Genomic DNA, 144,179 nt, shown 5'->3' on the forward strand with positions numbered 1-144,179 from the left:
GAGGAAACCTATGATCACTGAAAAGCCTCTGGCTCGTTCAAGTGCACTGTGGTGGTCCATGGAAAATGCAATGTACTGACCTGCCCTTCAGAACATTGTATCAATAAAGAGTAATGCAGTGGCAGGCAACAGGCTGCGTAATGCCACTGAGGTCTCAACAAGTTGCCTGAAAGGTTGCAGTCGCAAAGAAATTCAGCGCTACAGTGACCTTGATGGCTACTAGCATTGGACGACCACTGGAGAGCCTGAGTCTCCTCCGGCACTGTGTCTCAGACATTTGAAGGTAACTCATTCTCTGCCTTTATACTCGATTGTGACACCAGAAGTTGCTGCAGTATCCTGCCTTCAGCAGCTCCTTGCTCTGGCACAGGTCTGTCATACTCATGCATCCCACCCCTGACCATCTGGCCTTCTCCCTCTCCTCCTCACTGGAAGGTATGTCTCCAACGGAGACCGCTACCCCTATGTTCTTACAACCAAGTAGGCTGAGGTGCAGATGTGGCGTGAGCTACACTTTTTTGTTCAGGCTCATTCAAGCCTTAAAACAGCAAAGATATACCCTGGAATCACAGCTTCCAACAGCGAATGCTAACAGCACACTCACAGCAGCTGGAACTGCTGAGGTCAAACAGAGGACCCAGCCGCTGACTTCTCACCTGCCCTTACAATCATTCAGTGCAAAAAGCGAGATCCCCCTAACCTGGCCTGCTACACACTCACTCACTCTCTCTCTCTCTCTCTAAACGTTTTATTGCTCCCTACACGCATTTTTCCAGTCAATTGCACCTCTATTTAGCTTAACCGTCCAATTTCAATCAATTTGAACAAGGTGGGCGGGCTCCCGATTTCTAGGGCGGGCCCCCGAGCGTATTATTGTGATCTAGCGTTATAGTGTCGGGAGCGCAACGCGGTGTCATTGTGCCTAATAATACGTCAGCGCTGGCACGGTACAGACCATTTTTTTTATTGCTTATTATTCAGCCCGTTATCTCAATTAAATCCCTCTTTTTAAAAAAAAATGTAGAAAGATAATGTGCATCGCAATATTGATTTTTGCCAGGATGATGTATTAAGAGTTATGGGACTAAGACAGATAAATGGCGTTAAGCTGACACAAACCATGATCTAATTGAATGGTGAAACAGACTCAAGAGGCTCAATGTCCCATGCATGTTCCCGCTCCTATGAAGGGAGAAGATTGCTCCCATTTTGTGGGAGAAGCATCCCAGAGTAACATTTAATTGTTGTCGCAATGATTATATGTGCCTGCTTTGTAATGGCATTTTAAAAACATTTCTTTGTGAATTATGTCACTGCATTCTGTGTTTACAGAAGAAAAATACTGGTTTAAAAACTAATGATAAGCCTATTAGAACCATAGTAAATATACATTTAGAATCTAAATAATATTTTCTAATTGTTTATGACTATAATGGACATCATACGTTTAAAAATTTGGTCAATGTGCTCCAAATTTTTTAAAGTACAGCACTTTGCTGAAAATTACTTTTTAAAAATTCTATCTAAGAAAACAAATTCCATTTAAGAATCCTATATATATTTATTTATTAGGTACCATTCTATCAGTAACATTTGCAGGAGTATAATCTTTTTAATATTTGTCTTTTTATGGGGTAAATATACTGCTTTGTAATATAAAACTCTATGCAAGACAGCAAGTGACTGAATAACACTCTGTCATTAACATTCTGCTCAAATGCTTTAAGCATCTGCCTAACACATAAATTCACAGTAGTGCTATCACAAAGAGAAACCTAATGGTATCTCATCAGCGCTGTCATGCATCACAGATCTACAAATAATGATCTGCACTACAGTGTTATATAAGGTAACAAACAACAAGGTGAAAGTTAAGGGGTAGCCTCTTTACGGGGTAGACCCTGACCTTCGAGCTAGTTAAAACTTTCACAAATACAAAGAATTACATTACTGTATGGACACTTAATATATGTATCTGCAGGCCACCTGTACTACTGGGACCAGCTAGATAAAGCACAATGGTCTTTTCCAGTCCTGTATGTTCCCATGTAGCCTAAAAAAGCATACACTGTTGCTCTGTTAAATAAAAGCAAAATACTGTGGATGCTGGAAATCTGAAATAAAAACAGAAAATGCTGAAAAAGCACAGCAGCAACTGTGGAGAGAGAAACAGAGTTAATGTTTCGTGTCCGTATGACTTTTCTTCACTTATTCTGCAATATACTTTGACAAAGTGTGTACATTGTGATAGAATTCAATAATAACTAAATAAAGTTATTTCTAAAAATAGGTTACAACAAGAACCTAAGCATGGAGTAAATCTATTTAAGGCCTTGATGACACAGCTTCTGGTGTCATCTAAGGATACCTCAATTCTGTTACAGTCATCCTGCGATGTTATCATTCAATGATAATACTCAGAAGCATTTACTTCCACTTTGTGTATGTCCCGCTGGATGTATTAGCCACACTGTTGTGTGAGAGAGAAAAGGTGTCTCATTAAAATTTAAGGGAAAGGTGTCTCATTAAAATTTCCGGAAGGGTCCCCTAGAGCTTTGTAAGGAAACTTATCCTCTCCGCAGTTGCTGTCAGACCTGCTGAGCTTTTCCAGCTATTTTCGTTTTTGTTTCAGATTTCCAGCATCTGCAGTATTTTGCTTTTATCTTAGTGTTTAATTGACTGCCACTTCTCTTCCAGGAATGCCTACCTTGAAGAAGTACTGCTCTTCTCTCCGACAGGATTTCCATTTGTCTCTTTTGCCCTGTTCACCTTCATTGCTTTCCATTTCTCTCTTGGTGTTTGACAAGGTGTTTACAAAAACTCGCTTTCACAGCCATATTTCCTTCCTCCGTGACTGTTTCCATCTCTGACTTACCAATATCACCACCATCAACACCCCTTTCTCCTTTTGTCTATGACATCTTTGGCAATCTCTTCATTGCCTCCACCTACCACTGGCCCTCTATCCAGCTCTACTGTCCCACCCCCCTCTACCAGCTTTTATTTCACCTCATTTCTCTATTTCCTTAGTTCTGATGAAGAGTCATATGGACTCGAAACATCAACTGTGTTCCTCTCTGCAAATGCTGTCAGACCTGCGGAGTTTTTCCAGCTATTTTGGTTTTTGTTTCAGATTTCCAGCATCTGCAGTATTTTGCTTTTATCCTGTAAACTGTCTGAGGATGCCCATACAACATGGAGATCAGCTGCTAAACTGAGCTTTGGCAAGTAAATAGTTAATAATTAAAGAGGTTCTCTGGATTATTACATGACTCATGAGCAAATTGGCATCGGGTAAATCAGATTAGAGAGTTAAATGCATAGCTCAAAGGTTGGTGTGGGAAAGATAGGTTTCAATTCATGGGACACTGGCACCAGGACTGGGGAAGGTGGGAGCTGTACTGTTGGGACAGTCTTCAACTGAAACTTGCTGGGACCAGTGTTTTGGCGAGTCATGGCGGGATTCAAACCCAGGTCCTGAGAGTATGACCCTTGGTCTCTGGATTGCTAGACCAACAATACCAGTATGCCACTGCCTTCCCCTGTTACAGACAGTCCTTTTGTTTTTCTGCATAGTATTTTCTTTATTAATTCATGGAATGGGGGCGATGCTGGCTAGGCCAGCATTTATTGCCAATCCCTAACTGCCCTTGAGAATTGGGTGGCTGGGTAAGCCATTTCAGAGGCCATTGCAGTGGAGGGGGTGCAGAGGAGATTCACCAGGTTGTTGCCTGGAATGAAACATTTAAGTTATGAAGAGAGGTTGAATAGACTTGGGTTGTTTTTGTTGGAGCAGAGAAGACTGAGGGGCGACCTGATTGAGGTGAATCAGATTATGAGGGGCATGCACAGGGTGGATAGGGAGCAGCTGTTCCCCTTGGTTGAAGAGTCAGTCACAAGGGAACATAAGTTCAAGGTGAGGGGCAGGAGGTTTAGGGGGGATGTGAGGAGAAACCTTTTTACCCAGAGGGTGGTGACAGCCTGGAATGCGCTGCCTGGGAGAGTGGTGTTGGCGGGTTATCTCACATCCTTTAAAAAGTACCTAGATGAGCACTTGGCACGTCATAACATTCAAGGCTATGGGCCAAGTGCTGGTCATTGGGATTAGGCAGGTAAGTCAGGTGTTACTCACGTGTCGGTGCAGACTCGATGGGCCGAAGGGCCTCTTCTGCACCATGTGATTCTATGATATAACTAGGGCGGTAGAGAGGGCTTTAAACTAAATAGTGGGGGCAAGGGATCATGTTTGGGAAGATGTGATAAATTAAATAGCGAAGACAAGGCAAAACAGCAAGTTAGTAATAAGGGAAAGAATGATCAGAGTGTGGCAGGAAGGGACAAAGTGTACAAACCTAAAAGTGCACCAGCAGATAAGGCTAGAGGTTACAAAAAAAGTAAAAAGACAGAACTAAAGGCTCTGTATCTGAATGCTTGTAGCATTCGTAACAAAACAGATGAATTGACAGCACAAATAGAAATAAATATGTATGATATGATAGCCATTGCAAAGACTGGGACCTGATTATTCAAGGGTACATGACATTCAGGAAGGACAGGAGGCATTGGTATAATAGAGAGACGACCTTAGTTGTGGAGATCAAGACATAGAATCAGTTTGGGTAGAGAGGAGAAATACTAAAGGTAAGAAGTCATTTGTGGCAGTGGTTTATAGGCCCCTTAACAGTAACCACACTGTAGGATGTGGTATACAGGGGGAAATAATGGGGGCTTGTGAGAAAGGCACAGCAATAATCATGAGTGATTTTAATCCACATATAAATTGGACAAATCAAATTGACAAAGGTAGCCTGGATGATGAGCTCATAGAGTGTTTCCAGGACAGTTTCTTAAAGCAGCATATTTTAGCACCAACCAGAGAGTAGGCTACAGTAGGTCTGGTAATATGTATTGAGACAGGATTAATTAATGTCCTCACAGTGAAGGCACCTCTAGATAGCAATGATCATAATATGATGGAATTTCACATTCAGTTTGAGGGAAAGAGCAATGGATCTAAGACTAGTGTTTTAAACTTAAATAAGGACAATAATGAGGGCATGAAATATAAACTGGCTAAAGTGAACTTGGAAATTAGTTAAGGAATAGGTCAGTGGAGATGCAGGAGCAGAGATTTAAGGAGATATTTCAGACTGCTCGGAAAAGATACAGTCCAGTGAGAAAGAAAAACTCTAGGGGAAGGACACACCATCGTGACTAACTGTAGAAGTTAAAGATAATATCAAATTGAAAGAACAAGTGTATAATTCCGTAAAGATGAGTGGCAGTTAAGAAGATTGGGCAGAATATAAAGAACAGCAAAAAATGACTGAAAGGTTAATAAGGAGGGAGAAATTAAAATATGAGAGAAAGCTAGCTAGAAATATAAAAATAGACAGTAGGGGTTTCCACAGGTATTTAAAAAGGAAAAGAGTAAGTAAATTGAGAATGGGGAATTAATGATGGAAAATAAGAAATTAGCTGATGAATTGAACAGATATTTTGTCTGTCTTCACAATTGAGGATACAAGTAACATTTCAGAAATAATTATGAATCAGGAGGTGAAAGGGAGGGAGGAACTTAAAACAATTACAATCACTAGGGAAAGGGGACTGAGAAAATCATTAGGACTAAAAGCTGACAAGTCCCCAGGTCCTGATGGACTTCATCCTAGGGTCTTAAAAAATGGCTGCTAAGAAAGTTGGTTTAATTTTACAAAATTCCCTAGATTCTGGAAAGGTCCCATCAGATTGGAAAACCCACTGTCGTAAAAACAGGTCACAATTCTCCCAACGGTGTTTCCGCAGTGGGTTGGTTATCCCGCCAACTAGTGGCACGAATGCCATTTGCATTCATTAGCATGTCATGAATGCTCATTAAAACAGCTGCTTGCTGTAATCCCACCATGCCTTCTAATCTTCCTGGCAGGAAATTACATCAGCGTCAAACTCGTTTGAAAAGGGGTGGCATGCACAAGTCGGACCTCATTTCACTGGTAACTTCGAGGTGAGTGGAACATACCTGCCATAGCACTGCGCTGGTCTTGTTGCGATGAACGCCACTCTGCTGGGGCTGTAGGGTTGGCCTGCTCCTTCTCTTTGCTTTCGTTGCCCCGAGGAACACCCCTGTGCTGTGGCACTCATGCAGGCCTCCACTTCCGGGAACTAGGACTTCAACTGAGGTTGTGTTATGAGGCGAGGGTCGGGCTGAAGAACATGATGGGGGCAACTAGGAGGGACAGCTGTGGAATGACAGTCGAGGGAAGGGCAAACACGAGGGGAGCAATAAGGAGGGAAGGCTGTGGAATGGCAGTGAGAGGGAAAGGCAAACAGGATGGGGGCAACGGGGAGGGAAGGCTGGGGAATGACAGTGAGAGGGAAGGCCGAACACGAAGGGGGCCTTTCTGGGGTTGCCCTCTAACCTCTTGTTGCTGCCGGAGTGAACAGGTGTCTGCTTAGAAAGAAAGAAGCAAGATCTCCTTGCAATGAAAGCTACTTAAAGCCAATGGCTTCGTTAGCACTTTCAAAGGGCTACTGAGAACTCAGTGGCTTCACATCACAATTGCTGCATCTCAAGAGTAACACATAGGAATGTATAATTTGGGAATGCAGGCAATAGTGAAGGAGACACAGCTGTATCAAATATGTCATTCCATCAATGAAGGCCTGTCATGTGTTTACCAGATGTGACACTCCTAACTGTCCAAAGGGCATCCACTCATTGACCACGAGGAACTGATTGGTCATTAATATGCCACATCAGAGATTGGAGTACAGAGCTAGGTTGGGTCAATCAACTCACTCAAACTTTAGCATCCCATGCAGGGTTTAAGATGTTACATCTGCGATGCCATCTTGGTCAGCCTCGATGTCTGTGCTAGTGTCTCAGGGACAAGATGGCATCAGCCAGCATGTAAGTAGGGCAGGAAAAGCGATGAACCCTTACAGTCTCCAAACGTATCATCTTCTGAGCTTCGCTTTCTTGCCCCTTGAATCATTAATGTCTTCAATGTTTCCTTTCAAAGAGAAGGCAAAAGCAGATATGGATCCAGGGCTCAATGCTGCCTGTGTCAGGGTCCTAATGTAACGGAGGAGGCGAAGGAGAGAGAGAATAGATTCCACACGCAGCTCCAGCAGGAGAGACATGGTCAAGAGAAGCCACAGCGTGAACAGGAGGGTCAGGGAGAGAGACCAGGATAATGGGGGTGATTCGCCAGACCTAGGGTTTATCGTCCAAGAGTTTCCTATTTACAAATGAGTGAGAGACATTGCTGTGCACATCTGCGAGATCGTGTCCTGCGATCTGGTACATCACATATGCCACATCCTACGTGAAGGCGTGGGTGAGATGCGTGTGTGGTGAGCCCTCCCCAGAAGGGCCAGAGGAAGGAGCGTGAGCAACATGACAGATGGGATGGTAGTGATGTGAACGTCTTGGTGAGAGAATGAGTGTTGATATGTGTCCCCCGCTAATGGTTGCGTGAAACCCCTGAAGGGAGTAGCCATTTGAGTGCATGATGCCATGATGAGAGTTTGATATTGGAGGGTGTTGATGGATGACTTACCCTGGCAGAGCGGATGAGATCATTCATCCTCTTCCTGCACTGGGTGACACTTTGGGCGTGGGTGTCAGCCATGCTGACCTGCTCCACTACGGTGTCCCAGGGCTGAGAGGTGAGGCCGCGCTGCTTCCTGCAGCCATCCATGGGGTAGAGCATGTGCCGTTGTTCCTGCAGCCCTCTGGCCAAGGCCTGGTGGGTGGAGCAGGGTGCAGACTTCATCCTGAGGCTCTCGGCCTTTCTGTTAGGGGTTGCAGACTTTTCTGGTGGGCTGGGGAGATTGAGATTGCGTGTTGGGCTGGCATTTAAATATGGCACCTGGATCTTCAAATCCACCAGTTGACAGCGGGCGGAAGAATCAGCTCCTGACCCGCCAGGTGATTCGGAGTGAAACGTGCCTCTGCATAATTAACAAGGCTCCAAGCTCAGAATCAGGCAGCGGGTTGGGCGCTGCCAAAACTGTCCACCACCGCACTTAGTTTCATTTTGGGAGAGTTCTGTGCAGTGAATGTGACCTCTCTATTCAAGAAAGGAAGGATACTGGAATCAGGAAACTAGAGGCTAATTAGCTTAACATCTGAAATAGGGAAATTGCTGGAATCTATTATTAAGGAGGTTATAGTGGGGCACCAAGAAAATCTCAGTGCAATCAAGCAGAATCAACATGATTTTTTTGAAAGGGAAGTCATGTTTGACTAACTTATTGGCTTTCTTTGAGGAAGTAACAAGCAACTTACAAGGCATTTGACAAGGTGTCACATCAAAGGTTACTATGCAAAATGAGAGCTTGTGGTGTAGGGCATAAGTTACTAGCATGGATAGAGGATTGGTTAGCTAACAGGAAGCAGAGAATAGGGATGAATGGGTCTTTTTTGGGCTGGCAAGATGCAACTATTTACAATTTATATCAATGAACGAAGGGACCAAATATATGCTTGCTAAATTTGCTGATGACACAAAGATAGGTGGGAAAGTAAGTTGTGAAGAGGAAATAAGGAAGCTGCAAAGGGACATGGACAGGTTGAGTGAGTGGGCAAATATTTGGCAGATGGAGTGTAATGTGGGAAAATGTGAACTGGTCCACATTGGCAGGAAGAATAGAAAAACAGCATGGAAAGAATTTTCCGGTTGGCGAGCAGGGGCGGTGATGTCAGGCGTGTGTCCCGATGTCACCGCGTGTCATTTAGATTTTCAGTTCAGCGGGCGTACAGCTGAGTCGGCTGCACCCCCATCAAACTCTCAAAGGCTGATTAAGGCCTGTTAAAAACTAATTAAAACAGTTAAATGAGCTGCCCCTAAGGTTGGCCGGTGGGTGAATAGGCCAGGTGGCCTTTTGCATTTTTCATGAAACCTCATCCACAGGCAAGATGAGGTTTTATGAAGTGTTTTAAAATTCAATAAAAATTATTAAAAAGATTCTTTGACATGACCCAGCTCATGTGACACTGTCACATGAGGGGACATGTTTTAAAAGTTTTTTTTTCCTTTATTAAAATTTTAAAACCGTAAACTGATCTCCCTGAGGCACATGCGCGAAAGAGTGCAGGCCCCGACTCAGGGATTCTCCTCCCCCGACTGCACAGGGAGTGCTCAGTGCTTCCGGGCAAGCGTCACGCTGAGTGGCCCTTAATTACCCCACCCATCTAAAACAGGGGCGCGGACCTGATCGGGGGTGCCGATCGGGTTCATGCTCACTCCCGCCCTCCACCACACAACGATGGGGGTAACATTTAGCCCCATATTTTTTAAATGGGGAGAGATTACAGAACTCTGAGATAGAGGGATCTGGGTGCCCTGGTACATGAATTAGAAAAAGCTGGTATGCAGAATGACTAGGAAGGCAAATGAAATGTTGTTTATTGCAAGGGGAATGGAATACAAAAGTAGGGATGTGTTTGCTACAGTTGTATAGGGCATTGGTGCAACCACATCTAGTGTACTGTGCACAGTTTTGGTCTCCTTATTTAAGAAAAGATATAAATACATTAGAAGTAGTTCACAGAAAGTTCACTCGACTGATACCTAGGGTGGCGGGGTTATCTTGCGAGGAAAGATTGTACAGGCTGAGCCTGTATCCATTGGAGTTTAGAAGACTGACAGATGATCTTATTGAAACATATAAGATCCTGAGGGGACTTGACAGGGTGGATGCTGAAAGGATTGTCCCCTTGTGGTACAGAGTAGAACGAGGGAACATGGTTTAAAAATAAAGAGCCACCCACATAAGATGGAGCTGAGAAGAATTTTTTTCTCTCAGAGAGTTGTGAATCTTTGGAACTCTCTTTCCCAAAGAGCGGAGGAGGCAGGGTCAATTGTATTTTTTAAGACAGAGGTAGATAGATTCTTGACTAACAAATGAGTCAAAGGTTATCGGGAGCAGGCGGGATGTGGAGTTGAGATCTTGATCAGATTGGCCATGATCTTATTGAATGGCGGAGCAGACTCAAAGGGCTGATTGGCCTGCACCAGCTCCTAATTCATATGTTTGTATGTAATACAGGCTTTTTCGCAATTAAGTAGTAAAGTCAATATGCTTGGGATAGGTCTAGGGAAGAAGCTCTTATTTAGTCAGAGATAGGTCACAACCTTTCATATTTGGGAGGTTAGGAGATGGGGGTTGTAACAATGGAGCCAACCTGTTTATTTTCATACTTCAGTCCTGACTTGGCAACGATTGATGGAAAAATGGGCAAGCCAGACTGACACATGGGTCACTCATAAGCAGAGTGTTTCTTTGCCTTTACTAGGAGTAATACGAACATAAGAAATAGGAACAGGAGTAGACCATTCATCTTCTTGAGCCTGCGCCACCGTTCAATAAGATCATGGCTAATCTTCTTATGTTTTGATTTCCACATTCCCATTTCCCCCCCATAACCTTCGATTCCCTTGCCTAACAAGAACCTAACTACCTCTGCCCTAAAAATATTCAATGACCCCACCTCCACCACCTCCTGAAGTCTCCTAGGCTGTTTTTTAATCAGAAGAATACTTTTATTTCTTCTATAATCTTCAATAAGAACTTTTATCTAATAGGTGAAAGAGATATTATTACCACCAGGGCATAATAAGGACAGATTATCAGAGGTTAGATGCTAAATTGTTGTTACACCAACTGGTAACAGATAGGGCCAAGTGTTACGTATTTAAAAACAAAAAAACTGCGGATGCTGGAAATCCAAAACAAAAACAGAATTACCTGGAAAAACTCAGCAGGTCTGGCAGCATCGGCGGAGAAGAAAAGAGTTGACGTTTCGAATCCTCATGACCCTTCGACAGAACTTGAGTTCGAGTCCAGGAAAGAGCTGAAATATAAGCTGGTTTAAGGTGTGTGTGTGGGGGGCGGAGAGATAGAGAGACAGAGAGGTGGAGGGGGTTGGTGTGGTTGTAGCGACAAACAAGCAGTGATAGAAGCAGATCATCAAAAGATGTCAACAACAATAGTACAATAGAACACATAGGTGTTAAAGTTAAAGTTGGTGATATTATCTAAACGAATGTGCTAATTAAGAATGGATGGTAGGGCACTCAAGGTATAGCTCTAGTGGTTTTTTTTTTTTATATTTTATATAATGGAAATAGGTGGGAAAAGGAAAATCTTTATAATTTATTGGGAAAAAAAAAAAGAAGGGGGTAACAGAAAGGGGGTGGGGATGGGGGAGGGGACTCACGACCTAAAGTTGTTGAATTCAATATTCAGTCCGGAAGGACTGTTACGTATTTAATTGTGACTAGTCTGAGATTGAGAAAGGTGAGAGGCAAGCCAGCTCAAATATTGTCACTTGTGCATAAGGTGGTTTCAGTCAGAACCGAAGAACCTTGTAAGAAATATATCCTTGTTCTAAAGGAATTCAGCAAATCAGCACACCAGCAGCTAATGCCTGTATTGAGGAAAGGATAGAGATTGATGTTCATAATGTTGAGGTCATGTATGTTCTGAGTGTTATTAATCACACACTTAGGCTTGAGATAGGTTAAAAACAAAAAAACTGCGGATGCTGGAAATCCAAAACAAAAACAGAATTACCTGGAAAAACTCAGCAGGTCTGGCAGCAGGTTGTCTGTTACATTGTCAACAGTCTAAGGAATTACTTTTAAAGTAATCTCCTAAATAGATTGTGGTTACCACTATAGTTAATGCTCAGCGCAAGTTAATGCTCATTTAATGATTTTGTTAACAACTTGCATTTAAATAGTGTCTTTAGTGTAATAAAACGCCCCAAGATACTTCATAGAAATTGTAATCATTCAAATTTTGATGACAGTGTCAAAGAGGAGCAACTAGAACAGGTGACCCAAAGCTTGTTTAAGTGGGGGTGGGACAAGTAAAGCTGGATAGAGGGCCAGTGATAGGTGGAGATAACCAAAAGGTGTCACAGACAAAAGGACAAAGAAGTGTTGAAGGTGGTGATATTATCTAAGGAATGTGCTAATTAAGGATAGAAAGCAGGACAAACAAGGTACAGATAGCCCTAATGGGGATGGGGTGAAGGAATCAAAAAAGGCTAAAAGGTAGAGATAAAACAATGGATGGAAATACATTTAAAAACAATGGAAATAGGTGGGAAAAGAAAAATCTATATAAATTATTGGAAAAAAAGGGGGGGTAATCGGAAAGGGGGTGGGGATGGAGGAGAGAGTTCATGATCTAAAATTGTTGAACTCAATATTCGGTCTGGAAGACTGTAAAGTGCCTGGTTGGAAGATGAGATGCTGTTCCTCCAGTTTGCGTTGAGCTTCACTGGAATAATGCAGCAAACCAAGGACGGAAATGTGGGCATGAGAGCAGGGTGGAGTGTTGAAATGGCAAGCAACAGGGAGGTCTGGGTAATGCTTGCGGACAAATTGAAGATATTCTGCAAAGCGGTCACCCAGTCTGCGTTTGGTGTCTCCAATGTAGAGGAAACCGCATTGGGAGCAACGAATGCAGTATACTAAATTGAGGGAAGTGCATATTTGACCAAAAGTTTGGTTCAATCGGTAAGTTTTAAGCAGTCTTAACAAAAGCAAATTGCATTTTATAAGTAACTCTGTCAAGTATTGATTAGCTTCTAAATGGCTATGTCATTTTGATTACATTCAGCAATGTCTATTAAACATTTGTGTATCTGAGTTTAAGTTGTAATTTGGACCAATAAATTGTGTTTAGTGCATGACTAGTAGTCTGTCTTTCGGCTTGATGATTTGGCAAGAAACTCAGCTACTCGAGGTTTATTTCAATCGAAACCGGTTCACATGAGACGGTTCAGAAACTCATTCTGTACTGATGCTGGGAGGTGAAGCCCCAGACCCAAACCCCAATCAATTGTCTGGTTCCTTAGCGTATAGTTGTCAGGATACTGAAACCCAGATTGCTTCCAACAGCCTTTTCTTTCCGATTTTCTTTTCACCTCTCCTGAAAAGAAGAGAGAACAAGAAGAAATAACTTGCATTTGTATCAATCTTTTAGTACCAACCCCCCCCTCCCCACCCCCAGGATGTCTTATTTACAACCAATGAAGTATCCTCATTGCTGCATTATTGGGTAAGGTACTGACTCAGACAGGTGCATTTCTGGATATATTGACCACCTCTAGAATTCCATCCAACTGGGTGTTCTTCATTTGCGAATCTGAACAGATTTCCCAAATTTCATTTTTGTGTTGGAGCTAACAGCCTTAGTACACTAATGCACAGTCATTTTGTGTTTTACTAGTGAGAGAGCATTTGCTGATTTTGTCCAGGTTCCTATAATTCCTTTGGGGTGTAATCTAGTGTTTCGTGACCTGGGCATTCACAGACCCTTCCCAGAGGGACCACAAAGCAGTCGAGCTATACCCATGTGAACGGTGGCTGAAGGTGGGCTTGGTGTGCAATGGAAGGTGGGAGCTGAGTTTGGCTGCTACATGTGCCACACAGAGTGGCCTGGCTATCTCACCTCAGAGCAAGGCACCCGAGGGCTGAGAGCAACAGGAAGATTGCTTTTCACAGTTACCAAGGCTGGAGTTGGGCACCAGGTGAGCTCAGTCTAGTTTAAGAGAAGGAAGTTCTTTTCTACTTAAGCTCAAAGACAGAGCACAAATACATGTTTGCCCAGGTATTGTATAGTGTTATAATTTAGATGGGACATCATTGATCACTAATTCATTTAAAAAGGGTCCCTCAAAGAAAAAGGTTTGGGAACCACTGATCTAGTTTAATGGATGTTAATTTTTGAGCCTGTTGTTAAGCTTCTTTGGTTTGTTAAGCTCTCATCTAAACAAAATGTAGATCCAGCCCACACTACACTAATGACACTAAATTTAAAGGTGATATTAAGGCACCAGAAAGAGTCAGCACAGATTAAAGTTGTATAGATCTTTGGTCAAACCACACGTTCAGTACTGTTTCCAGTTTTGAATTCTGAAACACAAGGAAAATTGTTCAGAGCAGATCCACGAAGGAAATCATAGAATGGTAATAGCACAGAAGGAGGCCTTTCGGCCCTTCATGTCTGTATCAGCTCTCTGCGAGTTCCACTCCCCTGCCCTTTCCCCACAGCCTTGCAAATTTTTTCTCTTCACATAATTATCCAATTCCCATTTGAAAGCCATGATTGAATCTGCCTCCAACACATTGGGCTGTGACTAGTTACCTCAGCTGGGGCAGGGTGCACTATCATTGACTTGCTACCCCCAGGCATCCTTGTGGAGTGGGGGGGGGGGGGGGGGGGGGGGGGGGTTGGTGGGGGGGGAGGAGGAGAATCAGCCAGGGTCCCCTCCTGTTGGCTAGCCAATGATGCCATACTGCAAAGTGCACATTTGTGGACTTGATAAGGCTTGATTGTGATGCCTTCATTTTAAACAGCTTGTAATACCACCTAAGGCTGCACAAGACAAATAGTCAGTCGGACAATGATACTGCAGTGCTGCCATTGCCTGAACGATACCTAAGAACATCAATTAATGCCTGCAAGAGGAAAAGGAGAAAATGCACTGTCTTGTTTGAAAGATAGGAAGAACACCTGTGTGTTATTTTTGTTGCAATAACAGGCAGAACATGTGACAATGTTTTGCCCACATAACAACATGTTTGTACACTGACACGTTGCACCAAAGTCTTTGTGCAAAGACAATGGGCTGGACTTCACGGAGGGGCTGTATTGCTCACTCCAAACCCCAGCACACCCCCCACCCCCCAACTCCACAAGGATGCCTGGGAGTAGCAAGTCAATGATAGTGCACCCTGCCCCAGCTGAGGTAACTAGTCACAGCCCAATGTGTTGGAGGCAGATTCAATCATGGCTTTCATGGCTGACGCACCTGGAAGAAGCCATAGGGCGATAAGGCACGAACGGTGGGCTAATCACGGAGAGAGTGAGACTTCTGCCCCTCAGTGGGAGGAAGCCCTGCCCTCGAGAGCTGCCGGCCAACCTGACTGGCTGGCAGTGCTACTAGCATCTCCATCAGCACCAGAACTCAGTAGTGGGCACTGCTGGGGCCTCCAAGGAGGCCCACTGATGAAGCGGACATGGATCCCGGAGAGAGGTAAATCGGGATATTGGATGGGGAGGGTTCAGAGATTCCAGGGAGGGGACCAAGGTGTCTGGGGAGTGGGTTATCATCATGGGGGTGTCCCCGATGCACACAGGGCATCTACCACCTCCCCCCCCCCACCAAAGGATGTAACCTTTCATTCAGGATCATATACACTTCAGTCAAGGCACCCCCCAAAAGATGTAACCCTTCCTTCTTGCCTGTTAAGCAGGTTCCTTTAAAAAATGGTCTCATCACTTCCATCCACATGCCCATGCCAAATGTTTTAGTGTGGATAGCGTATTATTCTGGCCAATTGGCTGAGGGTAACAATTGATGGTTAGCTGTTTATCTAAAAATGGTGGGCGCACGAACGATTTCAGCTCCCGCCTACACCTATCATACAAACATGAACATATAAAATAGGAGCAGAAGTAGGCCATTCGGCCCTCAAGCCTGCTTCGCCATTTGATCATGGCTGATCTGTTTGCGTTTTGAATTCCTCATTCCCATCTACCCCCGATGACCTTTGATTCCCTTGCCTAACAAGAACCTATCTACCTCTGCTTTAAAAATATTCAAAGACCCTGGCTCCACTGCCTTCTGAGGCAGGGAGTTCCATAGTCGCACAACTCTCAGAGAAAAAATTTCTCCTCACCTCTGTCCTAAAAGGGCGACCCCTAATTTTAAAACAGTGTCCCCTACTTCTGGACTCAACCACAAGAGGAAACGTCCTTTCCACATCCACCTTGTCAAGATCATTCAGGATCTTATATACTTCAATCAAATCACCCCTCACTCTTCTAAACTCCAATGGAAACATGCCCAGTCTGCCCAACCTACCCTCATAAGACAACCCACTCATTCCAGGTATCAATCTAGTAAACTTCCTCTGAACCACCTCCAATGCATTTACATCCTTCCTTAAATAAGGAGACCAAAACTGCACACAATCGTGTTATGGAGGACTGCTTGGGGGTGGGCAGGAAGTGGTGCGCTGCCCATCATCCCTTTAATATAATCGTTTCTCAACTGGTGCATCCATTTCTTTGAGCATATTAATTCCTGCAAACTCATCCCAGTCATCTTGGTCAGAAATTGTTGAAATTCATATTGTAGTAATGCAAGTCCCTTCTGACACCAAGCTGTTTGATGTTAGCAGTATAATATATTTTATAGTATATACTACACAATGCAAGTAGGCCATAATTACTGAGCATTTCCAGAACACACACTGGGGAGTTTTACCTGTGTTCCAGCCAACATTTATCCCTCAATCAATTTCCTAAAGCACATTATCTGCTTACTTAATCTTTTGCTGTTGTTGTTGTTGTTTTGTGGGAACTTACCTGTGCACAAATTGGCTGCTGCATTTCTTACTTTATAACAGTGACTACACTTCATATGTGCTTAGTTCATTGTAAAGTGTTTTGAGATGTCCTGAGGTCATGAAAAGTGCTGGATAAATGCAAGTCTTTTCTTTTCTCTTTAGGACTATGCCTGTTTTGCCCTCATTCATCCAGGGATTCAGTAATGTGTTTTCACAGATGGGAGGGAGTGCATCACATATGGCGGATGTTCTTAATCTGTCCTTTTAATGTGTTACAAGTGGAGATTGTATGTGCTGTTTCACAGAAGGCTTCCCAGTTATCATTTTTAGAAATTTCTTTCTCAGGCTCTTTTCGCTACATTTGTATTTTCTGAATATGCTAGTTAAGATTGCATGTCTGCAGGAGAACATTTTCCCAAAGCCTGCTCTAATAATGTAACATATAGGCTCCACCAATGGCTCAGCAAGTTTACAAATGACAGACTAGAAAGGCCCCAGTTATGTCAGCTGATCTCAGCAGGGGTAACAGGAGAGGCAATTGGCCTCAGCTTCTTTGGGTTAGGGAGAGGGGAAGATCAGCCACAACTCTTGTTCCTAATTGTAGTTACCCTCCTGGTTGCTTCCTGTTGGAATTATGTATGCATGGACGAGAAGTCAAAACAGATGGACCTCAGTCATAATGACCCCATCATCGAACAGCCTGCTGAACTTTAATGTCAAAGTTCATAGGTGAAGAGAGGTGACTGTTAAAAAGTATTGAGGCTTCCTATGGAATCAGGATTCAACACATTCAGAAGGGGGAGTGAAGCTAAAAGTAAAATAATTTTAATAATAATCTAAAAAAGTTTTTTTTTAAATTAATATAATTTAAAAAGAAACCACTGTTCAATTTAAAGTTGCTCCTCCTGAATTTTTACAATTTTTTGCCTGGGTTTCAAGATAAGATAACAATTTTTGATAAGTGTGTACATACAACGCAGTGTCAGTCAGTGGATACTTTTCTTATTCCCCTATTCAATAAATTGGAATAAATCCAATTTTAATTAGTACAGTGAATGACATCCGAACTTAGTGAAAAGGTCATTAAACTGGGCAACCCTTTAAAAGTTATTTATTGCCCATTTCTAATTGCCCTTAAGAAGATGATGGGGAACCACTGTCTTGAATACAACTGTGTGACTTGTTAGGTTATTGCAGAGGACAGTTAAGAGTCAACCACAGTTGCTGTCGGGATGACAGGTTTCCTCCCCTATAGGACAATAGCGAACAGATAGGTTTTTATGAAAATCCTGTAGTGTCGTGGTCGCCACTACTAATAATAACTTTTTATGAAAGATTTTCTTAATTCATTCCACTTAAATTCCCCTAGAAATCTAATTGCAATTTGAAAAAAAATTCCAAACAAGCGCAATTGCAGCAAAACATAAAGGGGAGGGGCTAGTATAATGGCAGGCGATGCATTTGGGAAGAGAAACTTGCAACCCAAATTGAACCACCTCTTTGGTTGTATACTTGTTTTGTGCGTGTCTCTGGGTGCCTATACCTGGGAAATTCAAGGCCACATTATGACTTCAATACACCTAGAGCATTGTAGAACTCTTTCTCTGAGAAATGAATTTTCGGCTGATGTTACAGTCACAATACAGTGGCCTTGAGATTTTTATGGATATTGAAACACTTTGTTACGCATTTTCCATTTCAACTAGTTCATGCATGATCAGGTGAGCTCACAGCATGCTTAAAGGCAGTAAAAAATCTCCCATTGCTATGCTATAATAGTGTGCCAATCTCAGAACAGTGGCTCGACCTGCACCTGTGACAAGTTTTTCTCGTTCACACCAGCTAGCCACGCTGTGACTTAACATAGGGTCAGGTTTGGAGCAGTTGATGCCATGTCTTTGATAGGAACTGCATTGAAATTTTCCAAACCCATTTTCACATAGGACCTTGCAGCCAATACACAAAGGAGATTTTCATCTAATTTGGGATGGATTTGAACTGGCACTTGAAAGGCCCATATCTAAACCACATACAATTAGATTCACATATGCCAGACTACCTGGAAATATTTTGTAATGCTTTAGTGCCTATCATATGGATGTATAATTTCAGGCCCTTTCTTTACGTTATCATTTTTTTTTATCAATGCCCTTATGGCATCCACCACAGAATGATGTACGAATGAAATAATTATTCTATGATTTTTATGCCATAAACTCCAAGCAGTTATTAGGATGGTAACAATGCAAGGGTTCTGCTGACCTCCATAAACATCACAAACTTTGCTCCTATGATCGACGATATCATCAGGCTAAATTGCCTTGTTATTCATTGCCATATATCTGTTAATCTATTTATAATCATTTGCTTATTCTTAAGTATTTGTTGTTTCATATAAAAAATTTTAAAAATCAAGGAAATTTTCTCCCCATATGGCTTAAATGGGTTTACAATTATTTCGGATGACATGAAAAGACCTGTCATGTTATCAGGTTGTACCCACTAGATTACAAAGGTATCAATTACAATATTAACCCTTTCATGTGCACAAGAAATAAAACAAAACAAAGTCTTGCACTTATACAATACTTTTCATGACCCCAGGCTATCCTTATGTGCTTTACAGCCGATTAAGTAATTTTGTAATGTTTGTCACTGTTGTATTGTAGGAAACACAGTGGCCGATTTGCACACAGCAAGCTCCCACAAACAGCAACATAATGACAAGATTTTTTGTGATAAGTGACGTTGGTTGAAGTATAAATATTCACCAGGACACTAAGGAGAACTCCCCTGTTCTTCGAATAGTGCTCTGGTGTCATTTATGGTCATCTGAGATGGCTGATGGATGTGGGGGGTGAGATAGGGAGTGGCAGAAGAATCCATGTAGCATATTGTGATATTCAACCATGATGTGCCAAGTGACTGTGAAATGCACAGTGGCTGTCCGATAACTCAAGTGAACTACAGGACAGCCACCTAACCCACTCAGAATCCACACACATTATACTAAATTTAAAATACACAATTGTTCCTATTTCAAATCCATCACATCATGGCAAAAGAACCAGCATCAAATATTTTGCATTTCAGTCATACACTAGAATTGAAAGCCTCTACAAAACCGTTGTAGGATTTCTTTTCTCAATCAGCTGAGTATCCTTATCCAGTGAACAACTGACAGCACAGATCAAGAGGTCACACAGGTTTGATCCCAGGTGTTAACTGTTCTCAGGGGTGGGGACGGATGATGGTGGAGTTAGTATATTAGTCTTCAGCATCCCTGAGCTAGAGAGTCAAAACTAAGCCACTATCTGGTGGCTGTTCTGGTAAGTAGACATGAATGGACATCAGAGGTGGATAGGATCAGGTTTGACAGGTTTAGCTTCACATGGGAGAATGGGCAGAACATGAGTCAATGGGCAGTTAGCAGAATGACTGGCATGCTTGTTACAAAACAGATCTACTCAGACTGGCAAAAGGTGGTAAATGATGTTTTCATCAGAGACTGGGAGATGGGTGCTAAGATCGGTGGTGGGTCACTATTATTCTCCATTGACATTAACAATTTGGAGTCGGGACTAGGAAATACAATTCCAAAATTTGAGATGGCACCAAATTGTGAATGTAGCTAATACAGAGGAGCACTGTGACAACATTGGGGAAAAACATAAACAAACCTTCAGAATTAGTTCGTCATTGGCAAAGGAAGTGTGAGGTGGTACGTTTTTGTAGGAATAAATTAGGAGGCCGCATACTCCTTGGGAAATAAGTCTTTAAATGGGAAGGAGGAACAGAGAGAGATACACAAATCATTAAAAGATGTGACACAGATTAATATGACCAGTTAAAGAAAAAACAAACAAATGACTGGGGTTCATTTCTAGAAGGACAGAACTGGAATGCAGAAAAGTTCTGTTAAATTTGTACAGAACTTTGATTAGACCACACATGGAGTATTATGTAAAGGTCTGGTCTCCATATTATAAAAAGGAGGAGGCGCAAAAAAAATTACTAGAATGATAACAGAACTAGGAACAGCAGTGAGCAGCAGTAGGCCATTCAGCCTGTTGAGCCTGCTCCACTATTCCATAAGATCATGGCTGATATCTACCTCAATGCCATTTTCCTGCACTATCCACATATCCCTTGATGTCATGAGTATCCAGAAATCTATCGATTTAAGTCTTGAGCTTCTACAGCCCTCTGGAATGCAGAATTCTAAAGGTTCACCACACTCTTGAGTGAAGAAATTTCTCCCCATCTCAGTCTTAAATGGCCTGCCCCTTATTCTGAGACTGTGTCCCCTGGTTCTAGACTCACCAGCCAGGGGAAACATCCCATCCACATCTAACCTGTCATGGTTTGTAAGAATTCTGTAAGTTTCAATGAGATCACCTCTCATTCTTTGAAACTCTAGAGAATACAGGCCCAGTTTCCTCAATCTCTCCTCATAAGAAAAGCCCACCATCCCAGGAATTAGTCTGGTGAACCTGTTTTGCACTGCCTCTATGGCAAGTATATCCTTCCTTAGATAAGCAGATCGAAACTGTACACAATACTCCAGGTGAGATCTCACCAAGGCTCTATCCAATTGCACAAGACATCCTTACTCTTGTACTCAAATCTCCTTGAGATGAAGGACAACATACCATTTGCCTTCCTAATTGCTAGCTTTCAGTGAGTCATGAACAAGAATACCTAGATCCCTTTGGGCATCAACATTTCCCAACCTCTCATCATTTAAAAAATACTTGGCCTTCCTGTTTTTTTCTACCAAAGTGGATAACTTCACATTTGTTCACATTATATTCCATCTGCCATGTTGTTGTCCATTCACTCAGCCTGTCCAAGTCCCCTTGAAGTCTCCTGGCACCCTCCTCACAACTTACATTCCCACCTTGTTTTACGTCATCAACAAATTTGGAAATATTACATTTGGTCCCCGTATCCAAATCACATATATAGATTGTGAACAGCTGTGGCCCAAGCACTGATCCTTACGGTACCCCACTAGTAACAGCCTGCCATCCTGAGAATGAGCCATTTATTCGTACTCTCTGTTTTCTGTCCATTATCCAATTCTCAGTCCAAACCAGTTTCTCACCCCCAATCCCATGCATTCTAATTTTGTTTACTACCTCTTGTGTGGGACCTCCTCAAAAGCCTTCTGAAAATCCAAATACACCACATCCACTGGTTCCCCTTAATCCAAGCTACAAGTAATATCCTCAAAAAACTCCAACAGATTTCCCTTTCATACATCCATGTTGACTCTGTCCAATCATGTCATTATTTCCTTAGTGCCTTGTTATTGCATCCTTAGTAATAGATTCTAACATTTTCCCTACCAATGATGTCAAGCTAACAGGCCTGTGGTTCTCCGTTTTCTCTATCCTTCCCTTCTTAAATACTGGGGTTACATTTGCAACCCCACTATTGAGAGTTTCGGGTCAGGGTTCTTTTCTCTAGAAAAGAGAAGACCAAGGAGTGACATAAGAGGTCATTAAATTTATGAAAGGGTTTGTCAGGGTTGACATAGAGAAGCTGTTTCTACTTCTGGGTGAGACCACAATAAAGAACCATAGACAAAAGATATTCACTATTAAATTCAATAGGGAATTCAGGAGAAACTTCTTCACCCACAGAATGGTTAGAACTTGCTACCATAAGGAGTAGTTGGTGGGTATCCATAGCATTGACATGTTTAAGAAAAAGTCAGGGAGAAAAGAACAATATGTCGATTGGAGGCTGATGAGGAAGGATGGCCATGTGAAGCATAAACACCTGCACAGAACTACTGGACCCAATGATTTGTTTCTGTCCTGTGAAACCATGTGCTGTATGTAAAAAGGCTGTCAAGATACACTGTCTATGCTCACAGAAGAGGGTGATTCTCCTCAGTGTCCTGTTCAACATTTATCCTCAACCGGCACAACAGTGAGCACGGTCCAAAAGTCCCTCATTGACTGTGAGGTGTTCTGGCACACCCTGAAATTGTGAAAGGCATTACTGAAATATAGGTACTGAGTCTGAAAGAAGAGTCGAAACGTTAACTCGATTTCCCTCTCCACAGATGCTGCCGGACCTTCTGAGCCTTTCCAGCACTTTGTTTTTATTTCAGATTTCCAGCATCTGCGGTATTTCACACTTTTATTAAATTGAAATATAAGCCTCTTCCTCACAAAAAACAAATAATGACCGTTTGAATGAGGCAGCAGAAGATGTTTGGTGTGTGTATGTACTCCAATGCCTTTAAGTCAGAATAGGTGAAAGGGGGCGGTGGAACAGTTGTGGGAATCGTGAATCTATTCCCCCCACCCGCCCTTCTTGCCTCTCAATATAAGTTGTTTTCTGGAAGGATAATGAAAGTTACAACACTGGCGAGTTGAATTTTATTACCTCACATTCAAGGGGAGACTGCGATTCAGCTGTTAAGTTCCACAAGGCGCCGCTCGTTGCAGCCAGGTCCAACAACTGGCATTAACAAAACGATCACACCGTCCCCTCTCTGCAGAGCGCTTAAAACTACAGGAGCGGTGCTGTTCACACGTCCACCCTCATCAGCTGATACACGGTTGTCACCAAGTATGTGTTTTGGCCCCCTCGCTGAGCGGCGCTTCCTTTCGTTCAGTCGAATGCCAGGCAACACAATAATTGAAGTTAGAGATGGGAAGGAAGAGGGTCAGTTTAACAATATATATATATATATAAATAAAAATAAGTAAAATCACGCTGCGCCTCAGCACCTTGCTCCCTGTTGTTGTTGCTGCTGCTACTGCTGGGATGTCAGTTTCTCCCTCCCTCTCTCTCTCTCTGTCTGTATGTGTGTGTGTGTGTGTGTGTTATAACACTGGAGAGTAAAATTTTCGTGAGCAGTCCCCCCCCCCCCCCTTTCTTGATCTCATTGCATTGTGGGATGAAATAGGATGTGGGAATACTCAGGCAAGGGGAAAATGCACAGATGGCGAGCACCGGCTGCTCTCAGCCAATGAAGGTGGCAAGCAGCTCAGCCATTGCGGAGGGACGGGGCGGTATTTCAGCAAGGCAGCGAGGGGAGGGGCGTCACACAACAGCGGATCGCATCGGGGGAAAAAGCGGTTAACGGGAGGGGAAAAAAGGAGACAGAGAAGAGAGAGAGAGAGAGAGCTAGGATAAAAATAACAAGAGCTTCGCTGGAGCGATTGGCAGATTAGCATCGGGAAAGGTGAGATCCTGTCCCGCAAGGCAGGCATATCTTGTGTGGTAATCCTTCTTTAATCGTTGGTGCTTTTTAAAAAAAAAAGAAATTTTCATTCTATTTAGCAACATCGTGATTTTGGGTTACCTTAAAATGACCTAAGCTCTTTTTTGTTTTGAAAGGAGCTGCGTTTCCCAGGTGTAGTTGCTAATGCACGTATTTACAGCAGCTTCGATTCGGGGGGGGGGGGGGGGGGGGGTTAAAAAACAATAAATTGCATGTTATGTGCTGGAAGTCCCTTGAATATTTTAATTATAAGAAACATGTTTTACTTTTTTTTTTACATTGGGTGAACCTCCGGTGCTTGATTTTTTTTTTTCCGGGTGGGGATGAAATGGTGAATTAGTATAAATTCAGAGGTTGATTCATTGGTACAAAACTGGTGTGGTGGTTTCGTCAATTTGAAATGGATAATTTAGGTAGGACGTGACAGCGGATTGTTTCAAGTTTTTTTTTGGGCAAAACAAAGAGGGGGGGATGATTCAGGCTCTATGCAGAGATAAGAGGGCTCCACCTTCAAATCCAATAGCCTAATCTCTAAAGAATTCTGTCTCCGTTTAATCGAACCCCGTGCACCTTTTGTTATTTATAGAGATAATGGTGACCCTACTCGAGAGGAGCCAAGGATTATTGCAAGTAATCCTGAAATGCAATGCAGTACCTCCTTTTTTTAAAAACCAGAAACAAGTCTTCTCTTTTGTCCCTTTTTTATATCCAAAGTGATTATTTCTCTTTCTTTCTCCCCTTCCTTTGTGTGTGCATCCCCTTTCTCATCTCAAACATATAAAAAATCTGCATTGAGGCACGACTGACTACATTTTACGATCTCGTGCAATAACCTTGTCCGTTAAGCTTGAAGCGCCAGGCTTTTTAGAAGTCCCGGAACTTAAAACGTTTTCTCGCATGCCATTGTTGGCTTTTCTCTCTCTCTCTCTCTCTCTCTGCAAATGGAGGTTCACTCGTCTCCTCTAGCGTGAATGATGATGAGAGGGCGCTGTTAACTCCCCGATGAATGAGCTGCATCCGTGCCGAGTGCTTTGCCTTCGCTTTAAAAGCGGGAAGTTTGGAATGAATGTGTGCGCCTGGGTGTCACCTACACCCAGGGTTAATATGGAAGTCCAGCAATGATCAAATCTTTGTCGCTCCTAGATGTTTGTCTAGCTAGGTGTGTTAAAGGTTCACAGCCCGCAGTTCAATATTGTGCATGATCTGTATCTTTTTATATGGAAGCACGGTGTCCTTTTTTTCTCTCTCCCCTGCCCCCCCCCCCCCCCCCTGGCAGGCAGGCACGATGTCCGACAGAAAGGCTGTGATCAAAAATGCTGACATGTCCGAAGATATGCAGCAAGATGCAGTAGACTGTGCAACACAAGCGATGGAAAAATACAACATCGAAAAGGACATTGCTGCATTCATCAAAAAGGTACCTTGCTGTTCACTCTTACTTTATTTCTACAGGACAGTTTTTGATGGGTATGGTCGTCAAAGGTTCAGGATTGCTAAAACTAGAAATGTGCAGGACTACCAGTGTCCAGTTCCTCATCAGACATTCAATTGTCCCATTGTATAAAGCACCAGGTGTTAACATAATACTTTTTTAAATAAGAAACAAATTATTGGAGCATGTTTTTTATTCAACAAGTGCGTCCTGGAAGACCTTAAAAGGAAACATGATTTTGAATATCAAAAACAAAGATCAGACCAACTCCTGTTAACGCCACTACCGCAGTGTAGAAGAACCTTGCCTGGCTAATTTGGACTTCTCCAAATATTGTTTTTGTAACTATAATAGTCTTTGCCTGACTAGCCAGGGAGGGTAATAGTCTTGAGGTCTAAAGTTAGTTTTGGCACTCAAGTGACCTGATTGCAAACTATGGTAATGCTGTTGTAATTTAGTGCCCACTTACTACTTGAGGAATGTGGAGCGCACACTCTTGGTTTTGGTTTATAACTTTTTTTTATAGTTTAAAAAAAATCACCTTTTTAAGTATGTGTTGTGTGATGCTTGGAGCAAAAACATGTCCAAATGTATTTACATGCCTGGAATGATTGGGAAGGGAGGAGACTCTCTTCATGATAATGGCTGCACATTCTCTGCTCTTTTTTGTATCTCAGTGAAAACCATTCTTCATGTCACCCAAGGTTTTTTGTTAATTTCTCTCTGCTTCAACCCGCCCACCCCCAATTAGACCAAATAAGTATACCAAAGGCTGAGACTTGCTCACTCTCTCATGAAAATTCTATGCACTTTTATTCTAGCTGCTCCCCCCCCCAATTAAATCTGGAATATTGTGGACATTGCCTCTGCTAATTATTCGATAAGTGTCTGCGTGCCTTCATACCATTGACTGTAAGCTTTTACTGCAGCCATTACATCACTGTACCACTGGATTGAGCTATATTGGTAGCCTGCATGTGTGGGGTGGTGGAGGAGGAGGAGCAAATTGGTATAACGATTAATGTGATTGAGAGATCTTGTCATTTTTTTTCTCTTCTCTTGACAGGAGTTTGACAAGAAATACAATCCAACATGGCACTGCATTGTTGGCAGAAACTTCGGTAGTTACGTCACACATGAGACAAAACATTTCATCTATTTTTACCTGGGTCAGGTTGCAATTCTTCTATTCAAGTCTGGCTAAACAAAAACAGAAGGGGTTAAAAATGAACTAATGCACTGACGGCTGGAGCCACAGTCCCTTTAATGGCTAAACAGCTGCATGGACTTTATCTTGTGTATATGTAGCAGTAAACTTGCTTTAGTTGCCCAAAAAGGCTTTTTTTTCTTTTTGTATTGCACTGAAATGGATAAATGCTTAACAGTGGCCTTTAAAAGAATAAACTGGAATGGTTCTACTTGAAGACTGGATCACTGAACTTCTCTACAGAAGCAGTTATTTTTGTTGTTCAGAAACCCAATCCTTTTTTTTCCACATCAGTTCTCCCCTCTTGGAAGAGAGGGCATTTGTACTGCAGATGTTGGATGTAAAATACTTATTGGCTTTCCTTAAGCTATTTCTTTTAATAGCAAAATTGCTATTGCTGTCAGTTCCATCAACAACTTTCCCTTTTTTGTTAAAAGAAATTGGATCTGATTCACCACTGTTCTGATGAGGCTAAGTAAGACTTTATTTACACCAAAATCCGCTACATAGAAACATGAAAAGGCTGGCATTCCAGAATGTCATGAAGATGGTTTGATTGCACCTTAAGCAGGGCAAAGCAAATTGTTTTCCCCCTGTATTGTAATCTGCCAAGAGTGGGGAAACCTACAATACTTGTAATTCTGTGCGAGGTCATTATCAAACTAGCAACAGCTGAAGTTGCTCTAACTTGCTGTAAATGTACAGATGCTAAAGGCAGTTTGTATACTACACTAAGCAGTTTTTCTGTTTGCATGTTGTTCACCAAGGTGTCTGTGATGTATTTTGTCTTTCTCAAAAACCCTTCTCCTTGATACAGCTCATTTAAAATTATAAGCTGATCCTCTTTTTAATATAAGCAAACTATATACTTTATTAGAGGTGCTTATATTGATTTCTAGTCTTCCGTCTTCCCAAATTTATGTCTAAAACAAACTTCAACTGCTGATAACTTTTTTTTAACCCCCTCCCCATCCTGATATTTGTGTATGTACATAGACTACATAGCTTGTGATTAAAGCATGGAAAAGCTTCACTCCTGATTCATATGTCAATGAGCTAATTGTTAATGTAATTGCCAATAAATGGAAAGTGTCAGACCTCTGTCAGTTATGGGAGTTGTCTTGATGTCTCTTTTTTCACTGTGGCTATCTTGACTGTGCAATCAAGGTTTGTTAGGACAATGCACTCTTTAAAAAGCCTAATTGCTGTTTTGCAAAACACTTGTACAAGGGAGAGTGCAATTCTTTGGGATGACAATTGTGTAATTGGGTGACATTGTATGAATAAGCTCTCGTCAGACTGCTGAATTCTATGCGATAAGCAACCGAGTGTGCATCTGTATTAAATTAACTTCAACCTAATGTTGAATATATACACAATTATGATTGTGTATATGCAACATTTGATAAACTAATGCTTGATATATACGCTCCTATGACCATTAAAGCTACTTATTGATTGAGTTCAGATTTCATAGCTTTTTTTGTATTAACCTATATGATTTGTTGATATCTGGCTTGAGCCATTATCAAGGCTCCTCACTTAGATGAGGGAAAGCAGCAGATGTAGGACTGCCCCCTGTGGAACTCTCCTAGTTGCTGCTCCCTGATGCATAGGTGTTTGTTTTTATAATAATTTTTCTCATTTCAACTTGCCAATATGAACTGTTATCTATAAAAGTAGTCATTTGGAGTCTTATAAATATGCCCAGAAAAGCAAGCAGAGCACAAATTCCTCCATAGCGTTAGGACAAAGTAACAGTGAACACTATTCCCTCAACCTAAGCACTAACTCAAAACCTTCACAATAGGGAAGGAGGGGGGAAAAAAAAACAAGAAGCAAGCAAGTGGCCTTGGTAGATTTTTTTTTTTTTGTTACTAGCTCAAACTGACTGGTGCAGCACTGATTATGAAACTGGAATGACTTCCTGCCCCCTCAAAATCTGAACAGGCCATTCAAGGCTATTCCAAGTAATGATCTGAAGTTAGAATTGGAGGTACAATGTTGAGATTCAGGAGAAGGTGCTTGACTAATGTAATTTAACATGTATGATATGGGTTTGTTAGTTCCTATTTATGAAAATTAAGGTCTAAATTATAACCAGTCAACAAATTAATCTTTGTTGCACTTTTCCTTATAATGATGCTTCTGCAAATACCTACAACACTAGCTGAGCACAATAACCTAAGTGGTTGGTGGATTGTTTGAGGAAAAATAAAAATGGAGCTAGGCTGTTTAGGAGGTGAAATCAGGAAGCACTTGTACCACAGAATTTAAGAATTAGGAGCTGGAGTAGGCCATTTGGCCCTTCAAACCTGCAAGATCTTGGCTAACCTCAACTCTATCTTCTGGCATTATCATCATATTTAATTCCTTTACCCAAGCACCAGCATTGTAGAAAGCTGGAATTATCACCCCCAAAAGGCTGAAGTTGCTGGGACAAATGGATGTTTTTCAGGATAGCTTGTTTTTTCTGGGTGGTAGGTAAGGCTATCTAGCAATATCTATACATGCAGAAAGTATTCTTCCATGTTGAGGAAATCAAGGTAACAAAAAAGTACACGGTGGGGATTAAGATGTTCGCCAAGTGTGGTTCAGTGGCATCACTGCTGGTCAAATCTTGGAGAGGATTCCATTTACATGTGCTGATGAAATAAAGGAGAGTAATATATCCAGCATGAGGCCATGGTCTGGTCCACTTTGTACACTGGAGAAAGTCCAGATCTTATAATCCAAAACTGACCCCTCAGGCATGGTGGATGATCACATAAACTGTATACCACTGCAAATTTTATCATGGCCTAGCACATCCCTGATTCTGTTTCTCTCCAAGACAGGAGATCAAGCTTGGTTCAGTGTAGAAGGGCATATCAACCAGCACCAGATATAATGAGAATGATCTAACAGTCTTGTAAAGAGCTATTTGCCCACTAACCACTAAAAGTAGCAGTTATATTGATCCTACAGCCTAATAGAGAGTAAAAATCTTTGGCCTAATATCTACTGAGAATGCCAGTGGGGACTCAGGCATGAAGCAGTATACCCATGGAAATTCAAAGCCTCAACCAATGTGGAACCTAAAGTGAGAGTGCAAAAGACGAGGCTGAAGTGATCACAACTGTCTTTAACCAGGTATGATCCCTTTTGGCTCGCCCCAAGGACCCACGTCATAAATGCCAATATGCAGCATGTTGGGGAGGTGATGGCATAGTGGTGTCACTAGACTGGTGATGCAGAGACTCAGGGTAATGCTCTGGGGACCCAGGTTCAAATTCCACAATGGTGGAATTTGAATTCAATAAAAATCTGGAATTAAAAGTCTAATGATGACCATGAAACCATTGTTGTAAAGACCCATCTGGTTCACTATTGTCTTTTAGAGAAGGAAATCTGCTGTCCTCACCTGGTCTGGCCTCTATGTGAATTTAGATGCGCAATAATGTGGTTGACTCTTAAACGTCCTCTGAAATGGCTGAGCAAGCAAATCAGTTGTATCAAACCAAAAAGCCAATAAAAAGGAATGAAACTGGATAGAAAAGACAACGGCCAACCTAGCTCTGTTGATGCTGCAAAGTCCTCCTTACTAACATCTGAGTGCTTGTGCCAAAATTGGGAGAGCTATCTTACAGAATAGTCAAGCAACAGCCTGACATAGTCATACTCACAGAATCATGCCTTACCAATAAAGTCCCAGACACCAGCATCACCAAGCTTGGGTATGTCCTATCCCACTGGCAGGACAGACCAAGCAGAGGTAGGGCACAGTGTTATACAGTCGGGAGGGACTTGGGCCCCCATAAAGTCTCATGGCATCAGGTCAAACATGGGCAAAGAAACTTTCTGACCACATACCACCCCCACACCTCCCCTCCCCCCAGCCGATGAATCAGTGCTCCTCCATGTTGAACACCACTTGGAGGAAGCACTGAGAGTGTCAAGGGTGCAGAATGTACTCTGGGTGGGGGACCTCAATGTCCATCACCAAGAGTGGCTTGGGAGCACCACTACTGACTGAGCTGACCGAGTTCTAAAGGACATAGCTGCTAGACTGGGCCTGCGGCAGGTGGTGTGGGAACCAACAAGAGGGAAAAACATACTTGACCCTCATCCTCACCAACCTGCCTGCTGCATTTGCTTCTGTCCATGACAGTATTGGCAGGAGTGACCACCGTATACTCCTTGTGGAGAAGAAGTCCTGTCTTCACCATGAGGATACCCTCCATCATGTTTTGTGGCACTACCACTGTGCTAAATGGGATAGATTTTGAACAGAGCTAGCAACTCAAGATTGGGCATCGATGGGGCATTGTGGGCCATCAGCAGCAGAATTGTCCTCAAATACAATCTGTAACCTCATGGCCCAGCATATCCCCCATTCTATCATTACCAGCCAACTCCCATGTAACATTAGGAAGCGATTGTGTGCAGCAGACACCACAAAGATTATAGCAACATCCTGCTTTCAATGTTGACAATCTGTTCAGAACTAGCCACTCTAGCTAAACTGTTCTGGTACAGCTATGACACTGGCATTTTAATGGCAATGTGATGAAATTGCCCAGCTATATCCTATACACAAAATCCAAAATCAACCTAACCTAGTCAATTACTGCTCTTTCAACCTCCTCCCAATGATCAGTGAAGTAGGGAAAGGAGTCATCAATAGCCTGGCTTACCAATGGCGAAATCAGGTTCCACAAGAACTGCTCAATCTCGACTTCATCGCAGCCTTGAGCCACATCTGGACATGAGCTGAATGCCAGTAGAGAGGTGAGAGTCGCTACCCTTCACATCAAGGCAAGATTCAACCAAACATGGCACCAAGCAGCCGGAGAAAAATAGGCTAAAATGTTGATCGAGTCCTCCAACGGCTGGAATCAGACCTGTCAAAAAACAGGATGATGGCCTTGATTGTCAGATGCCAGTTATTGCTGCCTCAGACCAACACTGCAGGCTTTCCTCAGGAAAATGTCCTCTACCCAGCTATAAGGTTAGGAGAGGTGCTACTTGCTGACAATTCCACAGTGTTCAGCTGCATTCACAACTCCTCCAATAACGAAGCAACCCCTGTGAGACTACAGCACGACCAAGATAATGCGTTAAGCAAAATAATTCCCTGCTATTTACCCATGACCTTCAACGACACCACCATTGCTGAGTCCTCCACTATCAACATCCCAGGGATTGCCAGAGGCTGGGTACACTCAATAATTGATTCACCTTCTGACATCTGCAAGGCTCAAAATACCCTCCTGGATGGGTGCAAAATACCCTCCTGGTTAAGATGCACAACACCATTCAGTTCATTTGATTGTGCTCCTGTCACCATCATCAATATCCATCTCTCTCATCACTTGGTGTACTGTGGCTATAGTTCTTTAGATTGGCAAGATACACTGCTCTAACACAACAAGTTCCTTTGACAGCATCTCCCTACCCTGCAGCCTCAACCTATTGAGAAGGACAGGGGCAGCAATGTCATGGGAACATTCATAAGCTCTGAGTTTCCCTTCAAGTCACTTGCTATCCGAAAATGGCAACATATCACTCTCCTGAAATTTTCTACCTAACGCCATTTTGGGAGCATCATCACCAAAAGGATTCCAGTAGTTTGAGAAGAAGGCCCCGTGTGCAACCTCACCCCCACCCCCCAGCTTCTTAGCATAACTTAGGATGAGCATTAAATGCAACCTCGCCATTGTCATTCAGATACCAAGAAAAATAAAATTGGATATTATTCAGGAACTGCCTGATACTTTAGTGCATAACTGTAGCTAGTTTAGTGTATAACTAGTGCATAACTATACCACCAATAGAGACCAGGTAGGGCAAAAGCAAAATACTTGAGTCACTGAAAATCTGAAATCAAAACAGAAAATGCTGGCAATGTTCAGCAGGCCCATCTGTGGAGCATCTGTGGAGAGAGTAACAGAATTAACATTTCAGGTTGATGACCTTTGGTCAGAACCAGACCAGATTATGTTCTAGGTTCAATCATCATTCTTTGGTGAGGTATCTGTTCTCAGCTGGAGTGGAAACAGGAGTGCTAATTGCTAATTGGCTTCAGCATCCCTGAGTTGTGGAGTGGGGAGAGAAAAAAACAAGCAGTCAGGCTTTCTCATAGCCATTCAATGATCCTTGTTGAAAAACGTGGGACAATGAAGAAGGAGAAGTTTGAACTCATTCGAACTCATTTAATTTACTACTTAGTTCACCAATGTCTTTTAAAGAATGAAATTTGCTGTCCTGACCCATTCTGGCCTATATGTGACACCAGACCCACAACAATGTGATTGTCTCAGAGGGCAGTTAAGAGACAATCTAGCAAGCCACTCAGTTGTATAGAGGTGGGTAATAACAGCTGGATTTCCCAGTAACACACGCATCCTGTAAATGAATTAAAAAAAGCAAATGGCTCATGCCAGTGGAACCATACCCCAGCGAGATTAAAGATGTTTAGATCAGGACAGTTGAAGAGGGAAGAAAATTGTGCTTTTCTATGCTAATTTTTTCCATTAATATTTTTCCCTTTTTGCAGGTATTGGTGCACTGATGGGCTGAAGTGCACTGGGAGCAGATTACCCTATAACTCAAATTTCTGTTCTTCAAAATGTGAGCACTGATAATGAGTGCCAGTGGCAATCAGCAGGATGGTCAACCATGAAAGCATCACAGCCAAAGCAGATTCTGTTCTAATTCAATGTCCACAACTATATACTTCCAAGAATGGATTCTTGGATAACAATAAGGAGCAAAAACTCTAGCCAGTTGTTCACAACCAGGTGTGATCAGCTGTAGCATAGACCAGGGATCAATATTGGACTGTACGACTCAATTGCTCAGTGGATAACCTTGCTGAGCCACTGGTGAGCCAGTCTGGATACTATTTCACATAAAATGATATTATTAATAATACTATTTTGCACAAGATGACACTGTAAAATCTGTAGAGCCTCTTCGAATGATCAAGGTCTCCGGTACTGGAACCACATTAGGCTATTTGAACTCAACAACTTTCATATGTTGCCAGCGGCATACACCAATATGGTGATGTGAAATGTCTTTGTTTCTGTGCTCCACACCTCACAGGTACAGGTATCTAACCTACACCTGGAGTCAACGCAAATGTAAATGCATAGCAGGCCACAGATGTCCATTAATACAGAAAAATGAATGGAATCATGTAATCCCAATACACTGATAAAAATCCTGGAATCCCAAGCAATAAAATGGAATCTGACTCATTCAAGTGCCATAAATCAATGGTCTTGATTATAAATTCATGTCGACATATTAAAATTGTACTATTCTGGGGTAAAACAATAACTTTACTCAAGTGCTGACAAAACCCTTTGCTCCCTCAATTGTCTCATTTCAATGCTCCTTTCTGAAGGAGGAGACACATTCTGGAGACAGTTCCATAGTTGCCAGCAGCAGTCCATTCTCACCACACAAAATAAGAGCTCATGGTCTAGCAAGTTACATATTAGCATGGATAGAGGGTTGGTTAGCTAACAGGAAGCAGAGTAGGGATAAATGGGTCATTTTTGGGTTGGCAAGCTCTTTTTATTGGAGTGTCTTAGGGATCAGTACTTAACTACTTACAATCTATATCAATGACTTCGATGAAGGGACTGAATATATATTTGCTAAATTGCGTGATGACACAAAGCTAAGTAGGAAAGTGGGTTGCCAAGAGGACATAAAGAGTTGACAAAGGGATTGAGATAGGTTATGTGAAAGAGCACAAATTTGGCAAGTGGAGTATAATGTGGGAAAATGTGAACTTGTCCACCTTGGCAGGAAGAATAGAAAAGCAGTATACTATTTGAATGGGGAGAAACTGCAGAACTCTACAGTACTGAGGGATCTGGGTATTCTGGTACATGAGTCACAGAAAGTTACTATTCAGCAAGTGATGAGGAAGGTGAATAGAATGTTGGCATTTAATGCAATGGGAATTGAGTATAAAAGTAAGGAAGTGTTGCTATAGCATTACAAGGCCTTAGTTAGATCGCATTTGGAGTGCTTTGTACAGTTTTGGCCTCCTGACATAAGAAGGGGTATCATTCCATTAGAAACAGTTCAAAGAAGATTAATTTGACTGATTCATGGGATGAAGGGGTTATCTTATAAGGAAAGTTTGAGCATGTTGGTCCTATACCTGTTGAAGTTTAGAAGAATGAGAGGTGATCTTATTGGAACATATCAGATCTTGAGGGGACTTGACAGGGCAGATGCTGAGAAGATGTTTCCCCTTGTGGGGAAGTCTAGAACTAGGGGACATGGTTTAAAATTAGGGGGTTTCTCATTTAAGACTGAGATGAGAAGAATTTTTTTCTCCCAGAGGGTCATTAGTCTATGAAATTCTCTTCCCCAGAGAGCAGTGGAGGCAAGGTCATTGAATATATTCAAGGTTGAGCTAAATACAAGAAAGTCAAGGGTTATAAGGGGCAGACAGGAAAGTGGCGTTGAGGCCACAGTCAGATCAGCCATGATCTTATCGAATGGTGGAACAGGCTTGAGGGGCTGAATGGCTGACTCCTGCTCATAATTCTTATGTTGTGTTCTTAAGTCAAAATGGTTATTCTGCATGAGAACATACTCAGTGAATGTTACTTAACTATGTGGGATGTCACAGCTAAACTCAATTCTGTTCTTATCCATTGCCCATATATAAAGGGATACTTGTTGGCATTCAGGAGTGGCACCACATTCCCTCTCCCTACAGGGGGTAAAGGGAGATACTGAGTAAACTGAAGTTTACGCATTAATATCCTAGATTAGGAAAATTACTTTGATGCCTGAATGGAAGTTTTGCCAAGATAATTGGTAAAAATATACCTGTTTTAATTTACAAAAACATTCCATTGGGATGTGGGTGATTCTGGAAGGCCCTTCTAATTGAACTGATAGAGTCCTGTTTTATTCATTCATGGGATGTGGATGTCACTGGCGAGGTGAGCATTTATTGCCCACCCCTGATTGCCCTTGAGAACCACTGTAGTCCATGTGGTGTAGGTACTCCCACAATTAGGTGGTGAGTTTCAGGACCTTAACTCAGCAATAATGAAGGAATGGTGAAATATTTCCATATCAGGATATGTAGCTTGGAGGGGAATTTGCAGGTAAAGGTGTTTCCCTGGGCTTGCTGCTCTTGTTCTTCTAGGTGGCAGAGGTTACTGGTTTGGGAGATGCTGTCAAAGAAGTCTTGTTGAGTTGGTACAGGGTATTTTGTATATGGTATACACTACTGCTATGTGGTGGAGGCAGTGAATGTTTAAGGTGGTGCATGAGGTGTCAATCAAGTGAGCTGCTTTGTCCTGGTTGGTGTTTTTTGAATGTTGATGGAGCTGCACTCATCCAGGCAAGAGGAGAGTATTCCATCACATTCCTGACTTGTACCTTGTAGATGGTGGACAGGCTTTAGGAATAAGGATGTGAGTTACTTGCCACAGAATTCCCAGCATCTGACTGGCTGTAGTAGCCAGTGTTATGGATGTTCCAGTTAACTTTCTGGGCAATGGTGTCCCTCAAGATATTGACGGTGGGGGATTCAACAATAGTAATGCTGTTGCATGTCCAGAGGAGGTGGTTAGACTTTCTCTTGTTAGAGATGGTCATTGTCTAGCACTTGTGTGGCATGAATGTTATTTGCCGGTTATTAGTACGAGCCTGAATGCTGTCCAGGTCTTGCTGCATGTGGGCAGGGACTGCTTTATGATCTGAGAAGCTGAAAATGAAACTGAACAATGTGTAAACATGAGCAAATAATGAAGGGAAGGCCATTGATGAAATGACTGAAGATAGTAGTACCTAGGACATTGTCCTATGGAACTCCTGTAGTAATTTCAAGGACAGAGATGAACAGCCTCCAACAATCACAGTCTAGCCAGTGGAAAGTTTTCACCTGATTCCTACTGATCCTTTAACTCCTTCATTCACACTCAGTCAAATGCTGTATTGATGTTGAGGGCAGTAATTCTCACCTCACTACCGGAATTCAGTTCTTTTGTCCCAAGGCTGTAATTGGTTTGGAGCCAAGTGGTCTTGATATAGCCCAAACTGAGTTTTGGTGAGCAGTTTATTGGCAAGTAAAATGATGCTTGATAACACTATAGATTACACCTTCCATCACTTTGCTGACAATTGAAAGTAGACTCATGAGGTGGTAATGAACCATTTTAGATCTTTCCTACTATTTTGTGGACATGATGTACCTGGAAAATTTTCCACTTTTTCAGGTAGATGGTTGTGTACCTGTAGGACAACTTGGCTAGGGGTGCAGCTAGTGCTGGAGCACAAGTCTTCAGCACTGCATCCAGGATATTGTTGGGGCCCATAGCCTTTGCTGCACCCAGTGTGCTGTGCTGTTTCTTAATGTCACATAGTTTGAACTGATCTGGCTGGAGATGGGCATTTGTGATGGAGGAGCCCTTAGGAGGAGGCTGAGATGGATCATCCACTTGGCACTTCTGGCTAAAGGTGGTCGCAAATGTTTCAGCCTTAACTTTTGCACTCACATGATGGCCCCACCATTATTAAGCGTGGGGATGTGCATGGAGGCTCCTCCTCCCATTAGTTCATTAATTGTCCAGCACTGTTAATGACCGGATGTGGCAGGACAGAGCTTTGATCTACTCCATTGTTGTGGGATTGCTTAGCTCTGTCTATATTTTGACTGTTTAGCATGTTTGTCGTCGAGAGTTGTAGCTTCACCACTTTGGTAGCTCATGTTTTGGTACACCTGGTGCTGCTCTTGGCGTGATCTCCTTTTTTTTATTTGTTCACGGGATGTTGGCTAAGTCAGCATTTATTCCCCATCCCTGATTGTCGTTGAGAAGGTGGTGGTGAGCTGCCTTATTGAACCACTGCAGTTCATGTGATGTAGGTACACCCACAGTGCTGTTAAGGAGGCAGTTCCACGATTTTGACCCAGCGACAATGAAGGAATGGTGATATATTTCCAAGTCAGGACAGTGAATGGCTTAGAGAGGAACTTCCAGGAGGCGGTGTTCTCATGTGTCTGCTGCCCTTGTCCTTCTAGATGGAAGGTGCTGTCTAAGGAGGTTTGATGAGTTCCTGCAGTGCATCTTGTGGATGGTACACATTGCTGCCATTGCATGTTGGTGTGGAGGGAGTGAATGTTTGTGGATGGGGGGGCCAATCAAGTGGGCTGCAAAGTTCTGAATGGTGTCAAGTTTCTTGAGTGTTGTTAGAGTTGCATCCAGGCAAGTGCAGAGTATTCCATCACATTCCTGACTTGTGCCTTGTAGATGGCGGACAGGCTTTGGGGAGTCAGGAGGTGAGATATTCACCGCAGGATTCCTAGCCTCTAACCTGCTCTTGTAGCCACAGTACTTATATGGCTAGTCCAGTTCAGTTTCTGGTTAATGGTAATCCCCAGGATGTTGATAGTGGGGGATTCAGCGATGGTAATGCCATTGAATGTCAAGGGATGATGGTTGGATTCTCTCTTGTTGGAAATGGTCATTGCTTGGCACTTGTGTGACATGCATGTTGTTTGCCACTTATCAGCCCAAGCCTGAACATTGCCCAGGTCTTGCTGCATTTGGACATGCTCTGCTTCAGTATTTGAGGAGTCGCGAATGGTGCTGAATATTGTGCAATCATCAGTGCACATCCCCACTTCTGACCTTACATGGAAGGAAGGTCATTGATAAAGCAGCTGAAGATGGTTGGGCCTAGGACACCACCCTGAGGAACTCCTGCAGTGATGTCATGGAGCTGAGATGATCAACCTCCAACAACCACAATCATCTTTCCATCTCCAACCAGGGGAGAGTTATCCCCCTGATTCCTATTGACTCCAGTTTTGCTTCCTTGATGCCACACTTGATCAAATGCTGTCTTGAAGGGCAGTCATTCTCACCTCATCTCTGAAGTTCAGCTCTTTTGTCCATGTTTGAACTAAGGCTGTAATGAGGTCAGGAGCTGAGTGGCCCTGACAGAACAAAAACTGAGCTTCATTGAGCAGGTTATTGCTAAGCAAGTGCCGCTTGATAGCACTGTTAATGTCCCCTCCCATCACGTTACTGATGATTGAGAGTAGACTGAGGGGGGCGGTAATTGGCTGGGTTAGATTTATCCTGAATTTTGTCTACAGGATTTCCTGGGCAATTTTCCACATTGCTGGGTAGATGTCAGTTTTGTAGCTGTACTGGAACAGCTTGGCTAGGTGCGCTGCAAGATCTGGAGCACATGTCTTCAGTACTACAGCTGGAATGTTGTCAGGGCCCATAGCCTTTGCAGTATCCAGTGCCTTCAGCAGTTTCTTGATATCGCGTGGAGCGAATTGAATTGAATGAAGACTGTTATCTGTGTATCCTACCATATTCATTGAAATAGAATTGTTCCAATGGCTTGATGGTAATGTTAGAGTTAGGTATATGCTAGACCATGAAGATAACAGATTCTGGAGGAACACAATCCCGTTGCTGCTGATGACCCACAGCACCTCATGAATGTCCAGTTTTGAACCAATGGTGTCCTTGTGCGGATGGTGTTCCCATGATGGCATTACGTTGGTAATTCCAGGATTTTGTCCCAGCAATGATGAAGGAATGACAGCATGTCTCCAAGTTAGGATGATGAAACCTCATATACTAGTACCATTAATGAGAGATAGGCTGACAAAAAGGGAACAAGCTCAAATTTCTGATGATTTGAAACAACCAAAAATGCTGGAAATACCCAGCTGATCCATCGGCCTTTTTCAAGGTGAGAGACATGTTAACATTTCGGGTATACATCTTTGCCAGAATTGAAAACTGAAAAGTAAGGACGCTCCTTAGAAGACAATATGAATTTGCAATGTGGATGAAGGCAGTATAGCCAAATCCGTGAAAACCATGCACTTTCCAATGCTGAGCAGGGCCAATTATTCAAAATCAGGCCTTTCCAGTGTACTATCAATGGCTTGACGATGCATCAATTTATTAATATGAATCACTTGCCAAGCACCTAGGCACACCCTATCTCAAGTGCTACAGAGTAACAGTCAGAGCCTAGGCAGCATTAACTAAATCTACCAGGCCTGGTACAGTGTAACAGTGAGCGAGCACAATACACAGTAACACCACTATCTCCACCTGGAGTACCCAGCTACCCCATAAAGCTTACTCGCTATCTTTATGTATCATATGCAAATAGTGTACACTATGAATGTAATTTTGTAACCAGAATATCAGTTGGAATTATACAAGACAATATATATTTGTGGACCTAAAACTTGAATGAGTTAAAAAGAAAGTTTTTCACATTCAACTGAAGACAGTGTTGATTATAAATTAATAACCTTTCTCACTGGCTTCCAACCAGAGAGAGAGAAAAAAAAAACAGCCTGTCCCTATTTACATTCAAAAACCCCTCACTATCTTAAAAAAAAAAGCTTAAAAGCAAAGAACTGCGGATGCTGGAAATCCCAAACAAAAACAGAACAGGACAGGAATACCTGGAAAAACTCAGCAGGTCTGGCAGCATCGGTGGACCAATGCTGCCAGACCTGCTGAGTTTTTTTCCAGGTATTCCTGTACCCATGCTGCCAGACCTGCTGAGTTTTTTTCCAGGTATTCCTGTACCCATGCTGCCAGACCTGCTGAGTTTTTTTTTCCAGGTATTCCTGTACCCATGCTGCCAGACCTGCTGAGTTTTTTTTTCCAGGTATTCCTGTACCCATGCTGCCAGACCTGCTGAGTTTTTTTTCCAGGTATTCCTGTACCCATGCTGCCAGACCTGCTGAGTTTTTTTCCAGGTATACCTGTTCTGTTTTTGTTTTTTTTTTAAAAAAAAAGCTTCCTTTAAATCCTCTTTGAAATTGCTCCCAATGTTTCAAATCTTATTTCCTCCATCAGACAGTCTCAAGTGGGTACTCCGTCCTCCCAGGGAGGATTTATCTTCAAGCATTGAATCCCCCAACAACATCCCCTCTCCCCTCTTGAGAAGAATACAACAGGAGAGGAGTGAGACCTGAGCGAGCCAATTGTTGCTGTAGATGCGCCCTTTAACCCGGAGGGAGTTTTGGGTTGTGTGGAGTGTTACCATAGAGAGAGCGGGGGGGGGTGGGGTGAAGGAAGTGAGTCAATGGGAAGAGCCATGGCTGCTGAGGAAGGGCAGAGGGAGAGAGGGGCAGCCTGCTCCCCCCCGGACCGCGACTTCCACCGCTTCTACAGCAAACTCTTCACCATCAGGGCGTCGGACGACGAGAATTTTAAAACCGAGATCAACCTGGTGTTCGATCAGCTCATCTCGGAGAATTACCTCGACGGTTCCAGCATAAGCCGCGAGGTAGGGAGGGAGCCAGGCATTGGGGTTGCTGCTGTTGCTGCCTGTCCCACCTTGGTCTACAAGTGGCTGGCCACTCGCCCACCCCCCACCCAGTCACCAGATAGAGTAGGTCAAACCCACCACCGCTGTCATTCACTCCCCCCCCCCCCCCCCCCCCCCCCGTTCTCCTGACACTGTTATAATCAATTGTTAAAATGTGGCTTCCATTATACATAGACGGTAACAAACATTGCCCACAAGCAAAAGGCATCTCTCTCTGTCTGGGCTGGTGTATTTAAAGGGAGGGGGGTGGGGGGCGGTCCACAGCCTTGTGGTCCTCCCCAACCTCAAGACAAGTTGAAGGTGGGCTTTCTTGCCCAGCTGATGGTCCAGACCTGATTGAATTTGACGTGGAGTGGCTACATTTCAGAAGTTACTTCACTGGTTGTGATGCCTTTCAGGTCATCCTGAGGCACTGTACAGATGCAATTATTTCTTAGACAGTGAGTGTTGTCGGAATATTTGGATGTTGAGAGCATCAACACTCTGCAAGCGCAGACATATCGAAACAAGGTCTGCTGTGTGATGATTCGGGGTGGGATCCTTGGTAAATATTTCCTTCTCTTCCTCCCTACAGCCAGGTTAAGAGTCCATACTGTCAAGCTGAATGCGGTATAACCTAGAGATTGACCCTTGGGGCTGCCTTGATTATGTAATTCAGCACTGTAGTATGCAGCACATTTACCGATTGCCAGTTTTTTGTTTGTTCATTTGGAAAAGCATATAGAGCTACAGTGAAGCTTCTGTCCCTGTGTCAAAAAATGCCAATTTGCTCAGTGGATAAGTGATAAGTGGATAACTTGCTTGCTGGATAAATGGAATGAATAATGATAACTAAGGCAAGCTATTGGAGAGTAGCCAGCAGCCAAGGAGTTGTACCTTAGCATCTTTTAAGGGATATAGGTAGTGAATTATGCATCCTCATTTTGAATCCTAGAGCTGGTCAGATGGATCAAATTTACCTTTTTTTAGTCCTGCATGGATATAGGTTGCCGTATTTGCCTCCAAAATGATTTAATTTTAAAAATTCATTTATGGGATGTGGGCGTCACTGGCTAGGCCAGCATTTATTGTCTATTTCTAATTGCTCTTGAGAAGATGGTGGTGAGCTGCCTTCTTGAACCGCTGCAGTCCCTGTGGTGTAGGTATACCCACAGTGCTGTTAGTGAGGAAGTTCCAGAATTTTGACCCAGCGACAGTGAAGGATCGGCGATATATTTCCAAGTCAAGATGGTGAGTGGCTTGGAGGGGAACTTCCAGGTGGCAGTGTTCCCATATATCTCCTGCCCTTGAACTTCTAGATGGTAGCAGTAGTGGGTTTGGAAAGTGTTGCCTATTACATGGAACTGTGTGATAGCTTCAGCCAATTGTATAGTGCTTTTAACATAGGAAAATGTCTCGCAGCACTGTAACTCGTTGGGTGTGAAGAGATTTAGGTGTTTAGAATATGAAAAGCCACAATATAAATGCAAGCTAGTTCATTAATTCTATGTTTCTTCAGGACAGATGGGGAGAAAATAGTGGTGAGTCACTGTGACACACATGATGTGCAGCTGCTTTATTCTCCTCATTCATTGACTTCCTTCAAAATTAGTGCTGTATTAATGAAGTCTTTCAAAGGGGTTGTACAATTTTTGGTTAGAAATGAGACTGAAGGTTATAGGTATATCAGTGAGTTAACAGATGATCACTAAGAAGCAAATACTTCAGGACTGTGATCATTTGGAGCAAATCTTGAAGTCTTCATTCTGTTTAGCCACTGCCCTCAAAAATGTTATTTGGAAGCTATGACAGTGCAGTTTGCAGGAAATAGTTTTGACAGCCCCAATGGGCTTGCCCTGTTTTGCATTTAGTGTTCTTAACTGCAAAAAAGGTGGTGCCCATTCAAATATGTTTCTAATTTCAACCTTCAAAGGAGGTTCTGATTATAAATATTCCAATGTTTTCATTGCTTTTTTGAAAGGGAATTTCTTCGATCTAGCACAATGGGAAAACCATTGCAGGAAATATCCAATAGTTTCTAACACTTCGAGGCTATATTTACGCAATGGTTGTACAATGCCTTTGGGTAAGCTGTGTGAAATGGGACTGTTGTGCTTGTGTGCGTCAGTCTACTGGAGAACTTGCAACAAAATATGACTGGGAAAGAATAACTGATCTTTGTCTGACTGGGTTGCTTTATGTTTTCCACACTTTCTTCAGTCAACTGTGTACTTCTGTTAGTCTCCCACTTTTTTTTATTTTGATACTTCCTCCTGTGTTGTAGTGTAGATTCTTTGAGTTAATGCTGTAGTCCCTTGAAATGAGGAGGGTGCTTGCCATGGAGTGCAAGCCTGTGGCAAAAATCTGCATATGGAGTCCTTTAATATGGGAGGCTGTTATATTGCAGCTGCCACACAGTCCTGGCTGGCCAGGAGGCTCTCATGCTTTTACCACTAGTCATGGGCACATTGGGAGGATTTGCAAGATTTGGCCAGGTCACAAACACACTTTGTGTGGCCATCAAGTCCTGGCGTGGGACTTGAACCTGGAGCTTCTAGCTTAGAGGCAGGGACACTACTCACTGCGCCACAAGACCTCCTTATGTTAATGTTTACTGCTCCAGGAACTATTGTCACAATCACCTGAGTTAGCTAGTAATTGGTTATTTAAAAGTGACTGCTCTCCATCCACCCTCCAACCAAAATGTGACCAAGATAATCATTGAAAATCATCGTGACAAATTGCAAAAATACAGAATCTCGAATCAGCATTGCTTTTTATTTTTAAAAAGAAAGACTACAATTTGTTGAGTGTCATAGATTTGCAGGAGTTATACGAAGAAGCTTAAAATGGTGACAAGGGAGAAAATTAAATTAAATTCTCAAAGATCCAAAGGCTCTGAGGTACCTTTTATATAAAAAAAATCATAAAGAAGACAGCTGAACATTTCAAATACTTCCTGAGGGAAAGAGGGAGCTTATCACTGTTGTCTTGCCTGCTTGGTAAGTTCGTGATATTGTTATTTTCTGCATAATCTCCCCATGCGACATAAATTACTGGGAAATACTGTGCATGTGTACCCAGATCAGTACCCTAAAAATATAATGTTGGGATGCAGACTTCACTGCCAAGGCTAGCGTTTATTGCCTGCCCCTGACGGCCCTGGTAAGTTTAACATATCTGGGTGGTTTTCTGTGTCACTACAGAGAGGTCAGTTAAGAATCAGTCAAACTGATCAAGTCACATTTTTTTTTTTGCAAAAATATACTTTATTCATAAAATATCTGAAAGAACATTACAAAGCATTTCAAAATGGCCATCACAAAAAGTGCAATAATATTCAAGTTTTCCACATAGATCGTGTTGCACCCTGAGGTGCTGCAATACAATCAAACAAACATTACAGACGTTTCAAAATGGTCATACAGACAGTCAGACAGTGCAGTGGTACTTAAGTTGTCTACATAGATCATGTCACACACTGAGGTGTTTCAATACAATTGTGATACATGTAATATTCACTGCATACATTCAATGTGAGTCAGACAGCCCAAGGAGCCTGTACAATTCCCAGCCCCTCGGTGCACTGTGGCAGAAAGGTCTTAGACAGCGACCTTTCCCCATTGTGCCTTTGCGGCTGCTGCCCCAAGCTTTAGTGCGTCCCTCAGCACGTAGTCCTGGACCTTGGAATGTGCCAGCCTGCAACACTCGGTCAGGGAAAACTCTTTGCACTGGAAGACCAACAAATTTTGGGCAGATCAAAGAGCGTCTTTCACCGAGTTGATGATCCTCCAGCTGCAGTTGATGTTTGTCTCAGTGTATGTCCCTGGGAACAGCCCGTAGAGCACAGAGTCCTATGTCACAGAACTACTCAGGATGAAGGCCAGGTGAGGCTGATTGGTTTCCATCCCTAGCAGACATGAGTGAGCCAGTTGGGTTTTTACAACAACACCACAAAATTTATGGTCACTTTTTACCGACGCCTAATTTTCGTTTTTAGATTTTTCAGAATGAATTCAATTCTTGAACTTCCTTTCTCTGGACTATTAGTCCAAGCCTCACGCTTGCTAGTCCAGTAACATAACTACAACAACAACTTCCCCAAATACTGGAAATACCTAACGCTGATGTAGGGTGTCGCTTGTGAGTATACGACAACTTCACTTGACCTGCATATACCTTTCTCTAGCAATCACAGCAGTTTTCCTCCATGTACAATCTCAAGACATAAATTGCTGCTTCTGCCTGCAGGTGAGATTTTATCATCTAGCCCATAATCATCTCAAAGAAAGTGCCAGCACACAGTGGCAAGGGTGGGGGTGGTGTTAGTGGTGGAGGGGTTGCAGAAATAGTCTCTGACACTTCTCATTGGGAAGGAATAGCCAAATTCTGGTGCTGAGCATCAGGGAGACTCACTGCTTGTCACTGGGTCCATCACAGGCCCTTCTTAACATATATGAGGGTCTGCAGCAATTAACTGCTTGCAGATATTGTCCCCTCCCCTTCCCTTCATTCATCACCATCTGGAATCTTGCAGAGGAGTGTTTGTTTTGCATAATCTGGCCAATGGCAGCGTTGATGCCAGCACACAGCCCAGGAACACCCAGAAACACACTGACACTGTTAGACTGCATAATATTGGAATGGGCACAACTAACAGGGCTAGTTGGCGTTCCAGTCAATTGGAACACTGGTGAAAACTGACAACCCGGTTCCACGATATCCTTCTTGATCTTCCTTCAACCCGACCATTGGACCATCACCCATTCCATCTTGTGATGGAGGTGGTTCCGGTCCACAACATCACCTTGTGAAACATCCCTTAAATGTATAGATTCTACCAGAGTTTGGCAGCTGTTTTTTTTTAAAATTGCATTCACAACATATGGGTGCCACCGGTTAGGCCAACGTTTATTTCCCGTCCCTTATTGTCTTTGCGAAGGTGGTGTTGAGCTACCCTCTTGAACCACCGCAGTCTGTGTGATGAAGTTATCCCAGCAGTGCTGTTAGGATAGAAGCTCCAAAGTCTTGACCTAGCGATGATGAAGGAACAGAAGTACACTTCCATATCAGGATGGTGAGTGACTTGGAGGGAAACTTGCCGGTGGTGGTGTTCCCATGCATCTGCTGCCCTTGTTCTTCTAGGTGGTAGAGTTCACAGGTTCCAGAGGTGATGTTGAAGAAGCCCTGGCAAGTTGCTGCAGTGCACCTTGTTGATGGTCCACACTATGGACACAGCGGCCTGGTGGTGGGGGGAGTGAATGTTTAAGGTGGTGGGTGAGATGTCATGCGGGTTGCTTTGTTCTGGATGATATTGAACCTCTTGTGTGTTGTGGGAGCTGCACTCATCCAGGCAAGTGGAGATTATTCCATCACACTCCTGACCTGTACCTTGATGATGGTGGATAGGCTTTGGGGAGTCAGGAGGTGTGTTACCAGCCACAGAATTTCCAGCCTCTGACCTGATCTTGTAGCCACGGTATTTATGGAGCTGGTCCAGTTAAGCTACTGGCCAGTGGTGACTCCCAGGATGTTGGTGGTGTGTGATGGTAATGCCATGTAATGTCAAAGGGAAGTAGTTAGATTCTCTCTTGTTGGAGATAGTATGACCTCCATCCTGGTCCACTTGTGAACTATAACTCTAATAGAGCATGATAATATAACCATTTGGAATTGGCTATATGGCTAATTGCCTATACCCCAGAATAATTGGTTCAAGTGATACTTATAGCCACTCAGATTTACTTCCATGGTTAATCCCTAATGTCTGTTTTGAATGCATGTAGACATTGCCAAGGAGCCACTACTTCTGTATGGTAATAAATCAGCTTTAAAGTTAGGTTACCATTAGGTAGAATATCATTACTCTGTCATTCTTTCTGTAAGAACTCTGTATTAATTTGTACTGTCCTCATAGATTACCTAGCATGATAGAAGGCCTTATTTAAATTTCACTGAGTCAGTGCGGTGCTGTGTCTTATGTAGTTTATCATATTGTCCCATACTTGCTGGTTTATACAATTAATTCAGCTTACAGGTGCAAAAGCAGGATATCATTTTGTGGAGAATACCATCTGGTATTTGGATAACAATAGTGTGGTAAATTTGCAGCTTTGCAAATGTATTTTTCAAAAAAACTTAAACTATATTATCTAGTAGCTCCTGCACGTCAGCCTCAGCTAATTATAGCCGATTGAGGAATGATCTGCAAACTTGATGTTGCTTTTTTTACTTTCTCTAATTTTGTCCCTCCCCCTTGTCCTCCTGAAGGTGCTTCTGTGCCTTGAGATGTGGACAATTGAGTTTTTAAGGATCTCAGATAATTTTCAACATTAGCAAAATAAGCATTAGAATTGAAGTCACTAATCCAACCCCCCATCCCTTCCCCTTTGCGTCACCTGTGCTATCCCTCTATTCTATCCCTTTAACTCCTACTGTGCTTTAGCTTTAGCTAAAGGCGATATCTTTAAGCCAGAGTACTGATAAACAGATGGTGGCAAGCTGGGTGATTGCTCAGAGGGAGGCCTTGAATTCAGCATATGATTCAAGGCTTCTTATTGTTTGCTCCAGTGCACTACAGTACTGAGATTTTTACCATGCAGTCAGTCTGATATGATTGTAGGTATTGTTATAAATGTCTGAGAAATTATAAAGAAAAATAATTTTAGCTTGTTCTTGCTTGTCTTCCTTTTACACCCTTCAAGATTACATTTGGACTGCAACCAATACACAATTATATGATTTGACCATCAGTGACCTCTGGTATATGACCTCACATAATTGAGGGATAAACACTACTATAGTGCAGGTAAAACTATCTACCTTGGGTTTTCCTTTCATTTGAACCTGTCCTTTAATGCTTGCTGGAATGGCCCAATGTTTTTGGAGAAGGTGTTTAATTTTCACAGTATTTGTGTGCATTTTAAAAATTTTTCCCTTTTATTTCTAACATCTGGAGTTCTCCTCATATGACACATCTCCCCCATGGAGAGGGCGGGCTGGAGACCCATTTGCAGGTCCCAGCCAAGACCTCTGTATATCCAGTGGTCTCTACTCAGCATCTTCCCCATTATCATGTTGTTGCCATCAAGAGCTACTGGGCGTAGATTCTCAGACATAAACCTGAGCCTCATCACTTGGCAATGTTGTGTTGCTGCTTCAGTTCACTGCCAGCTTCCTAATATTAGTCTTTTATGTCCTGATATCTTACACTTTAGCTTAGCATTCATTTTTTGATCTCGCTTTTTTAAAACACCTTGGTAGATTTTTCTACCTTAAAGACCAAATAAATGCAGGCAGTCGTCATTACTGTTAAACTTTGTTTCGCTGTAATGGGAAGATGATGATCTCCCATCGCTGCAAATTTTTGATAACTCCAATCCGGTATTATCTGTACCTGACCCGCAGCCTTTATGTTATCAATTCCACCTCACAAGACATCCAAACACTGGAGGACTCATTGGAGCGTTAGGGTCCAATCCAGTATTCTAGTCCAAGGGTGTGAATTTGCTCTGGTGGAAAGTGGGGGTGCACTGCAGGAAGCAGGCTTGCATCCTGCCCTGCTTAGCTTTAACTTTCACCTCTTCAGAAGCTTACACTTATGGGCCTTTTAAAAATTCTTTCATGGGATGTGGGTGTTGCTGACGAGCACTTGTTGCCCATTCCTTATTTCCCTTGAACTGTGTTGCTTGTTAGCCCCTTTCAGAGGGCAGTTGAGAGGCAATCACATTGTTGTGGGTCTGGACCCACGTGTAGGCCAGACCAGGTAAGGATGGCAGATTTCTTTCCCAAATGACTTTAGAGATGGGTTTTTTTATGATAATTGATAGTTTTTTGGTCACCATTACTGGGACTGGTTTTCAGTTCCAGATTTATTCATTAATTGCATTCCACCAGCTGCCATGGTGGGATTTGAACACATGTCCCCAGCGCATTTAGCTTGGGCCACTGGATTACGAGTCCAGTGACACCACGACTATACCATCATCTTCCCTTCCTATCTCTTCTAACACTCAAACTGAAACCTTTCATTTCAGAGATGTTACTGCGTTATGGAGCCTGGTGATTAGATTCTAATAACAATACTTGCATTTATGTAGTGCCTTTCATGTCAAAATATCTCAAAGAACTTTGTACAACAATTATGTTTAGGCAAAGATGGAAACCACAACTGAACCACCTGGCAGACTGCAATGAGATGAATGACCACTCAACTTGGTTTTTGTGATGATCACCAGTGCTGCTCTTTAGGACTAATTCTGCTTCCCTCTGGTGTCAGACTGGGGGCCCTGATTCGAGACTCAGGTTGCACTTGCATTTTATCTGCAGCTTTAATGTGAAGCAAAGCCATGACCAGATACTTGCTCCATGGGGAATGACCTACTGAGTTGGCACAACACGTTGGTGCTCTTGTATCTTACTCATTTATTCCTTGTACCCAAAAAAAAGCAGGAGGTACATTATTAATAAGTTGAGAATTGTGGAAAATCCATTGTCAACACTGTAGGATATCGGTTTTAAAACTGGACTCTGGGATCTCTGAGGATTTCACAGGGTCACCAGATTTGGGATTGAATACATTGCAAGTGGGAAGCATTGCGTCTTGCAAGTTCCACATTCTATAGTTTTTTTTCTGTACTTCCTAACCTATTAGTGATTTCTGTTGCTGCTTGCTGATTATACATGTGAAAAAAGCATTTTCTGCACCATAAATGCTATTTCTCCTTGGAACAAGGTTTGCGGGCTCTCTCCCGCATAGTAAATTAGGCTTAAGTTGAAATTAAAATAGTTGTCAGGGGTCCTTTTTTCTCTAGTTTTCCAAAGAAAATGTTTCATGCATATTCCATGTACTTATCATCATGACAAAAATATCTGTGACATTCTAGTTTTCATTAATATACAGTGCTTGGATCCAGTGCTACTTAATTCATAACTGCCTCGTTATTAAACTCATGTGCATAGAAGTCAAGGCAACATGGTACAGGTAGAGTACCCCAAATCTGGCTACCCGAAAACTGGCAGTGTCCGAAAACTGGACATCCCTTTCCTGCGCTCCGGCGGACCTTGACCCCACCCCACCCAGCTTGGAAAAGTTCGGGGAGTTGCCGAATACTGATTGGCTCCGCGCACCTGACGTTTCCTGTGCTTTAGCAAACCTTGACCACACCCAACATAGTGCAGATGTGGCAGAGATAGTTGAATTCACCTAGGAAGACCAAAAGACTTGCAGAATCCAATCAGGTAGAATATTTAGCTATGTTTTGTACTTGGGATCAGGACCTATTCTTGCTACAGCGCAGGGTACCTGCATTGAGTTTTGATGCCATTAAAACCATCCAAATAGATGCTCACAGGATTAAATTCAAACATTGCACTTGATTTCCCAAAAGCCTTTAAGTTTCATGGGCACTGGATGCCTTCTTGCAGCTGGCCCATGTCAGTTCAAAGAGTTATTAAAGAGGACTGTACAATCTTGTGTGAATAAAAAAGCAAATAGTTTTCTGTTTTCAGTCGCAGCTGCAGGGTATTTTTAATATAATTTCAGTTTGATTAATCTTTTCTAATTTTAAACAGGGCGCTGATGTAGAGAAATGGGGGAGGCATGAAAGAGTTATTAAATCCAATGCGTGAAAAATGAATTAATATCAGCAGCGACATGCCCATTAACCTAAAGTGCTTTGCAATCATATAAGTTAGTTTTCCAACCCCCTGTTCACTGAATTAAGGCTTTCTGATTTGAATTTAAGGCATTCCATTTATTTTTCCAAAATCCAGCATGGACTGTTACAGGATTTGAGGTATTCTACCTGTATTAGAGTTAAGCTGAGCAGAGGTCAACACTTTATTTATAAGAGCAGGATTATTACTAGGACTATTCATCCATATGTTAGTGACAATAACATAGTGAAGCAAACCTCCATCCCAACATAAACACACTGAGACACTGAACTCAGGGCAATTAGAAGGCCAATGCTGGGAACATGGATGTTTTCACTGGGATTTCAGTAAAGTGGAGCGGTGTGCAAATGAAATCTTTATGCTACTCCTTTCAATTGTGGAAAAAAATATGGCCGTACAGTTTCTGTGAATACCTTTATGCAGTGACGTGCTGCAGGCTTGGTGATCCCACTTCTATATTTAACTGGGTTTTGAGAGACTGATGCCAGACCTTCATTTGTGAGTCACTGTCCTTCCTTATTTGATCCCAGTGTCTCACTGTAGGCTGGTCAGAGGTGGTCAATTTGGAAAATGTAAATCTAATCTTGTACACATATGCTGCCTAATTATTGTCTAATACATAGGGGCATGTATTGTACAGAGTCCTTGAACATATACTGTCCAGTGCCACTGTTCTGCTGTAGGAGGATGCTGATTTAGAAAATGAAAAGTCAACCTTCTGTGCACATTTGGAAACCAGATCTCTGTTCTTCAAATCGACCTCTAATTGCCCTATACTGAACCATCGGAAGCACTTACTGGGATATCCCTCTTCTGTTGTAGCGGAAAGTAAATATTTCTTGCATTTTAAAAAAAAACCCTGACCTGGAGAGGGAACATGCACTTTCATGATGATGCAAACCTCCATCCCAACATAAGCACACCGGGTCATTGGATGAGTTCAGGGCAATTAGAAGGCTGGTGGGTGGGTGTATGTGGGTATCCATTGGCAGACCTGGAGACTCCGCAGAAGGTGGGTTGTCACTGCTGCTAAATGGAAACCAGTAAGTTTTACATTCCAAATGTCATTGCTCTACAAGAGCTGCATGTCAAAGGAGGTGATTAAGAGGATACCTTTGGAAGTATTTAAGATAGTACCTGATATGGAAGAGTAAAAAAACCAGAAAACTGCCATTTAAATTATGACCTAGGGACATAGGTGCAAGCTGCTGAAAGGCAAATAATGTGAATCATCTCAATATGCTATCGACAAAGTATAATCTGAAGGTGCAAGGAGCCCTTTACTGCAGGACTGATGCACAGGCCTGTTTAATCAGGCCTTATCTCTATTGCAGTAGGTTTCTGAATCTGTATCAATGCAACTTATAAATGAGCCATCGACTGTGAGAATGAATGAATTGAAAGTTCCATTAGCTGAACGATGAGCTTTGAGAATTCTCAGTGATCTCATCTTTCTCTTGTCTCCTTTCCAATTACAGCATGTGTGTTCCTTGCTCGTCCAAGCCTGTCGGCTTGTCCAGTTGAACCAGGAGCACCTCGTAAGCAAAATGTGTCAACTAATTCACCATCTGCTCAACCGCCTACAGGTATCGACGTAACTAAAACCAGTCACTGCTATTTCCAACATACTGTAATCCTAACGCCCCTTTTTTGTATTTAACTGTTTAATAACCCCCTGCCAACCACCCCCTTCTCAGTTACTGATAGTCAGATATATTGTTAAACTGACTGAAGACAAACAAAAAAAAACCTGGTCGTTTCGGTAGAGACCTAGTAAATGTCAATATTATTCAGTTCATAGGAGTGAATGGAATGGGTATTTATCCAAGAGTATAAAGTGATATTGAACCAAGGCGGCTGGATGGAGTTGGGATCCGGATCTTGTTGAATGGCAGAACAAGCTCGAGGGACTGAATGACCTACTCCTTTTCCTATGATAGGAAATGGAGATAGAGGGCTACCATGATGGGTTAATTGGTAAATAAATAGCACAGTGGAACTGAGCCAACCTGACACGCAAAGTCAAAGATTCAATCCCACTATGTTGAATTAGCTAGTTTCTACCACAGTGACAGTTGAAGTTATGATTAGAGCCTGGATTCAGCGGAAAGGGGGAAAGAAATCTGGCTCCTGTAAACCATGTTGGAAAGTGTGCGTGAATGTCAGGTAGGACATAATGGGGCTTTGCTGCAGTGCTGTTTGCCTGCCGCACCCCCCCTGGAGAAAGGGTTTATAAAGGAAACTGGGAAAAAACTACCGCAGTTGGACAAATCTGTCTCACCATTCGATTGGATCATAGCTGACCTTTATTTCAATGCCACCTACCTGCCTTGCTTTTATATCCATTAATATCCAGTTATGCTGCAGAAAGCCATTTGGGGAAGGATTTACACATTTTAAAAGCACTTATTTATAGAATTACACATTACAAGCACGCATCGCTTAACCTAACAACCATGGTTTCACTCTATTTATAGGGGCGCAAGCGAATCTCTAGTTAATACTACCACTTGCATACAATTGAATACAATTATTATATAATTAAAGCAAAAATACTGCAGATGCTTGACATCAGAAATAAAAGCAAGAAGTGCTGGAAATACTCAGCCGGCCAGGCAGCATCTGTGGAGAGAGAAACAGAGTTAAGTTTTGAGTTGAATATGACTGAAGTTCTGAAGAAGAGTTATATTTGACTCAAAGCGTTAACTCTGTTTCTCTCTCCACAGATGCTGCCAGACCTGCTGTGTATTTCCGGCACTTTCTGTTTTTATACTATATAATTAACAAACCCATGCCTAACAAAAATCTGTCAGTCTCAATTTTGAAATTTTCAATTGACCCCTGGCCTCAGCATCACTTTGGGGGAATAAAGTTCCAGATTTCCACCACCCCTTGTGTGAAAAAATGCTTTCTGACATCACTCTTGAATGATCAAACACTAATTTTAAGGTTATGTCTCTTTGTTCTGGATCCCCCAAACATAGGGAATACTTCCTCTCTATTAAATCATCTTAAATGCCTTAATTAGATTACCCCTTAATTTTCTATGCTCAAGGAAATATTAGCCTAGTCTGTATAACTGTCTTCCTAATTTAACCCCTTTAACTACATTATTATTCTGCTGAATCTGTGCAGTACTGCCAGTAGATCCTTCCTGAGGTGTGGTGCCCAGAATTGAACACAATACTTCAAATGAAGTCTATCCAGAACTTTATACAACTGTAGCGCAGTATCCATGTCTTTGTATTCTAGCCCCTTGAGATAAAGGCTAATATTCCATTAGCCTATTTAATCACATTCTGTACCTGCCCAATAGCCTTTAGTGCTTTCTCTACATTGGTCCCTAAATCTCTCTGCTCCTCCACAGTTCCTAGTTGCTTACGATTTAGAAAATACTCTGATCTACTTTTCTTAGATCCAAAGTGGATAACCTCTCACTTCCCCTCACTGAGCTCCATCTGTCACAGTTTTATCCACTCAATTAATCTGTCAATTAATCTTTCTGCTTCATCTACACCATTTACTGTGCCCTCTAAGTTAGTGTCGTTAGCAAACTTAGATGTACGGTTCTCTATTCCTTTATTTAAGTCACTGATAAAAACGGTGACAAGCTGAGGCTCCAGTGTAGAGCTCAGGGCAACAGAAATTACACTCTGCTCATTGGATACGTACTCATTATCCCTTCTCTCAGTTTCCTACTTCCTAAACAATTCCCTACCCATGACAAAAGGCTGCCTCCAAAGCCATGTGCTTTCATTTTTGCAAACATTGCTTGTTTGGAGTCTTATCGAATGTCTTCTGGAAATCAATATAAATAACGTCCAAGGCCACTCCCTTAGCTGCCATGCTGATAACCTTATCAAAAAATTCAACTAAGTCAGTTAGATATGACTACAAACCAATGCTGGCTTTCTCTGAAGCGTTCATATTTGTCCATGCGATAATGGTAATTAGAGAACATCAGTTCAGGGTCTTCACCAAAGGGGAGAAGCCAGAAGAATTATTTTTTTCTTTAATTGGCTGTTAAGGTATGCAATGTCCTAATAGAAACAGTGGTGGAAGAATACTCCTTAATACCTTTTAAAAGGTAAGTGGAGAAGTATTTCAGATTTTTCTCTTTCAAGGTACAGAGCGGGGATTAAGTGATTAGTTCTTCTAGAGAGCCGCCGTGCATGCGATGGGTGGCTAGCCAATCTGTTTTCGGAGCAATTGTCTGAGGGAGGAATGTTGGCCAAGACACTTGGAGAACTCATTAGTTTTGCTGTGCCCCAAGGTGACAGTGGATGAGCAGAGTTTGGATCATCTTCTCTCCTACTGCATCCGAGCACTGCAACAGTGCAACTCCTGGACTCATGTTGAAATACTGCAGGCGGTGGCTGCTCTTGTCTACGGTAATGGACCACGGTGCCAGAAGGTACGTTTGGGTCTTTTATTTTTTGTTTAAGGGAAACACCATGTTGCAGACCTCCTCTGCTGGCTTAGACGGTGTGGAGCAGAGCCATGCAGACTAGGCGAATAGCAGGTTTGATTCCTGATCTGTGTCAAGTGAGTCAAAGAGTGGCAATGATCTTGAACAGTGAGTTGTTAGGATCTGGTTGCCCTGCCTAAAAGGAAGGAGGAAGTAGATGATGTAGTAATATTCAAAAGGCAGTTGGATATGTAATTAAAAAGGATAAAAATTGCAGAGTTATGAGCGGCGCAGGGTGGGAGTGGGGTGCCGGCTTGACTAATCAGATAACTCTTTCAAAGAGCTGGCACTGGCAGGTTGGGCCCAATGGCCACCTTCTGTGTTGTACGATTCTTTGAACGTATTTAGGAGAAGAGGAGTGGGGAGAAATTTGACAAAATATTTTTTAAAAACTTGGATGCTGAGATTTTGGCTTTCCTGGTCATGTTAATAATGAATGTTGCTGAACTCCTGTTCAGCCAGCTTTTTGTGTTATCATGGAAATGGAAAATGCTAAAAATCTGCAATAAAGCCAGAAAATGCTGGAAATACAGCAGATCTGTCAGCATCTGGAAAAAAAGGTCAGATTAATGTTTTGTGAAGAGACCATTTAATTGAAATGGGCCTAATCGTAGATGCCCAGAGATCTCATGACCTGGTCATGCAGCTTGAAGTGAGGTTGGGTGAAACCTCCGTCCACTGCTAAATTTCAATGGGTGACATTGTTCCAAGTCCTGGGGGGCTGTTGTTATTTAGCTAAAAAGGGCAGGTTCCTGGGTCTCTAGCCCTGTGAAGGCAGCAGAAGTTCAGAGCAACATGCTGGTACTCTGAGATGGACATTAGGACTGGGTCAATAAGATTTCTTTCGCATTTTTCCCCTGAAGACACAGGACAGTTGAGAAATGGTGTAATACGGGAGCCTTCAGCAGGCATTCTGCAGCTGGGCCTTATCAAAAGGTGATCCTGGTAGCACTCACAGAGAAGTGCAGCAGTTCTCCTGGACACTCTCCCAAAACTGCTGCCAGCGCATGGGAGGGGGGGACAGGGGAAGAAATTCTCTTGCCCCAAATTTGGATTTTCTGTACAAACTAAATGGAGTGGGAACTCATTGGAACTGGATACCTCAAATTCTGCCACAAGTCTTGGCAGAGTTGCTTGCCTCACACCCCTCAGGGGTCATCCTTTGTACCTGGGTGTCTGACTAAAACGGCAACCTGACCTTTCTCCTTGCAAACACTGACAGGCGTTTCCTGCATTTCCGGTTTTATGCCTCCATTTACTCTGGTTTGATGTACTTTTTTCCCCTGACTTTTAATATGGTGCTGAGAGGTACGCAGATCTGTAACTTGATTCAGTTAAGGGTGCTGACAGATTCGTGATGTGGTTTCTATTTCGTATTTTCTTCCAGTTCCTTCCAGACCTGCTGGGGAAAAAAGGAATCTTACTGCAGCTTAGTGCACCGACACAGCCAGATGTGGACCTGCGGAGGGCTGCTGTGTACTGCATGGCCAATCTCTGTCTTGGGTAGGCTTTCAAATCTTAAGTAATTTGGCGCAGGTTAATTTGTAATCTGGCAAATATTGAACCCTTAAATCACCCGTTTTCATCGCTGGCCTGTGCTATTTTAGGCAGCAGAAGATTAAAGGGATGGAGGGACAGGATTTAAAGGAGCTCTTCTCCTAAGACACCAAGACATCTCCCTGGATGGCTGACAGGAGATGAATTTGTAGCTGAATGAAACAGTCTGTTTACCACAGAGATACACTGTTCTGTCCTACCAAAGTGCAACTTCCCATCTAGTGGTCAAGCTGGAGAATTGTTTGATCGCAAAATTATGACTGGTTTTGTAGTTTTTTTGGCATGCTGGTGCAGTTTTGTATTTTTCATTTAATTATTAATTCACATCGTCTGGGCGTCTTATTACCAATCCCCATTTGCCCTTGAGACAGTGGTGTCACCTTCTTGAATCGCTGCAGCTCATGTGGTGAAGATACTCCTACAGTGCTGTTAGGGAGGGAGCTCCAGGATTTTCACCCGGTGGCGATGAAGGAATAACGATATATTTCCAAGCCGGGATGGTGTGTGACTTGGAGGGAAATTTGGAGAAGTGGTGGTATTCCTATGCGCTTGCTGCTCTTGTTCTTCAAGGTGGTAGAGGTCACGGGTTCTGGAGGTGCTGTTGAAGAAGCCTTGGCGAGTTGCTGTAGTGCATCTTGTAGATGGTGCACACTGCTGCCACGTTGAGCTATTGGTGGAAGTAGGTTTCACCAATATGCTTTGTGTTGACAGGATTAGAAGATCCACTCATTGCAATCAATTCTGATCATCATTCCTTAAAAGTTCAGTTCAATGTTATATATGTAGTGGGATGAAGACCAGGCAGAGCACAGTCTTGCCCTATATTCCAACCCCACAGACCCTCAATCCCCTGCCACCATCACCACCTGATACACAATAGAAATACCCTTCAAGGCTGAAGAACCTTGGGCCTGGCTGTCCATGGCAGTTGGCCATAGTAAATTTGGCAGATTTATCTCTGCTGTCAATGCCAGCTACATGGGAACATAGGAAATAAGAGCGGGAGTAGGCCATTCAGCCCCTTGAGCCTGCTCCGCGATTCAACTGAAGCATGACTAATCTTCCACCTCAATGCCATTTTCCTGCACCATCCTCATGCCCCTTATTGTATTTAATAAGAAGAAATCTATCACTCTCTGTCTTGAACATACTCAGTGACTGAGCTTCCACAGCCCTCTGGGGTAGAGAATTGCAAAGATTCACCACCCTCTGAATGGAAAAAATTTCTCCTCATCTCAGTCCTAAATGGTCTTACCTTTACTCTGAGACAGTGTCCCCTTGTTCTAGACCCCCAAGCCAGGGGAAACATCCTTCCTCCATCTACTCTGTCGAGTTCTGCAAGAACTTTGCATGTTTTAATGAGATCACCCCTCATTCTCCTGAACTCTAGAGAATACAGGGTCAGTCTCCTCAATTTCTCCTCATAGGACAATCTTGCCATTCCAGGAATCAACCAGGTGAACCTTCGTTGCTCTCCCTCTATGGCACATAGACCTCGCGCCTAAGTTTTCAGCAGTATGAGCATAATATAGAAGTACTTTAAATCATTCTGCTACTTTAGGAAGGGAGGGATAAACTCACACCTTGCAGACTGAAGTAGGTTTATTATAAACTGAGAATGTATATCCGTGATACATGCCAGCTGTTAATACACATATTGCACTAATAATCTTTATAAAATGCTTCCATTTCTTGCTGATAGTATACCTGGACAGCCTTACCTGGAGGAACAGTATAAAACTGTGTCTCTGCAGACCTTTCTAGTTGTGATGAGGAATCCAAAGTCTCCTGAAGTCGATGATGTTACGGTTTGTAAGGTAAATAGCCAGTATGTTTCCAAGGGCACTGTTACACGTTTATTTTTAATCACAATGCAGTTGGCTCCTGCCACTAAATAACTAATTCCTGGGAAATGTATTTAAACAGCCAGGGTAACCTGCCCTTTGACCTTTCCTTCCTTTCTGGTAGGGATGTGCCTGGTCTCCGCTTAGCATGACAGCAAGCTTGTGGCCATGAAGTCCTGCTTCAGAGACTTGAACACAAAATTGAAGCTGACACCCCCAGTGCAGCACCGAGGAAATGTTGCACTGTTGGAGGTGCTGTCTTTCTGATGAAACATAAACAGAGTCCTTGATTGTGCGCTTGGATTAAAGTAAAAGATTTCATGGCATGATTCAAATAGCAAAAGAGTTCTTCCTTCCTAACATTTATCCCTCAACCAACAAGTAAAGCAGATGATCTGGTCACGTATTTTATTACTGTTTGTGGGATTTTGCTGTGTGCAGCTGGCCTGCTGCATTTCCTACATTACAACAATAAGTAGACTTCAAAAGTACTTTAGTAGTTGTAAAGTGCTTTCAGATGTCCTGAGGGTGTGAAAGGCACTATGTTTATATGTGCAAGTCTTTCTTTTATCCTTATGCCAGAGATCATGAGCTCTCCGTGTGGAAACTAACAGGCATGAGCCAGCAATGAGTGTGAAAGTTCATGTCTGTGCTTTCAAGACATTCACAATTTAGTGGCAAGAAACAGAGCTCGTGGTGCCCAGATTATGATTCATAATCAGGGACAGCCTGCTTTATAACATGGGTGTTGCTAACTGTGAATTGTATTCTGCATCTATCAGTCTCAGGCAAGTAGCACAGCATAAAGGGTTCAGCTTCTTGTTATAATTTTGAAAAATATATAAAAATAATTACATTATTTGTTAACCCAGCTTTCTTAGCACCCTCTCAGTGCCAGACCCTGTCCACAGACCACGGAGACAGACCAGGTAGCTGTCTGCTGGGAGGTGGCTGGATCTTTGTTCCAGTGGGGACTTTACCTGACCTCTGCTCATTGCTTCTCCATGATAGCTTTGTTAAGACTGAGCTCACCGCGTGACAATGCAGTGTCTCAGATTTGCTGTCTCAGCAGGAAGCATGTTTCTAAGTTAACTCCCTTGATTTGTATTCACTTCTACTCAAAATCAGGTCACAATGTTTCTGTTCCTATAGATTGAGAGAAGTGCCCGTGATGTGATGAAAAGCCTCGAGTCTACAATAATGTTCCAAAGTGTATCATGTGGATGCTGATATCCACAAGGACTCAAACGACAGAATTTGTTATTAAACAAAGTTATGCTGTATGGGCTGACAGAAAAAGTAACTTTTTCGAGGAGTGAGCAAGACCTTACAAGGCATAAAGTCCAGACTGGGTTAAGTTGTTCCCCTGCCAATTGAATTGCAAACTGTCAATGCCTTCTGGAGAGGAGCAGAGAAAGGCCAGAGCAGAGTTGATGATGGTTTTAGTAAACCCAATATGCTTCACAAACTTTGATCTGAATTTCCTGTGTATGATAAGGAAATTGAAAGAGGTAAAAATGGAGTCTCTAGTTCACGCCATTTTGACCTTCTTAAAAGAGTAGTGGTTATCAAAGGTTGTGTGAGTCTGATCCTCTCCTTGTCCAATGACCACACTATGTGCATTTTCCAAAAGGGGCCATTGAGGAGCGATCAGGAGCTGAAAACATGGTTTCTTTGTGGTTGCCTCTCCCTAGTCTGTGCTTATATTGACCGGTGCGACACCATATAATGCATCCATCCCTTGAGCCACTGAAGAGACCCTGAAAGGATTTCTACTGCGATGTTTTAAGCAGGAAAATTTTGTGAATTTGCCTCACGTTTTCTGCCTTGGGTCTCTGACATTTCCCGGAGATTGGTGGCTTGGTAATTTTTGCTCTGATTTTTCACTCCCCTCAGTGGAGTGGCCTATCACAATACCAGAGCTAAGATTTGGAATGTAGCACTGTTGGAACTGACTATATGTTTCTCGGTGCCCTGACACTTTGTGTGTTGGTGGTCCAATTCACCATACCACTGTACTCCACCTCTCATATCTAAGCGAAGATTCTGAACCCTACATATTCTTTGCTGGACGTATGATTTGGTTATAATTCTTGTTTCAGTTGTTGCAAAATGCATTGAAGGGCATCCATTCCATTCTGAATGCAGGGAGAATTAATCTGACGCAAACCGATCAACTGGGGACTCTCCTGGCAGTTTTAAAGGTAAATGGATGTAAATTAACAACAATATAACATTGTTTTCATGGTTTAACAACTACTTTGTTAGCAGAGAAGATAAATCTAGAGGAGAAGCATTGCCAACCAGCACTTATCCACGTACCATGTCCATTGTTTAATTACATGATTTAAACCCTGTATCCATGGTGGAGCTGACATATTGGAGTGATCCAGGGTAAGGTGGATCCCTGCAGTCTGTCTGCTTGGAAGCGTTGGAGGGTGCAGTCTGCTGGGAGACTGTGAAAACTGAGCGATCCACCTTACCTTGAAACTCTGTTGAACGTTAGCAAAATGAATTTTAGCTTGATGTGCACTCTGCAGTTAATCTCCCAGTCAAGTGTCTTATTTTTCTTGTGTTTATTTCTTCCCAGACATACATGTTCTATGGTTTTCCAGGTGTGAACATTGAAGTTCCTGCTGTCCTTTACCCAGCCCCTCTGCCCCAGTATGAAGGTAGCTCACCCACGAAGGAGCCAACAGGAGGTGCTACAAACTCTTCAAAGCAAGTGGGGGTAATAACATATTCTCAGTAATATGGTTAAGAGTGAAAGATGTTGCAACTTTTGAGATATCTTTGTTTATCTAAGTAAGTGGCATCTGCTACATTGAAGCTCTATGTTGTAAAGCAACAACACATCAAGAGTGATCATTTTAGCTGCAGGTAATGGTGTATAATGGACGATGTTGAATTTGTTGCCTATTATAAACGCATGCCAATTTTCACTTCCTTGTCCTTCAACGGAGAGGAGAACTGGTTGCCATGTGTAATGGGTAGTTAAAATGATCTGACTCCTTTTACACCATCACTGAGAGTTAAGGTTACAGCCAAAGGGTTCAGATGATGTCCTAATTCACAAGGGTGAAGCCTGAAACATGAAAAAAAATCAAACGGTTCATAACTTTAGCGCTGATTATCAGATCTCACTGTGTGCAAAACGGCTGCTGCTGTGTGCCTACATAATCAGGCACGACACTTTAAAGTTGTGCATTGTATGTGAAGCACACTGAGGCTTTTCTGAGAAACATGATAAAGCGCTACATAAATATCAGTGTTTCTTTACTCTTGAATGGCATTTCCTGGACCCCGAGTGTATTGTGTGGAATCTGTGGTGGAAGGACGTTTTAAGGGTGTCGTGGTGCCCCTAAATGGAGAGCAGCATCTGGCAACTCAAGCCTGCATTTTCAACCAATGCCATGTCTGGTTTTACTTTGTTGGGGAGCAGCTTCCCCTATGCCAGTGCCAGTTTCGCTAAATTGAAAGGCCACAGGTGGCTGCAAAGGACACGGTCGGGAGAATCATCAAGAACTAGAAGGGTGAGATCAAATGGACCCAAGAACATTCTATATCCAAACCCGCCTTTTGGGGTGAAGCAAGTGACCTGAGCCCATGGGGCAGAATTTTACGCCCTGTGGGTGGGCGCACGGCTGACCCGATCGGGCATAAAGGAGCGCGAGATGACTGCGGGCGAGCATTCTGACGTCATTGCGCACTCGCACGATGTTTCACTCGACGGGCGCGCGCAGGAGTCGGAAACGCGCCCGCCCACAATTAAGCGGACAATCAAGCCCATTAACGGCGCAATTGTCTCTGATTTTCCATGGCCCGTCCTACCTTATGGTTGGCGGACGGGTGAATCGGCCAGGCGGCCTTTACGTTTTTCGTCAAACCTCATCCGAGGCCGGGATGAGATCTCCGTTAGGAAGCAAAATAAAAAGGAATATCCGTGGACAGCATTTTTATTATGATGCCTCGACATTTTTCTGCAGCTTTTTACTTTACTGCTTTATTTCATTATTTGCAGGCCTGCAGCTCCCTGAGGCAGCTGCCTGCCTTCAGAGAGCTCTCGTGCGGCGTTCACCCATACCTGCAGTGGTGTCGCTGCCCGCCTTCTCACCCCCCCCCCCCCCCCCCGGCAGCGCTAATTGGCCAGCCAGCATGAAATCGCTGTCAGGGTTCCGTTTCCTGGCCCACCGATTGCACGCGCCCGAGTACCTAAAAATTCAAGAGTACCAGTGCTATCTAATTTGTAGTGTTGTATTCTAACAGGGAGTTATCCTCAGTTTCCTTGCAGGTGGAATTAAATTGGGCCCCTTTACTTATACCATCCATCAGTTTTCATTGTGCAAACGACTGGAAGGATTTTAAGCTGTCAGTTTCGATTTTCTCCCTCAATTGTTTGATTTCTTGATGGGTGAGGGATAACTGAACCGACAGCCCCTGCATCTACTATTTAGGATGTCTGTTGGAAGATGTATGAAGCGAAAATTGATTAAATTAGAACAGCATGTTTAAACTTACGCAAAAGAATCAAGACAGAGTTGTAGCTGAAGTTGTCAGCGAGTAATTCTGCCACAGACGTGATCATAGAGGCCCCACAGTGACACATTGGGCAAATGCACCAGCTAATGCTCAACTGAGCGCTACAGAGCAGGTTGATCCCAGGTGTGTGTTGAATGAGCTGATATTGACCCAAAGCTGTTGATAAGGGCACGAGAATGACTTTGAAAGACCTGGGCAAGAGCGAGGAGGGAAATCAGCATGGGTTCTCACTCAGGATGTGGTTCAACAACAACAGCAACAAACAGAACAACTACTTATATTTATATAACTTCTTAACGTGATGAAACATCCTAAGGTGCTTCACAGGAGCGCTATGAAACAAAATATGACACCGAGCCACAGAAGGAGATATATTAGGGCAGATGACCAAAAGCTTAATTAGACGTAGATATTAAGGAGGTCTCAAAGGAGGAAAGCAAGGTGGGAGGTATAGGGAGGTTAGGGCATGGGGAATTGAAAGCCTGGTCACCAATGGTGGAGCGATTACCATCAGGGATTTTATAAATTTCATAGTTGAACAGGCCCCTGATGTCTCATAAATGAAGAATGGTCTCTCAGAGGATTGGTTGTGTCCAGGAAACCATTTTCCAACCGCCAAGAAAGACAAATAAGGCAAAAAACACAGCTGTATTTTACAGTCCGGCTGAAAGATAGTTTTCTGATTGGGAAATATGTTTTAAGGGAGGGAGGTTGGTCAGGGTGAATCAAGTGTTGCTTTTTTCAAAAGTATACATTTTTAATTTTCTGTTCTTAAAAAAAGCATAAAAAAAAGAAATCTCGATCCAAAAACAAGAAGGAACAATCAGAGGACCAACATGAGGACTGGAGAGAGACAGCACAGCCAGAACCACTCCATGGAGTGGAGAGTGGGGGGCAGAGAGAAGGTGACTCAACTTTCAGCCTTCTCCAGGAACCAAAGAACTATTCTGACAAGACAGTTTCTTCTCTCGATGGTAAAGATTCTTCACATTCCTTCTGTCCTAGCTGGAAAAAAATAAATAGTTCTGACTCTGAGTATTCAGACACTGAGGGAGGAATCCAGAGCAAACTGAGGTGAGTTTTTCATTCATATATTTGGCATTGATTTAAAATCTAAAACTCGGAGAGACGGTAGCGTAGTGATATTGTCACTGGTCTAGTAACTCAGAGACCCAGGCTAATGCTCTGGGGACACGGGTTCAAATCCCACCACAGCAGCTAGTGGAATAAATCTGGAATTGAAAGCTACTCTTAGTAATGGTGGTCATTTTTTTGTTGTTAAAAACCCATCTGGTTCACTCATGCCCTTTAGGGAAGGAAATCTGCCTTCCTTACCTGGCCTGACCTACTTGTGACTCCAGACCCACAGCAATGTGGTTGACTCTTAACTGCCCTGTGAAATGACCTAGCAAGTCACTCAGTTCAAGGGCAATTAGGGACGGACAACAAATGCCGGCTTTGCCAGCCATGCCCGTATCCCAAGAAAGAATAGAGGGAAATCTAAAATGTTCTTGTGCTGAACGCCCTTTGTTTTCAACATGCAAATAAGTCTGATGCTGCTGTATAAAAGATCTGTAAGGTTTCTGGGACTAAACATTAGGAAGAATTAGAAGTGTACAAAGTGCTATCATGTGCAGTCTATGGCAACTTTGTAATATTGCGTATTTAGCATAAAAATGCTCTGCAGTGTTCTGCCCAATTAGAGACAGGCAGTGGCCTTGCCCTGAAGCCTTGATTACTGAGTAGTGGTTGCTGAATTTGTTGTGCTACTTTAAGCTAATGGTTAAGACCAATGGGACCATTTTTCAGCTTTGCCTTCCTGACGAGGAGCCATGCCAGTCGAAACAATTTACTGCATTGTATGTCTGAATGCCCAGCCCGTGCTCAATCGAAGTAGAGAGGAGGTAGTGTAGGGGGAAATTACAGAAGGGAGGAGGAAATAAAAAGTATATTACGACAATTTTCCTTTCTGATTATAGATCACTTCAAGCGAAAGTCCGTCAGGGCGCCTTGGCCTGCTTCCTTTCAACTATAAAATCAATAGAGAAGAAAGTTCTGTATGGCTACTGGTCATCTTTCATTGCAGATGCGCCTGGCATTGGAAGTCCACAAGCTGTGTCTTTAATGACCATTGCTTTGAAAGATCCATCACCAAAGGTAAGGGATCTGCATGTCCTTCTGTTGGAGCAATATCATATGTTTTGGAATTATTTTTTATTTTCTGCTTTGCCTTTAAATCCTGTTGTTTGAATCAATCTCAAGTTAGATTCCAAGGTCTAAAGAACAATGAGGGAGTAATCCACCTTGCTGTGTTGGCCTGTGGGTCAAGCCAGGGATCGCTGGATAACAATCAAGATTGGCAACTTTGACTGATTTTCTCATCTAGTGAAGGGCATGCCATTACTGCCACTGAGGTCAATTAATTCAAGACAAACCAACAATCGACCCTGGTACCTTGCTGATCTCCCTGATTCATGCAGACCATTCATCTACAATGTCAGATTTCCAGTTTGTGTCCCCTGAACCCTTGTAATCAGGCCCTCACAAAGTCCTATTTGCACGTGCTGTTTTCTTTTACTTTCTTACTTGCTAGTTTGTCCTCTTTGAATGTTGTGTATTTGGAAATTTGAGACCAGTTAATTTAGCACTGCTACCGTTGGACAAATCCTGAATCGGAATATCAAAGCCTGTTCATATCAATAATGTCATATAGATCTATATTGATGGAAATGCCGATTCAAGACACCATCCTGACTTGGAAATATATCGCCATTCCTTTCACAGCCGCTGGGTCAAAATCCTGGAACTCTCTTCCTAACAGCACTGTGGGTGTACCTGCACCACATGGACTGCAGCAATTCAAGAAGGCGGCTCACCACCACCTTCTCAAGGGCCATTATGGATGAGCAACAAATCCTGGCCTTGCCAGCGATTCTCACATCCCATGAAAGACAAAAATGAAAATTAAATGTTATATGTGGGCCCCGGGGTACATGTTACAATTCTATGTGGCCAGCAGGTAAAAGCTTGGGACACCGCAGAACCATGTATGAGCTACTGCAGTGCTGTTTTTGTGTGTGTCAGGTCCGTGCTGGTGCACTCCAAGTCTTATCAGCCATCTTGGAAGGATCTAAACAGTTCCTATCTGTCGCAGAGGACACCAACGATCATCGGAGAGCTTTCACTCCTTTCTCCGCAACCTTGGCTTCCAGCATCCGGGAGCTTCATAGATGCCTGCTGATTGCCCTAGTGGCAGAATCCTCCCCACAGACACTTACACAGATCATCAAGGTAAATCAGATCTATTCCCACTATAATCAGGAGCTCTTAGTCGTTAGTTATCTTGACTTCACAAATCCCCAAATTACTGGAGATGTCAACTTTAACTTAAAGTGTTGAGTTGAGGCCCTTATCATTCAGTTTAATGATCTCCATTTTTTTTTCTCTATTTTTGAATCAGTGCCTTGCTAACCTGGTAACCAATGTGCCATACAATCGCCTCAAACCAGGACTCCTTACCCGTGTTTGGAACCAGATTAAACCATACAACCGTCGCAAAGGTTTGTGTATCCATTTATTTATTTGCTTGCTAGTAGACCTGTGGTGTTGCTTGAGGGCCAAGAAGAAGTGGCATTGAGGCAAGTAGGAATGATGGGCTGAAGCAGGAAAGGAAGAAAGAACTGTTGATTATATAGCACTTTTCACAAGCTCAGGATGTCAAAAAGTGCTTTACAGCCACCGAAATACTTCTGAAGTTCAGTCACTTTTGTAATGTAGGAGAGGCAGACAGGAGCTGCGCAGGTTGAGAAGGAGAGGTAGAAAATGAAAAAACGAACGGATCGGGTGCAGATCAGATGTGGAATGAAGAGGACCTTTAGCTTATGTCTGTGTTTTTCTATGTTCCCTGGGTGTAAGTGGGAATTCTTATGATGGCTGGAAGGGAATTCAGAAGTTTTTTTTTATCCTCTGGTACTTGGTTGTTTTACCTGGTTGTTTAGTAGAAACAGCGAGACAATCAGAAAACTGGGACATGAACCAGCCATTTCGGACACAGGAAAATGGGATTACATAAACAGGCAAAAGAAATAAATGTAGACCCCCTCTTCCAGCGCATCACCACAAATTATCATATGTATTTCTTGCTGGCTTTTTGGATTTTATCCTTGTTATCCTTCTCGCTATCTTAATATTTTTCACAATTCCCTCCTGGTTGAGATAACGGGCAGGTGATTTACTCCCAGTCCTCGACCAATCCTACTCTCTAACCGACTGCTGGAATTTGACAGCATCTTTGAGTCAGTTTCCATTTTTAATCTCCCTGTCTATCCTTCGTAAGGTTTGCATTCTGAGTTTGAAAAGGGCACTAAGTTGGCATTCGCATATGCAAGGGACCTGTTTCAGGAAGGGGCATTGGATGTCTCAGGTTCTGCCTTTACAAGTATGGCAGAGGCAGGGCTTTGCACTTTTAACACATAATGAGCACGTCTTCCACCACATCGGATACCTAGGTACTCATTTTGCACTTGGAAAAAAACTCTTGAATGTTGCCAGCTTTGAAGGATGAGAGGTGATCTCATTGAAGCTTACAAAATGCTTACAGGGCGTGACAGGGTAGATGTGGATGGGATGGTTCCCCTGTCTGGTTAGTCTAGAACCAGGGGACACGGTCTCAGAATAAAGGGCAGGCCATGAGAGGAGGAGGAATTTCTTCACTCAGAGGGTGGTGAATCTTTAGAGTTCTCTACCCCAGAGGGCTGTGGAAGCTCAATCATTGAGCACGTTCAAAACAGAAACCGATAGATTTCTAGATACTAATGGCATCAAGGGAAACGGGGATATTGGAGAAAAATGGCATAGAGGTGGATGATCAGCCATGATCTGTTTGAATGGCGGAGCAGGCTTGACGGGTCGAATGGCCTACTCCTGCTCCTGTGTTCCTATGCCTTTGAATTTCTAGGCTCCTGACTCTTGCCATGGTATGATTCTGTGGCCACGAGGTGACCTATCTGACCATTTTTCATGTGAATCTAGGCACTTAGGGTGAGCAGTTAATTTGATTGCGGGGAGCTTCGCAGATACATTTCTCACTTTCCTGAACGTTTTCCATCTCGAGTCTCGGGATAGTGATTAGAATGTGAACCCCGGCGGATTTTTGTTTTCATCTTAGGTCCTCCCTAATTGAGGTGTACAAACAGCAAATGAACTGGACCCAGTATAAACCAGCCAGGATTTCTGCCAGTGCCCCCTTATCTAATGACTCCTACTGGGACACAGTCAGGCTTGGCTGAGAAATATCCCTTGTCAAAAGGCAAAATATCCAGGCTCTCACAATGTCAATGGCCTTTTATATGAGGTATTAGAGATTTGATCTGAAACCTGCGGAAGGGTGTTCTTTTACTTGCTGAACTATGATAGGACTGGCACTGCACAAGGTACCATTCATATCCCAGGCAAATTTAGTTTTACAGTCAGCCATAAACCTTGATTCTGCCTCTAACTTTAGAAAAGCTGATTGATGGTGAGTATTTTAAATTTCAAGAACTATTGTGCTTTTGTTTTTAAACTTCAGATGTCAATGTGCGTGTATGCAGCCTGACTCTGCTTGGGGCCATCATTTCGGTCCAGGCTCCTCTCCCTGAGGTACAGCTGCTCTTGCAGCAGCCCAGCTCCACAGGTCACTCGAACAGCGGCTCAGGGACACCACACCGTCTCAGTGACTCAGAGTCCTGGCGAAAGCCCCAACCATCAGGAAACCGGGATGGAGAAAAGGAGAACTGGGAGAGTCCACAGTTCGAGCTCGGCTGGCTGATTCAGTTGTGTATTTCCATCGTTACCTTACCAAAGCAGGAGCCGTATTCAGACAGTGACACCAACACAGGGGCAGCAAATAGCTTGTATGAGCCCTCTCCTGTGCGAGTAGAAGCACTACAGGTGAGGCCTTACCTCTCGGTTTGTTGTTTAGAGAACTGGCTTTTATTTTTTATTCTAAGCTCTTTATAATGTATTTAGCCTTTGGTGGCATTCTCCCATTGTCCCTTGCTATATTATCTCTGGGTCATTGACTTTCTGAGGAAGGGGCAGACTGAAGATCTGCTCCTAAGCCCATCACTGGCATCTCCCAACCGCAAGTCCCAAACTTGAGTTCTCGGAGCATATGTTGATGCCTCATTCAAGCTAGAGTCTTGAGGAGGCTGCACTCCAGTCCTCTTTCAAGATTACTGATCTGGGCACTTCATTGTTTTAACTATGTTGCTGTTAAAGGTTAGGAGTGCCAGCAATTGGCTCATCAATGTATTTAGTGCCTCCATTAAATACCAGAGCTATGGCAGAGTATTCACTAGTGGGGGGGGGGGGGTGGGGGGGGGGGGGGGGGGGTGGGTGTGTGTGTGTGTGTGTGTGTGTGTGTGTGTGTGTGTGTGTGTGTGTGTGTGTGTGTGTGTGTGTGTGTGTCATATTTAATTCCTTAATTTAAATAAGTGAATGCTTCATTGAATGGAATGCAGTTGCTTTGTTAATCTGTTCCACAATGAATCCACTTTGTGACTGAAAACATATGGGGCAGAATGTTTTGTGCCACGCTTGACCTGAGCGGGAGTCAAATAGTGCGTGAAGACACTGGCTGAGCACCCCGACATCATTGCGCACCCTCGCCATCTGCCGGTTGGCGGGCCCGTTCGAGGGACGGCAGGGCGCCCACCAACAATTAAAGGGCCTATTAGGGCCCTTCAGTGATTAATTGAGTTGCGTTTTTCACTGCCTGCTCAACCATTCGGTTGGCGGGCGGGCGGGCTAATAGGCCAAGGCGGCCTTTGCATTTTTAACGAAACCTCATCCACGGGCGGGGTGAGGTTTCTAACGCTTAACTATAAAAAAAATGTTTTAAGACATCCTTTTTTTTTCTCATGTCCCTCATCATGTGACCGAGTCACATGTGGGGATATGTTTATATCACATGTAAAAAAAGTTTTATTTTTCATCTTAAAATCTGTCAGCTCCTTGAGGCAGCTCTGTGCCTTCAGGCAACTGTCCAGGGGCTCCCCCGGTGCATACGCACAATTCAGCGCTCGCACTCCTCCTGCCACCCCCTACCCTGGCAGCGCTGAGGCTGTTAGCGCACCTTTCCTGCGGGCTGGGCCGTTAATAGTCCAGCCAGCGTGAAATCGTGGTCGGAGCCCCCGCTTGGTCTTGCCGGGCCCACCCACCCGATGAGGGGAAAGTCCTCCCCGTGATTTCAGTCACATGAACATTTTAAGAGGACAAATTTTTTTGACATGAGTTAATTCATCTTTTGGCAAAAGATTAGCAACAACCCGAAATCTTTTCTGGGAACGGAAATGGCAGCAGAGCCTAAAACGCTTTCCGACAGAGGTAACGCTGTTTTTGTTGTTTCTGTAATGTGACTGAGTGCATTCTGTCCTCTCTGAGGCTCCATTAGTTGGAAACGTGAATGGGGGTTTGACTGCTTTTTCTCCGCTTGTTTGTCCTGTAGGTATTGGCGCTGCTTGTCAAAGGGTACTTCACAATGGCGCAAATCAGCTTGTTGGAGCTGGGTGAAGTAGCATGTAGATGTATGGAGGAACCGGACCCATCTATTCAACTGCATGGAGCTAGGGTAAGGAGAACATTAAAGCTAGTTTTGCCCACTTTTTTTTTGGAGCATTTCCTCCTTAACGAGGAAATGAACCACTTGTCTGGAATTTCTGTAGGAGTTTTCCCAACCTACCTCCATAATTTTGGTAAAAACTTCAGCACTGAACAGCTTGAAAAATAAATGGCCGTTTGCATTCTTTCTCCATTGGCTTTGCCGATCTGCCACAGACGATCAGGAAAACCTCCAGGGAAATTCAGCGTCGCTTTCTTTTCAGGAACAGGCATTAGTATTATGTATTACTGAGTCACTTGTCCCAACAATGTGCCTTCACTCCAGGTTCGTATTCCCAACACCGAACCTCTGTGGCCTCTTTGCACAAGATCGCCAGATCTAGTGGTGCTTTTGAGCACTTGCCTGCTACAAACTGCTCGAAAGATGGTTAAATTCTCATTTCACGTCGGATCCTTACGGACAGCAAATGGCTTTCGTCCCAGTAGTTTTTTTTACTGCAGTTCAACTCCACGCCTTATTTGTACTGAGACTCCATCCAGACTTGTAATTGGAGCCTGAATGGAGCTATCCTATTTTGAACACTTCTCCTGTTCCGTTTCCTCCTTTCCTTCCTGTCCGCAGGGCACTAATCCACTTTCTAACGTTAGTACCTCACACAGTGGCCGCTGCTTCTGAGTGATCCTAGCTGGTGGACTGTGAGGAAGCCACTGATAAATCCGATCTTGTCTTCATCCATCGTATTTTCTAGCTGAAGTCAATGAGGAGTCGGGCCACTGCCTGATTTATTTTATTGTTTTGTTCCTAGACCAGAGTTTCTGCTGCCAGTTGTAATGCTCCCCTTGATGTTTTGGGTGAGATCAGTTAAGCACAGATTAACATTGGAACTTGGTACCTTCCTGCCCTTATGTTAGTCAATTTTCCACAACATTGGCTTTGAAGACGGTACCTCTCTCTTTAAATCTTTGGATACAGAAGTCTTGCACCTATCACGTGTCCTTCATACTTCAGATGTCAAAGTGTCAAATGTATTTAAAAAAAGAGTACAACAGTCTTTTCAAGCTCCTTTCTTTTGACTTGGAGTATGAATTTAAAAGCAGCTGTCAATGTACAAAGTTCTCTCTCACTGACACCAATTTGGAATTGTGTCTATTTACCGCTATTAGGAAAGTTAATGTAATTCTACCCCTGGCGCAGAATGCGCGTTATGTAGTTAAAATGTTCATGTTGTTATGAAACAGTCCATCATTTTACTTGCCAGGAGCAATAAAGCAGATCTGCCCGTGTTCTATAGAGTTTCTGTCAGCACGATGCATATATTTGTGCACCAGGCGTTGCTGGAATTTAAAAAGAAAAACTTGAAGCAGATGGAGCATTGCAGTGGTGTGAGGGGGTGCAGAAAGGGAGGAGTTCAGCCCTGATTTGATCTTTAGCAGGTGAGATTGAATCAGCCTGAAACTTGCCTGCAAGTTGGGCCCGGACTAAAAATGGACCAACAGGGAGGCCTCAGGTCTGTCACCTGGTCATTGGCTGGGCCAATGATTTTTAAATTGGTCACAGTGCCCTGGATTAGGGAAGAGGAAATGGACTAAAATTCTGGTTGCTATGCAGTGACTCCTCTACTGGAAGGGCAGGATCAGGCTTAGCAATGATATCCCCCTTAGCCAGATATTCCATCAAGACTAACTGCTGAGGATCGCCAGTGAACATGGTGAAGCACTGGAAAGTGACCACTGCTCTTGAACTGTACCTCAATGAGGGAACCAACATCTTCAAAACTGCAGAAAGAAGGTTAGAGAATAAAAAGACCACACCGGAGAGAGACAATGCACCCTTTCCCCAAAGTGTGTCCGCATCTTTTTCTCTCTGACCCTGCCTCTCTCAGACTATGCACCTCCTACTGCCGAGATAGCCACAGCCAATCCTGCTATTGGTTGCCTTACGGGAACACGTAACTCTGTGATAAATATGTTGTGTGTTTTCAGCTGCTGGAGGAGATAGGTTCCGGGATTGTCCAACAACATAAACTGGACTCGCCCACACCCCTCAGTCAAAGAGTACCTGTCAGCCAGGTAGGTTGTTATTCTTTCTCCCGCTGCCGCTGTTATTGTCATGGATAAGTCTGTCCATTTCGTAATTGATATAATTTACTGCTTGTTAAATAGCTGTTGCTTGAGGCAACATTTTGCCTTGATAATTTGCTGTGACAAAACTTAACAGAGAATTCTATAAAGGGTAAATTGAAACCAATGTTAAAATGTCTTTTTCCCCATTGAACATTTTTTTTTTCTTTATAATATTGCTAACCTGCCCCTGAGTTTTCTGAACTCATTGTCTCCTCAACCACCCCTCATTGTACTGACTTCCTTTCATGGGGGAAAGGTCCATGGGATCCAAATCCTCCAGATTAGCATATGCTGAGTATTATTCTTATGAAAGCCTTGAGCGTTGCAGGACTATTTGACTGTTCATGGTGCTGTTTCACCTGACACCCGCAAAAATGGTCACCTCCATTCAAAACTCATCAGGATTGGGGATTCTGGCTGATTTTCCTTTTTCTAAATTGCTCCTGCGAATTATAGCATCCACAGCTATTTCGGATCAACGAACTCAGCATTGAACATGGATTGAACCAAATAGTATTTATAAGACCATAAGACAAAGGAGCAGAAATTAGGCCATTCGGCCCATCGAGTCTGCCCCGCCATTCAATTAAGGCTGATAGGTTTCTCAACCCCATTCTCCCACCTTCTCCCCGTAACCTTTGATCCCTTACCATCTTTGAACAGCCCCTGTGAAGTGTGCAAGATTAGCTTGGGGTAAATCTGCCTCTGGTGCTGTCACATTTTGTTAGAGTGGGGCAGTGCCCAGTTGCTGCTCTAAACTGGTATGGCTGAAATCACTGTCTGGCACAGGGTGACTGAGAACGAAACAGGGACATTATTATTGCAGGGCCTGTTTTTAAAAAAAGCAAGAGAGAGGGCAACATAATTGGGCCCTAAACCAAATTTGCATCACACAATGTATGATCAGAGATATCTGAGGATCAAAACTCTTCATTCAGAGTTTTTACCTCAGGTAAAACGTGCTCATTAATTGTGGGTTTTCCAACTCCGCCATATTTATCAGAATGTTCAGCGTAAACTTATGCTGTCCAGAGTCTATTTTGTCATACTGAGATGGGATAATTTCTCCCCATGCAGGTCGTGACCTTTTGGTCTAGGATGTTGAATGGTCCTTTGCCAGGGGCATTACAGAATGATGAGCATCCTACACTCCAGACCAGCACCTGTGATGCAGTTTCCTCAATTTTACCAGAGGCTTTTAACAGTCTTCCGGTAAGAATGGCTGGGAAATACAAACAGCTACATTTCCTTTCTTGATGTGTTTAAGTCCTTGTTATGTTGGGGTAAAGGCTTTTGTGTCCCCTATTAAAAAAAAATAAAAATCACATGGAATTTATATTGTCAACACATCTCTCCAAAATATAAATTGATCTGAAGTACAGAGACTACTGCTGTAGAGGTAAATATAGTGGCTATTTTACACAGAGCAGGAGATGAATTGATGTGTTAATGTGTACTTGGTGGTGTTGGTTGAAGGGAGAATGTTGGCTAGGGAGAATTGGGAGAACTGACTGCTCATCTTAAACCTGAACCAGCAACACCAACATTGGTTTAAGGTCACATTTAAAGGATTTGTCTATGACCATGTAGCACTCTGTCAGAGATAAAAACAAAAAACTGCGGATGCTTGAAATCCAAAACAAAAACAGAATTATCTGGAAAAACTCAGCAGGTCTGGCAGCATCGGTGGAGAAGAAAAGAGTTGACATTTCGAGTCCTCATGACCCTTCGACAGAACTAGGTGAATCCCAGGAAAGGGTGAAATATAAGCTGGTTTAAGGTGGTGTTTGTGGGGTGGGGGGGTGCGGAGAGAAGTGGAGGGGGGTGGTGTGCTTCTAGGCAAAAGCAGTGATAGAAGCAGATCATCAAAAGATGTCACAGACAGCAGAACAAAAGAACACATAGGTGTCGAAGTTGGTGATTCTCCAGACTGAATATTGAATTCAACAACCTTAGGTCTTGACCTCCCTCCTCCATCCCCACCCCCTTTCTGTTTCTTTCCCCCTTTTGTTTTTTCCCAATAAATTATATAGATTTTTCTTTTTCCCACCTATTTCCATTATTTTAAAATATTTTTAAATCTTTTATGCTCCCCCCACCCCCACTAGAGCTATACCTTGAGTGCCCTACCATCCATTCTTAATTAGCACATTCGTTTAGATAATATCACCAACTTCGACACCTATGTGTTCTTTTGTTCTGCCGTCTGTGACATCTTTTGATGATCTGCTTCTATCACTGCTTTTGCCTACAACCACACCACCCCCCTCCACTTCTCTCCCCCCACCCAACCCACCCCCCCATCACCTTAAACCAGCTTATATTTCACCCCTTCCTGGGATTCACCTAGTTCTGTTGAAGGGTCATGAGGACTCGAAACGTCAACTCTTTTCTTCTCCGCCGATGCTGCCAGACCTGCTGAGTTTTTCCAGGTAATTCTGTTTTTGTTTAGCACTCTCTCAGGCCTGCACTGGAGTACCAGTCCAGGTTACGAGTTCAAGCCCTGGGAAGGGACATAAACTGACAGCCTTGATTACGAGAGCAAGACTATTACCATCAATGCCCTTCTGCCTTCCTAAATCACAGAATCACAGAGTGCAGAAGAGGCCCTTCGGCCCATTGAGTCTGCACCGACACGTGAGAAACACCTGACCAACCTACCTAATCCCATTTACCAGCACTTGGCCCATAGCCTTGAATGTGCCAAGTGCTCAACCAGGTACTTTTTAAAGGATGTGAGGCAACCCGCCTCCACCACCCTCCCAGGCAGTGCATTCCAGACCGTCACCACCCTCTGGGTAAAAAAGATTTTCTTCACATCCCCCCTAAACCTCCTGCCCCTCACCTTGAACTTATGTCCCCCTTATGACTGACCCTTCAACTAAGGGGAACAGCTGCTCCCTATCCACCCTGTCCATGCTCCTCATAATCTTGTACACCTTGATCAGGTCGCCCCTCAGTCATCTCTGCTCTAATGCAAACAACCCAAGTCTATCCAACCTCTCTTCATAACTTAAATGTTTCATCCCAGGCAACATCCTGGTGAATCTCCTCTGCACCCCCTCCAGTACAATCACATCCTTCCTATAATGTGGTGACCAGAACTGCACACAGTATTCCAGCTGTGGCCTCACCAAGGTTCTATACAACTCCAACATGACCCCTCCCTACTTTTGTAATCTATGCCTCGATTGATAAAGGCAAGTGTCTCATATGCCTTTTTCACCACCCCACTATCATGCCCTCCGCCTTCAGAGATCTATGGACACACACGCCAAGGTCCCTTTGTTCCTCAGAACTTCCTAGTGTCATGCCGTTCATTGAATACTTCCTTGTCAAATTACTCCTTCCAAAGTGTATCACCTCACACTTTTCAGGGTTCAATTCCATCCGTCTCTTATCTGCCCATTTGACCATCCTGTCTATATCTTCCTGTAGCCCAAGACACTCAACCTCTCTATTAACCACCTGGCCACAAACGAGCAACAAACATTTTTTTTTTTAGCTTCAGTAGAAACAAGGCTGGGTGAGCTGTAGGTGGTTTAGATGATTGCTGTTTCCCCTTACCTTCACCCACTTAACTAAACTTCAAACGAAATGGGAGAAGAGTGAAAAGCCGCAAGTGCAAAGTTACGAAATTTCATGTTTACCATTTTGGAAAAACTCACTCAAATTGCCCAGGACTGCTGCTCTGTATTTGGGTTACCAGTAATCACACACATTTTTTAGTGTTTTATTTCCAGAATGATATAGCAACAATCTGAGAGTATTTCACTCACCTGCCCTGGTGTGCAGCACAGAGGAACTTGAAAGAAGAGGAGGGACTATGACTATAGCTATGGGTACTCGCAATGCTAGCAACATCCACCTGCAAAAGGACCAACATGGTTACGTAGTTGGACAACAGAATGAAATATAAATGAGTGCTGTTCAGTTTGCCATTACAGTATGCACCTGAGAGATATACCAGTTTTACACTTGGACTGTTTAATATCCAAACTGACAGCACTATATTGGGCACACCACAATTGGCCATTGCGCCCATGCACCAGAGAGGGAAGCTAACAGCTCCCATTCCTGGTCGCTCTCTATTGATCTGTACTTAAAAGTGTAAGGAGGGAAGCCAGGTTTATCTTCACTTGAGAAGTCCCCTCTGGTTGAAGAGCCTTTTGGAACTGACTGTCTAGACGTGGCAAGGTGTTAGAGGGCTGTCAGTTTCTATGGAACTTTACCCCAGCATGACCCAATAGCTTTAGGGAAGAGAACATTGGCAAACGTACACTGAAAGAAGAGGAGAAAGGCAGTCTTCTGCTAGTGAAAAGAATTAGTGAAGAAATGCAGGGTTCATAGACGAGTGCAGGCATTTGTAACTGAGTGAGCTGCTCAGCTGCGAATTTTAACATTGATGTATTGAAATTGTTTTGTTAGAATGAGAAGCAGATTCTGTGCATAACTATGCTGCTCGGACTCAATCATAGTGAGCATCCCCTGGTCAAGGCGGCTGCCGTACGAGCTTTGGGCGTTTACATCCTCTTCCCCTCGCTCCGACAGGTCAGTACATCCTACAGTTGCTCAGTTAGATGCACAGTCTGCTGATCTAGCCATTGAGAATTCTTCTTTACAGGATGATAGGCTATGTGTCCATGTGGCACCAAAAGGTGTCAAATCAACTCTGCTGATATTTGGTGCTTCAAATGAACTGGTGTGCTGGTGTGAACTGGTGTACAGGCGTGAACTGGTGTGCTGGCATGTGTTGGTACACAGGCAAGAGCCTGAGAAGAAAAACTGAAAATGCCGATCATACAGCTATTGAGATGCTCATGTTAATGTGTAATAACTACACGGGTGAAGGACTTGCGGGGGAGACTGCTGCTTATGAAACTTCAGGAAAAAAGGGGAAAATTAGGGGCAGAAAGATTTTTAAAAAAGCTCCAGTACCTGACAAATAAACAGAAATGTTATGGACCAGGAAAATCACAGGGATTCTACATAAAATACCTGCTGGTGCATGGCCTTTTGTGATCAACTTCGAACCCCCTGGACTAATAATAGATTTCTGCTATGCATTCCCTGCAAGTTATGCATTCCACGTCCCTTGCAGCACACATTTGCTAGACTTTGAAATGTGTTTTTGTACGTCCAGTATGAATCTGCCAGTGTTTCTGACACACACGTACAGATATTGTAATGGGAATTAATGAGAGCTACACTTGCTTTTTGGAAGTACGGATACTGTTTTACTGTCTTTCTTGTTCATAATATATCTAATTACTAAGTTATGGCCTGGTAAATTTTCTACATTTGATCTCTTCCTTGCTCCTGTATAATGCAGTTTCTATTATGATTCTGCAGGGTGCAGTAATTCATCAAAGCTGAAATTAAACCGATAATCTGTACACTTGACTGCAATGTCCTTGGCCTGTCAATTCATCTTTGACCCATATAAGCTTAAATGAGATTCTCACTGCCTTTTGTCTCATAAATCCTCCCCCCTATTCTTGTTGAAGTCTTGCCTGTGGACCCTTCTGTCCAGCTTTTATCTTTTCTGTGGAAACTCCCTGATCAGTGGGCAAAGCGCTATTTCCACATGACTGCCCTTGGTAGGTGCGGTGGTGGTCTGTACAGTATTGCACAAGATTGCAGTAATACATTTTGAATAACTTGAGCTGAAAGTCTGCTGTCAGAAGTGATTAAAGGGAACAAATGGCACAGTAGGTTAGACACTGTCCTTTTACCTCTGTCTTCTCGGTTTGGATGAGATAAAAGTCTGTCTTCTCTGCAGAAAGTGAGTTTGAGCATCCTAACCCCAATTTCTAGTAGATGTGACTCGATAGCAAATAAAGAAAGAACTTGCATTTATGCAGCACCATTCGCAATCTCAGAACATTCCAAAGTGAGTTATAGCCAACTAAGCACTTTTGAAGTGTGGCGACTGTTGGAGGAAACACAGCAGCCTATTTGTGCACAGCAAGATCCCACAGTGATAATAACCAGGTAACCCCTGTTTTAGCCTTGTTGGTTGAGGGATAAATATTGGCCAGGATGTTGGCCAGCTATTCTTCAGAATAATGCTGTGAGGTCTTCCCTTTCAAATGAGTGTAAAAGCTGGAGCCTCTGTTTAACATCTCATGCAAGACACGGGCTCTCCAACAATGCAGCACTCCCTCAGTACTGCCCTAGTTCAGCCTAAATTTTGTGCTCATGTGACTTAAATGCACAACCTTCTGACTCAGAGGAGAGAGTGCTACAAACTGAGTCATGGCTATTACCTTGTATAAATCTACCCATAGACGCTAATTGACATACAATGGCAGCCTCACTAACAGAAGAAACAAAACTAGTTGGATCATTAAGGGACGTGCAAGGAGACAGGCAAGGAGATAGCTTAAGTGAGACAGAGACCATGTGAGTAGCAAATTAGGTTCACATGGGAATTCGGTGCACGAGGGAAAGAGGTGTGGTATATATAGGAATTATTCTAAGTTAATTAAGGAAGTAATTAAATTAAGCCAACTAAATAACATTAGAGAGCCCAGAAAGTAGCAGGAGTTGAGAGAGAGAGAGAGAACCCATAAAGCAGCGGGAAGAGAGAGAGAGAGATGGGAGTTTACAGATAAAATCAAAAAGCGACATCACAGGAGTTCCTGTAAATTGATTGATTGATAAATATAGGCTTTTCTGGACTCGACACAGAGGAGACAATTGATGAGTGACAGGTGAGTTATTATATTACACCATACTGTAGTGAACAATTTATATAAAGTTTAAGGTATGTCTGGCAACTTGGCCATGTGGAATGTGCATCCTGCGGGGTGTGGGAAGTTGTGCAGACACAAATTGCCCTCATTGACTATACCTGCAGGAAGTGTCACCTGCTGCAGAAACTTGAGCTCTGGGTTGCGGAACTTGAGCTGCAGCTGGAGTCAATGTGGTGCATCCACGAGGCTGAGGACTACGTGGATAGCACGTTTAGAGGGTTGGTCACATCGCAGCTAAGAAGTGCACAGGCAGAGGGGGAATGGGTGACTGCCAGAGTATCTAAGAGAAACAGGTAGGTAGTGCAGGAATCCCTTGAGGCTACCTTGCTCTCTAACTGTTTTTCCATTTTGTACACTGGTGAGCGAGGTGGTTCATCAGAGGATTGTAGCAAGAGCCAAGTTCATGGTACTGTAAGTGGCTCAGCTGCACAAGAAGGGAGGAGGAATTGTGGAAGTGCTATAGTGGTAGGGGATTCCATAGTTTGGGGATCAGAGAGGTGTTTTTGTGGCCATAGACATGATACTAAGATGGTTTGTTGCCTCCCTGGTGCCAGGGTCAAGGATGTTACAGAGTGGCTGCAGGACATTCTTTCGGGCTAGAGTGAACAGCCAGAGGTTGTGGTCCACATTGTGCCAATGACAAAAGAGGTAGGAAAAGAGATGAGGTCCTGACAGCAGATTTTAGGGAATTAGGAAGGGAATTAAAAAACAGGGCCTCAAGCACAGTAATCTCAGGATTACTTCCAGTGCCACGTGCTAGTGAGCATAAGAAAAGAAAGAATGAGCAGTTCAACATGTGGCTGGAGAAATGGAGGAGGAGGGAGGGCTTTACATTTCTGAGGCCTTGGGACCGGTTCTGGGGCAGGTGGGACCTGTACAAGAAGGATGCATTACACCTTAACAGGACTGGGACTAATGTCCTTGCAGGGAGGTTTGCTAATGCTGTTGGGGAGGGTTTAAACTAAATTGGCAGGGCGATGGGAACCTGAGGGGAAATTCAGAGTGCAGAGGAGAAAACCTGGTAACGGGCAGTAGAGAAGTATCAACTGATTAGGAGGATATATCAGAGACTAGTATCAAGGTAGATAGAATACTTGGGACTTTGATAGAATTAGAGTAGGTGATAGTAAGTCATTAGATGGGGTCAGAATAAGGGGGAAAGTAAAAAAGACTAAATCAGGGCTAATATGCGAGTATGTGAATGCACAGAGTGTGTTTAATAAGATTGGTGAACTACAGGCACAGGTTGACAAATGGAATTATGATATTATTGCTATAACAGAGACCTGGATCAAAGAAGGGCAGGACTGGGCATTAAATATTGCTGGTTAGAAGATGTTTAGGAGAGACAGGAAAGGAAGAAAAGGGGGTGGGGGAGTGAATAAGTATTGATTAAAGGTGGCATTACAGTACTGGAGAGAGAGGATGTTCCAGAGGGGTCAAGGATGGAATCTCCCTGGCTAGAGGTAAGGAATGAAAAAGGGGCAATAACATTGATCGGTGTAGTTTGTAGACCACCAATTAGTGCAAGGGATGTAGAGAAACAAATCTGCAAAGAAATTACAGAGAGGTGCAAGAATTATAGAGTCATTATAATGGGGGACTTCAATTATCCAAATATAGTGCAAAGAGACAAGAGGGGAGAGAGCTCCTGAAATGTGTTCAAGATCATTTTCTGCAACAGTATGTTTCCACTCCAACAAGAGGAAAGGCATTGTTGGACCTGGTTCTGAGGAATGAGTTGGGCCAAGTGGATCAAATATCAGTGGGAGAGCATTTAGGAGGGACAGTGACCATAGTATCACAGGGACAATCCAGAGCAGGGATAATTAATTGAGGGAAAGCCAACTTCAATGGGATGAGAATGCATCCGAGTCATGTGAGTTGGAGTCAAATGTTGGCAGAAGAAGTAGTGGCTGAACAATTGGCTACCTTCAAAGAAAAAGCGTTGCAGGCAATGTCAAGGTATATTCCTTTGAAGGGGAAAGGCAGGACAAATAAACCCAGAGCGCCCTGGGTGACCAGAGAGATAGAGGTAAAGATGAAAAGGAAGAAGTGTGCATACGATGGATGTCAGGCAGAAAATACATGGAGAATCAGGCTGAGTGTAGAAGGACTAGAAGGGAAGTGAAAAAACTAAAAAGAAAAGCAAAGAGACAGCATGAAAAGGGGCTGGCGGTGAACATAAAAGGGAATCCCAAGGTCTCCTATAAGCACATAAATAGTAAAAGGGTTGTAAAAGAAAGAGTAGGAGGGCTGATTTGGGATTGCAGGTGGAGACAGGAGAAATAGCGGAGGTATCAAATGAGTGCTTTGCATCTGTCTTTGCAAAGGAAGATGATGTCACCCAGGCTGAGATCAGAGGGAAGGTAACTGGTACGCTCAAATAATTTACAATTGAGAAGGAGGAGCTTTCAGAAAGGCTCTCTTTACTTAAAATTGATAACGTACCAGGACCAGATGAGATGCATCTGAGGGTACTGAGGGAAGTGAGAGTGGAAATTGAAAGGCACTAATGATAATCTTCCAGTCTTCCTTAGACACAAGTGGTGCCAGAGGACTGGAGATTTGTGAATGTTACACCCTTGTTCCAGAAGGGGTGCAAGGATAAAGCTGGCAACTACAGACCAGTCAGTTCAGTGGTTGGGAAACTTCTGGAAACTATAGTTTGAGACAAAATCAATTGTCACTTAGACAAGTGCAGGGTAATTAAGGAAAGCCAGCATGGATTCATTAAGGGAAAATCACGTTTAATGAACTTGCTCACATTTTTTGAGGAGGCAACAGAGAAGGTTGATAAGGGCAGTGCTGTTGATGTGGTGTATATGGATTTTCAGAAGGCATTTGATACAGCGCCACACAATAGACTTGTCAGCAAAATTCTAGCTCATGGAATAAAAGGGAAAGTAGGCACTTGGATTAGAAATTAGCTGAGTGACAGGAAACAAAGAGTAATGGTCAATGGATGTTTTTCACATTGGAGGAAGGTTTATAGTGGTGTTCCCCAGGGGTCAATGTTGGGATCCTTGTTCTTCCTGATATATATTAATGACCTAGACAGTGGTGTCCAGGGCATGATTTCAAAACTTGCAGATGATACAAATATTGGAAACATTGTCAACTGTGATGAGGATAGTCTTGAACTTCAAAAGGATGTAAACATGTCGGTGGATTGGGCAGACAAATAGCAAATGAAGTTCAATGCAGAGAAGCGTGATGTGATTCATTTTGGCAGGAAGAATATGCAGAGATAGTATAAAAGAAAGGGAGAAACTCTAAAAGGAGGTGCAGGAACAGAGGGACCTCGGTGTATATGTACATAAGTTATAGAAGATGGCAGGGCATGTTGAGAGAGCAGTTAATAAAGTATATGGTATCTTAGGCTTTATCAATAGGGGCATTGAGTGCAAGAGTAAGGAGGTCATGTTGTACTTGTATAAGACACTAGTTAGGCCTCGTCTGGAGTACTGTGTCCAGTTCTAGACGCCATACTTGAGGAAGGATGTGAAGTCATTGGAGAGAATACAGAGGAGATTCCCAAGAATGATTTCAGGGATGAAGAACTCTAGCTATGAGGATAGATTGGAGAGATTGGGACTGATTTCCTAGGAGAAAAGAAGGCTGCGAGGAAACTTGATAGAGGCATTCAAAACCCTGAGAGGTATGGACAGGGTAAGTAATGAGAAACTGTTCCTACTCAAGAGAACATCAAGAACTAAAAGGCACAGATTCATAATAATTAGCAAAGGAGTAGAAGTGATGTGAGGAAAAAAATTTTCACCGGGCGGTGGAGGCAGGTTTGATTGAGGCATTCAAAAAGGAATTGGATTGCTACCTGAAAAGAAAGAAGGTGTGAGCTTATGGGGATAAGGCAGGGGCGTGGGACGAGGTAGAATGCTCTTTCAGAGAGCCAGTGCAGACTCAATGGGCTGAATGGCCTCCTTCTGCACTGTAAAGATTCTGAGATTCTAGCTAGTAAAATTTGTACAGGCATGCTTTCTGAGTTAGGAAATACAGCAGCGCAGGAGGAGCTTCACTCTGCAAATTCAATAAAGCAGTGGATTCCTCCTTAAAATGAAACGGTTGTGTTTTTAATTATACGGGCTCAATAGCTGGAATTTGCTCCAGATTTACTTTAAGGAGCACTGATCTTTTACTTTCTTTCTTCACGTAACAGGATGTGATGTTTGTGGCTGACACTGCGAATGCCATCCTGACTTCCTTGGATGACAAGTCTCTAAACGTCCGTACCAAGGCAGCCTGGTCCCTGGGCAATCTCACAGACACCTTGATTGCTAACATGTATGTATCTGTTGCTTGCATTTGGTAACTGTCCCAAACTGGCATGAGTTGCTGAGATTTGTTGATGAATCAAAATTGATCCAGTGCGTTGGAGCTGCCAATAGATAACGACAACACTTGTATAGCGCCTTTAACATAATAAAACTTCCCAAAGTGCTTCACCGGGTCATTATAAAACAAAATATGACACCGAGCCACATGAGGAGATATTAGGTCGGATAACTGCCATTTTGTTCAAAGCGATAGGTTTTACAGGAGGGAAATGAGGTAGAGAGATGGAGAGGTGTTGGGAGAGTATTCCAGAGATTAGGGCCTAGGCAACTGAAGCCGCAGCCACCAATGTTGGAACAATTAAAAGATGCTATGCTATGGATGTGGATTCACTCCAGCGATGCCCTATCAGTGAGTACTGAATTAAGCAATGATGTCATGTGAAGTTTAGAAAAACCTGAGACTCTGGGATGTAGAGTGGAACCTTCATTACCTACCTGGTAGATAATGGATATTTGTGGATAATCAGCAGTTGCCAGTATTAGGTGATGCGTGTAGGATCTAGTAAGACCCTAGATATGGAAATTAAGACAAATATATAATACAAGTAACAAAAAATGTTGTTTTATTTGTTGAAGAAAGGAGATTGAAATACAAATAGCAAAACAAACAGTGAAGTGAGGCTACAACTTCCACAAGGCTTTGAATTGTAAAATATTTGGCAGATAGCAAGTAGATGGATATTTAAGGTTCTGATCTATTGGTCAATGATTCACGTGTTACCTTTTGTCCTCTCAGGGAGTCCATGGGCCTAGGCTTCCAGGAGGAGTTCTCAGATGTTTTGCTACTCAAGATGTTGAAATCAGCCACACATGCGTCCAATGATAAAGACAAGGTGATTGATCCACGATAGTATTCCATTCTTTTTGCATTTTTCTCTCTCTCCTCTCTATCTATCTATCTTTCCCTCTGCTTCTTCCTCTCTCTGTTTCTCCAGCTATCTCTTGTAAGAAAATCTAATGTATAGTGTGCACTTCCTGCAAGTCTCTCACTTACTTTCAGCATTGTGCTCTTGATATCATCCTGATTGTTATAAAACAACCCTTCATCCAGCTCACCGTGATCTATGCCATGGAAAATCTGCCAGCAATGCATTAAAATTGATTTGCCAGGGTGCTCAGAGGTTATACTGCAGATGCCATACAGTACCTTGTTATAGATGCAAAGTAATCTTAAAATGCTGTGTGATTCTCAGCGGCTACCTGTAACTAACAAGAGCGTTACACATTAGCAAAGTTTCTGATCAAACAACAGCTAAACTCAGAATGAGCTGAGGCTCTATTTACCCAAGCATTAGACTTTGCTGCCTCTTACCAGCAAGATTTACTATGACAAGTCTGTTTTGGAGTTGTCTAATTAATTTTAATTGTCTAATTAAATCTAATTGCCTGATTTTATTTATTCTTTCTTGGGATGTGGGCGTCACTGGCAAGGCCAGCATTTGTTGTCCATCCCTAATTGCCCTTGAACTGAGTGGCTTGCTGGGCCATTTCAGAGGGCAGTTAAGAGTCAACCACATTGCTGTGGGCCTGGAGTTGCATGTAGGGCAGACCAGGGTAAGGACGGCAGATTTCCTTTGTGAACCAGCTGGGTTTTTATGATAATTGATGATAGTTTCATGGTCTTCCATTACTGAGACTAGGGGCTGCATCCTCTGGTTGGCGCGCCGGCCCCCCCCCCCCCCCCCCGGCTCGACGACGCATAAAATGACGCAGGGTGATGTCGGGCATGCGTCCCTATGGGCTGCGCACCCACCGAACTGTCAAAGGCCTATTAAGGCCATTAAAAAAAGTAATTTAAATGATTAATGGCCCTGCCCGTCCAACTTTAAGGTTGGCGGGCAGGTAAAGAGCCCAGGCGGCCGTCAGAAAAAACATGAAACCTCATCCACAGGCCGGCTGAGGTTTCATGAGAGTATTAAAATATGTATAAAATGTTTAAAATAAAAGAAATTGACATGTCCCAGCTCATGTGACAGTGTCACATGAGGGGACACGTCAGGAATATTTTTTCCTGCCTTTAATGAAAGTTTGAATCTTGAGCCGATCTCCCTGAGGCAGCACTTTACCTCAGGGAGATTGCACTACCAGCTCAGGGAATCTCCCCCCCCCCTGCCCGCACAGGGTGCGCATAGCGCCTTCTGGACATTCGTCACGTAAAATAGCACCATGCCACTGACTGGGAACCTGCCTGCTCCCCTGACCGGGCGGGGGTGGGGAGGGAACATGCTGCCTTTCAATTCCAGATTGTATGAATTGAATTTAAATTCCACCAGCTGCCAAGGTGAGATTTGAACCTGTGTCCCCAGAGCCTCTGGATTTCTAACCTACTGATATTACCACGACACCACCATCTTCCCCCATCAGGTTTTGCTTGAAACAATGCCCAGGAGATCTGGTAGACTATATATCCATCATCAATAAATTAAAAATTTCACATCTGCATATGCTTCCAATATAACCCCTTGTCCGTGTTTATAATGGAAACTGCCTATGTAAATTTGTCACACTGTAATTACTCCCTCTTGCCAGTAGTAGTGCTGTAGCGTGTTGCTTTTCTATCTAATGACAATGTGACAAGTTCACATAGCTTTTTTCCAATGTAAATATGGACAAAGAAATTTATCATGGAAATATATACAAATAAAAACAAAACGTATGACTTAAAATGAGAACTGCATGATGTATTTGCATGTGCTGATCCAAATATTCAAACCCGCTTCTTCTGAAGATTATATTTGATGTTGATTCTGTGTATGAAATGCCAAAGGAGATTGACTAGTAAATACATGTAAAAATCTTGCATCACCAATGTGTCAAAGTACTAGAAAAAGTGTAAGGCAGTAATTTGCTACTTTTCTCCTGGTTTTGGGAACCTGACTTCACCTCATGCATAAAAAAGATTTACACGTGCCCAGCAACCTACAGAAACCTTTCTCAATAATGAACTGAGTTAGCAGTGGGATATGTCTAGTCAAACCCCCTCTCACTGGAAGATTGGTGGCCTTAAAGGGACAGGCCAGACTAAACTTAACTAAATATCACAACCAAGTCCTATACTACCTGTAAACAATGGTCCTGACTGGTTTTATTTGATGACTAACATTTACTTTATAGTCAATGTTGTAATCAAACCGATGCCCACTCCAACATAATAATGTCAGTGGCATAAAGTGCGATACAGTTGTTCCATATGACTTAATCCAAAGGCTTATAATTTTACCCCAGCCATGCAAACCAATTAGAAGGTGAGCATAAGATCCAGTTCATTCCTCTCCGGCAATAGCACAAGAGGGAATCTTGTCTTCTGGAAAAGTGTCCTGTATCGCACCACAGATTTAAAAGAATTGTCATGTTCTAGTTTATTATGGACTTTCAGTCAATACTTTATATCTCTAAAAAACCACAAAAGGATGTCTGCCCGAAGGTCACCTGGTTTCTCTTGTGGACTGAAGCATTCCCCTGTTTCAGGAGGGAATGATGTAATTGCTGTCACAGTGACATGGTTGAGAGAGGAGCAGGATTGGCAGCTCAATATTCCAGGATATAGGGTCTTCAGGTGAGACCAGGGGAAGGAGGTAAAAGAGGAGGGACTATCGTAATATTGATCAAGGAGTCAGTTACAGCAGTAAGGAGGGATGACACCTTAGAAGGCTGCTCAAATGAAGCCATATGGGTAGAACTTAAAAATTAAAAAGGAGCAACCATATTGCTGGGAGCGTACTATAGGCCCCCAACAGTCAAAGAGAAATAGAAGAGCAGATATGTAGGCAAATTTCAGAGAAGTGTAAAAATAATAGGGTAGTAATAGTGGGCGATTTCAACTTCCCCAACATTAACTGGGTTAGTCATACTGTGATATGATTAAAGGGAGTGGAGTTCTTAAAATGCATCCAGGAGAGCTTTTCCAGCCAGTATGTAGAAGGTCCTACAAGAGAGGGGGTGGTCCTGGACTTAATTTTAGGGAATGAAGCCAGGTAAGTGGTAGAGGTATCAGTGGGGGAGCATTTTGCAGATAGTGATCATAACTCCGTTAGATTCAAAGTTCTTATGGAAAAGGACAAGGATGGGCCAGAAATCAGAGTTCTAGATTGGGGGAAGGCTGATTTTAATAGGATCAGATATGATTTGGTCAGAGTGGACTGGGAGCAGCTACTTTTAGGTAAATCTGTGTCAAAGCAGTGGGACTCATTCAAGAAGGAAATAGGGAGAGTACAGGGCCAACATATTCCAGTAAAGACAAAGGGTGGGACCAACAAATCCGGGGAACCCTGGATGTCGAGGGATATACAGGATTAGATAAAGAGAAAAAGGGAAGCTTATGGCAGATACCGAGGGCTCAAAACAGCAGAAGCCCTAGAGGAGAATAGAATGTGTAGGGGGGAACTTAAAAAGGAAATTAGGAGAGCAAAAAGGGGGCATGAGAAACGTTGGCAGGTAAAATAAAGAAAAATCCAAAGTTATTTTACAAGTACATTAAGAGTAAGAGGAAAACTAGGGAAAGAGTAGGGCCCATTAAGGACCATAATGATAATTTGTGTGTGGAGCCGGAAGACGTAGGTAGGGCTCTGAATGAATACTTTGTGTCGGTGTTCACAACTGAGAGGGACGACATGGGTATGGAAATCAAGCAGAAGGACTGTGATATATTTTTTAAAATTAGCATAGAAAGGGAGGAGGTTCTAAGTAGTCTGGCAGGCTTAAAAATGGGTAAATCTCCAGGCCCGGATGAAATGTATCCCAGGCTGTTGAGTGAGGCAAGGGAGGAGATAGCAAGGGCGCTGGCAATAATTTTCAATACCTCTCTGGCCACAGGAGAGGTGCCAGAGGACTGAGGACAGCCAATGTGGTACCGTTATTCAAGAGGGGAGGAAGGGATAAACCAGGGAACTACAGACCAGTCAGTCTAACAGCTGTGGTGGGGAAACTATTGGAAGCAATTCTGAGGGACAGAATTAATCTACACTTGGAGAGGCAGGGATTAATCAAGGACAGTCAGCATGGTTTTGTTAAGGGGAGGTCACGTCTGACCAATTTGATTGAATTTTTCGAAGAGGTGACCAGGTGTGTAGATGAGGGCAATGCATTTGACGTAGTCTACTTGGACTTCAGCAAGGCTTTTGATAAGGAGACTGATAATGAAGATAAGAGCCCATGGGACCCAAGGCAATTTGGCAAATTGGATCCAGAATTGGCTGAGTGGCAGGAAGCAGAGGGTGATGGTCGAGGGGTGTTTTTGTGACTGGATGCCTGTGTGCATTGGGGTTCCACAGAGATCAGTGTTGGGTCCCTTGCTGTTTGTGGTATATATAAACGATTTAGACTTGAATGTAGGAGGGTTGATCAGTAAGTTTGCAGATGGCATGAAAATTGGTAGGGTGGTAAATAGTGAGGAGGATAGCCTTAGATTCCAGGAAGAAATAGACGGGCTGGTCAAATGGGCTGATCAGTGGCAAATGGAATTTAATCTGGTTAAGTGAGAGGTGATGCACTTGGGCAGGACAAACAAGGCACGGGAATACACGATGAATGGTAGGACCCTGGGAAGTACTGAAGATCAGAGGGATCTTGGTGTGCATGTCCACTGGTCCTTTAAGGTAGCGGGACAGGTAGATAAGGTGGTTAAGAAGGCATATGGGATACTTGCCTTTATTAGCTGAGGCATAGAATATAAGAGCAGGGCGCTGGTTAGGCCACAGCTAGAATATTGCATGGAGTTCTGGAATCTGCATTATAGGAAGGATGTGATTGCACTAAAGAGAGTGTAGAGGAGGTTTACCAGGATATTGCCTGAGCTGGAGAGTTTTAGTTATGAGGAGAGGTTGGATAGACTGGGGCTATTTTCCTTGGAAAAGAGGAGATTGAGGGGGGACATGATTGAGGTGTATAAAATTATGAGGGGCATAGATAGGGTAGCGAGGAAGGAACTTTTCCCCTTGGTGCAGGGATCAATAACTAGGGATCATAGATTTAAGGTAAAGGGCAGGAGGTTTAAAGGGGATGTAAGGAAAAATTTTTTCACCCAGAGGGTGGTGAGAATCTGGAACTCACTGCCTGAAAGGGTGGTAGAGGCAGAAACCCTCATAACATTTAAGAAGTATTTGGATGTGCACTTGCGATGCCATGTCATACAAGGCTATGGGCCTAGTGCTGGAAAACGGGATTGGAATAGTTAGGTACTTGTTTGACTGGTGCAGACTTGATGGGCCGAAGGGCCTTTTTCTGTGCTGTAGACCTTTATGATTCAACGACTCTATAACAAAAGGAATTTATCTGACTGATATTGACTCAATGCCTTATCCCCGAAACTAATTTGAAAGGGTAATTTCAAATTGAATGGCTCATTCAGATGCAAAGACACTAGCTGTCTTAAATATTCAAGATGTGAAAGTCATCACACAGGCTGTATAATAGACCTAGCCACCCCACCCCCCCTTATTTGGAAAAGGACTTTGGACTTGTAATAGGTCACATGGTAAGACAGCCATGTTTGTTGCCTGCTTTTAAAACAGCAAGAAGCTGTTCTGCAGACAGAGAAATCCATCAAACGGTTGTAACAGAATAAGGAATCAAATGTAGCCATCTGAACATCTCTGGTCACTGTTTATTATTCTCTGATGTTTGGCTCATGAATATAGACATGTTTTGAATATGGACAACTATAATGAGTCTAGATACTCAGGGCATCTGTTTATAACATGAGATGAAATGGGAAATTTCAGTGCTGCTTTACTTGTAACTAACATTCTGAGATGCAGCTATGGATTAAAATGCTGAGAGGGAGAGCGGGAACAGAGAGGCTCACATGTACCAATCTTTGAAAGTGGTGGGACAAGTTGATAAGGCTGTTTAAAAAAAAAAAGCATACCTGATTCTGGGCTTTATGCATAGGAGCATTGAACACAGAAGCAAGGACGTTATGGTAAATGACTAGTTAGGCCTCAGCTGGGATATTGTGTCCACTCCTGGACGCCACACTTTAAGAAGAATGTCAAGCCTTGGAGCGGTTTCAGAGGAGATTTGCTAGAATGGTTTCCAGGGATGAGGGACTTAAGTTCTGTGGAGAGACTAGAAAAGCTGGGATTGTTCTCCTTGGAGCAGAGAAGGCTAAGTGGAAATTTAATAAAGCTGTTTAAGATCATAAAGGGTTTTGATAGAGTAGATAGGGAGAAACTGTTTCCACTGGCAGGAGAGTTGATAGCCAGAGGAGACAGATTTAATACAATTAGCAAAAGAACCAGGGGGAGATGAGAATTTGTTTTCTGTAGCAGAATTTGTTTTTCTGTTATGACCTGGAATGCAGTGTCTGAAAGAGTGTGCTAACAGATTCAATGATAATTTTGGAAAGGAAATTAGATATCCACTTGAAAGGCAAAATGTCCAGGGCTATGAGGGAACAACGAAGGAGTAGGGCTAATTGGACAGCTGTTCAAAGAGCTGGTACAGGGATGATAACCCGAATGGTCTCCTTCTGTGTCTACTGTTCTACGATTCTAAGAGGTAGGAGGGGGGAGGGAAAAATCTAGGATTCCAAAGTGAAAACTCTGAAGTTGAACCTCTGAAGTGACTGGAAGAAAGTTCAGCTGCAATTTACAATAAATATCTGTACAATGACAGGAATATTCACAGAAATAAAGGAATTGTGCTCTTTTGAAAAACATCTCTTCAGGTTTCCATGCAGATTACCTCACAGGAGATTAATTTTTATGATTGCCATCGATGCTGCAGAGACTATTTGACTATTGAACTGCATTTGTCTCTTCAGAGCAGGTCATTTAGAATAAATGTGACAGAAATGGGAGTCGTGAGTCACCATTTTCTACTGTTCCTCCTCACTGTTCAGCTCTTAGCCATTCTAAACAGGCTTTTTACCAATTAAATACGTTTTTTTTAAGGGCTGAATTTTTGTGACCATGGGGGCACCCTGAAATTGGCAAGTTTTATTTTAGATGGCTGCCTCAGGCTTGTTGCTGAACTCAGCTTCTCACCCTGGCGCAATCCTGAATGGACTCTACAGTTTTCCAGTGGCCTGTATGGGATTCTCTCCTTTCCTATAGGGCTTCACTGTGTAGTGCATGGCTGGAAAGGTGGGATTTGCCATGACGTGATATCCTGTGAATTTCTACACTGACTGTGTGAAGCGTGATTTGCTACCCAAGTCCTACTGTTCTGCAAAACTAAAAGCTTTCCGGTGTATCCGAATGATTAATAAATCAATTCCCTATGCTTGATTGCAGTTAACCTCTGCTTCAAGATCTCTATCAAGGCTGCTGTGACACTGGGTGCTAGGAATGTGTGAGAATGGCGAGGAGGATGAATTTTTCATCAATATTCTTCCCATCTCAGTTTTTTTTGTGAAGAGCTTTGATCAGTGTCTCCACACTCCCAAAGCTCCATTCTACCACTCTATAGCTTGGGGCACAGATTTCAAAGTACTCTGAGCCTCCATGTCCAGTTTGGTTAAGTCTGCTCCCGGTTGGCGTTTTAGTCATACTGAATATCTTTCTGCCTCTATATCGCAGGTGAAGAGCAATGCAGTGCGAGCTCTGGGAAACCTGCTCCACTTTCTGCAGCCTCACCACATCTCCAAGCCGCAGTTCAAGCCAAGAATCGAAGAGTCAATCCAGGCTTTAATCCGCACTGTTCAGAGTGAGGCAACCATGAAGGTGCGGTGGAATGCATGTTACGCGCTGGGAAATATGTTCAAAAACCCAGCTATTCCACTCGGTATGTATTCATTCTGACCTTTGTCAGCTTTTGGGTTCATTAACTTGACCCAGGAGCTCTTAATCTGTTTTAACTCTTTACACCTGAGAATTTATTGTGTTGTTTTCAGTGGGATTTGCTTGCTAAGCTTTGGTTTGCCTCTTGCAGCAGGAGCATGTGTTAGTGGTCTTCTGTAGAGCAAATAGACTCATGTATAGAACGATATGGCATAGAAGGGGCCATTCGGCCCTTTATGCTTGTACCAACTCTTTGAAAGGACTGTCCAATTAATCCCATACCCCTGCATTTCTCCAAATGTTTCCCTTGTTTCCCTTCAAGCATTTATCCAATTCCCTTTCTGAGAGTTGCTGCCAAACCTCCTTCCACTGCCCTTTCACGCAATGCATTCTGAATCTTAACAGCCCACTGTGAAGAGAAAACAAATACCCAAGTGGCATTCTTCATAAAAAGAAGCTTGGGCAGTGAGTATTTGCAACATAGGAACATAGGACTTAGGAGCAGGAGTAGGCCATTCAGCCCTTCAAACCTGCTCCCCCATTCAATCAGATAATGGCTGATCTGGTTGTGGTCTCAACTCCACTTTGCTGTCTGCCCTGAATAAAACCTTGACCCATTTGGCTATCAAAAATCTGTCTAACTCTGCCTTGAATAAATTCAATGAGATCCAGCCTCCACTGCTTTCTGGGGAAGAGAATTCCACAGACTAATGACCCTTTGAGAGTAAAAATTCCTTCTCATCTCTGTCATAAATGGTAGACCTCTTATTCTTAAACTGTGTCTCCTGCTTCTAAATTCAGTCACAAGTGGAAACATCCTCCTGGTATCTCCCCTATCAAATCCCCTCAGGATCGTATATGCTTCAATAAGATCACCTCTCATTCTTCTAAACTCCAGTGGGTGTAGACCCAATCTGTTTAACCATTCTTCATAAGATAAGTCTCTCATCCCAGAAATGAGTTGAGTGAATCTTCTCTGAACTGCTTCTAACACAATTATATCCTTTTTCAAAATAGAGGCCAAAACTGTACACAGTACTCCAGATGTGGCCTCACCAATATCTTATACAGCTGCAGTAAAACTTCCCTTTTTATTATATTCCATTCCCCTAACAATAACTGCCAACATTCCATCTCCCTTCCTAATTGCTTGCTGTATTTGTATACTAATTTTTTGTGATTCATGCACTAGGACATCCAGATCCCTCTGTACCACAGAGTTCTGCAATCTCGCCCCCACCCCATTTAAACAGTTAAATGCTTTTCTATTCTTCCTGCCAAAGTGGACAAGTACACGTTTTCCACATTATACTCCAATAGCCAAATTTTTGCCCACTCACTTAATCCCTTTGTGGATTCTCTATCTCCTCTTGACAACTTACTTTTCTACCCATCTTGGTGCCATTGGCAAATTTAGCTACCTTACATTCAGCCCTTTCATCAAAATCATTGGTGCAGGTTGTAAGTAATTGAGGCCCCAACACTGATCCCTGTGGCAGTCCACTCGTCATGAATGCCAAACTGAAAAAGACACATTTATCCGTGCTCGGCTTCCTGTTAGCTTGCCAACCCTTTATCCATGCTAATATGTTACACGCACACACACACACATACACACACACACTTCATGTAGTAACCGATGTGACACCTTGCAGGTGGCTTGACTGTGGAGGGGATGATATGTGGCTTTTTTCCTGCCCTATCCAGGCCACCAACAGGCACCACCACCCCGCCCCCACACACACACACACACACACACACACACACACACACACACACCCCGATCGCCCCCCCCAACCACACACACACACACACACACACACACACATACACTCATTCTATCAGGGCCTCACTTAACCATGTTTGTCCCCATCATTGGTCGAGAACACTTGAGGCCGATTGTTGTATTCCATCACTGGCTCGATTGGGCTTTACAAACTCTGAACAGATTCGGGGTTAACCCTGGAATCTTTCTGGTCTTTTTTAGACCCTCTCAGGCCCAGCATCTATTGCTCAACCCTAGAATATCAGACCATTTGCTGACTGAACCATTGAAGGGAGCAGAAATAAATGTTTCATTTTAAAATCATCATTCGGTCCTTTTAAGTTAATTTTCTCCCTTTTATAATTTTTTTCTTAAGGCCAGGCTGCAAACTTCGGGCCTTCAAATTCAGAATGGCCTTTAGGCAGCCTTGAACTGCAATATTCCACCTCACTCGAACTAATGTTATGTTTTACATGCCACATCCATGTTCCTCTTGCATTGAGCATCAATTTGGTTGCTAGCACCCTGAGTCAGACAGTCATGGGCTCAAGCGCTACTCCAGGATTTGAGTACATAATGTAACCTGACCACTTAAAATCAGTAGTGAGCTGCACTGTCAGAGGTGACAACCTTTGGATGAGACATGAATCAAACACCGCTCTTCTGGCGGGTCAGATGGATACTAATGATTCAATGAACAGGGGTTACTGCCCAATTTTCTTGCTAACATACCAGCACGGGCTGTATGACATCCCCGGCTCAACCATCGCCACTAATGATATTAACTTTAATCTCATCGGTGTTTGTGGAATGCTGCCTTGCGCAAAAACACTACAGAATGACAGTGACCTGATTCCAGTGAGATTTTGTTGCAGGCGAAGGAGTTTGGTGGCTGTCTGAGAGATTTGGACGCGCTGTAGAAATAAAATGTGCTTTCTTTCCCTGCTCGGAGTTGGCAAGCATGGGCTGCGCCACCTAGTGGCGCACTCTCAAATATCGACAGGCTTTTCCTGTTTGAAGTGGCAATTATAAACGATAGAACCTGTGGCCAGCCGCAGGAAATGCTGGTCAGTGGATCTCCAGCTAGGCTTCCACACACAACTCATCCAGCCGGAGGACAGTGGCCCCACAGGATTGCCTTTCCCTGACGCTCCGGTTAAATTAGACATTAGAATGCCCAGCCAGTGACTACGGGGAAATTAAACGCAGCCTGTTTAAAAACAGAGGGCTCGTAGTTTTCAGAAACTCATACACTCTCATATGTTTTCCCTACTTTCAAGTACCACGTTTGTGTCAGCAACTCCTCGTAGATGTAGGATTGAACCAAGCATCTATGGGGAATATTGGCTGAAGATCCACATGTCATCACTCTGTGTTCCAGCAAGTTTTGGGCTTGGTTGAGAGGGTGCCTTGGTATTATATAAATAAAAACAAAAAAACTGCGGATGCTGGAAATCCAAGACAAAAACAGAATTACCTGGAAAAACTCAGCAGGTCTGGCAGCATCGGCGGAGAAGAAAAGAGTTGACATTTCGAGTCCTCATGACCCTTCGACCGAACTGAGTGAATCCAAGAAAGGGGTGAAATATAAGCTGGTTTAAGGTGTGTGGGGGGACGGGGGTGTGTGGTTTGGGTGGGGGGAGAGAAGTGGAGGGGGGGTGGTGTGGTTGTAGGGACAAGCAAGCATGATAGGAGCAGATCATCAAAAGATGTCACAGACAACAGAACACATAGGTGTTGCAGTTGGTGATATTATCTAAACGAATGTGCTAATTAAGAATGGATGGTAGGGCACTCAAGGTATAGCTCTAGTGGGGGTGGGGGGAGCATAAAAGATTTTAAAATATTTTAAAATAATGGAAATAGGTGGGAAAAGAAAAATCTATATAATTTATTGGAAAAAACAAAAGGAAGGGGGAAGAAACAGAAAGGGGGTGGGGATGGAGGAGGGAGCTCAAGACCTAAAGTTGTTGAATTCAATATTCAGTCCGGAAGGCTGTAAAGTGCCTAGTCGGAAGATGAGGTGTTGTTCCTCCTTGGTATTATGACTTTTAATAAAAAGTCAAGAGGCTGGGGTTAAAGCCCAGAGTCCTGCAGTTATGGATTCCAATCCAGACCCTGGATTGCCCAAAGGTATCTGTTACTAAATGTTTCCCGCTGAAATTAAAGATGTGACGTGTTGGCGTAGCTTTTCATGTGTCTCATTGTGATGGTCCTTTACAGACTCGGCTCCCTGGGCAGCAGAGGCTTTCAGCGCCTTGACCTCGGTGGTGAAAACCTGCAAGAACTTCAAAGTGCGCATCAAATCGGCCACGGCGCTTTCGATCCCGAGCAGCCGTGAGCGCTACGGGGGCAGCAAACAGTTCGGTGAGATCTGGTGCGCGCTGGTGCTAGCCTTGGAGAAGAGCGAAGAGACGGAGGACTTCCTGGAGTTCAAATACTGCGCCAGCTTGCGGACTCAGATCTGCAAGACGCTGCTGCACCTCCTGCACCTCGTCACGGCCGAGGACCTCTCCTGCATCAGCAAAACCCTTTCCGAGAAGGGCGACTTGATCCGAGCCTTTGTTCAGCGCTTTCTGACTTCGGGGGTGGAGGCTGATGAAACGGCGACTCAGACGGGCCCCCAGGACAGGATCAGGATGCTGCAAAAGGCCTTTCAGCACGCGGACAGCCTGCAGGGGGTGCCGGTGGACGAGAAACAGCTGGTTGTCAAATATCTGGACGAAATCTTGAAACATTGCGCAGAATCCACAGATACACAGGGTGGACTGAAAGACACTCAGGAGTGAAGAGTTGTGTTGCGACGGGGCATACCTGTTTCTGCAGGTCTTAGGCTTATGGAACGTTTTGACAGCTCTTGCCTGTTTCGCTTACTACTGCTTATTTTAAGATGGCAGGGTGCCCTGGCGACCGAGTGTTTCCATGCTTCCCTTCTGCCTCTGAGGCTTTGGGATCGCATTCGGTGCAAGCTGATAGTCTGAAAGCCCCACTCGTCCACGGGCACTAAGGGGCCCTGTAGTCTGTGCCATTTCAACCCGGGTTCCGGCGGGCATGGGCCCTTATCACGTGAAAGCCGCCCCGAAATCCGCCGCTAATATCGTTGAGAGAGGCTGGTGTGAGGAAATCGAAAAGTTGTCCTGCTGGTGCAGTCAGGAGGTGTTCTGGAGTTATACACAGAGTACAGGAAGTGTCACTTTGTGTCTGACCTGGCGGTGGGAGTGCCCAAGGGTGACACAGGGTGCCTGAGATATAAATGGCATTGTCCGTCAGCGCTAACATCCTCTATTTGAAAAATGTTTTTTTTGTTAAAATGTGGGTGGAATATTGAATAAACTGAAATGCCATAGAGATACCACAGTATATTCAGCACAAGTGGGTGGTAGTGCTGTGGAGTGCAATATTTTCATTATGTATCTAATGACTGCGCTGATTACTCTCAGGCTGTAAGTCAGTTAAGCATTTCTATTTGTAATCTTTTTTGAACCTTGTAGCACCAACACAGCGCTCACACTCCCCCTTCTTCAACAGCATAATCTCAGTGTTATAGAAAGCTGGAGTCATTGCGCTTTTCAGAGAGTTCTGTGATATTGATTGGATGGGCAGGGAGTTGGAATAAGACCACTCCACAAAGGGAACTGAGCGTGAACTGCCCTTAAGTTTACAGACGCATACAGAGAGCTCATTTGCCCTGACATGCCACTTCTGCTCCGGTGATGTTATTCAGAAGCACATTTTCAGCTCCACTCGTGTTCCTGACATCAGTAGGTTAAAGTCATGAATGCTGTGCATTTGAGCAGGCTTCAGCGAAGGCATCTGATCTCCTAAAGACTTGATTGACACTATGCAATGGGATTTGCGCTTTCTCACTGGAGCCCCACAGCTACTGAAGATTTCACTTTTTGATTCTGCGTGTGTGGATGATTGCTGATCCCATTTCACATTATTAGCATTGCAAAGGTTGGAATATTAACAGCTGTCAAAACCACGGGCAGTTCCTCCCAATGATTGATCAAACCCAATCTTTGACTTTTAGCAGCCACTCAAAAGCATTCTTGAGGTTTACAGCCACAGAGAGTTGAGGGACAGGAAGATTTTTCATGGGTATACTGTTGCTGGACTTGTAAGAGGCAAGATGGATAAATCCTTTTACCCGTCTGTATAAAATCTACATGCCCCGTTATTCCACTTGAAAGCCTGGAGGAGCAAAAAAGGCACTTCCTCTGAATTGGCAGAATGTGGTTTTTCTTGTAAAATTTTTGTAATTTTCCCTATTTCCTGCCTCAAAGCTGCTTGCCACTACACAGAGAGTCTGAGATAACGTCACTTCATAAAAATTCCACAGGACAGCAGTCCTCCCCACCCACCCCAATATCAACCTGTTTGGTTGGGTAAAGCTCTGCAAGTGCCAGGTTAAGGTCACACCCTATTAAATGATAGCCCTGATTTTGTGGATGCTGTTGACGGTGAAACTGCCACAGTTTGCCGTCATTTCTCCACTGCAAGTGACAGCAACTTTGGGAGTCTGCACGTGCACAGAATAGTATGGAGATCCAAAAGTTTCTGTCAGTGATTCTGCACTTCTCCAGAGGGTGTGCTGCGGAATGCAACCCCTACCCTAAGCAATCAGTGACTTGATGAGGACTTCCACCCTTACCTACGCTTTTAGTCTCACTGTAAAAATGCTTGAAAAAGTGGCACCTTGTTGAATGAGGTGCAACTGGATTTTAAACTGTGTACTAACCTCATAATTACTGCCAAACACCCTCTCTGGCCCGAAAGGCTAATTTTATATTTGTGGAATGCCAAATGCCTCTGCTGTGATAAATTTCACATTTTAGAAATAATTCTTTAAAGTTTGCTTGTGATATTTTAGCTTCTGTCTTAACCCATTCGTAATTTATTTCACTGAAAATTTAAATTAAAGGTGAAGGATAATCAGTGCTGTTAATGTCCTGCTTATCTGTTTGTGGGAATGCATCAATGTGATTGGCTGCTTACCCTGCTTGCTGATTGCACTTCTGCCGGATGCCTGAAGATCCCCCTTCACTTAGCACCAGACTCAACCTGATGTCGAGAAAGGGGAAGAGCTATCTGGGCAGCTTACCTCGAGGTCAGCAGCGAGTGTACTTGCTTCACCGCTGACAGCAATATCCAGTCTGAGGTACCTTCCTTGAGAGAGCACTAATGTGGGCAGTCCTGTGCCAGTACTGCTGTCTGATTGGGTGGAGCACACGCACTGCAAAATTCAACTCCTTAAGGCCTTTTTTTTTTTGGTGCTTCAGGTGCCATTGTGGCTCCGAGATGGCGTCCATGGCTCACATGCGCACACACTTCTGGTGAAAGCCACGCTGGCGCCATTTCGGTAATGGATTTAGCAGGCGCAGAAAATGCCTGCCAGACGTATACAGCGCAGGTAGATTGTGTTGTCAAATCAGCATGTCACATCAATTTGACATCAGCGCTGCCATTTTGGGACTCAACACTCCAGCTAACACTGCCTCTTAAAAACGCACAGCTTAACACAGGTCCAGCAGCAGGAATGATGTCTGCCAGCGCTACATAGAGGGACCGAGTTGATGGATTGCTAGTGTCTCTTGCTGCAATTGTAGATGTGTGGTGGTTTCAAGAGACTTTAAAGTTGCTAAAGTCTACAAGGAGTGAGTGGACTGGAAGGCATTCCCCTTGACTACAGCGTGACAGCGAAAGTGAGCAGCTGTGTCAGAGAAGGACAAGCTGCTGAAGAGGGAGGAGAAGGGCTCTCAGCAGAAGGCCATACCACCCCAGGGTGTTCAGGGAGTAACTCTCCTAATGGCGCCTCAGTGAGGAACAATGGGTGAGTCATCAACGTTTCAATAAGGACGTTCTCACTGAAATCTACCACCAGCAGCAGGCGCAACTGCAAACCCAGAGCAGAGCATTGTCAATGGCTGTGAAGGTGGCTGTGGCAATAAACCTTTATGCGTCTGGTTCCTTCCAGGCTGGAGCATTTGGTATTTGCAACACCTCCCTAGTTCCCATCCACTGCTGTATAAGGGCGGTCACTGAGGATGCATATGCCAAGAAATCTGAAACATTTCATTCTCTTTCGCCAGAGAGAAGCAGGCGCAGCAACCGTGTGGCCTTACTAGGATTACAGGCTTCCCCATGGTGCCGGGTGACATTGACTGCATGCACATCACTTTGAGGGCGCCATGTATCAACTCTTAAGATGTATTGCAACCGACAAGGGCTCAACTCTCTCTCTCGAGGTTCAGTTGGTATGTGACCTTACGCATCACATTATGCAGGTTAAAACCCAGTATCCTGGAGCAGTCCCAACACCTTCATTCTGCGGCAGTCTGCAATGCCGACTGCATCTGTGACACTGCAGCAAACCAGGTGGCGGGTGCTGAGTGAAAGGGCTGTCTGCTGATGACATAACTCAGGGCTCCAGAACACAATCCACGCACGCGTGGGCAGCAGGCAATACAGCAAACACCATGGCGCCATACGAGATGTGATAGAGCAGATTATTGGGATGCTGAGACAACGCTTCAGCAGTCTGGGTCGCTCTGGAGGAGCTCAGCAGTACCCGGCAGAATATGTGCGAAGACTCATGGTGGCCTGCTCTATTCTGCACAACCTTCATCAGTAGGGCTCAGCTGAGGAGGGGGAAGGGGGAGGTGTGGGCAAACAACACAGTCCCTTTCTGGCCAGGCTGTCTGCGATCAACCCATCCAACTTCTATACCTGTAAACCCAATTTGCTATTTGTCTACAGACCCACACTTTTCCTTCCCTCTGTCACTGACCATTATAGCGTTCACTTGGCCACAATGCTAAAATAAAAGACAACACAAAGTAAACGTTCCAAACCAAACTTACAAGTCAAACACTGCTATATTGCATACAAACACCAACTAATCACTCTGCACAAAGCTTGGTGCAACATTGAGTGCACTCCCTTAACGCCTGTCTTTGATGTGCATGGACGCCTGTCCTAGTGCTCCTACACAGTTACTACCCAAGTGGCAGCAGCAAGGCTGACGGAAGGCTGCTGACCTTTAGTGGGGTGGGGGGAGACTGCAGATGGCTTTACGGGACAACCTCGAGCAGACCCGGCTTCAAACTGCACCTTGTTGTCATGGGCAGCAGCAGTATGGGGTGGCTGTTTGATGGGCAATGGTGAGAGCACCGGTAGAGCGGCAGTAGCGGAAGGATGAATGTTGTCAGGAGGACACTACCACTCTCTTTACCACACCACCCCCCCCCCCCATCCCCACCCCAGGGTGGCACCTCATCAATCCTGGGAACCTGCTGGAGGACTGCTGTGAGTCCCTGCAAGCCCCTTTGAGCGCTACTATTCACAGACTTGACGGCGGCAGTCTGAACTTGCATGGCAGCAAACTGACTTTGCAAGAAAGAAGTCTAAGCTTCCACTGTAGCACTGAGACATTGGGTGGTTTCTGCTTGTACTTCAGCGGAAGCTGAGACATCAGCCATCGGACGCTGCATCACGGTTGGGTCCACAAATATGCTAACAGAGTTGGTCACCACCTCCACACTGGAAAGGTTGGGCTCCAAGCTCTGCACCAAGCCCCGTGCAACATTGGAGCCAGACTCTTCTATGCTGCTTGACGATTTATTGCACATATCCATCGGCCTTATTCTATAGTCTCTCTTGTTGACATGTGCATCTGAGTTCTCTGCAGTGGAACTCAGGTGCGACCATGCCCTGCTGTGAACTGGCATTTGTGCTGCTCTGTCCAGACTCCTGGCTAAAGTCTTAAGAGGAGTGGGCTGATTTTAAGTGGTGCAGGCTAGCTTTAAACCGTGCTAGCATCACATGAACTCGGGCTTCCTGTTGAAGAATGCAGTCCCTCAACAATGGGTTCAGTGTTGGCTGCCCAGAACAATCGTGCAAATTAGCAGATGGCACAAGTTTGACTCGCTGTCTGCATTGGAAGTAACGAGCACGGGTTAATCTCGTATTGCGATCCCCACACCCATTTTCGGGATAGTCCGATTTATCTCCCTAGGTTTTTTTTTATGCTTTGATTTAACTTCCCTCAAATGGTTTTTGCTTCCTGGCTCCCAGGAGGAATCTTGGTTTCCAAGCAGCATTCTACAATACAGAGACTCTGAGACAATGGTTATTTTAGAGGATGCTATCAAGTGGTCCAACAACATCAATTTCAATCATTCTGAGCTGAATTTAGCATTTTTAGCTAATTCAAACTGCTGTGCTGTTCTGTTCTCTGATTCCATGGTGGGCACCATGCAGTTTCCTGACCGAAAGCAATGGCAGCCCCCAACCCAAAATTTAGGGAATGCAACTGATTATTTTCAATTTGCTGCTGTATTTTGAAGGATTTGCGTGATATGCACCAAAAGGCCCATAGCTATCGATTACTGTGCATAGATACATAGGCAACAGGTTGCAGAAGATACAGCAGAAGACACCATTTGGCCTATCAAACCCGTGCCTTGCATGTTCTAGCTCCTCTTCATTTTGGATTCTTCCTTTTCAAATTCTTTTAAATGATGTGTTAAAGTATTAATAACCCACCACGTGGAAAGAAAAGTTTTAACGTCCTTGCTGTGTTTTTCTGGTATTAATGCTGAGTCTATGGCACCTTGTTACCAATTTGTCAACCAGTCAAACCCTTCCATAGTTCACCTAATCTCTATTAGATCCTGCACTTCTGTGAGAAAGCCCCACTTTTATATGCCACGATGGATGCTGGAGTTCCCCCAGGCATTATCAAGTCATGACAGCAAGGGCTCTAATTATTGACTGCATTCTGAGTTACACGGCCATCGTTTTGTAATCACTGCTGGCGTTTACAATAATGTAACTGTTGCAGAGCATATGATTGTATCTCTGTGTATGCAACATGCATGTATAATTTAGGCTTGAGGAAGAGTCTCAGACTGTGAGGCTGCTCTGTGCAATTTATAATGTCATTTGTGGTTTTAGTAGGCTTCATCCATCATTGTCTCAGCCAATATTTTTCCCAATTTAAAAACCCTAAAATAAATTACCTGGTCATTGTCACATTGTTGTTTGTGGGGTGTTGCTGTGGGCATATTAGTTGCCGCGTTTCCTCCATTACAACAGTACAATACTTACAAAGTACTTCATTGTGACTGTAAAGCATCTTGTGATGTCCTGAGCTTGATGTCCCCACCTCTGGCTGAAGATGGTTGCAAATGCTGCAGCCATGTCTTTTGCACTGATGTGCTGGGCACCCCGATCATTAGGGATGGGGATACTTGTGCAGCCGCCTCCTCCAATGAGTTGTTTAATTGAGCACCACCATTCATGACTGGATGTGGCAGGACTGCAGAGCTTTGATTCGATCCATTAGTTGTGGAATCGCTTAGCTCTGTCTGTAACACGGTGCTTCCGCTGGTTGGCGCGCAAGCAGACCGTGATGTTGCTTCATTAGGTTGACACTTCATTTTAGATATCCCTGGCTGCTGCTTCTGGCATGCCCTCTCTGCACTCTTCATTGAACCAGGGTTGATCCCCTGGCTTGATGGTCATTGTAGAGTGGGGGATATGTCGGGTAATCAGGTTACAGGTTGTGGTTGAGTACAATTCTGCTGCTGCTGATGGCCCACAGCACCTCATGGATCTGTTGCTAGATCTGTTTGAAATCTATCCCATGTAGCACGGTGATAGTGCCACACAACACGATGGAGGGTATCCTCAATGTGAAGGCAGGACTTTGGTATTTCACTCAGATGCTGTCGTGTGCTAGGGATTGGCCAACCTGATCTATTCTGGGGGGTTTTGGCACTGTATACAGTTCTATACAGTACTGTCCTCAATGGATTCTGCTCGAGCTGTTTATAGATTTATGCTGGTTTTGTAAATGTCTCAGCCCCTTTTTAATTTTAATTCTATTTTTATGTGACTAATTAAAAAAATGTTTTCAATTCTTTCAATAAAGGACTCATTTTTCTTAATTTTTCAAAGTCGTCTAGCTTTTCTTAAAAAAAAATCCAAACTCAGCATGGGCTGTCATTCCAACAGAGGACATCGTAGTGCGTTGAGTGAAGGTGCAGAACGAGGTTGGCGCTGGGATTGAAAAATTACTGAGGGAAGGATTTCTCGCCTGGTTAATGATGAGAGGGTTGTGGTCTAAGAATACTGCAAACTGGTCTGTGGTTCACTGATTTTTAAATAGCTTCTTAGCCTATTTAAGATCAAACTATTTGCATAAAGATGTTGTATTCATCAGTTGAACACACAGTAGCAGCATCGTGTACCACCTACAAGATGCACTGCAGGAATTCACCAAGGCTCCTTAGTCTGTACCTTCCAAACCCACGACCGCCACCACCTAGAAGGGCAAGGGCAGCAGATAGATGGGAACACCACCACCTGGAAGTTCCCCTCCAAGTCACTCATCATGCTGACTTGGAAATATATTGCCGTTCCTTCACTGTCACTGGGTCAAAACCATGGAACTTCCCCCCACCCCCCCTAACATCATTGTGGGTGTACCAACACCACATGGACTGCAGCAGTTCAAGGAGGCAGCTCGCCACCACCTTCTTAAGGGCAACTAGGGATCGTCAATAAATGCTGGCCCAGCCAGCGAAGCCCACATCTCGTGAATTAATTTTTAAAAAATGGTAGCAGTGAGTGCATAACCAGCCTTCCAATTCTGCTGTGTTTCTCGAAATATAACCAGATTTCTAATTCTGTCTGATTACTGGATTTGGGAGAGAGTAGTGTAGTGCAGAGGTAATGTTACTGGACAAATAATCCTTCTAATGCTCCACACACTTGAGATCAATTCCCAAAATGGCAGCTGAAGAATTTTAAATTCAAGTAACGAATAAATCTTGAATAAAATGCTGGTCTCATTAATGATGATCATGAAATTACTGGATTGCTATAAAAATCCACCTGGTTCACTAATGTTCTTCAGGGGAGGAAATCTGCTGCCCTTACCCGGTCTGATCTACATGTTACTCCAGACCCACGACAACGTAACTAACTCTTAACTGCCGTCTGAAATGGCCTAGCAAGCCACTAAGTTTTAGGTGGATCACTGTCGCCTGGTCAGGGCAATTAGGGGTGGACAATAAATGCCAGTGATGTTCACATCTCAAGAATGAATGAATAAAAATGATCAAGTTCCACCTCGTGTCCCGTGACCAGGAGAAGGAATCTTTTGCCCTCCTTGTTCCAGGGAGACTGTGACTAATTATGGTGCCTGATTGCTGCCCTAGCTGAGATTGTTCAACTCGGTGCAAGGTAGGGGTAGAAAATGGGATCTGACTTTCCCAGAAGGGAACAGCCCAGCATTTTCCACCCATTGCCAGTGAAGAGAAAATGAAGACCAGTGTCCTCACTGCTTCTGCTGGAAGTTTCAGATCTTAGAATCGCCTCTTTTAATTATTCACTACTTAGGAAAATACCACAGCAGCTTCTTTACTCCCTCGTTTTTCTCCAATGATCATACAAGGGAAAATACGAGGTAAAAAGTACAGGGAAAATCTGTTTATGGCCTGACAATGTACGAGAGTTGGAGCACAAGTTTGAAGTTTGACTTTAAGGTTGCTTTTCCTCTTAATGCCACTGGGTGGACCATCAGACCACTTCTATCACAGGGGCATGTTCTTCCTGGAGCATAAGAACAGGAGGAGGTCATTTAGCCATTGAGCCAATTCCATCATTCAATAAGATCTATAACTGAACTCCACCTATTTGCCTTTGCCTCACATTCCATAATACCTTTGGTTAATAAAAATCTTTCAATCTCAGATTTAAAATTAACAATTGATTTAGCATCAACTGCCTTGCAGAATTGAATTCCAAACTCCTACCTCTCTTTGCATGTGGAAGAGCAACAGAGGAAACCGAACCATTTGGACTCTTTAAAAAGTGCCACTTCTTCTTTACAGAGATAAACTATTAAAAGGTTTACTTTTTGAATGTACTCCCCGCTCCTGAAGGCCAGGATCACACACCACGGCACAGCTGTACCACTGCCAGTACAGAACCATACTGCAGGGATTCTCGCTATCTTACCCCACTGACCATTTTTCAGTGGTGGAGCGGATGGGTGGCATAATCATCTTCAGTTACCCGGGCAAAGGATGGGGAAATAAAATATTAATCACTGGTTCCTAGACTTGTTCACTGTGCATTGTGTTTATAGGGGCTGTTGGTTAGATATAAGATCAACGTTGATTGTGATACCCCATGGAGGTTACACCACCAGGTCAGTCAATGGTCAAACATTTGCTGGTTTTCAGTTTATTGTTTGATAAATTGAACTTAATCTAAAGTGTTGTTAAGTATATAAGAATTTCATTGGTACAATATTTTATGCTTAATTGCAATTTTTACATTTTTTTTTCTCACTATTTTTGGTGTTTTGCTCCCAGTTTTCTTCACCCCCTCTTGAAGCCATCAACTCTATGCGGCCGTGTGACTCTCCACCAGCCATCACACCAATGCCTCATTGAGGTGACTGTTCTTCACGGGAGAAAGTCAAAATGGTGCCAGGCTATCAAACTGTATAGGGCATCTTGCGAGAGCCTAATCCAGCCCTTTTCTGATATTCACAAGTATAATTTTCAGCACCAGTCATTGGCTAGTGGTCAGGAACAGGAGTCCCTCTTTCATAGTCTTCCCTCATTACTAGAGAGATCCTGCAATGCTGCAACTGCTACCCGGCGGCACAGACTCAGATCTGGATGGGCTCAATACCACACATGGTGATGCATTTGCACTGAGCCCCTTGACAGAGAGAGAGAAGATAAAACTAAACAAAAAAGATAATTCCTTTTGATTGCTCAATATTTGGATGTTTCAATGAGAGGGTGGCAAAATATCTTGTTTGTCCTTGTGCTCAGGGATATTTTAGTCCAGTATGAACCAAGAGGGATCAATAGTGTTGAAGTTTGGGTTATTGCTGTTTGCACCATATTCTGCTTTGAGGTTGGAGTGTTTACCACAGTGAACACTTAGACTAAACTTATCTCTGAAGAATGCTGTGCTTGTAGAAATACATTTATAAATAGGTTGTTAAGTCTGGTGACTTGATTCAGGATTGATTTTGGTTTGCAAGTGTTGCAATTCCAATCTGATTTCCTAACTGGTTCAAAATCCACTCAATTCTCAAAAAAAAACGTTCTGAGCCTGGGGCTGATGAATATTGTCATGGCAGAATTGAGGATGTCTTACTCTGCGTTTAACTGGGCTCTATCTGGAAATGCAGTATGGTGCTTTGTAAGGTACTTACTCACTTGTCAGCAAACTCCTCGAAGGCTGCTGGACTCATATACTTACAACTGACAAACCCGTTGCTCAGTCCTGATGGTTGCAGAGCCTATAGCGACTTGGGTGTGAAACATGTGCCTTGACTGTTGCAATTTAGCTTGGATGACATTTGTTCTTTCTCTTATTTAGTTCTGTCCCTCTTCAAAACAGTTTTTAAAAAAATAAAGGATTGGCAAAAGATCAAGTTGCTTGAACCTTAAAATTCAGCCATTGTCCTCAGCCCTTTCAATGAAATTTCTCCTCTGCTGCTCTATAAAACTTTCTTTAAAACTGTAAAGCACGTGTTTGTGGAACAAGTTAAGAGATGGGGCAGTGGATTTTTAGCTCCTACTGGGGGCAGTAACAGAGGCTGGTGGGGTGTGGAATTTCATCCCACAGGTCGGCAAGCCAGTTCCCCAGCTTCATCCTGCCCTCTCTGGCTGTTAGTTGGTCAATTTGGGGAAAACTCTTCCCAAACAGTGTAGGCTTCTAGCTCCCTTTTCAGTCTGACTGTGGGGTCCCGAAACCCACAGCAAAATCCTGCCCTGGGGTTTTTGTTACCTTCAGGACCCAGGTATGAATTTATTAATGGGAAAATTTCCCCTGTGTATTGGTTGTAAGAATCTCCCCTGTCTCCTGGGTGGGGTGAGGGATTAAAAAACAAGGTGACTGTTAGATTCTTACTTGGACAGTGCTCGTGTGCAGGTGGGCGTGGAGCAGGTCTCACGGGGAAACAGCCTGCCAGAACTTGCTGCCCGGCCTCACACCATGAAGAACGACATGACAAGCGACTACTTCGGGCGGGGTGCAGTGAATCACACTTTAGGAAGGAGTCAATGCCATGGGAAGACCGAGGGGGAAGAAAAGCAGGACAATTAAAAAAACCCTGGGAAAGAAATCAGTTGAAATGAGATTAGTTGATTGGCAATGAGGGTCCTAGAGTAGAAATGCCTTTAATTGACCTTAGAAACATGTCTTATCTAATCAGTGAAACAAAGTAGAGTGGAGGCAATAAATTGAGCTCATTTTTGCTTATTTTACCAGCTTTGAAATCGTCCTTGTGTGAGGTTTTATTTGTGGTTGCACAATGTTTCTCAACAGGGTTAATGGAAAACTGCAATGATATGGAAGTTGTGAAGGCTATGCATTGTACTGCAGCAGTGAGGGTGTGCAGTGCCCCACCATGTAGCATTCAAGGCACCAAAGACATCAAATAGTACCAGCACATTTGTTAACAAAGTGAAATATAAAATGGGAACACACTAGCCTCAGTTCTCAGATTAAGGCAAAAACTTGCATTTAATTAGCACCTGATCCCTTTTGGGGCACACCAAAGAATTTTACATAGATTACTTGGATAGACAGTCATAGTTGCTGTAGCGATGAACCCACTAGTCATTTGGCACACAGCAAGATCCGATGTGAATGGCGAGTTCAACTACAATTTTGGTGGTATTGGCTCAGAGACCATGAGATTTTCCAGTTCTTCATTAAATAGTCTTTAGATCTTTATTATCCACTTAAACAGGCAGATACTTTTTTAGGCCTAGATTTTAACTGATTTGTGGAGGCTCTGGGTATCTTTAAAAATGTGGATAGGACTCGCATCTGGAAGTCCTGCCCCCATTTCTGACACATCCTTTTTTCACTGGGGGGCGGGGAACAGTTGTGGGACGTGACTTACACAGTGTGAGAACTAGGAATTTTTAGAGTAGATATAAATACTTGTAAGGGTAGATAAGGCCTGTAGAGCCTTAAAGTTGCCAAGTTATTTAAATAGCCTGTCCCTTAAAAATTGACAAAAATAACTTGCCAGTGTCTGAGTTGAAAAAAAACCTGTGCTTGCAGATTCAATAGCTGTTTGTTGACATAAACCTAAGTGCTATCATTATAGTATTTTTTACAGCTTGACCGCGTTCCATAACCTAGTGTTATCACAGTGGAGGGCTGTAAGTTAACAGTTTGATTGGCAGCTCCAAGAGGTTATTAAAGGGTTAGCTGTCTTTGATGTGGGGTCATGAAAACAGATGTTTGTTTTAATAAGGGATTAAGCATACCCCAGTAACCTTTTACCCCCTTGTTTATCAAGAATCTATCTCTGCCTTGAAAAAATTCAAAGATTCTGCTTCCATTTCCTTTTGAGGAAGGGAGTTCCAAAGACTCACTACCTTCTGAGAGAAAAATTTCTCCTCATCTCTGTCTTAAACAGACGACCCCTTATTTTTAAACAGTGACCTCTAGTTCTAGATTCCCTAACAAAAGGAAACATCCTCTCCACATTCACCCTGTCAAGACCCCTCAGGATCTTACATGTTTCAATCAAGGTGCCTCTCACTCTTCTAAACTCCAGCAGATATAAGCCTAGACTGTCCAACCTTTCCTCATAAGACAACCCACTCATTCCTGGTATTAGTTTAATAAAACTTCTCTGAACTGCTTCTAATGCATATACATCCTTCCTTAAATGTGGGGACCAATACTGTACACAGTAATCCAGGTGTGGTCTCACCAATATCCTGCACAACTGAAGCATTTTATATTTTATATTGAACTTCCCTCACAATAAACAATAATATTCTATTGTTGTTGACATCTTTTGATGATCTGCTTCTATCACTGCTTGTTTGTCCCTACAACCACACACCCCCCCCTCCACCTCTCTCTCTCTCTCTCTCTCTCTCCGCCCCCCACACACACACCTTAAACCAACTTATATTTCAACTCTTTCTTGGACTCGAACTCAAGTTCTGTCGAAGGGTCATGAGGACTCGAAACGTCAACTCTTTTCTTCTCTGCCGATGCTGCCAGACCTGCTGAGTTTTTCCAGGTAATTCTGTTTTTGTTTTTGAATAACATTCTATTAGCTTTCCTAATTACTAGCTGTACCTGCATACTAGCCTTTTGTGATTCCAGCTCCCTCTGAACCTCAGAACTCTTCAATCTCTCAGCATTTAGTTAATATGCTTCGTTCTTATCCTTCCTGCCAAATTACATCAGATATACAGCACAGAAACAGGCCATTTGGCCAGATCCGTCCATGCCAATGTTTATGTTCCATTTGAGCCTCCTCCCATCTTTCCTCATCTAAGACTAACCTTTTATTCCCTTCCCCATGTCCAGCTTCCCCTTAAATTCATCTACCACTCCCTGTGGTAGCAACTTCCACTTTCTGACCACTCTTTATGTAAAAATGTTTCTTCTGAATTCCCTTTTGGATTTCTTGGTAACCATCTTATATTGATGGCTTTTAGTTATACTATTCCCCACAAGTGAAAACAATCTCTCTGTATCCATCAAAGCCTTTCATAATTTTAAAGGCATCTATTAGGTCATCCCTCAGCCCTCTTTATTCAAGAGAAAAGAGACCCAGCCTATCAACCCTTTCCTATATGTGTAACCACACATTTCTGGTATCCTTGCAAGCCTTCTCTGCACCTACTCCAGTTCCCCTTCATCCCATTTATAATATGGTGACCATAATTGCATGCAACACTCAAAATGTTTAACGTAAGGAACCCAACAGCATTGGAGACCTACAATTTGGTGGGTCTTGCTAGGTGTTGTTGAGTACTCCATTCTCAAATAAACAGTCTGAATACAATTTCCTCTCCCTTAGCCATGGGAATGGTGGGCGTCCACTCCCCAATGTACTTTGATTGGAGCAGTATCAGAAAATAAGGTAAATAAGGGAGAAGTGTGCAAGCAGGTTTCAAGCATCCACTTGATTGAGCATCACTCTCACACGAACCTTTTACAACAATATAATTGTGTCTTAAAAGGGAACAGCAACACCTTGACATGTACCTGGGAGCTGTTTATTCACACTGTCATTAGAGGCAACTGGTGCAGCATCAAGAAAGCTGAAATCACAACAAAATGTAGTGACCTCAGCAATAATTTCAACACTGATTGCTGACAGCTTAATAACCATAAATATATGAAAATAAGATCCTAAGAAACAGGAGCAGGTGTAGGTCATTTGGCCCTTTGGGCCTGCTTTCCCCATTCGACAAGATCATGGCTGACCTGACTCTGCCCATAGCTTCACTTTCCTATTGTCCCCAATACTCTTCACTCCCTTCTCAATCAAAACTTGGTCTAACTCAGCCTTGATTCAACTGCCCAGCCTCTGCTGCTCTCTGTGGAAGACAAGTCCAAAGACTAACAATGCACAGAGAAGAAATCCCTCTTCATCTCCATTTAAATTGATGACCCCATATTTTGAATCTGTGTTCCCTAGTTCTAGATTCCCCCAGAAATGAGGAAACATCCTCTCAGCATCTACCCTGTGAAGCCCCCTCAAAATCTTAGTTATTTCAATGAGATCACTTCTCATTCTTTAAACTCTAATGAGTATAGACCCAACCTGCGCAATCTTTCCTCATCATACATCACCTTCAACCCAGGAATCAGCCTAGTGAACCTTCTCTGAACTGCTTCCAATGCAGGTATATCCTTTAAGTAAGGAGACCAAAACTGTACATAGTTCTCTAGGTACAATCTCACCAATGCCCTGTACAGTTGTAGCAAATCTTCCCTACTTCTATACTCCATCCTCTTGCAATAACTGCCAACATTCCATCGCCTTCCTAATTACTTGCTATAGCTGCATGTTTACTTTTTGTGATTATTTAAAAGGACACCCAGATCCCTCTCATGTAAAAGAACGCCCAGATCCCTCTGCACTGCAGCCTTCTACAGTGTCGCCCCATTTAAATAATATTCTGATTTCTATTCTTCCTGCCAAGTGGACAACCTTACATTTTCCCACATTATACTCCATCAGCCAAATGTTTGCCCATTCATTTAACCTATCTTTATTCCTTTGCAGACTCTTTCTATCCTCCTCACAACTTGCTTTCCTTCCAATCTTTGTATCATCAGCGAATTTGGCTATAATGCAATCAGTCTCTTCATCCAAGTTTTAGATCGTAGATAGATGAGGCCCCAGCACCGATCCTTGTGGCACTCTACTAGTTACTGCTTGCCATCCTGAAAATGATCCATTTATCCATTTGCTGTTAGTTAGGCAAACCTCTATCCAGTGGCGATTTACAGTTAGTGGGCCCTGTGCTCAGCTTCATTTTTGGCACCCCCACACACCACCCCCCCCCCCACCCTGACCCAGGACCTGAAGGGTGAAGCCAAGAAAATACACTGATCAGTGCTTCTTCACTTGTAAAAACATGCCTGTATGAATAATTGCCTTGCTGAAATCCAAGCTTATCTGTTGTCTGAACGATGGTAAAGATGGTAAGTATTGCAACACAAGATGAGCAAACATGGGACTTGCTGATGAGAAAAGCCAAAAACCAAGGACAGATGATACGTAGAGAGAGAGAGGGGGAGAGAGAGAGGGGGAGGGGGGAGGGTGTCTGCAGGTAGGAGAGGGAAGCTGACTAGATGTCTACTGGAACATCGATATGTCAGCTTTTTAGTATAATTTTGTTGAGAGACAGCAGACTGGACCCTGCTCCAGTGCCAACAGTTCACTGAGGCAAAATAGCACTGACAGCTCATCTGTTACCTAGGAAACCGAGAAACATTGCACTTTACTGAGATCTCATCACTCACTGGAAAATCTCATAATAGTGACGTTCGGTGGAAGAGCAAGAGCTGCTGTTGTGGTTTCAGGTCGGCCTACGTTACAATCATTTAAATTAAAACACGGCTCGAGGTCTACGTCTCAACCTCTGACCAAACTGGCCGAGGTTTTCCTGAAATTCCTCTCCCCGTCAAAGCTTGCTGATTAATTAACAGAGAATGGGAATGTGTGGAGTGAGGTTCTGGGACTGCCCAGCATCTTCCCTGCAACATCCACCCATGGTCCATTTTGCAATCTAGTTTCTGATGTCTCTCTGCGCCGGACATGTTGTCTGGAGTGAGAGCCAAGGAATGATTCTGAAGGTGTGACAATGAAACCAGCTGATAGGGTGTAGCCTAGAGCAGTATCAGGCAGATCTGTCTCTATCTATTTCCTGTCATTGAGTCTAACTTGTCATTATTGAGGTAAGAAGCTAGCCATAAACGTGCATGTGTGGACTACAATTCCTCCTGTCCTAGCATGGTGGGCTGGTACTTTTAAAACCACCTCATAGCCATACCAAAATTTAGAGACTTGCAATTATATAGCACCTGTCACGACCATCTGAAGTCCCAAAGCTGTGCAGCCAATGAAATATTTTTGAAGTGGGAATGTGGGAAACTCCACAGCCAGTTTGTACCCAGTAAGCTCCCACAAACAATGTGATAATGACCAGGATCCGTTTTGTGCGATGTTGATTGAGGGATAAATATTGGCCAGGGTATGAAAGGTAACTCACCTGCTCTTCTTCAGAATACCCTCATGGGATCTTATACATCCAAAGGCGGCATCTCTGATAGGTCAACACTTCCCTGGTGTGTCTGCCTGGACAGGAGTGGGACTTGAACCCACAATCATCTAACCCAGAGGCTAGACTGCTAGCACCAGAGCTGTCACTGACACCTTAAACCTGTGGCCCTGGCTATTCATTCAAAGAACCACTGAGCCAACTGCAAGTTTCCCTCCAAGCCACTCACCATCCTGCTACTTGTATTGGTGATCATGGGCTGAGGGGAGCGGACAGACTTCACTATTGTTGGGTAAAGTGAATTGACTCACCGTGTGCCCCTAGTGGTCTGCCTAGGCTTGTTAGCAAGTGGCATGCCTTGTATCAGAGAGGGAGTGTATGTGGGAGGAGAGGGATTTATCAAAAAAAGGGGAAATATAATTGCTGTGGCAACCTGTTTGGAAAAGGAGCAACTCCTAGCTATCTGGTAATATCATTTCTGAACATTTCAATCTCCTTTCAAACTTACTTTTCTAAACATCGCTTTCCTGGTGGAATAGTGGAGTCTTATTTACTTTGTGAAGGTTTGAAAGAGACTGAGACTTACCTGCTTTGCGTATGATCATTTGTCAGTAAAGCGAGTGCATGTGAAAGGTGTTTTCTTCGGGATGTTTTTGTAGCTGATCAGAGGCAGAGGTGTTGCTGGGACCATCCTGGGTGCCTGTCATTCCCATCACACATGGGACTCAGTCCCAAAAATAATTCTTTTACCCGTCGCTTCCCTTTTTAACTTTGTAAATGCAGCATCAGTTTGCGCACCCAGTTAGCGTGTTTTGAAACTCATTCATTTTGGGGCCCCCTGTCTCATTGCATATCCGCCCCTGTCTCTATCCATACCATTATACCACCTCCAGTGCCATGAGCTTTTATCTTGTGCAGTAAACTTTTAGGGGCACCTTTATTGAATGCTTTTTAGAAACCCAAATACACCACATCTACTCGTTCCCCTTTACCCACCCTGCTTGTTACATCCTCAAAGAACTCTAATAAATTTGTCAAACACAGCTTCCCTTCCATGTTGACTCCGTTTGATTGAATTCTAATTTTCTAAATGTCCTCCTTAATAATGGGTTCCATCATTTTCTCAATGATAGATGTTAGACTAACTGACCTATAGTTTCCTGTTTTCCGTCTCCCTCCTTTCCTGAATAGTGTTATGACCAGTCCATAGGTGAGGTCCCCCAATTTGTTATGATCCCAGACAAGATACCCCAAATTGTTACCTTCCCAAACAGTACCCCAATTTTGTTACGCTCCTGGGTAAGGAGGAATGAGTTGGCCACCCCACCCCCCCACCCCCCAAACCCCGTTATTCAACCCCTGCCTTGGTTGATCACAACAAGGTTAATTTAAAAGGACTCCCTTCCCTTGTGGATACCTTCTCCCAGTCCAAATGCATTTATGTTTTAGAAGGAGCCAATTGAACCAAGCTTTCTTGAGTCAAAGAAAGAGTAATTTTATGGCCGGCGCAGACACGATGGGCTGAATGGCCTCTTTCTGCACCATAGCTTTTCTATGGTTCTATTAGTTACTAAAAACCCAAGAAAAAAGAATAAAAATGCAATACACATAAGCACAGGTCAGAATTGAGAAGCTGAGTCCAAAAATAAAAGTTAAAAAAGATATACAAATCAATCTTTGGCTTGTCCATGAGGCATGGATGGTGAAATGTTGTGGCTGTTAAGTTGGGTTATTCCGGTTGAGCTGACTTTAGCAGTTGAGCAGTTGGTTTGGAGACACTCAGTTCTGCAGGTTAGCTGAAGGTGCTGTCCTGTTTCCTTTTTGATTGTGACTTTGCCGACTTGCCTCCCGCTAGAGAGAGAAAGAGAAGGAGAGAGCAGGGGAGGAGAGAGAGACTTTTACCTGCATTGCAGGCACACCTAATTAATGTTCTTCTGCTGTGATTCTCACAACCCACACTGGCACTCCAGAACTAGAGCACACAGATCAGTTTGCAGCTGGCTTTCTAACCTATTTTCCTGTCCCTGGAAGGGAAAAAAACAGACATGCCCTCCACCCAGAACCTGCTTTCTTTCAACTCACAATATTTCCATATTCTGAGATATAACTCAACAGGAGATGGTTTCTGCTGAGATGTGGTAATCAGTCTCCATTGCCTCCGCAACCACAGGAGATTAAAGTTCAGACTTTTGCATGGCATCTCTTCCTTTCAAGTGTCCCTGTCTGAAGTAGGCCTTAATGCCTTTTTAGGTGTGACATCCTAGGGTCTCTCTAGACTAGTTGGTCGAGTATAATCCACATTGGAATTTTCCAGAAAGTAACCATTTTACATCCTCAGCCAGCTTTTGCTTGTATGTCCTTTTTTAAAAAAACACGTCTCCCTTGAAAAGTTCAATACGCCTATACATAATTCAGCGCTGTGATCCACTGCCATAACAACAGAGTTGTTAAATTTGCTGTTTTCCAATTTGCTGGGACCTTTCATGCATCTAGGAATTTTGGAAAATTACAACCAATGCATCCACTTTCTTTGCAGCCAGTTTTTATAAGACTGTAGGATGCAAACCATCAGGTCCAGGGGACCTCTCAGCCTTTAGTCCATTAGTTCTTCCAGTATTTTTTGTCTAGTGGTCTTGATTATTTTAAACTCCTCAGTCCCTTTATCCCCCCCGATTTTCTATTATTCTTGGGATGCTTTGCATGTCTTCTACTGTGATGCAAAATACTTGTTCAAAATCTCTGCCATTTCCTTGTTTTGCATCATTAATTCCCCAGTCTCATCCTCTAAGGGATCAACGCTCACTATTGTTATTCATTTCCTTTGTATATACTTGTAGAAGCTTTTGCTGCCTGTTTTTGTATTTCTTGCTAGTTTTCTTTCATACTCTTAATTTCTCCGCCGTTTGCCAATTTCTAAAATTTTCCCAATTTTCTGGCCTACTAATCTTTGCGGAATTGTACACCTTTTCTTTCAATTTGATACCACGCTTAACATCCTTAAGTAATTCATTGATCTCTACATGTAATTTGTTTTCATTTTGGTGCATCTGAAAATGAGGAGTGTGGCATCCGGTGTCGGTATCGAGCATTCAGAGGATAGCAAGATACAGAATGAAATAAAAAGACTTACATTTATATAGAGCTTTTTTAACAATGTCCAGTGTCCCAAAGCACTTTGCAGCCAATGAAGTACCTCTGAAATGTAGTCACTATTATAATGTAGGAAACGTGGCAGCTAAGTTGCATTCAGCAAATTCCAATAAACAGTAATGCGATAATGGCCAGATAATCTGTTTTTGTGATGTTGGCTGAGCAATAAATATTGGCCAGGACACCGGGGAGAAACTCCGCTCCTATTGTTTGAAATGGTGCCGTAGGATCTTTTAAATCCACCTGAACAGGCAAATGGGATTTCACTTTAATGTCTCATCCGAAAGATGGCACCTCCAAAAGTGCAGTACTCCCTCAGTTCTACACTGCAATGACAACCTTGGCTTTTGTGCTCAAGCCCTGGATTGGGGGCTTGAACCCAGAACCTGGTGACTCTCAGAGACAACAGTGTTACCATCTGAACCGTAGCTGAAAATGCTTTGTGTTTAGAAGGGCCTCTCCTGCTGCACAAACAGGAACTCCTCTATTTGCCTTTAGCTGTTCTTGTGCTTTCTCTAAGCTTCTTCTTATCGTGTCCACGAGCAGTCTATACATGGCCCAGCCAGAACTGGACATATTCTTGTGCCCTGTTGTTGAATTCGGCAAGATCTGCAACAGTGCAGGGTTCTCTAAGCGAGGCAGGCTATCAGTGCTGCATTATGTGCCCTTTTGTATTATACGGCGGTGCTGATTAGGAGCTGAGTTCACATTGGTCCAAAGTTATTTCACATGGAATCACTCTAGCCAGGATGGAGGAATGGTTTTCATTTTAGCAGGCTGGGCTTATTGATATCCAGGTCATGAGTTCTATATAAATATCTGGAATAGATAAAAAGTGCTTAAATTTAGCATCATCCCAGCTTGTAAAATATTGAAATGGAAGTGGCCTGTTTTGGAAGGTCTGAATACATGGGGCGAAATTAGATTTGGCTCTGATGGCTCCTTAGACAGCATCTTCCAAACCCATGACAACTACCATCTAGAAGGACAAGGGCAGCAGAAACATGGGAATGCCATCAGCTGCAAGTCCCCCCTCCAAACCACTCACCACACTGACTTGGAAATATATTTCCTTTCCTTCACTGTCGCTGGGTCAAAATCCTGGAACTCCCTCCCTAGCAACACTGTGGGTGCACCTACACCACATGGACGGCAGCAGTTCAAGAAGGCAGCTCATCGCCGCCTTCTAAAGGGCAATTAAGGATGGGCAATAAATGCTAGCCTAGCCAGCAATGCCTACATTCCATCAATGAACAAAAAAATGTCCCCTTTGAGACTTACTAGGCTCTCACATGAAGAATAGCCACAGGTGAGGTATCAGAGGGTCCCTTGCATTGGAGAGTCAGTACCCCAACATGAATTCAGGGCAGAAGAGGAGAGAAATGGGTAAATAAAACAAGGATACACAATAGCATAATACTTTGACTGTGGTTTCCTCACAGCCTGATAGTTCACAAGACAAAGTCTATGATCCACCTGCTGAAAGACTTCCTTCACTACCCATCTAAAAGGTGGCACTGCATAGATGGTGCATGCACGGTGAAGGGTGAACCTACTGGAGAGGATAGAAATAAAAAAAAACTATTTTAAACAAAACAAAGATGCCTCCAGATTAATGCAGCCCAGCAGTTGTGCAGACAAGGGAAGCAGAAATGGGCAATTACAAATGATTAATATTGTGCTTGCATGAGGTAATGAGTAGATGTTGCTGTTATTTGTTAACCAGGTGATTACACCTTTAAACTTTTTTTATTGATTCTACACTGGCAAGGTCTTGAAATCTTTGTGACTGACATGTGACAAGTTTAGAAGACAGTCTCTGCTCTGGGTTTCACTCCATATAGCAATCGTTGGACACTGTAGATTCTGGATAAATAAAAGGTAAGATGTATGACTCTAGATTTGTGTCACTAAACCTGTGGAATGTAGAAAATGTAGGTCACTTTTACAATGTTTAAACAATATTTGGACGCTTAGATGGTTTGCAGATAAAATATATAGATACACGTTTTCCAGTGTACAGTATTAGCCAATGTTATGTTTTGTGAAACAGGCTGTTGGGACTGTGGAACGCGACAGGTCAGGGTTGACTAATGTTGTTTATCAGGTTAGTCTAATGCCTGGAAGTTCTGGAGGGTCAGGGAGACATTTTATCTTCATAGAATTTTTCCTTGTGGCGAGTCACGTTCCTCAGGCGAGCTAATGAGTTGGATTGGGTAGAAACTATGATGGTGGCCTGTGACAGGAATGCTATTGATGGACTGAATGGCCCTTTTCTGGGCATGTGTTTTCTTATGTTGTGTAAATGTAGCAAAAGTTCCACTAGTTGCAGCTCCTCTGGCAGTTTTCTGCACGATGAGTTATTAGATTACAGGGCTGGTTGAAAATAAAACTATGAATAAATCAAATGCATTCTGTTTCTCAAAGGGGAAGGAAGGGCAAGAAAGTAATTGTTAGCCTTAAGTACTTGCTAGAGATGCTTGTGAAGGGACAATACCTAACTTTCAATATTCATTGTAAAAAGAAAGAGGAGAATGGAGAAGGGCATGACAGTTCGGGAAAATCAAACTGCTGAGCAAGACTGTTGTGGGGCCCTTGAATCCACACTCGCCATCACTTTGTTAAAAGTTCTGCACTTCTGTTTAATTCTTAACTTTGTATCAAAGTCTATTTAATGAGGAAGAAATGATTTCATCCCAGGGGTCCATCTGTACAATCCGAAGCCCAAGGATCTTTGTATTTGTTTCCCTTCCAACATGAAGTGTGGATCAATGCAAGACCCTGGCTAAACTTCAGTTCAAAATCCTGACAGTAGAGGAACCCTATCAGATTTAAAATATAGCGTCCAATCGAATGATATAATCTTGCTACTCTCCATTTGATTGGCTATGTAGCCATTCAGACTTTCATTGGATGATCAGATCTGAATAATCCTACAGGGTGAGTCATCACAGGAAGCACATTTACAGACAGCTTGTTTTTAAAGATTTTATTACAGTATTTTTTAACAATACTTAGGCTATTCAGTTTGAGAATAGTATATATTTTGTTCACAAGCTATTTGTGGGAGCATATCCTATTAAAATGAATAGGTTGACAGTTGTGCATTCTTGAATCGTGAAGTGTTCTTGATTGTGAGGAGCATTCAAAGGTTGCCAGATTTGACTTGAGGAGGAACTAACCAGGATGATGTTCTATAATGGAGAGGAGGTCATCCTCCCACATTGCCTCTTGTGCCAGCCTGTAGCTCTCTCCGCAGAGATGTTCTGCTCTGTCTAATTACAATGGAGGGACTAATTGACAGTGAAGGGTACAGACTCAACAAGTACACCCCCATGTTCAGATTTGGGCTGAGCAACAGTAAAGCAGAAGGTGGTATAAGGTTAGCTTACTCCAGGGAGTCAGGAGCAAAAGACACAGAAGTAAGTTCCAACCACTCCTTCACCCTAACAACTAGAGGTCACAGTTAACAGAACCAGCTATTCAAGAATAATGTAAAAGTGAGCATTATTGCCCCTGAAGGGTGTGACTTCAAGCCCCACTGCAGGACAAAACCAGATAGTCTAAAGGCTGACAAGTTACTACAGTTCTGAGTGAATGTTGTTCTTTAGGTGACTCACTAAATCAAGGCCCTGTTGCTGGCTTGGGTGGATGTTAAAGATTCCATGGCAACTATTAGAAGAAGACCAGGAGCTCTGGTGTCCCGCCCAACATTCCTCTCTCAACCAAAGCGACCAAAAACAACTAAATAGTCACATCTCATTCAGTTTCTGGCATTTTGCTTTTTATAAAATGTTTGCCATGTCAACTTACATAATAATAGTAATAGGTAAGTATCATTCATTCTATGTGAAGTATTTGATTGTTTCTCAGGGATACAATAGGTTCTTTGTCTCAAAGATCTCTGTAAAGAGGGATGCAGGTTGTTTGGGTGGTAGCCGTTTTTGAAACTATTTACACAGGAAGAAACCCCATTAATAACTCAGTGACGAGGTGGCATCAACAAGCTGCCTAGGGACCATGTGGATCATAGAACTTTGAATTCTGTGAAAAGCCCATTCAGGAATATTCTTTTATATGAAATAATCAGTATGCAGAGAGATAACAACTCCTCCTTGAGATTATGGACAATGGACAAGGTGGGTAAACATGGTTTGATTAACCCATCCTGAAAGAAACAAGCGCCAGTAATGGGGAAAATGTGCCCTCTAATTTCTCTTTGCTGTACATGGCATTACGCAGTCTCTTTAAGATTGCCATATAGCTGCACATGTGTGAATGTTAAAGTGACCGCTGCTTGTGCACAGACTCTTTGTTCCCTGCATGGCACATTCCCAATTGCTGCACACAGGGAATGCTGAATGAGGGTAAATTTGATTATTCAATGATGTAAAACAGTCTATGGTGCATCGGTGGCCTCAACTTTTCTTCTAATTGAAGTCAACAAACAAACATAAAAATCAGGAGAGGTGTAAAATGAGCTGGCAATTCATTATTACCTGTTTTGCATTACCCCACAAAGTTAAAATTGCCTCCCGTGTGCTTCCCATCTCTCATCAAGTGGTCAAAATGAGAGAAAGCAAACAATTGATGCTCAGAATAGACTGCTCTGACCTATAGGTTTGGTTCCACGGTTGTGTTCAGATCACTAAGTGACTAAGTAGGAAACTTCTGTTGTCTAACCCAGCAACTTGGAAAATGCACAAGTGAGACCTGGCCTCTGTGGGATAAAAACGGGGCGTGCGTTAGAAGTTTGGGTCTTAGTTCTTGGGATCAGCAATCAACTTGTTTAAGGGGAACTGGCCTGATATTGTACAACATCTCCTGATTCGGCTCTTCTTGCTTAAAGGCTTGATGGACAATCAGTGGTGGAAGGCTGTTCAAGAAAGAGGAAGAATCAACTTGCATTTATGTAACATATCTCTCAGAAATGTTCAAAAGTGTTTCACGTAAAACAAATTATATTGTACGTTGCCTGTTATTATGTGCTTTAGTAGGCTGTGTGCAACTGTTGGGCACTGTAAGAGTTCCAGACACTTTGTATGAGGGACAGAAGATTTAAGCTGAGGAAATATCATGCAAAATGATTACAGAGTATATGTGAAAGTGATAGGTGGGCCATCATTGCTTTATTCCATTCAAACAATAAGCAGAGGCAGGTGTGACTCAACTTGACTTATGTAGGAGGAAGATTTTCACTGTTCACCATTGATCGCTGCATTGCAAACATTTTTTATAAGCATGATTATGATTTCTCTATAAGTAGCTTACAGCAGAAATATTCTGTCTTAATGCCTTGGGGCCTTGACTAATATGTATATTATTTTCTCAATACACAAGCAATTAGGGAACCTTAACATCGCTGCCTAATCTTTAGACGAATGTTTGGTCTATCTGTAAATCTGACTGCACTGTTAAGAAATGTCACTTGACTCTAGAAACTCAGATCATATTAAGAGTCTGAATCTTAAGTCCAGCCTCTCTTTTCATCTCTTGTCTCAGGAGTACTGGTGCTGTACACATTCTCTCAATATTCCTTATAAATGAATTGGCAAAGAGATCAATCAATTCCAGGACCTGACTGTAGACTGCACACCTCAAAGTTTATATCTGCTGATGTGGTGTTTCCTAGTGACAACCACCTACTTATTAACCATTTTGTTTTACTGATTTGTGAAGGATTTCCTTCACCTACCGGTAAAATCTCCCAATTTGACATAATTGAGAGGAAAATCGCACCTCTGCAGCAATGAAATCTGTTTGAAACATTTTTCTTCTGGGTTGATAAATTTGTAAAAGTTAGAGGTGGAATAGTTTTATTAATATACGATATACGGGACTCGTATTTCCTTAAATGGTAAAAGATGATTAGTAGCATATAAATTAGGCAGGTAATGATCAATGTTTATAGTGTTCTGGTCAGACTGCACCTTAAATACTGCACCCAATTCTGGTCTCTGAGAAAGGAGCAACATTCAAATGTTGGAGGCAGTGTGGAGAAAACACGAGACTGATTCCCATGCCAGGGGGTCAGAGAAATGAGGTCAGATTGGAGAAACCCAGGCTTCTTATACAGTAGAGGTATATATGATAGGGGTATAGAAAAGATTAACCTGGAAAACTATACTAAATTAAGCTGCAAGAATGGAACGAGGGGTTCAAACTAATAAACAGTCATTTTAGGACTGATAAAAGGAAATTATTTTTCACACATGAGTGATCGATTAGTGAAATAAGTTTCCAGACATGGGAAGGGGGGCAAAGCAGCTGGCACCATTTAAGAAACAACTTGATGCTACAATGGTGAGGGTGGGTGCTGGGGTGGCATTAGAATGTTCTGGCGTTACAATAAGAAGGGTTGAATGACCATCCTCATCTTGTGAAGTGAAGGATATGGGGGACGGCGGTGCTGCACATTGATAGCTTAAGGACTGGTGGTTCAAAATTAAATGTGACCGAGTGTGCACTGAGGAGCTTGACCCTAACCAGTACCAATGTGTTGCTGGGTAGAGGAAGTCTTGGTATGACCAGCTCTCAGCTTTGTTATCACATGCATGCAGAAGGGAAAAAGTATCTTTCAGAGATGAATATTTTTCAACATGTAGGTCGTTCAAAACAGGGAGATGGTGTTGTGATGATAATCTCACTGGACAAATAAACCAGAGGCCCAGGCTAATGCCCTGGGGACATGGGTTCAAATCCCACCACAGCAGCTGGTGGAATTTAAATTCAATTAATAATTCTGGAATTAAAATCTAGTCTCAGTTATGGTGACCATGTAACTATTGACAATTGTTGTAAAAACCCATCTGGTTCACTAATGCCCTTTCGGGATGGAAATCTGCCATCCTTACCTGGTCTGGCCTCCATGTCAGTCCAGGTCCACAGCAATGTGCTTGCCTCTTAACTGCCCCCTGAAATGGCTGAGCAAGCCACTCAGTTCAAGGGCAATTAGGGATGGGCAACAAATGCTGGCCTTGCCAGCGACACCCACATCCCATGAAAGAATAGATAATAAAAGGTTTGTGCTCTGGCCACTAGGGGCTTTGCTACTCTAGTGATGAATAAGGAGTAGCTTCAGTCACTCATTCTTGGCACTGTAATCCAGTGTAAGTTGGAAAACTGTCCTTTCCAATTGCAATTGTTTTTAAAAACACTGCTTGATGTGGGCCTATACTGTACAGAGAGGACAATACTAGGATTGATCACAGGTCTCCCTGAACAGATCTCCTGCACTATTTTTAAAGAAAAAGCATGATATAAAACCACAAATTGATATTCCTGAGTGTCACATGATGTTCAAGAAGGTTAATTGCCTTCAAAAAATGCTTGTCTGCAGCACCACACCCATGGGTAAACTTTTATAGTACAATCTTCTGGTTCTGTGGACTGTTTCCAAGTAAAACATTCCAGACGGTGCTGTGTAGTAGTTGTGTTCAAGGAGAAGATAATTATCTTATCAAAAGGCAGATTTATTGCTGATAAACAGATAAGAGACCCCAGGCACTCTTTAGACTTAAGCTGCACTTTATAGCCTAGCTACACTCCTGCACATAGCTACAAGCATGTCTCTACTCTTTCCCCATTACCCCCACCTCCCTCCCTCCCCCTCCCCCTCGCATTTCTGTGTCTCAGGCAGTAGACTCACTAGTTATTGACATTTTCAATGGATGTTTAATGTTGACAAAAGGAGCATCAGAACTCAAGCCTCCATCCACCGCTCGTTTGGGTTTTGCATCTGGAAATAGTGGCAACATTAAGCCTGAAATTAGACTGAATCCAAGTGACATTGGGTTGAATTTTTCACAGCACGTTGCGATGGGCTGGGAGGCGGAGGTGTAAAAGCAGCCGATGTTACACCATTAAAGCCCCAGTTACGGGCAAATTTGCAGCAATACCACCCTCTTGCTACCGTGGGCGCAGGCCACCAGCTCTATGGAAGCGGCTTTCGCACCGCAGTGGGTATCAGAGTTGGGAGCTCCAGGCACCAAGGAGGGGGGAGCAGCCAGCAGGAGGCGTTTTCCCTCCACCCTGAAGAACCTACCTGCTACCCCACCCCCCCCAACCCCCCCACCCTCCCCCCCACTGAAAGGTTAATTTAAATTCTACCTGTCCGCTGGCGCCTCCTGCTGGCAGCGTCGGAGGCCTTGCTGCCCTCTTTAGGACATTGACCTTCAAGGTGACCAATTCGGAGGACGCCTCTGGGTAGATTGCTGAGCCAGTCTCACTCTCAGCAAGTGTGGATTGGGGCCCCTATTTGGTCCTGACTTCAGGGTCCCGAAGCCCATGAAAACACCCGGCCCATTGTATCTGCCACACGCTGGGCGGAATTGTCCCAGATTTGCACTAAGTGTGGTAGCGGGCGGGTAAAATAATGTTTTACTCGGCGGCCGCGTTGGTGGGTTTTCACGCCGTTTCGTCCCAAACGTTAATTATGCATTCCCGGGAAACACGCCGTTTCCATGGTGGGCAGGGTCTCATTCACCCGCCATGTCATCACGTCACCACTTCCTCACGCCGGGCACCATATTTAAAGTCCAACCATGCGCACACCTCTCAGCGCTTCCAGCCCACGACAGCTGCAGAGAAGTCATGACCAGAAAGGCAAGAAGACGGCAGCCCCCAGGTTCATTGAGTGCCTTTTGGATGGAGTGGAAGTTCTGGCTGCAGGTAGGCAGCAACCTCACCAACCTGGCTTGGTGGCAGTGGTGGGTCAGCCCCAACACCCTTCAAAAGGGGACAGTCACCCAGTGTCGCAAGAGGATGAATGATCTCCCCTGTTCCACCAGGGTAAGTCACTCTTCTCATCGCTCTCAACTCACACACTCACAAACCCATCACACACACACAGGGCCCGCACTCACTGCCACTTCAAGGGACATCACCATTCACTCTCTAACACACACCTTCATTGTCCTCATCCCGTCCATGGGACCACTCACCACCTGCACATGCCAGGCATACTTATCATCTGGCCTGTCAGACATCCTGCTTACACTCTCTTTATTTCTATTCATGCAGGACAAGCTGGCACACAACAAAAGGGAGAGGCCGCAGACTGGTGGAGGAATGCCTGAAATCAAGGTCCTCACGGACTTTGAAAACAGATTCATCCAGCTGGCTGGCGAGGATCTGGATTGTTCCTGTGCTGATGGTGAGGCTGATGGTGCTCTACCAAGTGAGGATCCAACTTCCATCAGACAGTCATGCTGTGAGTGATGTGTCCTGTCTCACAGGCCACTGCCAGGCACTAATTATCTCTCCTTGCTTTCACAGGCACAACTGGGAAACAGCCGACAGGCTCCATGACCCAGGGCCTCCAATCAAGCCCTGAAGAAACCTCTGAAAAGGAATCTGGAGGCACCCACCTTGAAGTCCTGTCCCAGCGCTCACCCACACCCTCCACCAGCACAGAGACACACACCTCGGTGGGACCTAGCTTTGGAGTAGCCTTGGGGTAACAATCTAGTGAGCACATCACTGTCTGATCCACAGCACGTGGCAGCAGGGACTTCCCAGGTGTCTGGCACTCAGACGACTGCTGGAGGCCAGACATTTGCTGAGTCCGAGTCAGATGATGAGTCTCTGGACTTGGTCATGTCAATGTTGCTGGAGCTGCAGGAAGGGATGTCCGCTGCACTCCTCAGATTGCAAGGCATGATGGAGGAGTCCGTCCACCTTCAGGCTGAGGTGATAGTGCTGGCATGCCAATGCACCGAGGTCAACACTGGTAGGATGGCGACTGCCATGGAGACCTTGGTCCAGGACATTGCCCCTGCACTGCTACGTGGGCTCAATTCCATTGCTGATGCCACAGTTGGCCTCCAACAGTGTGTACGCAAGAGGGGTTCAGGGCAACTCAATCTCACTCCAGTCACCCCTTCTCCTCATGGAGTCAGCCTGGGGTCCTCGGGTACCCATAGGGAGGATGATCAGCAGGTGCACGTCCCAGGGCCATCCATCCAGGTGACTCCGGGATTGCCTGGTCCATCCGATTCCCTTCTTCCTGTGACCTCAGCTGCTCCAGCTCCACAGGCCGAGGAGGGCGCCACTGCCACACAGCAGGATCCCAAAAGCAGGCTGGAGACCTCCTGTTCTTGGCCCTCCAGAGGATGTCTGCAAAGGTCATCACAGACAGGGTGTCGCAGTCAGCAAGCTGCCTCTGTAAAGCGCCAGTGGGACTTTACAATCCTAAGGAGTCTTGACAGGGTGGATGTGGAGAGGATGTTTTCTCTTGTGGGAGAATCTAGAACTAATGTTCAGAGGGTCGTGAGTCTTTGGAACTCTCTTCCTCAAAAGGTGGTGGAAGCAGAGTCTTTGAATATTTTTAAGGCAGAGCTAGATAGGTTCTTGATTAACAAGGGCGTGAATGGATAAAGGGGGTAGGCAGGAATGTGGGGCTGAGGTTATCGTCAGACCAGCCATGATCTTATTGAATGGAGGAGCAGGCTCGAGGGGCTGAGAGGCCTACTCCTGCTCCTAATTCGTATGTTCACACATTACGGTCCTGCCAAAGTCAATGGACTTTTGAACAGGATTGTAAAATCCTTCCGGTGTAACATTCTGCCCAATAAAATGCCCCAAGGTGCTTTCCAGAAGCATTATGGCACTGAGGCACCTACAGTGATATTAGGACAGGTGACCAGAAGCTTGCTCAAACATTTTGGTTTTAAGGAGTATTTTAAAGGAGGAAAGAGAGGCAGAGAGGCAAAGACCATTGCAATACAAAATGGCCTATTTGCATGAAGACAGCCAAAGGGGCTGAGAGACATGTCAGCAGTGTACATAGGAGAGCTGAGCCCTTACCTACAGAATATCAGTGGTGTCGTGACAGGGGAAAAGGCGCAGGAGGACATGGAACTTGGCCTTTCTTGACCATGGAAATGGCATGCAACTGCCCAGGCTGTGATGTTGCAGATAGAAGGTTAGAAGGACCATCTGGAGCTTTACCTTTTCCTTGATTTACCTTTAAGGGCAAGGGGCTTTTTACCGTCCTGTCCTGACCATGATGGGGATGAAAAGATCCACCCATTATGTTGAAGGCGCTATATAAATACACGTTGTTGTTTGCATTGTCCTTGGAGATCCACTTTATTAGTTGAAATGGCGAAGGCTTACAGTGAGGTAATGGAATGATCATGGAATTGTGCTGTGATAAAAGGCCATTCAGCCCATCAAATCTGTTCCTTCCACAAACCATGCCTTGTCTTCTTCATGTGTCTATCCAATTGACATGGCAGGGGGGTGGGTGTCGGGGGAGACTTTCAACCACCGGATGTCCCTTTCTTACCTGAAAAGCGTGTGGCTGGGAGATAAAAGTCTGGTGGGGATCTTGTGCATCCATTTGCCTGGCAGGGTCAGACTCTGGTCAGCAATGTAAATAGGCACCTAGCACTCCAGCCTCAGGACCTGCAGAAAGCTGTTTAAATGAGGAAGTCAGGGCCTCTGCCTGCTGGGAAAACCCGACTGCACCACTTGAGGAGAAATGAGTAAAGCATGCGCAGCACATGCCAGTCACCTTCTCCAGGCAATGAGAAAAGTAACCCACAATTCTTAAAGGCATCACTGAAGACCTCTCTGGAAACATATGCTTTAAAAAAAAATATGTGATGGGCCAAGAGAAGCTCTTGGGGCACCAAAAAGTTGGCAAAGCCCACTGCCCCCACCCCCCACCCAACACCCACAATTTCACTCCATCCTCAACACTTTGTCCCTCCACTCTCATTGGCCCTTATGTACATGCTCTGACTAAGCCCCGGTATCAGCTGAATTTGCTCGTGAACGGATGGTGAGCTGCAGTGGAGCAGCCATTTGCTGCCTGTAGCTTACTGCAATATTCACCTTCTGGGCCCCCTGACCAGCACATCAGGTGAGCAACACAGGCAGGTTTCTGATAACCAGCCTGTTTGCAGCTCGATTCAAAAGTCTCTCTCATCATCTCCTGAGGAAATTTCCCATCCACAAAAATAAATTAATCTAAGGCTAGAGCAAACCTCGGACAATTCACAACTTCTTCCAGCTCAGCGTCACGATGACCGAAGCCATTTCAGTCTGCAGCATAACCTCCACTCCTTTGCCACCAACTACGGGACTCTTTCCAGTTGCTTTTTCAGGTTGTACCAGATCATTCACAATCTTGGTGTTCCCCCTGACCTTGAGCTGAGTTTTAATCTCCACATTTTATTTACAACCCCCCCTTTACTTCCACTTCCTTAACATTGTCCTACCTCAGCCCCTCCACTGCTGAAACTTTTATAGATATCTCACTTGACCATTCCAATGCTCTTTTGGCTGATCTCCCACCCTTCACCCTCTGCAATCTACAACTTGCCCAGAACTCTCCTGTCTCATGTTAAATCCAATTCACCCATTACCCAAGTCCCTCCTCAGGTGAAGAGTCAGAGAAGCGCTTAGGGAGTGAATTCCAGAGTAAGAGGGGCCAAGGCAGCTGAAAGCATGACCACCAATGAGAGGATATAGCAGGGATGGGTAAAGGGAGCAGAAGCTCAGTTTCATGGATGAGACAAGTTTGGAGAAGGCATGGAGGGAGATAGACAAGAGAGAATAGACGTCATAGAGCCAGAGTTGGATGAGAGGTGGGGCTTGGTTTGTGTCTGCTGTGACTCAGTTAGCACTCTCACCTATGAGTCAAGAGGTTGTGGTGTCAAATTCCACTTAAGGTTTTGAGCACAATGATCAAGGTTGACACTCCAGTGCAGTACTGAGGGAGTGCTGCACTGTCAGAGGTGCCACCTTTTGGATGAGACATTAAACTGAGGCTTCTGCACAACACTATTTGAAAAAAGAAGGACTTGTCTTTTATATGACATCTTTCATGACATCAAGACATCTCAAAGCCCTTTGTAACCATTTACATACTTGAGTGTATGTCACTGTTGTGCTTTAGAAATTCCAGCAGCTATTTGAGCATAAGGTTAAGAGTGGAACTGCTCTTTGATAATTTCACATCGTTCAACTTCATTCACAAGTCCTCTTATGAAGTAAACCATACTAACCTCCATTTGGATAACAGTCAGACTTGGACTGACAAGTGGCAGGCACCAGTTGTGTCACATTGAGTTCAGAGTGATAATAATCTTGAGCAAGAGAAAGCTCAGCCATTTCCCCATGACATTCAATATTATCACCATCAACACTTCTCTCACCCTCAATATTCTGAAGGTTTGTAGTTGATTAGAAGCCAAAATGGACCATAATCAATGCAGTCAATATGTACGTTCTACAGAATGCGCTGTAACACTAAGGTTGCTTCAAAGGCACTTTCTTCCCCTGTAATCTCCAAGAGGAACAAAAGCAGCAAGGTTGTGGGACCATCATCCTCTCCAAGTCAAGCATCCGCACTTTAACTTATAAGGCCAAATGTCTGGAATTCCCTACTAAGACCATTGTGGGAGCATCATCACCACAAAGACTACAGTGGTTCAAGAAGTCCCACCAACCACCTACACAGGGTAAGTCAAGGTGGGCAATAAATGCAGCCTTGCCAACATTGCCCGCAACCCATAAACAAATAAAATTAAAATAATCTTGGGTGATAAAAAGAAGCCACACTAAAATTAAATATGAGAGTATTGGGGACAGGCAGGATAGTGGAGTTAAGGCCACAGTCAGATCAGCCATGATCACATTGAATGGTGGAGCTGGCTAGATGGGCCAACTGGCCTACTGCTGCTCTTCTTTCTCATGATTTTATGATCTCTCAGGTGTATGTAAAAGATTCCATGTCACTATTTCGAAGAAGAGCAGGGGCGTTATTCCTGGCATCCTAACCAATGTTAACCCCTCAATCAACATCAAATTATCTGACCATTATCGTATTTCTGCTTGTGGGATCTTGCTGTATGCAAAATGGCTGCTGTGTTTCCTGCATTACAGTAATGACTACATTGCAAAAAGTACTTCATTGACTTAAGGTGCTTTGGGATGTTGGGTGTTCGTGAAAGGTGCTATATAAATGCAAGTCTTTTTTATTTTAATAAGAGAGGAGAAAGCAGCCGAGGAGATGGGGGGTTGATAAAGATCTCGAGTTCCTTGCTCCTATTGTTAGAGGTGCCAATGGTATGAGCAGGGCAAAGGGTCTAAAGGGGTAATGATAGCAGAATTAAGGAGCCAGTACTTATCTTTGTCCTCCTTGCTATTGATCCTAAAGTGCTTGGCAGTTTTGGCAAAGTAGTGAGGCCAGTAGAGATTGATGCAGCCAGGCCAGATCTGACAAGGGATGGTGAAGTCAGCAATGCACCAAAATACACTTAGGTTTGCAGCCCTTGGACTTGAGGGAGTGAAGAGGACCATACTAGAGGGAATGGCCATGAGGAAAAAAGGTAAAGGTTTGACTGGGGATGAGACTATTGAAGGTGGAGGTGGGGCACTAGCTGAGTACCTCAACAGGCAGAAGGTTAGGCAGCTGGTGCACAGTGCTGTTGCAAGAGACTTAAAAAGTGTTTTTTCCCCCCGGGGGCCAAGGATAAGCCAATGAGGTTAAAAGAGATTGTGGGTGTTGAAGGATATAAGCAAGTAATTGGAAGTGTCCTCGTCATTTATTGAGATTCTATGAATGGAGAGGTCACAGGAGATACTGAGTCAATGGGCTAGCTGTAAGTATCAGCAGCCTTGGTTCTATTGTCTGGAATTCTCTCCCTTGACTTTTCTGCAACACTGTCTTCAAAAATCTTCTCAAAATGCATCTCATCACCCAAAATTTTGGTTCCCAATCCTAAACTCTCCTCCCAGGGTCTTTGCCGTTATCTTTTACGTCTATTTGTGAAGGGCCTGTAGGAGGTTTAATTGCATTAAAGGAACACTATACTGTAGTTATGACCGTGGATTCTATCCCCAGATTATTTATGGACATATTAAACGTTTAAGTAAGACATGTGTTTTCTAAAAAAGGACATACAAGCTGGCTGAGATTGTAAGGTGACCACTTGCTGGAAAATCCCTATATGGGTTATTTGACCAACTATACTAGAGTTTGTATGTCTTTTTTAACTTTTATTTTTGCAGCAATTTCTCATTTCTAATCTGTGTGTAGGTTTTTTTGCGTTTTTATTATTTTTCCTCATGTTTAATAACCAATAAACTCACTCTTTGACTCAAGAAAGTCTGGTTAAATTGGCTCCTTTTAAAACATGAACCCACTTGGACTGGGAAAAGGTATCCACGAGGGAAGGGATCTTTTTTGAATGAACCTTGTTGCGATCAACCGAGGAGGTTGAACGAAGGAAGGGGGCCTGTTCATCCCTCCTCATTCGGGATTGTAATGAATTGGGGGGAACCACGCCTGGAGACCAGTCTTAACAAATTGGGGGCTCGGTGCTGGAATTGTTCCCACAGATGAAGTAGACAAATTAGAGCGGGGAAAGTGAATTGTTCTTCTAAAACCAATTTTTTTAAAAAACTGTGAAAAACTGCTAAAGGGTAAAAAATGATCACATTTAAAGCCAGTGCTTTTCGAGGAGAATTAGGGGAAGGTATTTTTAATGATATAAAAAGTTCTGCCCCTCGAACAGTTAAAAGATTTAACAAGGTACTTGGGATTAGAATTTCACCCAAAAGCCAGAAAACCCTGAAATTTTAAAAGGGGCGGCCAGCAGCCGACAGGTGGAAATTGAGGACGATGAAACGGAGAGAGTAGCGGTAGAGAGATTAAAATTGGAGCAGCGGAAATTAGAATTTCAGGAAAGAGAAAAGGAAGGGGAACGAGAGAAAGAGGAGCCGGCACAGAGAGAAGAGAGAGAATTTCAGGACAGAGAGAGGGAAAGGGAGTTTAAATTAAAACAGCTCGAGCTGAGGGGCAGGAATCCTACCTTGTCCCTTGAAAACACCGCTGGCACAGATTTACGGGTTGAGGCAACCCGCTTCGCTCATTCAACCCCTAAGTTTGATGAAGCAAAAGTGGAAGTCTTCTTTATCTCTTTCGAGTGGTTGGCACAGCAGTTGGAGTGGCCAGTCCAACATTGGTCCCTATTAATGCAGAGTGAACTTTCAGAGAAAGCTCATGAGGTTTACTCCCTCCTGCCTGAGGAAAGTGCCACTGACTATGAGGCAGCAGAAGGGGCTATTTTGAATGTGTACCAGTTAGTGCCGGGGGGTGTACCATCAGAATTTCCACACCCCCAGGAAACAGCTTGACCAGACGTACCTGGAATTTGAAAGGCTTAAGCAACTTGCTTTTGACTAGTGGGTGCAGGCACTTAAAACACAAGCTACTTCTGAAAACCTCTGTGAAATAATTCTCCTTGAGGTGTTTAAAAACTCCATACCCCTTCCCAATAAGAACACACCGGGAGGAACAGAGGGTAACAGGGGCTGGGCAGGCAGCCACACTGGCTGATGATTATGAGCTGATCCACAAACCCTTGGTCCAGAAGAGACCCTCCAATGGTCAACCCTCAACCACCTGGAAAGAATAGAGGGTGGGGGGTGGGGGGGGGGTGGCGTGAGAGTGACAGGAAACTGAGCACCCATGGGAGAGAGGGAAATGCTGGGAGCCCTCCTCAGGACAGAAAGGGTGGTGCTTAGAGGTCAAGAAGTCGGTGTGTTTTACCTGCCGGAAGATAGGGCACCTCTGGGTCAATTGCTGGAGGTTACAGGCGAAACCAGTGGGATTTTTCGGGCCACATACCCACTCTGTGCAGAAGACGGGAGTCAGTCAGAGAGCATGGCTGACCAGGTGTGGCTCTGACTGCGGCTGTGAATCCCCGTTGAGTCTCCCCTGAGTCTGCAAATTAGGTTAAACAAACCCCTTGAGAGTTACAAAGATTTTGTATCTGAAGGAAGGGTGGCCACATTTCCCCAGGATGAGGCAAGTGAGTCTGTAATAATACTGAGGGACACAGGGGCCAGCCAAACTCTACTGCTAGGAAAAGGCATGATCCTCCCACCAGAGAGTGCCAAGGGGATTGAGGGAGGGTACATGCCCATCCCCTTATACCGGGTGCACCTGGAGTGCGACCTTGTGTCAGGACCAGTGTCCATGGGACTCGTCCGCAGTTTGCCTGTGGATGAGGTTGACCTATTCCTCGTTAATGACCTGGCGGGATCAAAGGTAATGGCACCCCCAGCAGTCTCAGAGAAGCCCACTGAGGTCTGGTTATCCGAAACCTTTTTCGGGAGACTAGAAGACCCTAAGGAGGTAATAAATAGAACTTCCTTGGTAGCAGCCCAGCAAGCTGACCCACTGTTACAAACATTAGCTCAGACTGGACATAGTGAAGCTGAGGCAGAAGCAGTCCCTGAATGCTACAACATTAGAATGAGGTGCTGATGAGAAAATGGAGACCCTCTCACCATCCTGCAAATGAGGAGTGGACAGTGATTCACCAGGTAGTGGGTGCCACCAAGGTACCAGAGGGAAATATTGCGGCTAGCTCACGAAATTCCGATGACTGGGCATGTCGGTATACTCAAAACCCAAGCCCACACCAGCCAGCATTTTTACTGGCCACATCTGCCAGGTTGTGGGAAAACCCCAACCTGCAAGCGACCTGCACCCATGATTCCCATGCTAGCTTTTGGGGAACCATTCAACAAGGTGTTAGTGGACTGTGTGGGGCATCTACCCAAAATAAACCACCATGGATGTGGCTACCCGCTTCCCAGAGGCTGTACCCCTGAGAACCATACCTGCTAAAACAGTGGTGATCGAATTCACCCAGTTCTTGTTTGTTTTTTACCCTTCCAGGAAGAATAAGGAAAGGGGTTTAAAAAAGCCAACTGCAACTCTAGTTCTGTGTGATGGTCTGGTGTTCTGTTCTGGTGCGTGTGCACTATGAAGGTCACAGCTGAAGAACGCCAACTGGGCATCCCTGCGCTTGCAGGTAAAGAAAAGACACACTTTCCCTGATTGCTGGAAGCAAAGCTACAGTCAAAAAGGAAACAGGGCAACTCCTTTCCTGCAGAACCTAGAAGCTTCAACCAACTGCTCATCTGCCAAAGTCAGCGCCACCGGAATCACCCCAACTTAACAGCCACAACGTTTCACCACCTACTCCTCACGGACAAGCCAAAGGACTGATTTGTATATCTTTTTCAACTTTTATTTTTGGACTCAATTTCTCATTTCTAATCTGTGAGTATGTCTGTTGCATTTTTAATATTTTCTCTCGCATTTTAGTACCTAATAAACGCCCTGTATTTTTTGACTCAAGACAGCTTGGTTAAATTGGCTCCTTTTAAAACGTAAATACATTTAGGCTGGGAAAAGGTATCCACGAGGGAAGGGATGCTTTTTGAACTAACTTTGCTTGCGACCAACCGGAGGGGTTGATTAAAGGGAGGGAGCCAGGTCATCCCTCCTCACCTGGGAGCTGAGCAATTTGGGGGAACCTCACATGGGACTGGTCGGTCGTAACATCGTACATGCAAGTTGTTGTTGTAGTTGTGGTAGCAAGGACATAATGACCTATACTACAACACAAATTAATCATTTACATTTTCCAGGGTAGAATAGTGGAGGAGTTGACATTCTTGTGGCATTGTGTTTATAGCATTGCGAAAATGGAGCTTGGCATTGCACCTGACCAGTTTGTGGCATACCTGATGGCGCTAGCTGCAGAGAAGCGTGAAGTGATATCCTTTGGTAGGAAGAACAAGGAAAGGCAGGAGCAGAGAGACCCAGGAGTGTATACGTGCACAAATCGTTGAAGGTGGCGGGGCAGGTTAAAAGAACAGTTAAGAAGGTATATGGTATCCCGGGCTTTATAAATAGAGGCATAGGGCACAAAAGCAATTTGAGGAACCTTCCTAAAGCCGTTGTTCGGCCTCAGCTGGAGTGTTGTGTCCAATTCTGGGCACCACACTTTAGGAAGGGTGTGAAAGTATTGGAGAAGGTGCAGAAAAGGATTATGAGAACGGCTCCGTGGATGGGAGACTTCAATTACGTGGATAGATTGGTGAAGCCGCGAGTGTTCTCCTTGCAGCAGAGTAGGTTGAGAGGAGATTTGTGTTCATAATCATGAGGGGGGTGGACAGAGTAGATAGGAAGAAACTGTTCCCAATGGTGGGAGGGTCAAGAACCGGAGGGCATAGATTTAAAGTATTTGGCTAAATAATCAAAGGTAACATGAGGAAAAACGTTTTCTGCAGTGAGTAGCTAGGATCTGGAAAGGACTGCCTGAAAGTTTGGTTGAGGCAGATTCAACTGGAGGTCCCGAAAGGGAATTGGACAATCGCCTGAAGAGAAAAGGTCTGCAAGTCTGTGGAGAAAAGGCAGGGAAGTGGGACTAGCTGAGCTGTCCTTGCAGACATGACGGGCTGAATGGCCTCGCGTGCTGTAATTGGCCTGGGTGTTTTGCTCGTCGGGCGCGTGCGATCGGTGAGCCCGGGAGAGGATGGGGAAACCGGCCCTGGGTCGCGATCGGCCCTCGTGATGGGTGGATTCTCTCCTGTCGGGGATGGTCATTGCCTGGCGCTTGTGTGGAGCGAATGCTACTTGCCACTTGTGAGCCAAAGCTTGAATATTGGCTGCGGCCAATGAACGGGGAGCCAGCGTGAAACAGGCGCTGAGAAAGGGTCAGCGCTGCCGGGGTTTGGGGGGGGGGTGGGGTGGGGGGTGGGGAGGGGGTGCGGGAAGAGGGTGGGTGCTGATGTCACGGTGGGTGCTGGCGATCGCTTCCACTGAGCTCCCTGACAGCTGCCCCAGGGAGCTGCAGACCCCCACAGAATTAACGAAACAACAAAAACGCTGCAAAGTTTGTCCACGCAGCACAAATCAAGCATCTGAAAGCAGACCCCAGATAGGTCTTTTTATTTTACTTCCCCACGGGGATTTCACCCTGCCCAGGATCGAGGGTTGAGTCAAAATGTAATTGGCCCCTCTGCCGACTGTAAAAGTGGACGGGCCACGAAAACTCTCTTTCGGTTGCCTCCTTATATGTTTCTGCGATCCTCTTATTCTGAGAGTGGTGCCAACAAAAAGGCAAAAAGCCCTCCACAAATAAATAACATTGAAGATTGAGCCGACTCACATCTGGCCTTGTGATTTGCAGAATAACCTACCTTGGCAGGAGGCCTGATTTTATTATGGATTTGTAAAACTGCTTTCTTCGTATTACTTCAGGAATCATGTGAGATACCATTATCGAGTGGAATATTACAGAGTAAGACCTTGTCATATTGTCTCAGTAGTGGAACCACTGTTTTGTTCTTTTGGGGCCTGGACTAGACAGCTATCATTAAGTCTGATGACTGGTTATCTCTGGATAGCCCTAGTTGTTGTGTTGTGATCATGCAGTGGACAATGGTTTCAAAGGTGATATATTTAGCCAGCAAAGATAGAAGATGACACTCGTTTTGTTTTTTTGCGTGAGGCAGAATTCCCAGCCTGAAAAACAACATTATGATTCATGGCATTATGTATATTTTTGTGGAGAATTGCATGGGCCATGGAGCTGAAAATCCACACATTGCTGGTGTCTGCCAACACAGATGTCATTGGAGTCTATCGAGTCAATAGGATTGGCGAGTGCAAGCTCCCTTCTGGGTGTTATCTTAGCTACCTGACTGCCCAGGACATGCCACCAAACCTTTTTTATCTATTTCTTCATGGAATTTGGGTTTCACTGGCTAGGCCAGCATTTATTACCCATCCTTATTGACCTTGAGAAGGTGGTAGTGAGCTGCTTTCTTCAACAGCTGTAGTCCATATGATGTAGGTACACTCACAACTCTGTTAGGAAGGGAGTTCCAGGATTTTGACCCAGTGACTGTGAAGGAACGGCGATATATTTCCAAGTCAGGATGGAATGTGGCATGGAGGGGAACTTCCAGGTGGTGGTGTTTCCATGTATCTGCTGCCCTTGTCCTTCTAGATGGTTGAGGTCGTGGGTTTGGAAGGTGTTGTCTGAGGAGTCTTGGCGAGATCCTGTAGTGCATCTTGTAGATGGTACACACTGCTGATGCTGTTCGTCAGTGGTAAAGGGAGTGGATGTTTGTAGTTGGGGTGCCAATTAAGCAGGCTGCTTTGTCCTGGATGGTGTCAAGCTTCTTGAGTGTTGTTGGAACTGTACTCATCCAGGCAAGTGGAGAGCATTTCATTGACTTGTGCCTTTTAGATGGCAGACGGACTTTGGGGAGTCAGGAGGTGAGTTACTCGTCACAGGATTCCTAGCCTCTGACCTGGTCTTGTAGCCACAGTATTTACATGGCTAGTTCAGTTTAGTTTCTAGTCGATGGTAACACCCAGGATGTTGATTTTGGGGGATTCAGTGTTGGTAATGCCATTGAATGTCAAGGAGCGATGGGTGGATTCTCTCCTGTCGGGGATGGTCATTGCCTGGCACTTGTGTGGAGAGAATGCTACTTGCCACTTGTGAGCCAAAGCTTGAATAATGCCCAGGTCTTATTGCATTTGGTGATGGACTGCTTCAGTATCTGAGGAGTTGTGAGTGATGTTGAACATTGTGCAATCATCAGCCAACATCCCCATTTCTCACCTTATGATGGAAGGAAGGTCATTGATGAAGCAGCAGAAGGTGATTGGGCCGAGGACATGGTTGTCATTGGTCGTTTAAAGTGGGCTTGATTTGTATTAAAATAAAACTCCTCTGTTTGAAGATGCAGTCTGCATATGCCCTGATTACATATCACTGAAATTAAAGAGAGCAGATTAACATTTTTGAAAACTGAATGTCTTTTGAAACATGCATGCTCGTTTGCTGCTAAAAATATTTTTTAGTTGACGAAGTGGCCCACATGAGCTCTTGTTGAAGCTCATATAATATAATTCTCTCCTTATACGGGCAAGTCTTCAGTCTAACTTAAGGATTGGATCTCTTGGCAAAGGAAGATTCCACTCGTTGGGTTCCCTTTGCCTTGTAAGGGACAAATGCAGGTTCTGCTACTTCAGGCAGTTAGGAAACATCCAGAATTGGCGGAGACCCAGTACAACTTAATATGTTGCTGTTTTCCTGAGAGATTCACCAGGCCACTGCTGGATTACCGCTGAACCTCTCATGAATTTCGAGGGCCCATTGCATGAGTGTTTGGCTCACGATCTGAGTCATATTCAATAGGAAGGTGCCGGGTTAAAGCTGGGGAATCTCTGTGCAGGAAGAGTGGAGCAAGGAACGTTGATTGGGTTGAAGTTGCCAGGTTGCTCTCGGTGTGTCTCTAAACTGGCCAAATTCTTCCAGCGAACCGGTGCTGTGCTGTTTACCTTCCCTGTTAACATCACTGAAGGAACGTGGAGTGACATAAACTTGGTGAAAACTGAAGGTACTCTTTATTTGAGAGTAAATGTCTTACAAATTGTGAATACAAAAAATGACTTTAATATGACTTTGGAACATTAGTGGTACAATCTTTGGGCCAGAGGATATTGTGCGGACTGGGGAGGAACAGGAGGGTAGAACAGGATTTCTGTCCACCCAATTCCTCCATCCCTAACCTTGTTCAAACTCACGAGATGGGGCTTATTTAAATAATTTGACTATGCAGCCAAGCTGTTCTAGTGCAAATGTGGTGCACTTACCAGTGGACAGGAAGACCATTTATCCTTGGCTGGAGTTGGCTGGGGGGAGTCCCCATTCCAGTGAGTAGGAGAGGAGAGGAAGTTTTTTATATTTGTTCATAGGATGTGAGTGTTGCTGGCAAGGCCAACATTTGCCCTTGAGAAGGTGGTGATGAGCCTTTGCTTGTGGACAAAGTAAAAATGAAGGGCGGGTAGACTCCCCATTTTAATTTGCTGCTTTATCAGTGGCAGTCCATTCAGGAAATGGCAGGGATCCCTGCTTCCGCCAAGGTCTAGTCCTGGTGTACACTGTACGCTGGCTTCTGCCCACTCACATATCCAGTAGAATTTCAGAATAACCTCCATACTGAGGCTCTTGCAAAGTGCTGCATACCTGAGATCGAGAGCGTGCTCATCAAAACTCAGCCTCGCTGGGCCAGTCATGTGGTTAACATGGAGGATTCTGCATACCAAAGGCAGCAGTCTACAGCCAGCAGAGCACAGGAAACCCGACCTCCCAAACTTGGCTATAAAGACGTCTGAAAACCAACCTTGAGGCTTGTAAGCTGGGTCCCAATACATGGGAAAAAAACAACCTTAGAATGATCCAAATGGAGAAATTTTTGTAACCAAGCGATTTTGACATTTGAGAACAGAGACAAGTGCCTTCAGGACATGCGAGTGTGGCTCAAAGACAATGCCTCCATCCAAACGCCTCCCCCCCAACACTGACTTCGTATGCAGTATTTGCAATCGGTTATGCAAATAGAGACTTGGTCTAACGTCACACGAGATGACATCAAACTAGACTGAACCAATTTATTTTTCTGAACACTCATCTGTCGAAACAACTGCAGAATCCATCATCAATGAAAGGCAGCATCAGGCCCGACTGCCTTCTTTCCTCGCCCTCCCACCCTCGCTCCACAATCCTCCAAATTTCTCACCCATGCCCCTTCACCAGCTTCCCAGCGCAGGAATTTTAGGCCTTCAGGCAACTCGGTAATTCAGGGTGAAATGATGTGGTGTTGTAGGTAACAGTAATGATTATCGCACCAATTGAACTTGCCTGGGTTTTGTTCTAAACAAACAGTGATGATTCCCCCTCAATTGAAACACCATCAGAGTTTCAAACATTGATCCTAAACCAAGTTATAGTGCATAACAACCCAGGTAGTGCAGAACGTAGACAGGTCGAGACATTGGACAGTCCTTGGAGGGGTTAAAAGGTCATTGAGTCCCAACATTTGATCAGTTCAAAGGTCTTCCATGTTATTAGTGAAGAACAAACAGTGTTTTAGCACTTCCTATTTAAGTAAAGATATGACAGAACCAATTACATTTTATTGCTTTTCTTAACGATTAATTGTACACAGAGACAGAGGTGTTGCAGATAATAAATACATTCTTTCTCATAATATTAAAATTCTTAACATGGATTAGAAAGATAGGATTGGATTAGAATCTATGACTTGTATCATTAAAATTGTACAGCTTATCTACTTACTGCCTACATACCAATCTTTGGCATTTTTGTAGATGTTTTTAACAAAATCTTTTATATTAGATGACTCTAATTTTGGGGTGTGGGTCACAATGGATGAGCAATGAAAACTGCAAGGAATAAAGCAATTTATCAAATCTTTCCCACTGAATTGGTGGCTTTACAGAGGATCCGACAGGGTCCATTAGATAATACAGGGTTTAAATCCACCTTGGGCAAGATGGCAAAATGGATGATAGTGAATGGCAGAACCAATGGAAAAGCAAATCTTTCACAATGCAAAAGAGGCAGTCGATTTTGTGCGAGTGCCCAAGACATATTTATACACCATCTTTACAAAGCGGTACTGTGCCTTGAATTTTGGGGTTTCAAAATGTAATTTACATGAAGCTTTTGCTCAATTTGTAGGTCAAAAAATCAGAACAAATACATAAGGAAGAACATCATGTAGCCATGTGACATAGCACGTGTATGTACTTTTATAAGGCTGTGACTAAAAGAACCTACAGCGCTGTCCCATTGCTTGAACTGGAAATAGGACTAGAGCTCTCGGATTCAAGTGTCTGCTCACTGTTTAGTAGGGGTAACAATAGCAAAATCCCATAATGGTTCTTTGAGGGCAAGCCAACTGTATCCTGAGATGTGTGATCCAGTGCATATCAAGCTGAAGCTCCACTGGGTTCTGGAATTCATGCCCCTTGTGAAGAGGGCGGACAGATAACCTGCCTCAGAGCCTCCTTCAGTGTTGCTCTTCAATCATCACAGTAAAGCAGGGGATGGTGCCTGGGAGTGACTGCTAGTCTGGGTTTTTTTTCTGTTCTGTTCTGTGGGGAACTGCCGACTTTGCTCCTGGAATCTGCCCAATTGGTTCCATTGAGATGGAAGCACAATTCTTCAACCTGTGACACTCTGACCTCGAGGTTTAGAATGGCTCATCAATTTGACAAGCGTTAAATGCTCCTTTTGGGTTTTATTAGTTTAAAAAAGGATATTTCAATGCAAATACAATGCAACCTGTCAGCAAAAACATTGTTAAAATGTTAATATATGCTCAACGGCCATATGTAACATGAAAAAACTTGCATTTATTTAGCGCCTTCCGCAACCTCAGGATATCCCGAAGCACCTTACAGCCACTGAAGTAGTAACTGTTGTAATGCAGGAAATGCAGCAGCCAATTTTCACACAGCAAGATCCCACAAACAGCAAAGTGCTAATGACCAGCGAATGCTTTTTAGTGATATTGGGCGGGACACTGGGAAGATCTCCCCTGCTCCTCTTCAAATTAGCCCTGGGATCATTTCCAATCACCAGAGAGGGAAGACAGGAACTTGGTTTAATGTCCCATCCAAAAGACAGCACCTCTGACAATGTAGCATTCCACTAGAATGTTACCTTGTGCTCAAGTCTCCAGAATGGGACCTGAACCCACAATCTTCAGGTTGCACCGTGACCAGATGACCAGCTGAGCTAACGTACTGGCTGATGCAGAGCTCAGCCACACAAAGTGGGGAAAACCCAGGCCTGGTCAGTGTGCGGAGTTAGTCCACCTTAACTAGGGTGGCGTAGGGTACCGCAACTGACCTCGACCCCCATGAGCGCCAGTAATTTCTGTGGGAATTTTCCTGATCGTCAGCTGTAGCTTTGGCGGAAATCCTGGAGAAATGCAGAGATTCTGGAATTCCTCCCCCCCCCCGACCCCTGATGTAAATTATACCCAGGATTCTATTTCCGCTGCTGAACTCTACCTTGTGACCCCTGCTGAACGTACACATTGTGGGGAGGCTAGGATTAGGTTCCACTCTGATGCCCCAACTTGTTATTGAATAGATTGCTGTTCACCACTATTAATCAATGTTCACATATAAAGGATGGCCAGTGACAGCAAGGTACTAGAAAGCCCTCAGCAAACAAAGAAAGCTTTAGAAAAAAGAAATGCTGGAACATGACATCTTTATTAGTGCCATAGATTTATGCTTTGGTTACTTTTTGCTGAGTTTCTTTGGTCCTGTTTATATTCGTGGACTGTTGCAATGGTGTGGCTCACATGTCTCCCATGACTGCAGCATGCAATGATGGGGCACCAGCTCATACTCACCATTCCCCACATTTTGAATGGGCGATTTCAGATGTTTTGCCCTTGTGGAGGACCGGGTCCAAGGGGAGGGGGTGTCAGTTTACGAACCCTCCAGAGATTGACTGTGGAATAACCCTTTCATGAGGCCTGGGAGTAGGTTGATTGCCATCTTCTTAATTTGAGGTGTTGTTTGATGCAGAGAGACCTAAGGGGAATGGTGAAATATCTTAAATAATGAATATCTTGATATTGGAAATCTGACCCTAATGAAGATAGCCTATTATCTGCAGCTTGATTAAACAAACTTTTCAACTGATAACATTGTATTGTTTTACTCCTTGGCTCTCACACTCCAGTCCATTCTATTCTGATGTGCCCTGATCTACATATCACTGTGCATATTCCAGACTCCTGTGTTTGAAACGAATGGTCTGGGCATGGGAGTCTAGTGCAGCTGACTTTATTTGATCCCACTGTTCTGGAATTAATTTGGATGTGTGAAGGTTTTCCAAATTGAAGGAATTCCTCTCTTCAGTTGGAATGTTTTAGAGCTGAGGCATTTCTTCCTCTTGGACTTTTGGGTCTTGCAATGTCTTGGTGTGAGGTGTATGTTCATCGTCGATCGAACAAGTCTGTGCTCTGTTCAGCAAGAATCAGTCCCCTGCATGGAATGAGTGATACAGACATCACTTAGATCTTTAAACCAAAGATATGATCCAGAAAGTGCCAGTGCATTGATCTAGTATACTTCCATGTGGTTTTGTAGTTATCCTCCTGGTGGAAGAGGGTGATTATTATAATGAGGCCATGCTGAGCACACTTTGTTAGCTGGAGGACACCATTTTTATTGGCTTTTCCCATCCCATTTTTCCCAATGGTTCCACTCCAGACATTGGATTCACGGCCAACCCTGGCATTGAAGTCCCCTAGAAGGATGACCTTTTCTCCTTCTGGGATGGCATTGGGAGCTTCATCAAGATCAGAATAAAACTTTTCCCTAACATCTTCATCAGAGTCAAGAGTTGGGGCATAAGCTCTGATGACAGTGGCACATTGGTTATGGCAGGTGAAGTGTTGTGAGTGTTTCATTTATACAAGTTCTGAGAGTGCATCCAAGATTCTATTCCGGATGGTAAAACCATCTCCATCGACACAAGAGTCGCCATCCTTTCCAGTAGAAGGTGTATTCCCCCTCCTTATTCCTTCAGCTGCTCCTCCCAGGGAAGGTGGGTCTCACTGAGCCCGGCAATGTCAATTTGGAATCTCAAAAGCTCAGGTGCTGCCATTGCTTTCCTTCTTTCTGCATGGTCACTCTTGAGATTATCCATGAGTGTTCTAACGTTCTAAGTTCTGGAGTATGAGCACTCCTCAAACCTT

At 43.7% G+C, this 144,179-nt stretch overlaps 2 protein-coding genes and 1 long non-coding RNA gene across 5 annotated transcripts; 2 read left to right on the plus strand and 1 right to left on the minus strand.

Moving 5' to 3' along the window:
* Positions 1-12,459: 12,459 nt before the first annotated feature.
* LOC121283579 lies at positions 12,460-23,184 on the minus strand. The gene is made up of 3 exons (XR_005944288.1): positions 23,129-23,184; positions 22,782-23,002; positions 12,460-12,951 (listed from the first exon to the last, which is right to left on the minus strand). It is a non-coding gene; the product is annotated as an uncharacterized LOC121283579 (long non-coding RNA).
* Positions 23,185-23,431: 247 nt separating this feature from the next.
* LOC121283573 (dynein light chain 2, cytoplasmic) lies at positions 23,432-27,374 on the plus strand. Its single transcript, XM_041198323.1, has 3 exons — positions 23,432-23,586; positions 24,902-25,042; positions 26,124-27,374. The coding sequence occupies exons 2-3, from the start codon at positions 24,911-24,913 to the stop codon at positions 26,259-26,261; spliced, it is 270 nt and encodes an 89-aa protein (XP_041054257.1). The 5' UTR covers positions 23,432-23,586; positions 24,902-24,910; the 3' UTR covers positions 26,262-27,374.
* Positions 27,375-40,376: 13,002 nt separating this feature from the next.
* On the plus strand, positions 40,377-98,942 carry heatr6 (HEAT repeat containing 6). 3 transcript variants are annotated; one of them, XM_041198300.1, is made up of 20 exons: positions 40,377-40,571; positions 51,749-51,856; positions 54,544-54,684; positions 56,126-56,241; positions 57,998-58,112; positions 60,242-60,343; positions 60,730-60,870; positions 63,460-63,752; positions 64,658-64,835; positions 65,763-65,969; positions 66,139-66,238; positions 68,248-68,609; positions 70,168-70,290; positions 72,264-72,350; positions 73,482-73,616; positions 76,833-76,955; positions 83,340-83,464; positions 84,254-84,350; positions 92,037-92,241; positions 96,226-98,942. In XM_041198300.1, the coding sequence occupies exons 1-20, from the start codon at positions 40,380-40,382 to the stop codon at positions 96,789-96,791; spliced, it is 3,516 nt and encodes a 1,171-aa protein (XP_041054234.1). In that variant the 5' UTR covers positions 40,377-40,379; the 3' UTR covers positions 96,792-98,942. The 3 variants fall into 3 exon arrangements, with proteins under 3 accessions (XP_041054234.1, XP_041054235.1, XP_041054236.1); XM_041198301.1 differs by having other exon boundaries at positions 60,730-60,864; XM_041198302.1 differs by lacking the exon at positions 40,377-40,571 and adding an exon at positions 41,123-41,157.
* Positions 98,943-144,179: the final 45,237 nt, after the last annotated feature.

The sequence above is a fragment of the Carcharodon carcharias genome, chromosome 10, assembly GCF_017639515.1.
Source record: "Carcharodon carcharias isolate sCarCar2 chromosome 10, sCarCar2.pri, whole genome shotgun sequence".
NCBI classification, from domain to species: domain Eukaryota; kingdom Metazoa; phylum Chordata; class Chondrichthyes; order Lamniformes; family Lamnidae; genus Carcharodon; species Carcharodon carcharias.

What these genes read in the sequence shown, in the direction of transcription:
- LOC121283573 (XM_041198323.1), top strand. Translation starts at nt 24,911, where the DNA reads ATGTCCGACAGAAAGGCTGTGATCAAAAATGCTGACATGTCCGAAGAT. An exon ending in TTGCTGCATTCATCAAAAAG is followed by an intron (nt 25,043 to 26,123) that starts GTACCTTGCTGT and finishes TTCTCTTGACAG; the next exon opens with GAGTTTGACAAGAAATACAA.
- heatr6 (XM_041198300.1), top strand. Translation starts at nt 40,380, where the DNA reads ATGGCTGCTGAGGAAGGGCAGAGGGAGAGAGGGGCAGCCTGCTCCCCC. An exon ending in CTCTCCTGGCAGTTTTAAAG is followed by an intron (nt 60,344 to 60,729) that starts GTAAATGGATGT and finishes ATTTCTTCCCAG; the next exon opens with ACATACATGTTCTATGGTTT. An exon ending in TTCAACTGCATGGAGCTAGG is followed by an intron (nt 70,291 to 72,263) that starts GTAAGGAGAACA and finishes GTGTGTTTTCAG; the next exon opens with CTGCTGGAGGAGATAGGTTC.